General features: G+C 38.4%; 1 protein-coding gene across 4 annotated transcripts; it reads right to left on the bottom strand.

Moving 5' to 3' along the window:
* Positions 1-43,093: 43,093 nt before the first annotated feature.
* On the bottom strand, positions 43,094-127,465 carry Lrif1 (ligand dependent nuclear receptor interacting factor 1). Of its 4 annotated transcripts, XM_059266055.1 has the most exons (5): positions 55,924-56,406; positions 46,555-48,037; positions 45,037-45,309; positions 44,516-44,594; positions 44,135-44,252 (listed from the first exon to the last, which is right to left on the bottom strand). In XM_059266055.1, exons 1-5 carry the CDS (start codon positions 55,989-55,991, stop codon positions 44,242-44,244), a joined length of 1,914 nt encoding a protein of 637 aa, XP_059122038.1. In that variant the 5' UTR covers positions 55,992-56,406; the 3' UTR covers positions 44,135-44,241. The 4 variants fall into 4 exon arrangements, with proteins under 4 accessions (XP_059122037.1, XP_059122040.1, XP_059122041.1 ...); XM_059266054.1 differs by lacking the exon at positions 44,516-44,594 and having other exon boundaries at positions 43,094-44,252; positions 55,924-56,396; XM_059266057.1 differs by lacking the exons at positions 44,516-44,594; positions 46,555-48,037; positions 55,924-56,406 and adding an exon at positions 127,314-127,465 and having other exon boundaries at positions 43,094-44,252.
* Between the last annotated feature and the right edge of the window lie 16,714 nt (positions 127,466-144,179).

Genomic DNA, 144,179 nt, shown 5'->3' with positions numbered 1-144,179 from the left:
GAAAATGAAGTGATTATGCACCTCTGTATCATCTGAAATTTCACAGGAAATGCTCACAGTTTTTCCCTACTCTTAGTACAATGCTGGCCAAAAGTTTTACATATTTATTATGCCTTTAATATGTAGATGTATGTTCTCTTTTTTCTGAGTTTCTTCAGATAATATCATAAAGAAATGTTGAACTTTCCATACTGATTGAAATGATTATGTGATTTGTGTCTTTATCTCTATTCATATACTGAATCACACTTGCATTCCTTCAATGAAACCAAAATGGCTGTTGTTTATGGTCTTTTGTGTGTGTGTGACTATGATTGCATGCATGCTATGGCATGTCTGGAGGTCAGAGGACTTTTTTTTTTTTGCCGTTGGCTCTTTCCTTCTACCTTTACATGGGTTCCTTGGATTGAACTCAGGTAGGTAGACTTGTGAAACATGTTCCTTGATCTTCTTAATATGTTCTTAAACTTGATATGCAAGGTGCCACCAAATACCTTGCTGTGTAAAGGAGCTTGATACATAAGCCTGGTAACCTGGGTTCAATTGTTGAAACTCACATAAATGTGGAAGGAAACAACTGACTCCACAAAGCTGTCCTCTGACCTACATAATATTCCACATCACTCACATGCTCATTATGTACACACATATCGTGTGCACACGCATACACACACAAATAATAATGAAGATGTTAAATTGGTTTGTAAGAATTTTACTGAGAAATTTTGTGCTCATGTTTATCAGGGAAATTGGTCTATAGTATTCTATCCCATGTCTTTACATGATTTTAGTATCAATGTAATATTGGCTTTGTAGGATGAATATGGTAGTGTCCCATCTATTTTATTGAACAGTATGATGAGCACTGGAGTTATCTCCTTTTTAAAGGCTTTTCTAGAATTTAATCACTAAATAATCTGATATTTGGCTTTTCTTTGCTAGGATATTTTTTATTTCTGTTTCAAGGATTTTATATGTTTGTTTATATCTTCTTGATTTAACATGTGTCTGAGAATGTACGCCCTTCAAGACTTTCCAGTTTTTTTGCAATCTAAATTTCAAAATATTTCCTAATTCCTGTATTTCATTGTAATCTACAGTGACCACTTCATTTTTATCTTTAGTTTTATCTTTTTTAAAAATTATTTTATTTTATATGAATTTGGCTTTTTGCCTGCACAAATGTTTGTTTATAACTAAGCAAGCTCCACAGGAGATGTTGGAAGGAATACTTCAACCTGAAAATAGTGGACACCCAAGAAGACACAAAGAAATAAACAATTCCAGGAAAGTTAATCAAAGAAGTCTCAAAAAGAAACACTACAGAAAAATGAAACAACAGGAATTAATACACATAACCAATAATAACTCTTAGTATTAACAGTCTCAATTACCCAATAAAGAGCCACAGACTATAATATTAGATTAGGAAACAGGCTCCATTTATTTTGCTGCCTCTAAGAAAGACACTTCACCATCAAAGGCAGACACTGCATTAAAGTACAGAATTCCAACACAGTAAGAATGTGTGAATCCAATAGCTGATCACACCAATAAACACATCAGTTGGACAAAAATAAAACAGAGAAACATTGGAGTTAAATGATACCATAAGTCAAATGGACATTAAGAAAGTTCTGCAGAACATTTCACCCAACACAGTCTTCATACAACTGCCAACTTACAGTACTGTACCCAGCAAAACTATCTGTCACAACTGATGCAGAAAAAGCAAAAGCAAACTAAAGCCACAATTACTGAATGGAATAGGAAATAAAATACATCTTTCTGTTCTATATTAAGAATCTCATTTTAGCTTTAACAATAGGCACCATCTTAAAGTGAAAGGATGGAAAAAAGTATTCTAAGCAAATGGGACACTGGCAGGAATTGCTACCCTAAAAGCTGATGAAATAGGCTTCCATTCAGCTAGGCAGTGTCTCCTTTTATTGTAAAACTGTTGCCATTAGTATTTAAAGATCTCATTGAACAGTATGTGTTGACTGCAGTCATTTTGGTAAGTTGTTTTGCTCTTTTGGTTCTTCATGTAATAGTAATTATGATTTTAGTTTTCTTTTTACAGTCTTTGCTATGCATATTTCTCTCTATCCCAACCTACTTCTTTCCATATTCTGTTTATGATTGGTCATCTGGATATGGATTCTTTTTGCCTATTTGCATCATGGAAAGTCTTTCTTTCTGAATCAATTGTGGCAGACAGTTTATCTGGGTAGAGTAGTGCCCACACATCAAAGAATATGTATTCTACTCAACAGCCCATGGAAACTTTCCTAAATAAACCACATTCTGGGACACAAAAGATTTTTACCAAATTCAAAAAGTTAAATAAATTTCACATGTCATATCTGACCAAAAAACAATCTAATGTGGCATGTCTCCTGTGTATCCCACAGACCACCCCACCCCCAGACTTCCCTTGCCTTCCCATCTCACCACTGTGTCCCAGCCCCTAACCTGGATGGGCACCCCCTGCTCAACCACAGGCAATACCTGCCAAAAGACCAAGTAGGCTGCCTATAGACCATCCCTACTCTCTCTTACCCCAGACCCAATTCTCAGGGTCACCTCTAGTTCTGCAAAAGAACACCAGCTGCAGCTTTCCTTCTCTACTGTGTACTTCTCCTGTAGATTCCTCAGGTCATATGCCCATGACCTCCCTCCCATTCCTCCCTCTTATTCCCCCAGCAAGCATGCTCTAGTAAACATATCAGCAAGCAGGTCAAGAAAGCAAGCAACACTCAGCCAATGTACTCTCTGAAAATCCAAAGAGGAAGTATAAACCAAAGAACAAAACACCCATCCAACAAACACAAACCCAGAAAGCAGCACCTAGACCTATAACCACCCAAAACCCAGATGCCTAGATGCCAGCATAAAAAACACAATGAATAACAGCCATGGCAATATGTCACCACCAGAGCCCAGCTATCCTACCACAGCAGGTTCTAAATATCCCAACAAAGCTTAAGCACAAGAAAAAACCCTTATAAATAACTATATGAAATTGATAGAGGTCCTTAACAAGGAGATGAATAAATTCCTCGAAGAGATCCAGGAAAACACAAACAAATAATTGGAGGAAATGAATAAATTTCTTTTTTTTTTTTTTTTTAATTTTTATTTTGCAATACAATTCAGTTCTACATATCAGCCACAGATTCCCTTGTTCTCCCCCCTCCCGCCCCCCTCACCTTCCCCCCAGCCCGCCCCCCATTCCAATCTCCTCCAGGGCAAAGCCTTCCCCACAGACTGAGATCAACCTGGTGGACTCAGTCCAGGTAGGTCCAGTCCCCTCCTCCCATGCTGAGCCAAGGGACCCTGCATAGGCCCCAGGTTTCAAACAGCCAACTCATGCAATGAGCACAGGACCCGGTCCCACTGCCTGGATGCCTCCCAAACAGATCAGGCCAATCAACTGTCTCACCCACTCAGAGGGCCTGATCCAGTTGGTGACCCCTCAGCCATTGGTTCATATTTCATGTGTTTCCGTTTGTTTGGCTATTTGTCTCTGTGCTTTATCCGACCTTGGTCTCAACAATTCTCTCTCATATAAACCCTCCTCATTCTCGCTAATTGGACTCCCAGAGATCCACCTGGGGCCTAGTCATGGATCTCTGCCTCCAGGTCCATCAGTAGTTGGATGAGGTTTCTAGCACGACAATTAGGGTGTTTGGCCATCCCATCACCAGAGTAGGTCAGTTCGGATTGTCGCTCGACCATTGCCAGCAGTCTGTTGTGGGGGTATCTTTGTGGATTTCTGTGGGCCTCTCTAGCACTTTGTTTCTTCCTATTCTCATGTGGTCTTCATTTACCATGGTCTCCTATTCCTTGTTCTCCCTCTCTGTTTTTGATCCAGCTGGGATCTCCCACTCACCCAAGCTCTCTTTCCCTCGACCCTCGCCCTTCACTACCCCCACTCCTGTCCAGGCTGTTCATGTAGATCTCATTCCATTTCTCTGTCGTTGGGCGATCCCTGTGTCTTTCTTGGGGTCCTGTTTTCCAGGTAGCCTGCCTGGTGATGTGAGTAGCAGTCCAGTCATCCTTGTTCCACATCTAGTATCCTGTTATGAGTGAGTACATACCATGTTTGTCTTTCTGAGTCTGGGATACCTCACTCAGGATGATTTTTTCTAGATCCAACCATTTGTCTGCAAACCTCATGATGTCATTGTTTTTCTCTGCTGAGTAGTATTCCATTGTGTATATGTACCACAATTTGTTTATCCATTCTTCAGTTGAAGGGCATCTAGGTTGTTTCCATGTTCTGGCTATTACAAACAACGCTGATATGAACATAGCTGAACAAGTGCTCTTGTGGTGTGGTTGAGCATTCCTTGGGTATATGCCCAAGAGTGGTATAGCTGGATCTTGGGGGAGATGGATTCCCAATTTTCTAAGAAATCGCCATATTGATTTCCAAAGTGGTTGTACAAGCTTGCATTCCCACCAGCAGTGGAGGAGAGTTCCCCTAGCTCCACATCCTCTCCAGCATAAGGTGTCTTCAGTGTTTTTGATCTTAGCCATTCTGACAGGCGTAAGGTGGTATCTCAGAGTTGTTTTGATTTGCATTTCCCTGATGATTAAGGATGTTGAGCAATTCCTTAAATGTCTTTCAGCCATTTGAGTTTCCTCTGTTGAGAATTCTCTGTTTAGTTCTATAGCCCATTTCTTAATTGGACTGTTGGGCATTTTGATGTCTAATTTCTTGAGTTCCTTATATATTCTGGATATCAGTCCTCTGTCAGATGTGGGATTGGTGAAGATCTTTTCCCATTCTGTAGGCTGTCGCTTTGCTTTGTTGACCGTATCCTTTGCCCTACAAAAGCTTCTCAGTTTCAAGAGGTCCCATTGATTGATTGTTTCTCTCAGTGTCTGTGCTACTGGTGTTCTATTTAGAAAGTGGTCTCCTATGCCAATGTGTTCAAGACTACTTCCTACTTTCTCTTCTAGCAGGTTCAGAGTAGCTGGATTTATGTTGAGGTCCTTGATCCACTTGGACTTAAGTTTTGTGCACGGTGATAGATATGGATCTATTTGCAGCCTTCTACATGTTGATATCCAGTTTTGCCAGCACCATTTGTTGAAGATGCTTTCTTTTTTCCATTGTGCACTTTTGGCTTCTTTGTCAAAAATTATTTGTTCATAGGTGTGCGGATTAATATCAGGGTCTTCAATTCGATTCCATTGGTCCACATGTCGGTTTTTATGCCAGTACCAAGCTGTTTTTATTACTGTAGCTCTATAGTACAGCTTGAAGTCAGGGATCGTGATGCCTCCAGAGGTTGTTTTATTGTACAGGATTCTTTTGGCTATCCTGGGTTTTTTGTTTTTCCATATGAAGTTGAGTATTATTCTTTCCAGGTCTGTGAAGAATTGTGTTGGTATTTTGATGGGGATTGCATTGAATCTGTAGATTGCTTTTGGTAAGATTGCCATTTTTACTATGTTAGTTCTGCCTATCCATGAGCATGGGAGATCTTTCCATTTTCTGACATCTTCTTCAATTTCTTTTTTCAGGGACTTAAAGTTCTTGTCATATAGGTCCTTCACTTGCTTGGTTAGTATTACCCCAAGATATTTTATGTCATTTGTGGCTATAGTAAAGGGTGATGTATCTCTGATTTCCTTCTCCGCTTTTTTGTCCATTGTATATAGGAGGGCTACTGATTTTTTGGAGTTGATCTTGTATCCTGCTATGCTGCTGAAGGTGTTTATAAGCTGTATCAGTTCCTTGGTGGAATCTTTGGGGTTGCTCAAGTATACTATCATGTCATCTGCAAATAGGGAAAGCTTGACTTCTTCCTTTCCAATTTGTATCCCCTTAATCTCCTTATGTTGTCTTATTGCTCTGGCTAGAACTTCAAGTACTATATTGAATAAGTATGGGGAGAGCGGACAGCCTTGCCTCGTTCCTGATTTTAGTGGAATTGCTTTGAGTTTCTCTCCATTTAATTTGATGTTGGCTGTTGGCTTGCTGTAAATTGCCTTTATTATGTTTAGGTATGTTCCCTGTATTCCTGATCGCTCTAAGGCCTTTATCATGAAGGGGTGTTGGATTTTGTCAAATGCCTTTTCAGCATCTAGTGAGATGATCATGTGGTTTTTTTCTTTGAGTTTGTTTATATGGTGTATCACATTGACAGACTTTCGTATGTTGAACCATCCTTGCATCCCTGGAATGAATCCTACTTGATCATGGTGGATAATTGTTTTGATGTGGTCTTGGAGTCTGTTTGCCAGTATTTTATTGAGTATTTTTGCATCAATGTTCATGAGGGAGATCGGTCTGTAGTTCTCTTTCTTTGTTGTATCCTTGTTTGGTTTGGGAATCAGGGTAATTGTAGCCTCATAGAAGGAGTTTGGTAATGTTCCTTCTGTTTCTATTGTATGGAAAAATTTAGAGAGTATTGGTATTAACTCTTCTTTGAAGATCTGGTAGAATTCTGCACTGAAACCATCTGGTCCTGGGCTTTTTTTGGTTGGGAGACTTTTAATGACTGTTTCTATTTCGTTAGGGGTTATTGGACTATTTAAATAGTTTATCTGGTCTTGATTTAATTTAGGTATGTGGTACCTATCCAGAAAATTATCCATTTCTTTTAGGTTTTCCAGTTTTGTGGAATAGAGGTTTTTGAAGTATGACCTGATGATTCTCTGGATTTCCTCAATGTCTGTTGTTATGTCCCCCTTTTCATTTCTGATTTTGTTGATTTGGATGCTCTCTCTCTGTCTTTTGGTTAGTTTGGATAAGGGCTTGTCTATCTTGTTGATTTTCTCAAAGAACCAACTCTTTGTTTCATTAATTTTTTGTATTGTTCTCTTTGTTTCTATTTTATTGATTTCAGCTCTCACTTTGATAATTTCCTGGCATCTATTTTTCCTGGGAGACTTTGCTTCTTCCTGTTCTAGAACTTTCAGGTGTGCTGTTAAGTCACTAGTGTGAGATTTCTCCAGCTTATTTATGTGGGCGTTTAGTGCTATGAATTTCCCTCTTAGTACTGCTTTCATAGTGTCCCATAGGTTTGGATATGTGGTGTCTTCATTTTCGTTGATCTCTAGGAAGTCTTTAATTTCTTTCTTTATTTCTTCCTTAACCCATTGGTGATTCAGGTGGGTATTGTTCAGTTTCCATGAGATTGTAGGTTTTCTGTAGTTTTTGTTGTTGTTGAAATCCAACTTTAGACCATGGTGGTCTGATAGAACACAGGAGGTTATTCTAATTGTTTTGTATCTGTTTAGATTTGCTTTGTGACCAAGTATGTGGTCAATTTTAGAGAAGGTTCCATGGGGTGCTGAGAAGAAGGTATATTCTTTTTTGTTAGGATGGAATGTTCTGTAGATGTCGATTAAGTCCATTTGAGTCATGACATCAATTAAGTCCTTTATTTCTCTGTTAAGTTTCGATTTGGGGGATCTGTCCAGTGGTGAAAGTGGGGTGTTGAGGTCTCCCACTATTAATGTGTGGGGTTTTGTATGTGATTTAAGCTTTAATAATGTTTCTTTTACATATGTGGGTGCCCTTGTGTTTGGGGCATAAATGTTCAGAATTGAGACTTCATCTTGGTGGATCTTTCCTGTGATGAGTATGTAATGCCCTTCTTGATCTCTTTTGATTGATTTTAGTTTGAAGTCTATTTTGCTGGATATCAGGATGGCTACACCCGCTTGTTTCTTAAGACCGTTTGATTGGAAAGTCTTTTCCCAGCCTTTTATTTTTAGGTAGTGTCTATCTTTGAATTTGAGATGTGTTTCTTGTATGCAGCAGAAAGATGGGTCCTGCTTTCGTATCCATTCTGTAAGCCTATGTCTTTTTATAGGTGAATTAAGTCCATTGATATTGAGGGATATTAATGTCCAGTGATTGTTCATTCCTGTTATTTTTTGGTGGTGATGTGTGTGTACGTTTCTTCGTTGGGGTCTACTGCTGTGGCTTTATCTATTGCCTGTGTTTTCGAGGTTGTATCTGACTTCCTTAGGTTGGAATTTTCCTTCTAGTGCTTTCTGTAGGGCTGGGTTTGTGGATAAATATTGTTTAAATCTGGCTTTGTCATGGAATGTCTTGTTCACTCCATCTATGACGATTGAAAGTTTTGCTGGGTATATTAGTCTAGGCTGACATCCATGGTCTCTTAATGTCTGCATTACATCTGTCCAGGACCTTCTGGCTTTCAAAGTCTCCATTGAGAAATCGGGTGTTATTCTGATAGGTTTGCCTTTATATGTCACTTGGCCTTTTTCCTTTGCTGCTCTTAATATTCTTTCTTTATTCTGTACGTTTAATTGTTTAATTATTATGTGGCGAGGGGACTTTTTTTGGGGGTCTAGTCTGTTTGGTGTTCTATAGGCTTCCTGTATCTTCATAGGCATTTCCTTCTTTAAGTTGGGAAAGTTTTCTTCTATGATCTTGTTGAATATATTTTCTGTGCCCTTGAGTTGGTATTCTTCTCCTTCTTCTACCCCTATTATTCGTAGGTTTGGTCTTTTCATGGTGTCCCAAATTTCTTGGACATTTTGGTTCATGACTTTGTTGACTTTAGTGTTTTCTTTGACTGATGAATCTATTTCTTCTATTGTATCTTCAACGCTAGAGATCCTCTCTTCCATCTCTTGCATTCTGTTGATTATACTTGCATCTGAAGTTCCCAATCGTTTTCTCAGGTTTTCTATTTCCAGCATTCCCTCTGTTTGTGTCTTCTTCATTTTTTCTATTTCCTTTTTCAGGTCTTGGACTGTTTCCTTCATTTGTTTCATTGATTTTTCTTGATTTTCTTTCAGTATTTTATTGTTCTCTTCCAGGACTTTATTGATTTCTTCTAATTTGTTTGCCCTTTCCTCTAGTTGTTTACAGCGTTCTTCACATTTTTTTGTCTTTTCTTCTACACGAGCCTCTAGCTTCTTCATGATGACATTCATAAGGCTATTTTCTTCTGCTTCTTCCAATTTCTGATGTTCAGGTCTAGGTGTTGGAGGAGGGCTAGGGCCTGGTGATGGTGTATTACTATTCATTTTGTTGTATGTGTTTCTGCCTTGACGTCTGCCCATCTCCTTGTGGTTCGTTCCTGGCCTTATCCGCACACTTGGTTCAGAGCTGACAGATTCAGGAAGTCTCTCTCTCTTGTCCAGATGGGAGCTCTCTTGTCCAAATTGGAAGTCCGGGGCAGGATGGAAGCTCTTGTTCAGAAGGGAAGTCCGGGGGAGGATGGGTGCTCTCCTCTCTCTCTCTCTCTCTCTCTCTCTCTCTCTCTCTCTCTCTCTCCTCCAGATGGGAAATCCACGGCAAGATGGGAGCTGGGGGCCAGCCTCTAAGTCTCAAGAAGAGGCTTGGGGCTCAGGCGGATGGGCGTGGGGGCAGGGCGTGGAGACTGCAGGGTCTGCCAGGGGTCTTGGAGAAGGAGATCCTTCCCGGTGGGGCTAGAAGGGCACCTGCCCGGGGACCAGAACCTGGGCCCAAGTTGGGCAGGTCTTCCCAGGAGTGGCTGGTGCCCAGGGATGGGGTAGGGGGCAAGCTAGGGCACTCACCTGTGCTTCAGAAGGGAAGTCCTGGGCAAGATGGGAGCTGGGGGGCCTGGCCTCTAAGTCTCAGGCAGAGGCTTGGGGCTCAGGCAGATGGGCGTGGGGGCAGGGCGTGGAGACTGCAGGGTCTGCCAGGGGTCTTGGAGAGGGGGATCCTTCCCAGTGGGGCTAGAAGGGCACCTGCCCGGGGAGCAGAACCTGGGCCCAAGTTGGGCAGGTCTTCCCCGGAGTGGCTGGTGCCCAGGGATGGGGTCGGGGGCAAGCTAGGGCACTCACCTGTGCTTCAGAAGGGAAGTCCTGGGCAAGATGGGAGCTGGGGGCTGGCCTCTAAGTCTCAGGAAGAGGCTTGGGGCTCAGGCAGATGGGCGTGGGGGCAGGGCGTGGAGACTGCAGGGTCTGCCAGGGGTCTTGGAGAAGGGGATCCTTCCCGGTTGGGGTAGAAGGGCACCTGCCCGGGGTCCAGAACCTGGGCCCAAGTTGGGCAGGTCTTCCCCGGAGTGGCTGGTGCCCAGGGATGGGGTCGGGGGCAAGCTAGGGCACTCACCTGTGCTTCAGAAGGGAAGTCCTGGGCAAGATGGGAGCTGGGGGCCGGCCTCTAAGTCTCAGGAAGAGGCTTGGGGCTCAGGCAGATGGGCGTGGGGGCAGGGCGTGGAGACTGCAGGGTCTGCCAGGGGTCTTGGAGAAGGGGATCCTTCCCGGTTGGGGTAGAAGGGCACCTGCCCGGGGTCCAGAACCTGGGCCCAAGTTGGGCAGGTCTTCCCCGGAGTGGCTGGTGCCCAGGGATGGGGTCGGGGGCAAGCTAGGGCACTCACCTGTGCTTCAGAAGGGAAGTCCTGGGCAAGATGGGAGCTGGGGGCCGGCCTCTAAGTCTCAGGAAGAGGCTTGGGGCTCAGGCAGATGGGCGTGGGGGCAGGGCGTGGAGACTGCAGGGTCTGCCAGGGGTCTTGGAGAAGGGGATCCTTCCCGGTTGGGGTAGAAGGGCACCTGCCCGGGGTCCAGAACCTGGGCCCAAGTTGGGCAGGTCTTCCCCGGAGTGGCTGGTGCCCAGGGATGGGGTCGGGGGCAAGCTAGGGCACTCACCTGTGCTTCAGAAGGGAAGTCCTGGGCAAGATGGGAGCTGGGGGCCGGCCTCTAAGTCTCAGGAAGAGGCTTGGGGCTCAGGCAGATGGGCGTGGGGGCAGGGCGTGGAGACTGCAGGGTCTGCCAGGGGTCTTGGAGAAGGGGATCCTTCCCGGTTGGGGTAGAAGGGCACCTGCCCGGGGTCCAGAACCTGGGCCCAAGTTGGGCAGGTCTTCCCCGGAGTGGCTGGTGCCCAGGGATGGGGTCGGGGGCAAGCTAGGGCACTCACCTGTGCTTCAGAAGGGAAGTCCTGGGCAAGATCTGAATAAATTTCTTAAAGAAAGCCAAGGAAAACAAGCAAACAATTGAAGGAAACAATAAAAATTGTTCAAGATCTGAAAATAGAAATAGAAGCAATAAAGAAAACACAATCTGAGGGAATTCAGGAAATGGAAAATCTGGGTAAGTGAACAGGAACTACAGATACAAGCATCACCAACAGGATTCAAGAGTTGGAAGAGAGAATCTCAGGTATTGAAGATACAATAGAAGAAATGGATTCATTGTCCAAAGAAAATGTTAGATTAAAAAAAAAATAACTCCTAACACAAAACACCAAGTAAATCTGGGACACTAAAAAAGACCAAACCTAAGATTAATAGAAATAGAAGGAGAAGGATCCCAGCTCAAGAACCCAGAACAAATCATAGAAGAAAATTTCCCTAACCTAAAAAAGGACATGCTTATAAAGTACAAGAAGCATATAGAACACCAAATAGATTGGATCAGAAAAGAAAGTATCCATGACATATAATAATAAAAACACTAAATACACAGAACAAAAAAAAGAATATTAAAAGCTGCAAGGGGAAAAGGTCAAGTAATATAGAAAGGCAGACCTATCAGAATTACACCCGACTTCTCAGTGGAGACTCTAAAAGCCAGAAGGGTCTGGATGTCTTGCAGACTCTAAGAGACCACAGGTGCCAGCACAGACTACTAGAACCAGCAAAACTTTCAATCATCATAGATATATAAAACATATTTCATGACAAAGTCAAATTTAAGCAATATCTACCTACAAATGCAGCCCTAAGGAAGTACTTAAAGGAAAACTCTAATCCAAGGAAGTTAACCACACTCATGTAAACACAGGCAATGGATACTCTCTCACCAAAAAAAATCCAAAGAAAGGAAACACACACACACACACACACACACACACACACACACACACTACTACCACCATAAAAATAGGAACAAATAATCATTGGTTATTAATATCTCTCAATATCAATGGACTCAATTCACCTATAAAAAGATACAGGCTAACATAATGGATAGGAAAACAGGATCTATCCTTCTGCTGCATACAAGAAACACACCTCAGCATCAAATATAGGTATTACCTCAGAGTAAATGGTTGGGAAAAGATTTTCCAATCAAATGGACCTAAGAAACAAGCTGGTATGGCTATCCTAATATCTAACAAAATAGACTTCAAACCAAAATTAATCATGGAGAAGGACATTTCATATTTATTAAAAGAAAAATCTACCAGGATGGTGTCTCAGTTCTAAATATTCATGCTCCAAATACAAGGGCACTTACATTTGTAAAAGAAACATTACTAAAGCTTAAATCATATCTTGAACCCTACACATTCATAGTGGGAGATTTCAACACTCCACTCTCACCAATGGACAGGTTGTCCAGAAAGAAACTGAATAGGGAAATAATGAAACTAAGAGACATTATAACTGAAATGGACCTAACAGATATCTACTGAACATTTTACCCAAAATACAAAAGAATATACCTCCTTCTAAGAACCTCATGGAAACTTCTTCAAAGTTGACCACATACTTGGTCACAAAGCAAGTCTCAAAAATACAAGAAAATTGAATTAACTCTCTATATCCTATCAGACAACCATGTATTAGAGTTGGAGTCAACAACAACAGAAATAATAGAAAGCCTACAATCTCATGGAAACTGAACAACATTCAACAGAATTATCACTGGGCAAAGAATGAAAAAGAATACCTGCTTATGTGACTTGTGAGTACAGTGCATTGGATCTAAGAAAACCCACTGTTCAAGCAAAGTTGAAAGAGAAATTGCCTCTGTTAGTACAAAACATAGTGCTTTTCTCTTGAGCAAACCCCCATTCCAGTCGCATTGGTAAATGCAGTTCAAAGAGAAGTCACCTCTTTATTGAAAACAGTGTGCTTCCTGTAAGAGAACTTACTGTTATATTCACATTCATAAATGCAGTTGAAAGACATTTTGCCTCTTTGTGGAGGGAGAGAGAGAGAGAGAGAGAGAGAGAGAGAAAGAGAGAGACAGAGACAGAGACAGAGAGAGACAGAGAGAGACAGAGAGAAACAGAGAGAGACAGAGAGACAGAGACAGAGAGACAGAGACAGAGAGACAGACAGAGACAGAAAGACAGAGACAGTGACAAAGAGACAGAGAAATTAAAGACTTCATAGAACTCAATGAAAATGACTGCACAACATATCCAAACTTATGGGACACAATGAAAGTGGAGCTAAGAGGAAAATTAATAGAACCAAGTTCCTGCAGAAAGAAATCAATGCTCATATCAGTCACCTAACAGCACAATGAAAGAGCTAGAACAAAAAGAAGCAGAGATATCCAAGAGTTGTGGCAGGCAGGAAATAATCAAACTCAGGGATGAAATCAATAAAATAGAAACAAAGAGAACAGTACAAAGAATCAAAGAAACAAAGAATTGGTTCTTTGAGAAAATCAACAAGATAGACAAATCTTTATCCAAACTAAAAGACTGAGAAAGAATATCCAAATTAACAAAATCAGAAATGAAAAGGGAGGTCTTCCCCGAAATGGCTGGTGCCCATGGATGGGACCTAGGGGCAGGCCTCTCTGGGTATGAGCCCAGGCACTCACCTCTTGTCCAGATGGGGGCTCCGGGGCAGGATGGGAGCTGGGGGCTGTCTCTGAGTCTCAGGAAGCCAAGGCTTTTCTTGCATGTTGTGGTTTCCCAGCTTGGCCATGTTCCCTGCTCAGCTCCCTGAAGCAATTCTCACAGCACTGACCAAGCTATACCACTCTTGGGCATATACCCAAGGAATGCTCAATCATACCACAAGGGCACTTGCTCAGCTGTGTTCATATCAGCATTGTTTGTAATAGCCAGAACCTGGAAACAACCTAGATGCCCTTCAACTGAAGAATGGATAAATAAAATGTGGTACATATACACAATGGAATCTACTCAGCAGAGAAAAACAATGACATCATGAGGTTTGCAGGCAAATGGATAGATCTAGAAAAAACGATCCTGAGTGAGGTAACCCAGACTCAGAAAGACAAACATGGTATGTACTCACTCATAGGAAGATACTAGATATAAAACAAAGATGACTAGACTGCTACTCACAAATCCAGGGAGGCTACCTAGAAAACAGGACCCTAAGAAAGACACAGGGATCACCCAATGACAGAAAAATGGATGAGATCTACATGAACAGCCTGGACATGAGTGGGGGTAATGAAGGGCAAGGTTTGAGGAAAAGAGAGCTTAGGGGAGTGGGAGATCCCAGCTGGATAAAGAACAGAGAGGGAGAACAAGAAATAAGAGACCATGATAAATCTAGACCCCATGGGAATAGGAAGAAGCAAAGTGCTAGAGAGGTCCCCAGAAATCCACAAAGATACCTTGTGGTGGTATTTTACTTGTACTGAAATGTGATTTTAATTGTATGTTAATAAATAAAGTTGCCTGGGGGTCAGAGTTATAGAGCCATAGCAAGTGCGTGGTGGTGGTGGCGCACGCCTTTAAGGACCTGGAGGGCGGTACATAAAGGCAATGACAAGGCAGTCACGTGTTTAGTTTACAACCAATGAGAAGGCAGAACATCTAGACTATTTAAAGACATACACACAGGAAGTAGGCCTCTTTTTCGGAGAGCTCTCTTGGCTGAAGCAGGATAGCTGAAGCAGGAAGGGTAAGGCTCTTAGTTCTGACCTCTTGGCTTTCTTCTCTGAATCGGCTCTGTGTTTCTTATTTAATAAGACTGTTGGATACATCTACATTTGGCGCCCAACGTGACAAGAATCCATTAAAACCACTTAACTTGGCTTGGCGGCAGGTCCGGGTTCCCGCCAGGGCGGCCGGCAGGTCTGGTTTCCTGCCAGGGCGGCCGGCTCCCTAGCCCGGGCCCAGGTCGGCTTGGCCTCAGGCCGGACTAACCTTGAGCTACTTGCTTAAAGCCAGTGCTACAAACAACTCAGGCCTGCCCTGCCGAACAGGGCCCCTGCCTGTAAAACCAACGCACGTGGTTGGAGCTTAAGGTAGCCAGAGCCAAGGCTTGACTAGGCTCAAGCGGGAACACGTGGCTGGATTCAAGCTCTTAGGCAGAATTTGTGACTACGCTTGCTTGCTCTCTCTCTCTCTCTCTCTCTCTCTCTCTCTCTCTGGACTCACACCTCGGACACTAGGTGGCTGTTTGAAATTCCCTCGGATTGGTACTGTTCTACAAGGACTTGGTAAGTCACTTAACATATCAGATATTTTAAAGGAAACTATTTAAAAGAAAAAAAATTTTTCCACATTAAAAAAAAATGGGTTTTCTGTGTACATTGGAAGAAAATTTGTTTGCAATTTTAGACAGTCTGACAATGGAACAGCTATATGAGAAGATTACTGTTGATCGAATTATGCATTTTATTACTATGTTCATCCTCATTTTACTATTTAAAAAGATAGTCAATTTAAGTGCCAGGATGACAGCTTTAGAAAAACCTATTAAACCTGTAAAAACTCAGACAGAAGAAACTAACAGTGAAGCTGCTTCAAGATTGGATCATAGGGTTACAGAAAGAAAGCCTGTTTTCACACAGTCACCCTTAGTTTGTCCAGTAACTGTACAGCAGTCGCCTGATCAAATGACTACACAAAATATTTGGGCTCCGATTGAAATGATAGATTTACGAAGGTTTAAGGAGGCAATAGTATCTTATGGTATGCATTCCCCATATGTAAAGCAAATGTTAAACTCTTGGTCAACATATAATAGGATTGTACCACAGGACTGGCGGGAGCTGGCACAAGCTGTTCTTGAACCCAGTCAAAGGCTTCAGTGGCTAACTTGGTTCAAAGACGAAGCTAAAAACATAGAAAAGCAGTGGAGGGATAAAGGAATACAAGTCTGCCAGGATCAGCTTATTGGAGAAGGTCAATATGCTTCAGCACAAACACAATGTTTATATGATGTCCAAACCCTAATTTTATGTCGAACAGCAGCCTTGAATGCATGGGACAGAGTTGAGGAACCAGGAAAAAAAACTGAGTCATTTACAAAGGTTGTACAAGGCCCAAAAGAATCTTTCACAGATTTTTTACAAAGACTGGCTTCAGCAGTAAAGAGAATGGTCCCGGATTCAGAAGCTAGTAAGATAATAATTGAATCTTTGGCCTTTGAGAATGCGAATGCAGCATGCAAAACAATAATCAGGCCGTTAAAGGCAAGATCTGCACCTTTGGAAGATTGGATTAGAGATACGGTTAATGTTGAAGCTCATGAGCATGATGATACATGGGTAGGAGAAGCAATTTCAAAAGGTTTGAGGAATGTTAGATGTTTTGGATGTGGAAAGCAAGGACATTTGAAAAGGGACTGTAAACAGGTCATTCCTAGAAACAATGTTTCTTCAAGGAACAATGGCAACAGAAAGCCCCTTCCTTCTGGAGTATGCAGAAGGTGTGGTAAGGGAAAACACTGGACCAACGAATGTAGATCAACAAGAGACAGACAGGGTAATCCTTTGCCTCAGTCTTCGGGAAACTCCCAGAGGGGCCTCATGCAGGCCCCAATAGCAAATCCAGTTCAAACCTTTCCTGCAGTCGTAGAGGAAACCCCTACCCAGAGCAATTAAATAACCAAATACCTATTGGAATAAGTCATGCTGGTCAGGATGATGAAACAGACAGAATAGAAAATTCAGGAGCAAATATAAAGAAAATTTTTTGGCAAACTTTTATTAATGAACAAAGACCAAAATTATCGATAAAAATAAATGGTGTTTTGTTGTCTGGTCTGGTAGACACAGGTGCGGACATTACCATAATTGCACCAGAATTTTGGCATCCAACTTGGCCTCTTCAGGAGGTAAATGTTCAACTGTTAGGAATTGGGACATTATCTCAGGTGAAACAGAGTGCAAGATGGCTCGAGTGTATAGGTCCAGAAGGACAGAGAGGAAAATTGAAACCATATGTAGCTAACATAGCTATGAACTTGTGGGGTCGAGACTTGTTACAACAATGGAATACTCAGATTAACATCCCTCCAATCTCAGAAACAAATCATAAATTAGCACATGTTTCTGAGAGAAATATTAGAAGGCATTATTCTGAGTGGTCACCAGCCATCCATATTATACAAGAACAGGGCACAACAACTGATGATCTTCCAAAGACACCAACAGCTCTACCTTTAAAATGGTTAACAGACAAGCCTGTATGGGTCCAGCAATGGCCTTTAACAACAGAGAAACTCCAGGCTTTAGAAGAGCTGGTAGAAGAACAGTTAAATGCTCAGCATATTGAGGAATCAACCAGCCCTTGGAATTCTCCGGTATTTGTTATTAAAAAGAAATCTGGTAAATGGAGAATGGTAACAGACCTTAGAGCAATTAACAAAGTAATTCAGCCAATGGGCTCTCTACAATCTGGAATTCCTCTGCCTACTCTGTTACCAAAAGGATGGCCTCTCATAGTTATTGATTTAAAAGACTGTTTCTTTTCAATACCGTTACAAGAAAAAGACAGAGAAAGATTTGCTTTTACAGTGCCTACTTATAATAATTCTCAACCGGTTAAAAGATTTCAATGGAGGGTCCTCCCACAGGGAATGTTGAATAGCCCAACTCTGTGCCAATATTTTGTACAACAGCCATTGGAAGTGATACGTAAAAAATTTCCTAAATCTATAATTTATCATTATATGGATGATATTTTACTAGCTGACTCAAATGCAGATACTTTAGAAAGAATGTTTGAAGACGTAAAGAAAATTTTGCCTTGCTGGGGATTACAAATTGCTCCTGAAAAGATACAAAGAGGAGATTCTATTAATTATTTAGGATATAAAATAGAGCTACAAAAAATTAGACCCCAAAAGGTGCAAATTAGGAGAGATAGACTACAGACTCTTAATGACTTTCAAAGATTATTTGGAAATATTTCTCATCTACGAACTATTGTTGGGGTAAAAAATGATGAACTGCATAATTTGTTCAAAACCTTAGAAGGTGACAAGGACCTAAATAGTCCAAGAGAGTTATCACCTGAAGCTGAGAAAGAATTGGCCTTGGTAGAAAAGAAAGTACATGAAGGGCACGTGGATCGTATTGATCCAAAGCTGGATTGCATTTTGGTTATTTTACCTTCTAGGCATTCTCCTACAGGAATATTAATGCAGAGGGAACATATTATATTAGAATGGATATTTTTACCAAATAAACCAAACAAAAAATTAAAAACTTATGTGGAAAAAATCTCTGACTTGATTTGGAAAGGAAAATTGAGACTTCGCCAATTAGCAGGAATAGACCCAGCAGAAATTGTCGTACCTTTAACTAAGGAGGACATTGAAAAATTATGGACAGAAAGTGAACCTTGGCAAAGAGCTTGCAGTAATTTTTTGGGAGAAATTAACAGCAAATATCCCAAAAGCGATAGAATTGATCTTATAAAGAGAGCTGATTGGATCTTGCCTCGAATTGTACGGGTAAAGCCCATATCTGGAGTTCGTACATTTTATACAGATGCCAACAAACAAGGAAAGGCAGGTTACAAATCAGAAAATTTAAGTAAAGTGGTTCAAAGTCCTTATAATTCAGTTCAAAAATCAGAATTATATGCTATTCTGTTGGTATTAATGGATTTTTCAGAACCTCTCAACATAGTAACTGACTCTCAGTATGCTGAAAGAGTAGTATTACATATTGAGACTGCAGAATTTATCCCTGATGCTTCAGAATTAACTTCATTATTTATTCAATTACAAGATACAATCAGGAGAAGGAGTCATCCTTTATATATAACTCACATTCGATCCCATACTGGTCTGCCAGGCCCTCTAGCACAAGGCAATGATGAGATTGATAAGTTATTAATAGGAAATGTGCTGGAGGCCTCAGAATGTCATAAAAAACATCATGTCAATAGTAAAGGTTTAAAAAAGGATTTTTCCATAACCTGGCAACAAGCCAAAGAAATAGTAAAGAAATGTCCTACTTGTTCCTTCTACAATCAAACGCCATTACCAGCAGGATGTAACCCAAAGGGTACTCAAAGGAATGAAATCTGGCAGATGGACGTGTTTCACTTTGCAGAATTTGGAAAACTGAAATATGTACACCACACTATCGATACTTATTCAGGATTTCAGTGGGCAACTGCTTTGAGTTCTGAAAAAGCTGATTCTGTAATCACTCATTTGCTAGAAGTTATGGCCATCATGGGTATACCTGCAGAAATCAAAACTGATAATGCTCCGTCATATGTCTCTGTTAAAATGAAACAGTTTTTTGCTTATTACAATATAAAGCATATTACAGGCATACCACATAATCCTACAGGTCAAGCAGTTATAGAAAGATCAAACAGAACTCTAAAGGATATGCTAAATAAACAGAAAGGGGCAACAAAAACCCCCAGAAATAGACTGCATAATGCTCTATTAACTTTGAATTTTCTTAATGCCAATGAGAAAGGAACAACAGCTGCAGAGAGACATTGGATAATAGAAAAAACTACAGAATTAAATCAACCTATATATTTTAAGGATGTGCTGACCTCAGAATGGAAACCAGGGTATGTGTTACATTGGGGACGAGGTTTTGCTTTTGTTTCTACAGGAGAAGATAAGTTGTGGGTACCATCAAAATTGATAAAGGTTCGATTTGAACAAGAGAAACCTCTTAATTAGAGGAGGTGATAGCTCATCAACCAACATGAACATCCAATTTAAACTAACTTATACCAGTAACACATGTCTTTTCATTTAATCAGATAATAACTTGCCAAAAAGGAACATCCCCAAAATTAGTCTTGGGGAAAGGTTTTTGTTTTTGTCTTTTAGGAGAATGAAGGTTAAGGAATCTGAAGAACACTGGACAAATAAGACAACTGAAGAAAAGGGACAAATCATCTATCCCAGGAAGCAGAGTGAAATGGCGTATGGGTATATATTATCTAAAAAATTTTATGTCTTCCTAAATGTTTGTTTCTGCTTTTCTCTAAAGATTTAACACTATTGGTCTTCTAATAGTCCCAGTCCAATTAAAATTTAAAGCTGACTTTGGAGTTGGAGAATGGCTCTCTCCTTCTTTAAACTCAAGCATGTTGTTAAAAGGAAAATGCAAACTCCCTGTATCATGCCAGAATAAAAGAGCCATCTTCTGCTATGAGACAGGAGAAAAGCCAAATTAATTAAGGGACTATTCTATTACTAATCTCAACTCTTTGATTCTATTCTGATTCTTTAAACTTTTCTTAAAGTATAAATTTTATATCAAAACTTACAAGATTAATATATATAGATATATAGATATATAGATATATATACATTTTAAACTTTGCTAAGATGTGAATGGTCATATAGAGTACTGATTAATTCTAAAAAAAAAGGCTTCAATTAGCTGCATATATATGTCTTTGTGTTCGAGTCTCTTATCAGTTTTCTGCAGGAATTCACGGCCAGGCCTAACATCAACTGAAGTCTCCAGGAAGAAGTTGGGGCCCCACAACAACAACAATTCCACGTGGACAATAATAACATCACTAAGCTGACAAACATCATCTACAGATCAGCTTTGAACTACAAGGTGCTCAGAGCAATTTTGAGATGACTAGCTGAGATGATCCAGTCTCAAAGACTACTTGAATAAGGACTTGAGATAAACCCTGAACTTTGGCATTATACACAGAATGGATAATGAAGGATATAGTTACCTTTCCTAGAATTTGACAATTGGATATAGTTACCTTTCCTAGAATTTGACAATTAACCTAAAATTTTTCTTTCAGGATAAAGATAACTTCGCCCATACCCAGCAGGAAGCAATTTTAAGAATACGACGCCCACATTCCCAAAGAGGTGGTGTGGGGTGGGTGGTTTTTTGGTCTTTTTAATGGGTTTTGGGTCTGGGATAATTTTCATTGTTTAGGGGGGTTGGTTACAAGTTGTTGTCAAGGGTTAGGAAAAAGACTAAGCAGATTAGATTTAAGGTTCTTATTTAAAAAAAAAGAGAAAGAAAGAAGAAGAAAAAGACAATTACTAGTTTTAAATACTTTACATTGGATTGGATTGTTTTATATTGTATACAAATTATATATATTGAAATTGATATTGTTAGAAAATGCTATATGTATATTTCTAATTGTACTTATATCGTTCATTTAACAATGCAATTTTCTGATCCTTGAATGTTATTATTACCATTAGGATATAAAGAAATGATAGTTAGTAGTTAGACATTACAATAGAACTTGTAGTCATATTAGATATGTTTTAAAAATTAAGCAGATATATTTTAGATAGGTCATCTTCAAACCCTTCAGAGATCTACAGAATATGGCATTTAAAATGTTTTAATAACTTAGAAAATTTTTCTTTTTTGTTATGACTATGAGACATGTCGGCTCCTGGCAGTACCAATCTACTTCAGAGAAAATATGGGCATTGAAGAAACTGCGTATGGAGTTAGCTTTCATTGTGGCAAAAGTTAGCCACTGGACAACAAAGTATCCTCGAATCAACTGATGACAAAATGGACAGACAGGACATGAAACAAAGGTCTACTGATTCTTGCCTAAACAAGCGTGGTTATGGCTTTATCAAAAGGCATCTTCTGAGGCCAGGACAATATGGCACCATCCCTGACGTGGCCTTCGCAACTCGGAAAAGGTACAGTGCCCTTTTCTTCGAAGGCAGCTGAACAGGCAGTGGGCCGATGGCTTCTGATGTGCTATGGAACAGCAGCTGAAACAGTTATTCTTGAAGAGAAACTAAACTCACACCTCTCAATAGTAGACTGGCATTTGATAGAGAGATGTGGAGAAGAACGGGATGCTGAGATGAAGCCATATGTACACAGCCAAGAAGAATGGAGAGCTGAACTAAAAAACCATCAACATTTTCCAGAATTTAAAATCCTGAATCATGACATGACATTAGTGGAATTCAGGTGTTTCTGGTGCATGGACTGCTCTCACCCAATGTGAGGTTGAACTGTTGACCTTGTGTATATCCTACTTCACAAATGAGTCTGTCAGATATGCTAAGCCTATATAGGCTGAAGATGATGCCCCAGCATTGCGGAGAAACCTCAGGTGACTGTCCAGGCAGTTGGCTATTTCTGTCAACTCACAAATTTTTTGGAAGTTGCTTGCATGCACTTTCTGTTTTTATTTTTGTTAGCTAATATTATTTCCTTCTTAGGTCTCTGAGGGAGTTGAAGATTAGTTAGTTATAGTTGAAGATTAGTTAGTTATAGTTGAAGGTTAGTTAGTTGAAGATTAATTAGGATAGAAAGTGAATTAGATACATTTTGGACTTAACAAAATAGGATAATGAGATTATCATCTCTGAATTTGTCAAATACAAATGGACTAGACATTGTTTAGACATTTATTATTTGTATATATTGTATATAGTTATTGTACTTTTGTATATAGTTTTTCTTTTGTTAGTTATAACCTTTTTCTTTTTTTTCCTTTTTATTAAAATAGAAAAGGGGAAATGTGGTGGTATTTTACTTGTACTGAAATGTGATTTTAATTGTATGTTAATAAATAAAGTTGCCTGGGGGTCAGAGTTATAGAGCCATAGCAAGTGCATGGCGGTGGTGGCGCACGCCTTTAAGGACCTGGAGGGCGGTACATACAGGCAATGACAAGGCAGTCACGTGTTTAGTTTACAACCAATGAGAAGGCAGAATATCTAGACTATTTAAAGACATACACACAGGAAGTAGGCCTCTTTTTCGGAGAGCTCTCTTGGCTGAAGCAGGATAGCTGAAGCAGGAAGGGTAAGGCTCTTAGTTCTGACCTCTTGGCTTTCTTCTCTGAATCGGCTCTGTGTTTCTTATTTAATAAGACTGTTGGATACATCTACAATACCTCTACAATAGACTACTGGCAATGGGTGAGAGAAACCCCGAACTGACCTACTATGGTGATAGGATGGCCAAACACCCTAATTGTCGTGCTAGAAATCTCATCCAATGACTGAGGGAACTGGATGCAGAGATCCACAGCCAGGCCCCATGTGGAGCTCCAGGAGTCCAAATAGCGAGAAAGAGGAGGGTTTGTATGAGCGAGAATTGTTGAGACCAAGATTGGAAAAAGCACAGGGACAAATAGCCAAACGAATGGAAACACATGAACTATGAACCAATGGCTGAGGGGTCCCCAACTGGATCAGGCCCTCTGGATAAGTGAGACAGTTGATTAGCTTGAACTGTTTGGGAGGCATCTAGGCAGTGGGACTGGGACCTGTCCTCAGTGCATGAGCTGGTTGTTTGGAACCTGGAGCTTATGCAGGGACACTTAGCTCAGCCTGGGAGGTGGGGACTGGACCTGCCTGGACTGAATCTACCAGGTTGAACTCAATCCCCAGGGGAGTCTTTGCCCTGGAGGAGATGGGAATGGGGGGTGGGCTGGGGGAAAGGCGGTGGGGGGAGGGGGAGGACAAGGGAATTCATGGCTGCTATGTAAAATTAAATTAAATTATAAAATAAAATAAAAAATACAACATAAAAAAAGAAATGAAAAGGGAGACATAACAACAGACACTGAAAAAAATCCAGAGAATCATTAGGTGATACTTCAAAAACCTGTACTTCCCCCCCCCAAAAAAAAGGAAAATCTAAAAGAAATGGATAATTTTCTTGATATGTACCACTTACCAAAGTAAGTCAAGATCAGATAAACAATTTAAATAGACCTATAAGCTACAAGGAAATCAAAGCAGTCATTAAAAGTCTCCCAACAAAAAAAGGCCCAGGGCCAGATAGTTTCAGCACAGAATTTTACCAGACCTTCAAAGAAGAGCTAATACTAATACTCCTCAAATTATTCCATACAATAGAAACAGAAAGAAAATTGCCAAATTCATTTTATGAGGCCACCATCACCTTGATACTGAAACCACACAAAGACTCAACAAAAAAGAGAATTACAGACCAATCTCACTCATGAACATAAATGCAAAAACACTCAATAAAATACTTGCAACCGAATCCAAGAACACATCAAAAATATCATCCACCATGATCGAGTGGGCTTTATTCCAGAGATGCAGAGATATTTCAACATATGAAAATCTGTCAATGTGATCCACCATATAAACAAAGTGAAAGAAAAAAAAACACATGACCATTTCATCAGATGCTGAAAAAGCCTTTGACAAAATCCAAACCCTTCATGATAAAAGTTCTGGAGAAATCAGGGGCACAAGGAAGATACCTAAACATAATAAAGGCAATATATTACAAACCATTAGCCAAAATCAAATTAAATGGAGAGAAACTTGAAGCAATGCCACTAAAATCAGGAACAAGACAAGGCTGTCCGCTCTCTCTATATGTATTCAATACAGTACTTGAAGTTCTAGCTAGAGCAATAAGACAACTAAAGGATACCAAGTGGATACAAATTGGAAAGGAAGAAGTAAAATATCATTATTTGCAGATGATATGATAGTATACAAAAGCAACCTTAAAAATTCTACCAAGGAACTCCTACAGCTGATAACACCTTAAGTGAAGTGGCTGGATACAAGATTAACTAAAAAAAAAAAAAATAAAAAAAAAATAAAAAGAAAAACAAAAAACAGTAACCCTCCTATATACAAATGATAAATGGGCTGAAAAAGAAACCAGGGATACAACCCTTCACAGTATCTATAAATAATATAAAATATCTTGGTGTAACTCTAACCAAGCAAGTGAAAGGTCTCTAAGATAAGAAATTCAAGTCTTTGAAGAAAGAAACTAGAGAAGATATTAGAAGATGGAAGATCTCCCATGATCATGAATAGGTAGAATTAACATAATAAAAATGGCCATCTTATAAAAACAATCAACAGATTCAGTGTAATCCTTATTAAAATCCAAACACAATTCTTTATAGACATTGAAAGAACAATACTCAACTTCATGTGGAAAAACAAAAAGCCCAGGATAGGTAAAACAATCCTATACAATAAAATAACTTCCAGAGGTATCACCATCTCAGATTTCAAGCTCTACTACAGAGCTATAGTAATAAAAACTGCATGGTATTGGCATAAAAACAGACAGGTGGATTAGTGAAATCAAATAGAAGACCCAGACATAAATCCACACACCTATGGACACCCGGCTTTTAAAAAGGAGCCAAAATTATACAATGGAAAAAAGAAAGCATCTTTAACAATTGGTGCTACTATAACTGAATGTCAGCATGTAGAAGAATCAAATAGATCCATATCTATAATCCTGCACAAAACGCAAGTCCAAGAAGATCCAAGACCTCAACATAAAACCAGATACGCTGAACCTGATGGAAAAGAATGTGGTAGATTGCCTTGAACACATTGTCACAGGAAAGAGTATAGATGGAAGTTTTCCCATGTCCTGCCTGATCCTGCAGCCACTCAGTCCCAAGTAAAGACACAGAAGCTTATATTAATTGCAAACTCTATGACCTATGGCTCAGGCTTCTTGATAGCTAGCTCTAATAACTTAACTCAACCCGTGCCTATTAATCTCTATGTTGCTACATGGCCATGGCATGACTGGTCTGCTGGCAATTTGTTGCTCCTTGGGAGTCAGGCTGGCATCTCTTCCAACTCTGTTTCTTCTCTCACTATCTCTTTTGGATTTTCCCACCTTGCTCCATCCTGCCCTGCCATAGGCTAATGCACTTTTATTTATTAGTCAATAGGAGCAACTCATATTCACAGGACACAAAAAGACATCCCACAGCACATCCCCTTTTCTGTCTAATCAAAAAGGAAGGTTTTAACTTTAACATAGTAAAATTACATATAACAAAAGTTATCAAGCAAGACTTACAGTTACAATATCTAATCTATTCGTATTTGGCAAAATTAAAGAAAGTATTTTATCATTATCCTATTTTTGTGAGTCTAACATTTTATATATAATTTATCTTTTATCATAACCAAGGAAAATTGTAACTATCTAGTCTTCAACTCCATCAAAGATCCAAGAAGGATATAATATTGCCTGAGTAAACAGGAAGTGCATGGCAAGAAACTTCCATAATTCTAGAAATGACAGAGACATCTATCTACCTAGACAGTCATCTAAAGTTCCTTTGTAATGTTGGGGAATTCATCTTCAGCCTACAGGTCTAGAGTCTCTGGCAGACTTTTTAGTGAAGTAAGAAATTTGAAGGATTGTCTTGCCTATTGGCAAAGTTCATCAGTAACCTTTCCCTGTGTACTGCAGAACGTCTGGTGGTATCCTCTGCAAAGTAGGAACCTGAAGGACCATCTCACCTTGCAAAGTTCAGTGATCACCTTTCTATGGGTCCTGCATTTCCAATTTATATAGCATCCTGTCAAACAGTTGAGGCAAGGGCACTTTCTTGCCCAAATGGCCAGTTTTGCCAAGATGATAAACTCCATATGGAGTGTCTTTGATGCTCATCTTCCTCTTTGAAGTAAATTGGTACTGCCAGGAGCAAATTTTTCTCAATGTCCAGAAAAGTCTAAGTTTTAAAACATTTTAAATGCCATATTCTGTAGGTCTTTGAAGTATTTGAAGATTATCTACCTAATTGAAATATATCTATGTATACCTAGAAAAATTAATTAATGTGACTATAAGTTTGATTATGATATATAACTAATTATTAATCTGTATTTAATTATACATTACAATTTTAAATGAGTTGTATAAACATAATACAAGAGTAGAAATATATATATGTACAAAACAAAATTAACTTTAAATTTGTATCAATAAACAGAAATTCATATCAATTTAAAATATTTTGAGATACACTTGTTTTTTTGGATTAAAGTAGATTCAATAATCTACTCTTTTATCCTATCACTTTTGTATCATACATTTCTATATCATATCCACCTTTTTTCTTTTAGAAAGAGATTAACTATGACCAATAACAATTTGGAACCAACCTCCTAAACAAAGATAAACATCCCTAATCCATATTTTTAGGAATATGAGTGTAGTGTTCTAGGCTACTTCCTGCTGATTGGGGGAGTTTTAATCTGTCCTGACTGGAATAGTCTGTGAGGCTGGATCCTCTCATCCAGTTACCTTGAAGCTGTTTTGGATGTTGGATCATCTGGAGACCTCTCAGGGGGTATTCCTTGATGGAACCATATTAACCTGGAAGGAATCCACTTCTCAACTTTTGTAGAAACAAAAGTAGAACCTCTTTTCCAAAGCAATATATCCTTATCCCAAATTTTGAAGTCAAGATACCTTTAAAATATGCATGTAGGTTTAACTTAGTAGCCCCTACAATCAAATGTCTCTCTACAGTTAAAAATCCCAAAAACAATATTATAATATGCAGTATCCAGATTCTTTGTGCAATTTCCATCCTTACGTGGCTTAACTTTCATATTATTCTTATTGTTTCTCTAAAGACTTTATTTTTAAAGCTATCTATTTCTTTATATAACTGCCTATATTCCTTTTACTCTCTCTTGCAAGCCTATGTATATATGTATATGTTTATACACATTGTAAACTGTTTAGAAGATTATCCACCTGAATCTGTCCTATTGTGTATCTATAATTATTTTTTTATTTTTTTTATTCATTTTACATACCAACCACCTCACATCCCTCCTCTCACTCCCCACTACCTTTCTCCCTTACTCCTTCTCCCCCTCCTCTAATAGGGTAAGTTCTCCCATGGAGCGACGTCTAAGCCTGGTATATTCAGTTGAGGCAGGACCAAACTCCTCCCCACTTTATCAGGTGTGAATAAGGTGTCCAAATGTAGGTAATGGGGTCCAGAAAGTCGGCTCATGCACCAGTGATAGATCCTGATCACACTGCCAGGGGCCCCTCAAACAGACCTAGCTACACAACTGTCTCCTGTATGCAGAGGGTCTAGTCCAGTCCCATGCCGGTTCCACAGCTGTCAGTATGAAGTTCATGAGCTCCTTTGAGCTTGGTTCAGTTGTCTCTGTAGATTTCCCCATCAAGATCTTGACCCCCCTTGCTCATATAATCCCTCTTCGACTGGACTGCAGGAGCTCAGACTGATACTTGGTTGTGGATCTCTGCATCTGCTTCCATCAGTTACTGGATGAAGGCTCTTAGGGTATTCACCAATTTGATTACCAGGGTAGGCCAGTTCAGGCACGTACACCACTATTGCTAGTAGTCTAATCTGGGGTCCTCCTTGTGGGTTCCTGGGAATTTCCCTAGCACCAAGTCCCTCCCTTATGACATAATGTCTCCCTCTATCAAGATATCTCATTTATTGCTTTCCCACTCCAACCCTGCCCCCAGCTCGACCATCCTGTTCCCTCGTGATCTCATCCTCCATCACTACCCTATATTGACCCTGACCCATCCTCAGTTTACTCATTTGGATCTCCTCTGTTTCCACTTCCCAAGGTGATCCTTACTTCTCTCTTAGGGTCCTCCTTGTTTCCTAACTTCTCTGGAGCTATGGGTTGTAATCTGATTATCCTTTGCTTTACATCTAGTATCCACTTATGAGTGAGTACATACCATGTTTGTCTTTCTGAGTCTGGGTTACCTCACTCAGGATATTTTCTAGTTCCACACATTTGCCTGCAAACTTCATGATATCATTGTTTTTTTTTTTATAGCTGAGTAATACTCCATTGTGTATATGTACCACAATTTCTTTATCCATTTTTTGATTGAGTGGCATCAAGGTTGCTTCCAGGTTCTGGCTATTATGAATAATGCTGCTACAAACATAGTTGTGCAAGTGTTATGCTTGAGCATCCCTTGGGTATATGCCCAAGAGTGGTATAGCTGGGTCTTGAGGAAGATTGATTCCCAATTTTCTGAGAAACCACCATACTGACTTCCAAAGTGGCTGTACAAGTTTGCATTCCCACCAACAGTGGAGGAGTGTTCTCCTTATTCCATGTCCTCTCCAACATAAGCTGTCATTAGTGTTTTTGATCTTAGCCATTCTGACAGGTGTAAGATGACATCTCAGAGTCATTTTGATTTGCATTTACCTGATGACTAAGGATGTTGAGCAATTCCTTAAATGACTTTTAGCCATTTGGGATTCTTCTGTTGTGAATTCTCTATTTAGATCTATAGATCTATTTAAATTGGATTGTTTGTTATTTTGCTGTCTCGATTCTCGAGTCCTTTAGATACTTTAGAGATCAGCCCTTTGTCAAATGTGGGGTTGGTAAAGATCTTTTCCCATTCTGTAGGCTGTCATTTTGTCTTATTGACAGTGTCCTTTGCCTTACAGAGGTTTCTCATTTTCAAGAGGTTCTATTTATTAATTGTTGCTGTCAGTGTCTGCACTACTGATTTTTTTTTTCGAGACAGGGTTTCTCTGTGTAGCTTTGCGCCTTTCCTGGAACTCACTTGGTAGCCCAGGCTGGCCTTGAACTCACAGAGATCCGCCTGGCTCTGCCTCCCGAGTGCTGGGATTAAAGGCGTGCGCCACCACCACCCGGCTGCACTACTGATTTTATATTTAGGAAGTGGTCTCCTGTGCCAATGCTTTCTAGGCTACTGACTACTTGTTTTCTATCAGGTTCAGTGGAGTTGGATTTATGTTGAGATCTTTGATCTACTTTGATTTGAGTTTTGTGCATGGTGATAGATATGGATCTATTTGCAATATTCTACATGTTGACATCCAGTTATGCCAGCACCATTTTGTTGAAGATGCTTTCTTTTTTCCATGGTATAGTTTTGGCATCTTTGTCAAAAATCAGGTGTTCACATGTGTGTGGATTAATGTCAGGATCTTCAATTTGATTCTATTGGTCCACATGTCAGTTTTTAAGCCAATTCCATGCTGTTTTTATTACTATAGCTTTATAGTAGAGCTTGAAGTCAGGGATGGTGATGCCTCCAGAAGTTGCTTTATTGTAAAGGATTGTTTTAGCTATCCTAGGTTTTTTTGTGTTTCCATATGAAATTGATTATTATTCTTTCCAGGTCTGTAAAGATTTGTTTTGGGATTTTGATGGGGATTGCATTGAATCTGTAGATTACTTTTGGTAAGATTACCATTTTTACTATATTTGTTCTACCTATCCATGAGCATGGGAGATCTTTTCATTTTCTGATATCTTCTTTAATTTCTTTCTTCAAGGACTTAAAGTTCTTGTCATACTGGTCTCTTACTTGCTTAGTTAGAGTTACCCCAGGGTATTTTATATTATTTGTGGCTAATATAAAAGGTGATGTTTCTCTGCTTTCGTTCTTGGCCCATTTATCATTTGTGTATATGATTTTTTTGAGTTAATATTGTGTCCTGACACATTACTGAAGGTGTTTATCAGTTGTAAGAGTTCCCTAGTAGAATTTTTTGGTTCACTTATGTATACTATCATATCTGCAAATAGCAAAAGTTTGACTTCTTCCTTCCAATTTGTATCCCCTTGATCTCCTTTTGTTGTCTTATTGTTTTAGCTAGAACGTTGAGTGTTATATTGAATAGATATAGGAAGAGTTTACAGCCTTGTCTTGTTCCTGATTTTAGTGGAATCATTTTGAGTTTCTCTCCATTTAATTTGATGCTGGCTGTCACCTTGCTGTAAATTGCCTTTATTATGCTTAGGTACGTTCCTTGTATTCCTGATCTCTCCAAGACTTTTGTCATGAGGTGGTGTTGGATTTTGTCAAAGGCTTTTTCAGCATGTAATGAGACGATCATGTTTTTTCTTTCAGTTTGTTTACATGGTAGATTACATTGAAAGATTTTTGTATGTTGAACTATCCTTGCATCTTTTGAATGAAGCCTACTTGATCATGATATATGATTTTTTTGATTTGTTTTTGGATTGGGTTTGCCAGTATTTTATTGAGCATTTTTGCATCAGTGTTCATGAGGGAGATTGGTCTGTAATTCTTTCTTTGTTGCATCTTTGTGTGGTTTAGGTATCAGGGTAACTGTAGCCTTATAAGAACAGTTTGGCAATGTTCCTTCTGTTTCTATTGTGTGGACAATTTGAGGAGTATTGGTATTAGCTCTTCTTTGAAATTCTGGTAGAACTCTGCACTGAAACCATCTGGGCCTGTGCATTTTTTGGTTGGGAGACTTTGAATGACTGCTTCTATTTCCTTAGGAATTATAGGTCTATTTAAATTGTTTATCTGATCTTGATTTAATTTGGGTATATGGTACCTATCCAGAAAATTGTCTATTTCTTTTAGATTTCCAATTTTGTGGAGTACAGGTTTTTGAAGTATGACCTGATCATTCTCTGGATTTCCTCATTGTCAGTTGTTATATCTCCCTTTTTGTTTCTGCTTTTGTTAATTTGGATATTCTCTCTCTGCCTTTTAGTTAGTTTGGATAAGGGTTTGTCTATCTTGTTGATTTTATCAACGAACCAAATCTTTGTCTCATCGATTCTTCATACTGTTCTCTTTGTTCCTGTTTTTATTGATTTCAGCCCCAATTTGATTATTTGCTGGCATCTACTACTCCTGGGTGAGTTTGTTTCTTTTTCTTCTTGAACTTTCAGGTATACTGTTAAGTCACTAGTGTGAGATTCTCCATCTTCTTTATATAAGCATTTAGCACTATGAACTTTCCTCTTAGTACTGCTTTCATAGTGTCCCATAAGTTTGGGTGTGTTGTATGTTCATTTTCGTTGAATTCTAGGAAGTCTTTAATTTCTTTATTTCTTTCTTGACCAAGTGGTCATTCAGGTGAGAATTGTTCAGTTTCCATGAGTTTGTAGGCTTTCTGTAATTTGAGTTGTTGTTTTATTCTAACTTTAAGGCATGGTGGTCCAATGAAATACAGAAGGTTATTCCAATTTTTTTGTATCTGTTGAGATTTGCTTTGTGAACAAGTATGTGGTTGATTTTAGAGAAGGTTCCATGGGGTGCTGAGAAGAAGGTATATTCTCTTGTGTTTGGGTGGAATATTCTGTAGATGTCTATTATGTCCATTTGAGTTATAACATATTTTATTTCCTTATTTCTCTTTTAAGCTTCTGTCTTGCAGACCTGTCCTTTGGTGAGAGTGAGAATTTGAAGTCTCCCACTATTAGTGTGTGGGGTTTCATGTGTGATTTAAGCTTTAGTAATGTTTCTTTTCCATTTTTAGGTGCCCTTGTATTTGGGGTATAAATGTTCAGAATTGAGACTTCATCTTGGGGAATTTTTACTGTGATGAATATGTAATGTCCTTCTCGATCTCTTTTGGTTAATTTGAGTTTGAAGTCTTGTTTTGTTAGTTATTAGGATAGCTACACCAGCTTGCTTCTTAAGTCCATTAGATTGGAAAGACTTTTGCCAGCCAACACACTGATGTAGTGTCTGTCTTTGAAGTTGAGGTGTGTTTCTTTCTTTTTTTTTTTTTTTTCTTTTTTTGGTTTTTTGAGACAGGGTTTCTCTATGTAGCTGTGCGCCTTTCCTGGAACTCACTTTGTAGACCAGGCTGGGCTCGAACTCACAGAGATCCGCCTGCCTCTGCCTCCCGAGTGCTGGGATTAAAGGTGTGCACCACCACCGCCCAGCGAGGTGTGTTTCTTGTATGCAGCAGAAAGACAGATTCTGTTTTTGTATCCATTCTGTTAGTCTGTGTCTTTTTATAGGCAAATTGAGTCCATTGATATTAAGGGATATTAATGACCAGTGATTGTTAATTTCTGTTATTTTTTGGTGATAATGTTGTGCATTTCCCATCTTTGGAGTTTATTGGTGTGTGACTATCTACTGCCTATGTTTTCATGAGTGCATATAAGTTCCTTAGGTTGGATTTTTCCTTCTAGTGCTTTCTGTAGGGCTGGATTTGTGGATAGGTATTGTTTAAATCTGGTTTTATCATAGAATATTTCCTTTACTCCATTTATGATGATTGAGAGTTTTACTGGGTATAATAGTGTCTGCATAATGTCTGTCCAGGACTTTCTGGCTTTCAGAGTCTCCATTGAGAAGTCAGGTGTTATTCTGATGGGTCTGCCTTTATATATTACTTGGCCATTTTCCTTTGCAGCTCTTAATATTTTTCTTTATTCTGTATGTTTATTGGTTTGATTATTATATAGTGAGGGGACTTCTTTCTTGGGTCCAGTCTATTTGGTGTTCTGTAACCTTCTTGTATCTACACTGGGATTTCCTTCTTTTTGTTGGGAAAGTTTTCTTCTGTGTTTTTTTTTGGAATATATTTTCTGTGCCTTTGAGTTGGTCTTCTTCTTCTTCTTCTTCTTCTTCTTCTTCTTCTTCTTCTTCTTCTGCTTCTATCCCTATTATTCTTAGGTTTTTTTTTTCATGGTGTCCTAGATTTCCTGGACATTTTGTGTTACGACTTTTTTTTGGCTTTAGTATTATCTTTGACTGACAAATCTACTTCTTCTATTGTATCCTCCATGCCAGAGATTCTCCCTTCCATCTCTTATATTCTGTTGGTTATGCTTGCATCTGTAGTTCTTGTTCATTTTCTCAGATTTTCCATTTCCATCATTTCCTTGGTTTGTGTCTTCTTCATTTTTTTTTAATTTCATTTTCAGGTCTTGTACTATTTCCTTCACCTGTTTAATTGCTTTTTCTTGGTCTTCTTTAAGGGATTTATTGATTTCTTCCATTTTTTTGTCTTTTATTCAATTTTTAAGGGAATTTTTCATTTCCTCTTTGAGGCCCCTATCATCTTCTTAAAGTCCTTTTCAAGGTCATTTTCTTCTGCTTCTTCTACATTGTGATGTTCAGGTCTTGCTGATGTAGAACCACTAGATTCTTATGGTGCCATATTGCTCTTTATGTTGTTAAATGTATTCTTGCATTGGCATCTACCTATCTCTTCCTCTAATTGGTGCAAATGATGTCTGTGTCTCAAGGAGCCATTCTTGGTGTAATTGGAGCTGGCAGAATCTGTGTCTCAGAGAGCAGCTCCTGTCTTGGAGGATGGGTGAGTTTGGGGAGTGGACTGAGGCTTGTAGGTTACAGGGTCCAGTGGGGAATGGTGGTGGTTGGGCCTTCCTGTAGGAGTCCCACGTGCTGGCCTGCAACTAGTTGTGCTCCTGGGCCTAAGACCTACAGGCTGGGGTGATCTGCTAGGAGAACAAAGACTCACTTCTTGGTCCAATAGGAGCTGGTTGAGTCTGTGTCTCAGGGAGCAGTTGCTGTCTCAGAGGATGGATGGGTTTTGGGGGATGGAATGGGGGTTGTGGGTTACAGGGTCTGGTGGGTGATGGTGGTAGTCAAGCCTGCCTACAGGGGTCTTGCCTGCTGGCCTGCAAGTGGTTGTGCTCTGTAATCATTCTTTGACCATTGATTTAAACTGCAGTGTGGCTAGGACCAAAGAGGCAGCCCTGGCTGCTGTCTCCACCCCACTTGAGTTTTCAACACGGCAGAGGTACATTACCTCAAGCTCTGGGAGCCATGCTCACTGCCAAATCTGGGAAGTAGTGTGTCTATTCCTCCATCAAGCAGTGTGTAGCCTAGAAACCTTTTTTTTTTTTTTTGGTCTGTACTAGCAAAAGCTAAATCCAGCACACAGTGTGCTGTGTGGCTTGGAGATGACTCTGTGTACCAAGGCTAGAATCTACCATGCTGTTCTCAAGCTTGAATACAGCAGCATCTCAGCAGCATCTCTGTACTGTGGCCCCCATGAGACATACAAACTAGGAAGCTGCTCTTAGCTCCATTTTAGTAAGTTCTCTCAGGTTTTTGGTGGAAACTCTCGCCATCATGTTGGGCGCCATATATAGATGGAATTTTTCCTGTGTCCAGTCCAGTCATGCAGCCGCTTCAGTCCCAAGTAAACACACAGAGGCTTTTATTAATTACAGACTCTATAGTCTATGGCTCAGTCTTCTTGATAGCTAGCTAGCTCTTGCATCTTAACCCATCCCTATTAATCTATGTGTTGCCACGTGGCCATGGCATTACTGGTCTGCTGGCATCTTATTGCTCTTTAGGTGGCAGGCTGGTGTCTTTTCCCACTCCCTTTCATCTCTCACTGTCTCTCTTGGATTTTCCTGCCTTGCTCCATCCTGCCCTGCCATAGGCCAATGCAGCTTTATTTATTAGCCAATAGGAGCAACACATACAGCATACAGAAACACATCCCACAGCAAAAGAGCTTCCTGAATAGAACACCAATATTGCAGACACTAAGATCCACAATTAATAAATGGGATCTCATGAAACTGAAAAGCTTCTGTAAGGCAAAGGACACTGTCACTCTGACAAAGAGGCAATCCTATTGGGAAAAGACTTTAAAACTCCATATCTGCTAGGGTTCTAATATCCCAAATATATAAAGAATTAATAAAACTAGATATTAAAATATCAAATAATAAAATTAAAAATGGGTACAGATCTAAATATAGAATTATCAATAGAGGAACTTATATGGCTGAGAAACACTTAAATGTTCAATATCCTTAGTCATCAGGGTGATGCAAATTTAAACTACTTTGATATGCCAACTTACTCCTGTCAGAATGCCTAAGATCAACAACACAGCTCATGATATCAAGGAATTAGAGCAAGGGGAACACTCCTTCATTGTTGGTGGGAATGCAAACTTGTTCAGCCACTATGGAAATAAAATTGGCAGTTCCCGAGATCACTGGGAACCAGTCTACATCAAGACCCATCTATGCCACTCTTGGATATATACCCAAAGGTCACTATATCTAACCACAAGGACACTTGCTTAATTATGTTCATTTCTGCTTTATTCATAATAGCTAGAAACTGGATACCATGTAGATGTCCCTTAACTGAAGAATGGATAAAGAAACTGTACATTTACACAATAGCGTATCATTCAGAATTAAAAAAAAATGACATCATGAAATTCACAGGCAAATGGATGGAACTAGAAAAAAAAATCATCCTGAGTGAGGTAACCCAGACCCAGAAAGACAAACATGGTATGTACTAACTTATAAGTGGATATTACTATTGAGTAAATGATAATCAAGTTACAATCCACAGACCAAGAGTGGTTGAGGACATGAGTGAGAGGGATAGGGAGGGAGGAGGAGAGAATGTGGGGAGAGCCGGAATTGGGGGGCACCTGGGGAACAGTATGGAAACCTAGTGCAGTGGAAATGGCCTGAAATCTCTGAGGATGACCCTAGTGAGGACTCCTAGTAATGGAGGATATAGTCTGAACTGAACATCTTTTTTAGCCAGGCAAGGCTTCCAGTGGTGAGACTGGTTATATTTGGTTGAGTTTTTGGTCATGGAGGTCCTGTGGAGATCTCTACACAACTCACGCTGATGAAAAGACAGAAGGTTGTGGTGGTATTGTGTTCTCCAAAATATTGTGCACCCTAATAAACTTATCTGGGGTCAGAGAACAGAACAGCCACTAGATACAGAGGCTAGAAAATGGTGGCACTCACACCTTTAATCCTAGCATTCCAGAGGCAGAAATCCATCTGGATCGCTGTGAGTTCAAGGCCACATTGGAAACAGCCAGGCATGGTGACACATGCCTTTAATCCCAGAAAGTGAGCCTTTAATCCCAGGAAGTGAGGGCAGAAAGCAGAAAGGTATATAAGGTGTGAAAACCAGGAACTAGGCTGGTTAAGCATTCAGGCTTTCGAGAAGCAGTTCAGGTGAGATTCATTTGGATAAGGACTCAGGGGCTTCCAGTCTCAGGAAACAGGATCAGCTGAGGGACTGGCGAGATGAGGTAGCTGTGGCTTGTTCTGCTTCTCTGATCTTCCAGCATTCACCCCAAAACCTGGCTTCAGGTTTGATCTTATTAATAAGACTTTCTAAGATTCGTGCTACAGAAGGTTGCCTTCTGAAAATTGGCAGCTAGTCCCCATTACTAAGGATATCTTCTACTCAGTTCATTGACCATCAAGAGGTCTAGCTGGTGCAGGCTTGGGAGCCTTCACCCCTATATTCTAGGCTCTTTGGTGCAAGAAGGTACTTTGCAGGCTATGAAAAGAAAACAACCCAGTCACAAATCCTTCTACCTACAATGACTCTGTCCTGCCTGCAAGATGTGCAGAGGCAATGGTGGTGTCAAACATGTGCGAGTGGCCAATCAATGTTTGGTTTAACTTGAGGCCCAACCCACCAGAGGGAGTCTATGACCTACACTGCTTGGATGCCCAAGATGAGTGACTAGATAGCACAGAGACCTAAAGGTAGAACCAAACATGATTGGCAAAAGAGAACAAGTGAACAAATCAATGGAATGATTCCTAATGATAGTTTCCTATACTCATAGACTGGTATCTTGTCCAGGCATCATCAGAGAGGCTTCCTCTGGCAGCAGATGGGAGGGGATGCAGAGACCCAAAGCCAGACATTATGTGAAGAGAGTCTAAACTGGAGGTCTCCATTGGTTCCCTCCCCTTGGAGATTTGGGAACCCTGCAGAAGAGGTGTAGGAAAGAATGTAGGAATTAGAGGGGATGGAGGATACCAGGAGAGCATGGCCCACTGAATCACCTAAGCAGGGCTCACATAGACTGAAATAGCAAGGACAGGACCTGACTGGGTCTGCAACAAGTCCTCCTTATGTCTGTTAGCTTTGTGTTCTTGTGAGCCTCCTAACAGTGGGAGTGGGTATATCTTTGACTCTTTTGCCTGCTCTTGAGACTCTTCCTATTGGGTTACTTTGTCTAATCTTGATATGGGAGCTTTTGCCTTATCTTATTGTATCTTACTTTGTCCTGTCTGTCTGGCATCTCTTGCAGACCTGCTCTTTTCTGAAGAGGAAACAGAAGGGGAGTAGCTCTGGGGAAGAAGGGAAGTATGGGGGGAGGCTAAGATGAGTGGAGGGAGAGGAGACTGTGGTTGGGATGTATTGTATGAGAAAAGAATATTTTCAATAAAAAGTTCATAAAATAAAATTAAATTAAAAACTATCAAACTTAAAATCAATAGCAAACAGATCTCTACTAAGTACACAAACTCATGGAAATTAAGTATCCCATTTCTGAATGATGAATAGATCAAAGAAATGAAAAATACAAGGAACTAAATGAAAATAAACCCACAATACAACAATATCCTTAGAACACATTAAAAGTATTCCTATTAAGTAATTTTATAGCCCTAAGTGCCTACATTAAAAAATCAGAAGGAGTACAAACAAATAACCTTATGGTAAAATTCAAGATATTGGAAGAACAATTAACAAACCAAACCCAAATCCAATGGACAGAAAGAAATGAAAGTCTGAGCAGAAATCAATGAAATCAAAACAATACAAAGAATCAATACCTCTCAGAGCTAGTTCTTGGAAAAGATGAACAAGATCAACAGACTGTTGGCCTAACTAACAAAATGGAAAAAAAGAGATGGTCAAAATTAACAGAATCAGGAATGAACAGGGAAACAATACAAAATACAAAAAAAAAAAAAAAAAAACCAGAATCTTATCAGGAAATACTTGAAGGACCCATACTCCATTAAGTTGAAAAATCTAACATAAATGGATGAATTTCTTGATTCATTCAAATTATCAAAGTTAAAACAAGAAAACTTAAGACCCATAAAACATAAGGAAAATGAAGCAGTAATAAAAAAGCCAACAACTAAAAAGCCCAGGGCTACAGGGATTTATAGCAGAATTCTACCAGACTTTCAAAGAAAACACAATCAATACTACTTAAAATTTTACAGAAAAAAAGAAAAAGAAAAAAGGAAGAAACAAAGAAAGGAAGGAAAGAAAAAGAGTTCTTCCAATTTCCTTCTACTAAGCCAGTATTACTCTAATAACCAAACCAGGTAAAGACACAACAACAACAAAGACAAAATTACAGACGATTGCTCCTGATGAAAATAGATGCACAATTCTTGAATACTTGCAAACCAAATACAGGCACTCATTGAGAAGTTCACCGACCATGATCAAGTTGGCTTTATCTAAGAGACATGGGGATAAAAATGGTTCAATATGTGTAAGCTAATAAATGAAAACATATATAAATGAATTTAAAGAAAAAAATCATGATTATCTCATTAGAATCAGAAAAAGCCTTTGACAAAACCCAACATGTTGCATGACAAAAGTCCTAGAGAAGATAGTACTTGGAACATAACAGCATAATAAAGGCTACATATGACAAACCTATGTTCAGTATTATCCTAAATGGAGAAAAACAAAACAAAACTCAAAGCAATCCCATAAAACCAGGAACAAGGCAGGAATGTGTGAGAGCCTACAGTGACTCCAGCTGTGGCGTGATGCCATCTTGACTCAAGGTCACAGAATTCAAGCTTATCTTTGCCCCTTAAGGCTGGATAACAGGATGTTTGGCCAAAGGCGTGGTTACCAGATGTCTTGAGAATTTAGGAGGTGTTTATGTTTGTTCCTTGAACCATGGTGTCCTTGAGAGGGGGAGGTCTTTTGCTCCCCTTGTTTTGGGTATAAAAAGCCTGTGAGAAATAAACTCAGGGCTACTGTGGTGTTGACTCAGCCTTCTCAAAGCTATCCTGTCTTTGTTTTGTTTTTTTTTTTTTTTTTTTTTTTTTTTTTTTTTTTTTTTTTTTTACATTTATGTCTCTATTTTTCCTATTATTTCTTGATTGTCATTCTCCTATTCAAGGACTGTTTGACAGGTTGGGTGGGACCTGGCAGGAATGTCCACCATTCCTACCCCCCTTTGTAACATGAAACAAATTTGTCTGAAAGAGGGTAGAAGATCTGCTGAGCTGCTTGCTGAATAAATAGGATATTTAGAATGAAGAGTTGAAGGTAGTTATGGCTATCAAACCAGTTTCAAAATGAGGACTGTAATTAAAATTAAAAAAAAATTTTGTATGAGTATTTTGCCAGCATGTATGTCTGTGTACCATATGCACGGCTGGTGTGCAAGGTTAGATGAGAGTGTTAGATTACCAGGGACTGGAATTACAGATGGTTGTGAGCTGCCATGTAAGTGCTGGGAATTAAATCCAGGTCCTCTGGGAGAGTAGCCACTGCCTTTAATGCTCAGCAATCATCCCAGACACATATTTATTATAGCTCCATTGGCTAAATCAAGGAAGGAACCAAGTTGTCCAACAAATAATGGGTGGGTAATGAAAACCTGGTGCATATGTAAAATTGTAAATTATTCAGCTCTAAAGAACAATGAAATCACAAAATTTGAAGGAAAATGGATGGACTTAGAATATATAATATTAAGCAAGGTCACTTACCTCAGAAGGAAAAAAAGACACATGTTCTATTTCATATGAGGGTCCTAGCCTATTACAAACACACACACACACACACACACACACACACACACACACACACACACACTATAGTAGTATAACAGCAAAGAAAACAAGACAGGGTAATAAAAAAGACAAAATGCTTACTGATGAGTTCACATACACAGTACAGTTTAAGTTCTTGGAATAATCTTCCAAGGTACAATATGTTCTCAATGTAAAGTAAGTCATTAAATGGGTAGTTTCCCCATGTGATCCCTTGAGGGGACTGTTACTTTAATAGTAACAGCCTAAATTTCAATTTATGTTTTTCATTGAATATTCTTGTAGGTTATATATAGTTCCTCATAAGTACTTTTAAACTTAGTGTATTTTATTCTTTAGAGTTTTAGCTATTCAAATCAGAGAGCAATCATAAGATTGCTGAAAATGTTTAAAATATAATTTTGATAACTCCAAGCATATTTAGGAATACTGATTTATTTGTCCCCAAATTTAAAAAAGTAGAAGGCAGAAATCTGAGAACATTGAGAAATTTGGCTTTTCACTGGATCTTGTAATTATAAATTACATCACTGCTGATCAATAAACATACTTTTTAAATAAAAAAAATCAAAAATTTTGAATAATGTGTCAAATATCACTGACAGGTTAAGAAAAAGATGAAAGACTAACTGGCCATTACATTGAACAGTATGACCATTACTGAAGATGTACAAGAGTAACTTTAGACTGCTTTTGTGATAATGATGAAATCTTCATATGAATTCAACTGAGAGTTGGTGTTTGAGACCAGAAACATATACTGTGAATATTGTTCTTGTTGTTGGTGTAGGTGTGTATGCATGTGGTATGGAGGCCAGAAGATAACCTAGGTGTAGTCCTCAGAAAATGCTTTTCTTTGAGATTGGATGTCTCATTGGCTCAGAAATACTCCTGATTCTGCCTCCCTAGCACTAGGATTACAAGTATGTGTCACTATGCACAACACTTTTCACTTGGGTTCTGGGATCAAACTCAGTATCTTTTTAATAAAGGATTCAAGCCACCCTTTAAGTATTATAGAATATATAAGAAGAAATAGAAATACACACTTGAAAATTCAGTAAATAGCAAACTCTTCACAAGAAATAGGTAGAAAAACAAGTAGGAAAATAAATACATAGATTAAAATAGAGGTAAGAAAATGAAATTGATGATGAAAAGTTTGTCTATCATGATTTTTATTGCACTTATTTAACAAACACTGTAAGGATGCTAAAACTGTGTTAGACTGTTGTATGGTAGTTTTCTCAATATGAACCTATAACTCTGAGAGAAAAAAACACTTTAGGACAAGGATGTTTTAAAGGGAAGTGAAATGTTCCATACTGTAAGGAAGCTCATTAAGTTTGGGACATGAACTCAAAATAAATTCAAGAAGTCTCTGAAAATGACCAGACTCACTAGGCCCTCCTCCAGCATGAGTAAGTTGTAAGAACTGCTGAAAGACACTCTGAGACAAGTGAGTTTCCCAGAAGATTCCCAGACAAGATGAGCTACCTGACGAAGCAAAGACCAGCTAGGTAGCCTAGAAGCAGCAAAGACCAGCCCAGATGACTAGAATAGGCTCAGACTACCTGAGCTACCTGGAAAGGATATTCTCAAACCTGTTGGACTGTCTGCCTTCAAGTTGTATAGTGTACTCCAGGTTTCCAGTTTTCATGAGCTATTGTCAACAATGAGGTGGGGTTGAGTGATACTGCTTTGAGTCATTTCTGTTCCTCTAAATAACCTCCCCCATATATTTTTGTTAATAAGCACAATAAAATTCATTGGTTCACAACGTTTGACGTTAGTGGAATCGATACTTTGATCTGCCATCAATCAATTCCCTATCAAGTGTGAGCAGATATTTGAACTTGAATGAGGTCACCAAGAAAATGAGTAGGTAGAAGCAGAGAAACAAAGAGACTGAGGCCTGGGACACATAAAATATTAGATTAGGAAGAGAGAAGGAAATCAACAAGGAAACAGATTCAGTCATGGTTCACTGAGGCAGAAGTGTTGTCTTCTATAAGTGAAATATGTATCAAATATTAGTAAGACCTTTAGCAATTCGTGCTACACATATGTTCATAGGAAAGCTTACACACATTCATAGCAGCATTTTCAGTATCCCATATTGGAAACAATCCAAATGCATCTATCAGATGGATAAACAAAACCTAGTCCATTTTTAGATGAGTTCTATAATCAATCATGTTAAAAATGTTGGCTTGTCTAGATTAAGACTCTTTCTTACTCCCTAAATAATTTAATACAAACTACCTTGTTATGTAGCTTACTTTATCTAGAAATATTTAAGATATAGAAGTGGTTGTGGTGAGATATGTAAACATTATGCCATTTTATGTCCAAGACTTAGACAAACATGGATTTTGATATCCTTGGGGTATTTGGGAACAAATCTTCCAGATACTAATATTGCAAACAATGGAATATTGCTAGGCAATAAAGGCAAAGTATTAATATATGTTAGGATATGAATACACCTTGCATATATTTGGCCAAGGGATAATTACAAAAGAAAATAGGTTGTATGATTCCATGTACATGAAATGCTCACAAATGGCAATTTCTATTGAAGCAGGATGCTGCATAGGTGAAGATAAAGAATGGGATGACAGCTAATAGCTATAGAATTTATATGGGGGGAGTTAGTGTTCTGAAATTATTGATGCTTTCACCCTACTGAGTATAATTCAAAAGGGTAAGTTTTATGGTATGCAAATTATACTTCAATAAAACTATTACTAAAAAAAGCAGCAGAATTTAATTGATGTATTATTTTAATATTTCTGTTTATGTTTTCTTCTTGTTGTCCTTTCAGTTTGGGATCTTATTTCCAGAGATTTGTTGATTTTTTTAACTAGCTAATCTTAATTTTTTATTCTCCATCCATTCACTATATTTTCTAACTTTCACAAATCAAAGATTAACCAGAAAAAATGGATGCTTCTAGAGAAAAACTATTGTTTGAGACATTTAACATGTGACTAAGGTCCAGAACTGCTGTAGGATATTCTGTATGTTATATGTGTTGTTGATGGAATAAAAGTAACAACAACAGCTAATAGGTTGTATCATTTTTATAGTTAAGATCAAGACAGAACACATAGAAACTCAATTGTAAAGATAAGCATACAGCTGACTTCCTATCTTGGATTATAGGATTTCAGGATACAATAAGACCTGAGGAAGTTAGTTGAAGATATAACATTAATAGACACCTTGTACAAAATATTCAAATTTGGGGAATTTCATTTCACAGAAAAATACCAAAAATTCTCTTCCAAAACAAGTATGTCAAAATACTTCATGTAGATTATTGACAAGTCATAGGACTCAATCTTTTCTGTACCTCTCAAGTATATATATAAATAAAGACACTTTCAGAGTGTCTTTATAAGTGACAACAATCCTTTAAAACCCAGTTGCCTTTTCAGTTTTCAGTTGCCCATGATAAACTTCTGTCCAAAATATCGATGAAAAACTCCAAAAAGAAGTTCCTAACTTTTAAATGTATGCCATTTTGAGTAGCATGACAAAAACTTCAGTGTCCTGTTCAGAATATCAACGGTCCTCTTCATTAAGTGTATCCGCACTGTATATACTACTTGTTTGTCATTCATTTAAGGAGACGTTTAGTTATCAGAATAAACGTCATGCTTTTATAGCAGTTGTATATAGAATCTGGTATCATCTCCAGTTTCAGGCATCCACTGGGGGTCTTGACTCTATCCACAGAGGGTAAGAGGGAACTACTGGAGTAATACAAGTCTTTAAATCCTAGACATTTTACTGTTTTTGGTGCATCTTCTTACGCATTTCTTCAAGAGCTGCTTCTTTCTCTTTTAGGATTTGCTTAAGTCTTCTTATTTTCTCATCTCTGATGGTTTCTTCTAATTCTGGTGGTGTCACTAGAAAAATATCTTCAGTATAGTTTTTATTAAAATAATTACTTGGTTCAAAAGATGTACTTGAACTTAATGTGCCTTTTTCCTGTTTTTCATGGGAGTAGTGTTCTACCTCAGTTATCTTGTCTTCCTTGGTTGTGCTATGGCTTGTGACACTGTTTTGTTGTGGTATGTCTGCTGCTGGTAAAATACTAAGCAGTTGGGAATTGGTAACATCCGTTCCATTCATGACCGTGTTACCAGCTCTCTTAACTTTTCTCCTTTTTGTGTAATCCATCTTCTTAATAGTTTTTGCTTTTCTTTTCTTAGGAAAACTCTGTTGCAATGTTAAATAAGACAAAAAATAATGTTATTGCTATGCCACATGCTCTCAAATCAAATATTAAACAAATAGCAATTAAATTTGATTCTACAAATTTTACTGGGGATATAACTATAGTAAAAATTGGATGCTACTAATGTAATGTGTAATGAAATGTCACAATCATAGTCCTAGAAAACAAGCTAGTTTATTTACATGGTCTTGCTTAAATTGGGTATTAGAAGTCATCCTAACCTACCACTAAAATGAAACAGTACCTGAGATAAACAATTGATTTAATTTTTCATTCATTTGCAAAGTAGGCACATGTAGAAACTTCTCCTTAAAAAGGTTTATCTGAAAAGGTTGAAGTTCACAATACTATATTATAAGGTACATAAGCATGACTAATAGTATAGTGCATTACTGACTATATATGCTGCTTATGAATGTATTGTTAATACTTCAATGAAGATCACCATGCTCACATTTTCTTTTATATTTATTTCCTTTAGGTAATTCTTTAAAACAGGATAACTAGTTGAAATGCTTTTGACTATTTGTTACATTACAAAAGGAAAAAGCCAGGTGACTGAAAATACTTAGAACTCAAATTAGGAATATATTTTTATCTGTGTGTAAAATTCCTTTTGTCATGGCTTAGTATGAGATATTTGCAAATTTGGCAAAAAAAAAATCATCATTCAATCTACTGCTCATTAAAAACCAGATAAAAGATAAATATAACTCTGTATCTTTGTCATAACTACAAAAATATCATATAGTTAAAAAAAATTACCTGTTTTATTTCTTCTTCCTTCACCACAGAGTCTGCATCTTTGTAAGAACTACTCTTCATCAAACTGCTAAAGGAATCAAAACCTTTTCTAGAGCCCAGATGGTCAGGGATTCGAGTAAGACACACTCTCAAATCTTTAGTGAGACCAAATAGCTTTTTAAATTCAGCATCACTCTTCACATATGATGCCTTAGTGTTGCTTCCTTGAGAATACTTCTTGTTATTTCTTTCTTGAGAATCTTTCTTTAACATTGATGCCATCTCATACTGGGTCTGGAACAAGAGAAGAAAACACAAACAATATTGCTAATTACTCAGATCACTCTTGCAGACATGCAACTAAGCAATTAGCTATTCTCCCATAAAAGAACAATTCATATTTTAAAAGATTTGCACTTCATTTATTTTTACCATGCATTCAAAAACTGAATTTAAATGAATACAAACTTAAAATATCCATACAATTACTCACTCTATTGTACAGAAAAGTAACAAAGGTCTATTCTCAAGTAAATGAGGAGAGACTAGATATGACAACAACTTTAAAATAATCTGGGCCGGGCATGGTACCCTATAAATCCCAACACTCAGGAGGCAGAGGCAGGACGATGGTGAATTCAAGGCCAGCCTGAGTTACATATCGAGGCACTAAAAAACAAAATAAATCAAAACAAAAACTTTACATAACAACGTGTGAAGAATGTAGTCTTCTGTAAGTTTAATGTTTCCAACCAATCTCATTTTTTGTTAGAATTCACCTCCTTAGTCTTTAAAATTCAGTGATTTTTGTACTGAAGGGGACAGACACTAACATTACTAAGCAAGCAAGCAAGCAAGCAAGGAAAAAGTGGCTACACATGTCCTAACCAGATAATGGTAGCTGATAGATATGTTATAGAATTAGAGGAGTCAGAAAGGGCTAAAAAGAAATACACATCTTCAAAAGGCCAATCCCCGCCCCCCAAAAATTTAAAGCTCAAACACTCAAAGATGTTGATAAAAATTCTATTTGACGGAAAGGTTCTGACATCTTCTATTTCACCCATTTCATGGTACTTAAAAAAACTGTGGATTTTTTCCCATGACCATAACCAAAAACAAAGCAAGAAAAAAAATGTAAAGCTCTACCCCAAAGTTTCCATCTTTAAATCCTGTCTCTTCTATGAAGTTAATTTTTTATATACTAAACATAGGCTATTAAGATTATATGCAGTATACACATGTATGCATAGTCATCCAATCTTACTAATCCTTGAAGACATCTCACCCTCCAATTCTTCTGCACTTAGTTCTGCCATTCTGCCTTACAGATTTGCCAAGCTAAATAATGAAAGAGGAAGATGCTGCTTAGACTCTATCAACTGTACTCCTCTACTATTTATTCAGATGAGAGCTTTAAGTAAGCACGTGTGGGTGGGGTGTGTATGTATGTAGGAGACAGTATCAGACAATTTTGAGGATTAAGAAATATTTTCCACAGAGATATACAAAATGAACACCCTGACACGGGAAAATTACCTGTAATTCTTGGTCTCTGAAAACACACTGTTGTGAAGTAACAGTTGCTGCATCAACAGAGGAACGTATTTTCTCTATGCTCTGGATGAGTTTTCTTTTTCTGGGGGCATTCTGTCCTGTCCTAAATCCATCTGGAAAGACTGGGTTTGTAAATACAGTCTTACTCTGTTTAAGGTAGATATTGGATCGGTTCATAGTATGTAGGTTTGTCATAGAAAAAGATGGTCTCTCCACTTTTTCCTTCTTCACTGCTTTTAGATTGGTCATGGAAGCAAGCTGGGTATTTGAAAGTGATTTTGTCTCCAACTGGAAAGATTTACTTTTAATCAAAGCACTATATACCTCTTTGGATGTTTCTGTGCCTGGACTTGAACTTACTACCTGTGATGAATCTTTCCTTAGTGGAATATCAGAAGAAACAGAATTCTGTTGGTTATTTTGTGATGGCAGACCACGTGTCCCCTTTTTAGTCAACAGATAGACTTTCCCATTAAACATTACCAAACCATTATCTTTAATAGGCACATTTATGGGTTGTGTCCCATTAGAACTGATGGTATTCAACAGAGGTGTATTTACAGCATTATCTCTCATTTTTTTTCTACCTATAAAAGTTTTTAAAACCTTTGAAGCCACATTATTTGATGACTTAACAGGAACAAGGGATGGAATACCAGGCTGTAGACTCTCTTGAAAATTCCATTTCATTTGAGCAGCTTGAGAATGCTGACAACCTTTTAACTGTGTCTCTGTAGCAACATTCGGTAGAATTTTCATGGTATTTGATATCGTTGGTTTGGGGTAAATATTCTGATAGTTCTTGGTAACTCTATTTTTCACTGAATTTACAGGTGATACAAAAATAACTGTTGGTATTTGGGAGGGTTCAACTGTTCCTGAGGTACTTGTGGCTGCAGTTGCAAGTGTCTTTTGCTGAACTGAAGGAGAAAAGGTTGATGCAGGTGTAGAATTCACTTCAGCATGGGCTGGAATCTGTAAATGATGCCCAGAAGGCAAAACTGAAGAATTCACATTCACTGGAAAACTTGGGTTATTGACTACAAAGTAAGATGAATCATTTTGTGTTGAGGGAGGAATAGCAAATGTCTGCATGGTGAGTCCATCAATTTTCACACCATGACTCTCAACTTTAGAAACTGGTGGTGTAAAACTTTCAGTCCCCACAGAAGTAACTCTACCTTTTCCTGATGTATCTACTGTTCCTGTAAAAAAATATTTTGTAGTATTGGCTGGCTGAAAAATGGGCAATTGAACTGACGCACTTGTGGAAGAGCTGGAAATCTGAGTTTGAAAAGTAACTTGAACTGGTTTTCCTGTATCCCCTTTCAAAGCATCAGATACCACTGGAGACTGAACTACTGGGGTAAGATTTCCAGAAGATTTAGTAATTGGAAGTAATTGCAGAAGATTTTTTCCATCCGTGCCAATCGTCTGAACTACTTGGTACATGCAGCCTGAAACACTTAAAAAAATATTTTGAGTAAATAAACACAACATACTACAAGTTATATACATTTTATTTAAAACAAGTATTTGCAATTACTTTAGATACTAAAATTTAGTAACAGTATGTAATTTTAAGTCTGCAATGTAAAAGATAATGGAACAGACTTTGAAGAAGAGATAAAGATATAAGCAACTTTGATTCAGATGTCACAAGTAGGTTATGAAATCTTAACATTTATTCCAAAATGAAAAGGTTTCTAAAGTTGTACTCAAACATAGTGCTATTAAGACAAGACTCTTCACATTATTATCATTCTCTTCTCCTTTAATTTCTATTCTCTTCCTTTATTTTACCAAGCAGAACTGTTATTTCAACTCTATTTTGCTACTTTTATCACTCTCCCACCTCCAATTTGTTCTATCTTCTTCCCTTGACAAATTCTGCCAACTTTTTTCTCTTGTTTGAGATCTCTCATGTGGCAATATTTCAGTTTGTTGATTTAATGAAAATACTCATGTAGAAACCACTTCCTTCTTGGATTATTGTTTCCATGTATGTGATAGATGCTCCACAGCCCTTGAATACAGCAATTATTTCTAATGCTTTTACTATAAAACAAGCTGAACATAATATCATGGAAATTTTGGTTGAGAGGTTTTCCATACAGGTATAGCATACTTGAAAGGAATATATTTTTTAGATTAGTCCACTGCAATCTCCATTCTTATGAGCTATTTTTTAAATACAAATTGTCAGGTTTATAAAAAGCCAAGATACATTAATCTCTGCATAATCCATTTGGAGATGACTTATCAAATTATAACTAAAACCACCTTTCAGATCCTAGAAAGTATAGTGCTCTCATGTAATGCGAGACAATGACATTCCTCTACCCAGGTACTTCTCTCCTATACAACTCTACTTGGAGCTTAAGTCTCAGCATAAATGATACTTCCTAAGAGACACATTCTCTAGCCAACTTAACTATCCTTTTCCTTCCTTCATAATAAACTTATTGCAGTTAATTTCCTTCATGCCACATATTCTTATCATATACCTATGTTTATATCTACAGATGATTTTCATGCTAAAGTCTAAAAATGTAACCATGAAGTCCACAAATTGATATGTTCTTAGATGATTAAGAATAAATGAAGAAAACCTTAAAGACACACATTAATTCTCAAAAGTGTAAAGGTCTGTTTTACAACCTACAGGTGTGATTTTAAAATCAAGTATAAATGAAAAAAACACACCCAAAATTCTATGTATCCTCACTACAACTGAAACATGTTATCCTCGAAAGTTTTGAAACAGAATTCTGTGTATGAAAACTTATACTAGCTTTTAGTAGGTGTAGAGAAGTATAATAAACACAAGGAGAAGTCTCAGTTCTTGCTTTCAGGGTTTGAAGACCCACCTGCACTATCTCTGCAAAAAGTACATTGTAAGCACAACATGAATTTATTCAACATTAAATGAAAATGTACTCAGTGAGAGATAAGCATGGTGTCTCATGCATGGAATCTTAACACTTAGCGGGTGGAGGAGACTGAAGGTGAACCTGAGCAAGAGAACAACACCAAGTCTCAAAACCAACTAACGAAGTACCGAGTTTTATGGTTCAAACACCAGGCTTTGTTAGGGAAAATGGGTCAGGCTAAACCTGACCCATTCTGGTTTTATGTTAACTCACAGGCATGTAGTTTTCAGACTTTAAAAAGATGAAAAACACTTCAAAAAGGAATTCTATACCAAGTTCTGTTAGGAGACTAAACTGCAGTATCCAAAAATACAAAGTTTTATTATCACACATTGGCTGCTGAGCTGCAATAGAGCTAAATAGTTCCAAGAGAGACAAAATGGTTCTCAAAGTCTAAATATTTACTATCAAAACTCATAAACGATGTAGTTGCTGAATCCCCCACTAAAACCAGGTATATAAACACAGACAGGTAATTATCATGAAATAAAGTGATATATTTGAAGAAATAAAAAAGTGCTTGCACCTGAACCTTTTCCTAAAAATATTCTTATTCGAAGACTTTCAACCATCTTTGACAACTCATCCTAGCTAAAGAATATTAGTCTTTTTACTCTGTACTCTTTTCCACATAGTTTCCTAAGTACTAAATGATTCTGTATCATCAATAAAAATTTTGTATCTGTAGCTTCTTTGGGATACAAGATATATATCCAAACTCTCCCTGGACATTTTACTCAGAATCTTGTGGGCTCCTGAAACTCAAAATGGCCAGAATGTCTTCCTTTCCATACTCTCATAATTCCTTGGCATCTCATCTTAGGGGCCTGTGTCAGAGTACACAAATCCTGTTTTCTTACCCTGCTGTAGTGAATCCACTATAAAAAAAAAATCCTGTTGACATTAATAAAATTTTCCTTATCTGTAAAATTCATTCCTATAATTCTACTAAAACTTCATTCTCAAATATTACCAAGTATGTCTTCACATGTAAGTCTGTCTTTCACCCCAGGCTCTACATGTTCTGTTGCAAATGACACTTTTTTGCGGGGGTTTGGTTTTGAAGAGAGGGTTTCTCGTGTAGCCCTGAATGTCCTGGAGCTCACTCTGTAGACCAAGCTGGCCTGGGAACTCACAGAGATCTGCCTGCCTCTGCCTCCAAGTGCTGGGATTAAATGTGTGGTATCACAACTGCCTGATGCAAATAATACTCTTACTACACCTTCCTCATGAAGCTTTTCTCTTTCATGGTTCCTATTGTGTATAATATGTTCTCTTGACTTTCTTAATGTCTCCTTATTAACGTTCCTGTATGTTAAGTATTCATCCTCGATTATTCCCCCAAATACAGTTATTTCCCAATTCATTTTAACATTGTTTTTTTCCTTCAAGATATTTTCCCCTTAAAGATTGAACTCATTTTCATGGCTTCAACTACTTCCCTCAATTATCTCCTTTGCAATAACGGCAATTATAGTTATATATTTTTACTCCTAGCCCCACTATTACTCCTCACTCCCTTATTTGTAGTCTTTTATCAAACATTTTAATTTAAATATCATCATTTAAAATCCAACAAGGTAAAATTAATCTCTATTAAAACTAGTACTATATTCTACTTTCCAATCATGGAACAGTGCTGATTGCAAGCTCACATAGATTAATTACCTAATTAGCTTTGACTTATTATCCTTCTTATAAATTTTTAATTCATAGCACCATGAATACATGGTTATAAAAGATAAACAGCTAAGAAACATATCCTAAAATGAATGAAACATCCAGACTATAAAGTTTTCATTCTTTTACTAGGTCTTCCCCATTTTGTTTCCACTTCTTTCTTACTAGAATATCTAATATCTAAATTAGCTCCCATCATCTCGTGTCTCGAATTCTTCATCTCATCCCTGTATTCTGCTCTGGTGTTTAGCCTTTCTGATTCTAACTGCTGTTGGCTAGCATGTAGCTATGAAAGATTAATGCTGGTTTTACAATGTTGCTTCATACTCAGTTTTAAATTAATAATCATCATTGCCAATCCAGTTCGCCAAAAATAAAACTATAATCAATAGCTACACCACCATTACCTGTAACTTCTTTACATGAAATCTCTGCTCTTATCAAAGAAACTCCTTTATGCCATGTGCATTATTTAACTAAGTATTCTTTGGTCCATCACAACAACATAAAATGAAGTTCTAATTCTAGCTCTTCCATAAAATATCTGACAGTCATACCAACTCAACTTTTGTCAGCTTTGGACTATAAAGCATTATTGATATTATTCCAGTTAATATTGGAATATAATGCTACCTACTTTAAAAAAGGAATTAAATATTGTTTGTCATAGTAACACTGAAATTCCTTAAGATGAGAAACTCAATAATTCTACAATTATTTTTCAAATACCAGGAATAGTAAACCCTCAAAAATATTACATATATAAAAAAACAACAGCGTAGTTCTTTCCAATTGCCAATCCAAGAAAACTAGTTCAATAACTTGTGATTAGTCCCCTTTGATATAAATATATTTCATTTATTAGAAAAATATGTCTAACAAACCAGAAGCTTCAACAGAAATAACCTATATTTTATAATTATTTGTATTAATACAGAGCAAGTATATTTCAAATGGCATGTAACTGAACAAATTACACTTTTAATGTCTCACATGTTATAGGCTACACGGTTTCCCTATTCTTGCTTTACAAAGAAATACACTTTATATAGTACATTTTATATATCTGTCTACCTATATTTACAACTGCCACTTCCCTGTCAAAGCGACAGAAAACAAAATGCAGCTTCTTCCAAGTCTACATATCATTAGAAATTCACATCATCTACCACAGACTGTAAATTCTTTAAGGACAGATTATCCTATTCATAGCTCCGCTGTGCCCAATAGAGCAAATTAACATGCTAAATTGATTCCTACAAGCTATTAAAAATGATTTGATTTACTGACAAATGAGTTCTTAAAACTAAACTGAAATGTAGACTTCTAAAGAGAAAAGTAATAAATTGAATAAAATTCATACATACTCTTTCAACTGATATACACATTTTCCAGCTTTAGTAGGAATCTCCAATTTAATAGTTTAACCAAAATCACACTCAGACTCCACTTTCTTAAAAATATTCTATTTTCTTAGAGATCACATTCTGTGGCCTAATGTCACTAAAACTAGAATCAACAAGATACTTCATCCCATAATCCAGTTTGGACACTTAGAATTATTAGTGCACCAGCTACATTAAACCACCTGGTATTTGAACTGAGAAACTACACTGAAAAAAAAAAAAACCCCACTAAATGTTAAGACTTAAAAGAGAAAAGAGAAATACATTAGAAAGATTACTTCTAATTCTGGCTCTTCTACCTACTGGCTAACTGATTTTAGAAAACCTACTTAACTATAGCAGCACACGTCTGTAGTTCCAGCTAACTTCGGGGGCTGAAGTAGGTGTGGGAAATCACATGAGTCTTGGTATTCAAGACAGTCAGGTCAACACAGTGATAGCCAATCTCAAAATTAAAGAGTCTTGCTAAATGTGCTAACAAAACTATGTAATCTCTGAGGTTTTTTTTTAACTATTCTAATATGGATATGCATCATTCATGTATTAGAAATGGAATGATGAACACCATGGAGGCTAATAAGCATTTTATAATTTTGAAAATAATGTATTTTTCAGCTGTTAGGAGACCATTTCCCTTCTCATTCTACTCTAAAGTTGTAAAGACAAAACTTCACAACTAAAGGCTTCAAGCAGCAATGAGACATTTTCTTTCCAAGGGAACCAAGCCACATTCCGACAGTAGTAATTTTAACAGGGCATTTGTGTGTTTGTCTTATCTAATTCCAAATATTGACCAGAAAACTGGCATAACATCTCGAAAGAAATGGTAATTTGCTGATCAGGTCTGCCTATTTTTTATTCCACTTCTTTAAATCTAGTCCGTATTCTCTACCACCGAATCCAGGCCCTCAGTATTTCTCAAAAATCACCTGAAATCTAATCCTTATTCTAAACCAGCAGTGTCATTAGTTATCCAAACTTCACACCTAACTGCATCATCCTATTCTTAAAATTTCCTGACCAATCAGTCTCCAAAGATGAAGTCATTGCCAGACTGAAGCAACCCTTAGGAGCTATTTTCCCACCTGAGGTACACAAGTGAGTAAATAAGTTCTCAGTGCAAACCTGAATGAGATGGATACTACTGCACAAATATCCAGATTTTGCTCTGCACTCATAAAATTGAGTTCCCTATTTTTATGCCCAATTAAATGAGATAAATTAAATAATAAACATCCTTATCACAATACTGAATTTTCATTAAAAGTAACTCAAGAAAAGTTCAAACATCTACAGAAAAGAAAATCCTATCAATTTTACAAAGAAAACAAATAACAGTGCCATATATATATATATATATATATATATATATATATATATATATATATATATCTTCCAATAAAACAAAGAAGCAACATTAATCAAATTATTTACATAATTACATTTCAACATCAGGCATGTTATTATTAAAACAAAGTATGTAACCAGTAAGGAAAGTGTCAAACACCTCAGGAAACCATCTGGTGGTAAATGCCCCAAATATGTTATGATAATATCAGACAATTTAAAGAAATAAAAGCATGTAAGTATAACAAAGCACCAACACAGAAACAAATGAATAAATTTGAAATGACTTTTATGAAAGTAACCAAAACATAATTGAATTTAAAATGTTCTTCAGAGTTCAAAATTTGCCAAATTAGTAACTGTTTAAAAGAGAATCTCAGTGTTCCAAAACTTTTATGTATCACTTAATCTTACTCCTAGAATTGAAAAAGAATGCTGTCTTAAACACCTGCTATAAACTATATAGTACATCAGATATCACAAATATACAGGCACTAAAATATAGGAAAAATTAGTTATTAAAAAGTAAAGTAGTTCTACCTTTGCCTATAGGATACAATCTGTTTCCAAATTTCCACAAAATATACATATTACCAAAGAGCTGTCTCTTAATGATATATAATGGTTCTTCAATATCAACAGCTCACTATTTACTATTCACGACTTTTTTTTGTACCTACACAGTAGTAACTTCCTATTACTGGGAAGTAGTACTTCCAGTTACTGGGAAGGCTGAGGCAGGATGAACACTTGGTTATCAACCCAGGGATTTAAGGGAAAATTCATTAAAAACAAACAAAAAAAGCATTATTTTTTCATCGCAATTAGGGTTTGTATCTACCTGTAACTAAAAGAAATCTACTTCAGGCTAAAAACGGGACACAAAGTTATATTCTTGTAATAGTAGTAAACATTAAAGTAATCCTTTCTTTCTTACATTATTTCTTGTTTCTTCCTTTTCTGTTATCAAAATATTCTTAGGCGCTATTTTGATCAGAGAGTGGCGCATTAGTCTCATAAATACTAATAAATAATGAACAAAGCTGCAATAAACACCAGGCAGTCTTTTTCTTCAACTGCAAATCCCCTTTCATGAGTTTTGCTTAGATTTCATGCTGTTCATTTACCTTCTTACAGACATTTACTAATCTTTGCTTCTCACCATGATTCTCAACAACCATGGAAGTCATAAATTAAAACATTTTTCCTAAAGAACATTTTGTTGTTCTCGCATTTATTTCACCTGGATTAACACAAACTTAAAAAGTTATTGGTGATCTGTTTTTTAACCAGAGAAGTCTGTCGCAGCCTGTAATCCTAACACTAGGCAAGCCCAGGTTGGACTGAGGACAGCTTCTGCTATATAGTTTCCTATCCAGCCAGAGCCACAAAGATAGTGTAGGAAATAGTAAGCCAAACTGTCCAATGAGATGCACTCCCTTTACACCAGTTTCAAATGCGCTGCCTGGAAAAGCTGGCTTAACGTTTAAACTTTTCACTCTTCTCCATATTAGTTGAAATTTTAAATACTAAAGTCCCTTCTTCTAGAACAACTTTTTCTAAGCACATTAAAATGTGACTATTTCACTTGAAGGTCCAGCGCCCCGGGGCTGCATTTGCTAATCCAAATTGTGTGTTTTGCTGCCTGTGCTTGAGATTCTTCCAGAAGGATTCTGAACACCTGGAACGTCGCCATGTTGCTTTTCTTCCGTGGGTATCTACTCCGTCCGCCTATGAAATGCAAGCCGCTGGCGTCCTGCGCGCCTGAGTCCAAGAGAGGCTAACTGCGTCACCATCTGAGGGCGTTTTATGTTTCCTGGAGGAATGTGCGCCCGGAGCTCTGGAGCGCCAGGGTGAAGGCACTGTGCTCGCACAGCCCCGCAGCTACCCCCGCTGTGTGGCTCAACGTCAGCCAACGCGGCCATCTGACATCCTAAGACACAGGGTGCGGGCGGGCGCGTGAAGGGCTGGGAACTGGTACTTACCAATGCGAGCCTGAGCCTGAATTTTCCTCTGCGGTTTTCAGAAAGGCGTTCTGGAGACTATTAGACATTTTAGAGGGGTGGGAGGGGACAGGGCAGGGAGTAGTGTGGGGACAGGGTCCCCAACCCGGGCGCGAACCAGAGGGTGTGTGGAACCGCAGCCACTGAGGGGCGTGATGCGGGCGGCAAGCTGCGTGACCGAAGGCACTGAAAAGAGGTGCCTTCCTGGCTTCGGAGGGAAGTGGCTGTGGAAGCCGGAAGACACAATACGGCGACCGCACCCTCCCAGATTCAGGCAGGTTCAGACGAGTCTCTGAGCCACGTGACGGGCCAGAGCCAGTCAGAGCGGACGCGGGGGGCGGGCCATCGATGGCGCCGCCCCCCGCACTGCCGCGTCTGAGAAGACCGCGAAGGCCGGGCGCTGGGGACCGCGCCCAACTGAGCGGGCAGCTCCAGCGAGCGAACCTCTGCCCCGAGGTACTGCTTTGTCACGTACGGTTACCAAGGCGAATGGATCGCTGTGGCCCCGCCCTTATGACGTGGCCCAATCGCCAGCGAAGGTTGATGTCTCTTCTTCCGGATCAAAGGAGGAATCAAAAGAGAAAGTTCTCTCGCTGCCTACGCGAAATAAAATATTTCCGGGGTCAGTTGTAGATCGTCTGCTCTTGTGCGTGCATTTTTGCATGCCAAAGGCGTCTCACGTCTTCCTTTGCTGCTTGCTTCAGTAGATATGGGCGGGCATTTGGTAGTTGCCACAAATTATTTAGAAGCTTTATATACCTTCCTGTGGCTAGAATTTATTCTTTTTTATTTTGAGTTTCTTTTTTCTTTCTGTTTCTTGAAGTTTTGCCTCTGGATTATTCGATTAACCATTTCCTCCATGCCCACACTCATGTCTGTTAAAACTGTATTTTACTGTCGTATATTTGATTCTCCAAGTCTCTGTACGTTTGTATCTTTGAAACGCTTGTTTCAATTTTCCGAGAATAGCGCTCAGAAATCTCTAGAATCATGCAATTAAGCGACTATTGCGCAATCACTTGGGATCACACTGATTAATGGGTAGAAGAAATTCTTGTTCGGTTCAATTAGGTGTAATGTTGTGAAAGTGGTTTCGAAGATACAATTTTATTTGGTATACACAAAATTGTATGCTCCACTGTTCAAATTAAGGACAGTTACAAGGAAGACAATTTGGAGGTTCACATAGTTATTTTAAAATGGAGTTACTTACCAGGCTTAGTGACACTCACATGTAATCCCAACACTTGGAAGGTAGAAGAAGGAGGATATGGAGTTTAAGGTCATCCTTGGCTACTCAGCAAATAGAAGACCAGCATGTACTACATGAAAATGTCTCACAAAAAGGAAAGAAATAGAAAGGAGGAAGGGGTTTACCCATTTCCCTAATTGCTAAATGTAGTGGATATTTAAAAACTTCATGCCTTGATATGTTAACAGAAAGTGGTATTTTCCAACTTCTGCATAACACATTTATTTTTCAATAAAATACCTCCCATACTAAAGACAGAAAAGAAAGTGGGCAGCCCTTAATGCTCTCTTGCTTCTGACCATCTTTTGTTTATGAAATCAAGCTTTTAAAAACTAGCCCTTTTCCAGGCATTGTGGTGCATGACTTTTTGTCCAGCACTGAGAAAGAAAAAGTAGGTAGGTCTCCGAATTTGAAGTCAGCCTGGTCTCCATTGTGAGTTCCAGGTTAGCCAGGGCTACACAATATGACACTATTTTAAAAGGCTGGGCTATTCAGACTTTGGAAGGCAGTAAGTTTCTGTGAAAGAAAAGGAGAAAATTTGGCAGAGAGAGGGGGTGGGGGGGGAGGGAGGGAGAGAAAGAGGAGGGGCATTAGGCTGAGATGTAGAATTGCAAAAAAGTCTTATCTCAGTCCAAATCTGAAATAGTCTTCAAAGTTTTCCCATGGAGGATGTAGACATGAGGCTTTATGCTCCATGATAATCAGTTACTGAATCTATGCTGTGACCAAAAGAAAACTAGGGTTTCATACCCATGTGTAAGAAGGAATTCTGTAATCAAGAGGCTGATTGCTGAGGCATGTCTATTGGCAACAGTACAAGCAGCTAGAATAAAAAAGACCGTGATCATATCTGAAGAAAATTCTAGGAGCTGGATCACAGCATCTCATGTGCTCATTAAACAACTCATGCAACCATTTATAGCAATTAATGCTGTATATCTCACATTTAACATCTTTAGTCAGCAACACCATTAATTATTCTTTCACTCTTGATGTCTTGGCAATATACTTTAGTGTGTTTCTTCCTACCTTTTGATCTACCCAGTGTGCCATGAAGGTCCATTCCTGTATTTATTAAATAAGTGAATTCTCTTTAACTGTTCCTCTCATTTTCACAAACTGTTTCTCTTCAGCTGCTTATATCTCAGCTCATGATTTTAATTACTACCTCTAACCCATTATTATGCTACAAAATGCATACATAATAACATGTTCCAGGCATTGTTCAGTGCTTCATAAATAGATACTCATTTGCTCCTAAAAGCCAGTAAAAATATTATACTGAAATGAAGAAACTAACCATATGTCAGGCAAATACTCTCTGGAAGTCACATAGTTGGTGACCGGTGGAGTTAAGTTCCAAATTCAGGTTGTCTGTTGGAAGATTCTATGTATCTTGTTCCTAACTTACAGATCTCTATCTTCAGTTTTTAGTTCTCATCAGATTTGGATGTAGCTGGATTTTCATGAGCACTGTTGAGATCCATTGCATATTATAAAATCATCTTGAAATGAAATATGTTAAAAATCAAAATTTTTACTACAATTTCATTTTTGTTTCATCACAAGATAGCAGAAGTCACTGAAAGACAGTGAATTCTAACAGGAAACAGATTATATTTGAAAATAGGACACACTCTTTTGCTATATCCAAGAAACACAGCTTAACATCAAGGATAGACATCACCTCAGGGTAAAAAGATATTCCAAACAAATGGACCTAAGAAGCAAATTGGAGTATGCATTTTAATACCTGACAAAATAGACTTTAAACCAAAGCTCATCCGAAGAGATAGGGAAGGATACTACATACTCATCAAAGGAAAAAATCCACCAAGATGACATTGCAATTCTAAACAATTATGCACCAAACACAAGGGCACTTAAGTCCATAACTGAAACACCACTATAGCAAAAATCATGTATTGGCCCTCACACAGTGATAGTAGGTGACTTAAGTACTCAACTCACACCAATAGAAAGGTCATCCAAATAAAACTGAAACAAAGAAACATCGAAGATAAATAAATTACATCATTAGTCAAATGGACCTAATAGATATTTACAAAATATTTCACCTAAACATAAAAGATAATACCTTCTCAGCAGCTCATGGAACTTTCTCCAAAAATGAACCACATACCAAGACACAACACAAGCCTCAACAGACACAAGAACATTGAAATAACAACCTGCATCCTATCTGACACCACAAATTAATGCTGGATATCAACAACAAGAGAAACAATAGAATGCTTACAAACACATGAAAACAGAAAAATTCACTACTGAATGAAAAAAAAAATGGGAACCCCAGTGGAATTATGCTGGTCAGGTTCAGGCTGCATCAGTCAGAAGAATAGATGAGTGACTTACCTGCCCATAGAACTGTATCACTCCCTAGTGTCTGTTTCCAAAGACTAATCCCACAACCTTGCCTTTCCAGCCCACTGCCTGATCTGTTGCTGGGCTCTGCTCCCAACCCCAGTAGCTTCTAGTCACAAGTACAGGTGCAGGCAGAAGAACAGCCATTCACCCCAACTCCAGCAAACTTCAGCTGCTCAGGTACAGATCACATCAGTTAGAAGAATAGGTGCAGGCCACACCAAGCTAATTGCCAGAAGGCCACATCTCAACTTGGACAGAGACTCCCTACTAGATCAGAGGTCATTCCAGCTGTCAGAAATCCAGACCACAAACTCTAGAAGACCAAAGAGTAAACAGAAACCATGGAACAAAACATCCATTCAACAAAGATAAACTCAGAAATCAGGAACTAGAGCTAATCATTCCAAACCCAGATGCCTAAACGCCAATGTAGGAATGCAACCAACAATAGCCAAGGAAATATCACACCACCAGAGCTCAGCTATCCTATGACAGCAAGATCTGAATATTCCAACACAGCTGAATTACAAGAAAATGACATTAAAAACAACTTTATGAAGATGATAGAGGTACTTAAAAAAGAAATGAAAAAACTCCCTTAAAGAAATCAAGGAAAAGACAGTCAAAACCGTGGAGGAAATCAACAAATTCCTTAAAGAATACCATAAAAGGAGAGAGAGAGAGAAAGAGAGAGAGAAAGAGAGAGAGAGAGAGAGAGAGAGAGAGAGTAAGTGAAGGAAACCTGAAAATTGAAATAGAAGAAATAAAGTACAAACTGAGGGAATTCAGGAAATGGAAAATCTGGGAAAGCAAACAGGAACTACAGATACAAGCATCACCAACAGAATACAAGAGATGGAAGAGAGAATCCCAGGCATTGAAGATATGATAGAAGAAATAGATTAATTGGTCAAAGAAAATGTTAAATCTAAAAGATCCCTAACACAAAACACCTGGAAAATCTGAGACACCATGAGAATAATAATAGGAATAGAAGAAGGAGAAGAATCTCAGCTCAAAAACCCAGAAAATATATTGAATAAAATCATAGAAGAAAATTTCCCTAACCTAAAGAAGGACTTGCCTATAAAGGTATTAGAAGCTTACAGAACACAAGATAGATTGGATCAGAAAGAAAGTCCCTAAGTCACATAATAATCAAAACACTAAACATACAGAACAAAGAAAGAATACTAAAAGCTGCAAGGGGAAAAGGCCAAGTAACATATAAAGGCAGATCTATTAGAATTATACTCAAATTTTCAATGGAGAACCAGAAAGCCAGAGGGGCCCAGACAGATGTCTTGGACTCTCCAAGAGACCATGGCTGCCAAACCAGACTACTATAGCCAGCAAAACTGTCAATCACCATAGATGAAGAAAATAAGATATTTCATGACAAAGTCAAATTTAAACAATATACATCTACAAATGTAGTTCTACAGAAGGTACTAGAAGAAAAACTCCAACCCATGGAAGTAAACTACACCCACAAAAACACAGGCAATCGGTAATCCCACACTCGCAGAACCCAAACAAGGGAAATACACTACACCACACACACACACACAAACACACACACACACACAAACACACACACACACACACACACACACACACTACCACCACCAACAATAAAATAACAGTAATTAACAATCACTGGTCACTAATCATTAATATATTTTAATATCAATGGACTAAATTCACCAATAAAAAGGCACAGGCTAATAAAATGGATATGCAAATAGGATCCCTCCTTCTGCTGCATACAAAAACACCTCAACATCAAAGACAGATATTACTTCAAAGTAAGGGGTTGGAAAAAGATTTTCCAAACAAATGGATATAACAAGCAAGCTGGTGTTGCTATCCCAATATCTAACAAAATAGATTTCCAACCAAAATTAATCAAAAGAGATAGAGAAGGACATTTCATATTCATTAAAAGAAAAATACACTAGTATGATATTTTAATTCTGAACATCTATGCCCTAAATGCAGGGGCACCCACATCTGTAAGAGAAGCATTACTAAAATTACATCACACATTGAACCTCACACATTAATAATGGAACACTTCAAAACCCATGCTCACCAATGGACAGGTTGTCCAGACAGGAACCAAACATGGAAATGACAGAACTAACAGACGTTAAGACTTAAATGGCCCTAACAGATTTCTACAGAATATTTCACCCAAACAAAACAAATATATTTTCTTCTCAGAACCTCATGGAACATTCTCTAAAGTTGACCATATACTTGGTCACAAAGCAAGTCTTAACAGACACAAGAAAACTGAAATAAACCCTGTATCTTGTCAGACCACCATGGATTAAAGCTGGATTTCAACAACAACAACAACAACAGAAAGCTTACAAACTCACAGAAACTGAACAACTCTTTACTGAATTGCCACTGAGTCAAGGAAGAAATAAAAAAGAAATTAAAGACTTGCTAGAATTCAATGAAAATGAATGCACAATATACCCAAACTTATGGGACACAATGAAAGCAGTGCTAAGAGGAAAGTTCATGGAACTAAATGCCTACATAAAGAAGTTGGAGAAATCTCACACTAATGACCTAACAGCACACCTGAAAACTCTAGAACAAAAAAAGAAGGAAACACACCCAAGAGGTATAGGCAGCAGGAAATAATCAAACTCAGGGCTGAAATCAATAAAACAGAAAGAGAACAATACAAAGAATCAATGAAACAAGGAGATGGTTCTTTGAGAAAATCAACAAGATAAAAAAACCCTCATCCAAACTAACTAAAAGGCAGAGAGAATATCCAAATTAACAAAATAAAAAACTATAAGGGGGACTCAACAACAGACACTGAGGAAATTCAATGAATCATTAGGTCATATTTCAAAAACCTGTACTCCACAAAAATGGAAAATCTAAAAGAAATGAACAATTTCCTCAATAGATACCATGTACCAAAGTTAAATCAACATCAGATAAACAATTTAAATAGACCTACAAATCCCAAGGAATTAGATGCAGTCTTTAAAAGTTTCCCAACCAAAAAAAGTCCAGGGCCAGATGGTTTTAGGGCAGAATTCTACCAGACTCTCAAAGAAGAGGTAATGCAATTCTCCTCAAACTATTACACAAAACAGAAACAGAAGGAACATTGCCAAATTCATTTTATGAGGCAACAGTTACCCTACGATGCAAAACACTCAAAGATTCAACAAAGGAAGAGAATTATAGGCCAATTTCTCTCATGAACATTGATGCAAAAATACTCAATAAAATACTAGCAAACCAAATCCAAGAACACATCATCCATCATGATCAAGTACGATTCATTCCAGAGATACAGGGATGATTCAAACTATGAAAATCTGTCAGTGTAATCCACTATATAAACACACTGAAAGAAAACAACTACATGATCATCTCATTAGATGCTGAAAAGCCTTTGACAAAACCCAACACCCCTTCATGATAAAAGTCTTGGAGAGGACAGAAATACAAGGAACATACCTAAACATAATAAAGGCAATATACTGTAAGCCAACAGCCAACATCAAATTAAATGCAGAGAAACTCAAAGTGATTCCACTAAAAACAGGGGCAAGGCTAGACTGTCCCCACTCTCTCCATATCTATTCAATATAGTACGTAAAGTTTTAGCTAGAGCAATCAAACAACTAAAGGAATTCAAGGTGATACAAATTGGAAAGGAGAAGTCAAAGTATTGCCATTTGCAGATGATACGATACTATACACAAACAACTCCAAAAATTTTACCAGGGAACACCTACAACTGATAAACACCTTCAGTCAAGTGATTGTATACAAAATTAACTAAATAAAAAAATATGTAGCCCTCCTATATACAAATGATAAACAGGTTGACAAAGAAATCAGGGAAACAACACCCTTTACAATAGCCACAAATGAGAGCCCACCAGCACCGACTGGACTAAGAGGTGAGTCATTGTCCTCACATCTGAACACAACATCCTCTAGGCTTTGGGCCCAGGGGCTCAAACCTGCACTCCCACACCACCACCCATTGCAGTCCTGTTTCAGGCTAGTAGGTAAGTCTCCTGCAGACATATCAGACTACCACCATCCCCAATCAGACCCTGTAACCCACAAGCTCCACTGTTCCCAAACCCACCCACCCTTCAAGACTGCAGCTGATCCATGAGACAGAGCCCGCAGCCCACAGTGCTGACTGGATTAAGAGCTGCTCCCTGAGACACAGAGTACATCAGCATCAATTGGACCAAGAGCCCCAAATAGACCAAAAGCTCCTATTGGACCAAGAGTATCTATCAGACCAAGAGAGGCTCCCTCAGACACAGATATCACTTGCACCCAGTGGAGAAAGAGATGGGTAGATGCCAGTGCAAAAATACAGTCAACAACACAAAGACCAATAAGACTCCGTCAGAACCTAGTGGTTCTAAAATAGCAAGAACTGAACATTCCCAATGCAGAAGAAACAGAAGAAATCGACCTTAAAAATAACTTTAAGAAGATGATAAGATGATAAGATTTAAAGAGGAAATGAAAAATTCCATTAAAGAAATCCAGGAAAAGACAAACAAAAAATTGGAAGAAATAAATAAATTCCTTAAAGAAAGACAAGAGCCATGAAAGAGCAGTCAAACAGGTAAAGAAAACAGTTCAAGACTTGAAAACTGAAGTCAAGACAACAAAGAAGACACAAATTGAGGGAATGATGGAAATGGAAAATCTGAGTAAAGGAGCAGGAACTACAGATGCAAGCATAACCAACAGAATACAAGAGATGGAAAACAGAATCTCTGGCATTGAAGATATGATACAGGAAATAAATTCATCAGTCAAAGAAAACATTAAAACCAACAAAGTTTAACACAAAACATCCAGGAAATTTGGGACACCGTGAAAAGACCAAACCTAAGAATAATAGGGATAGAAGGATACCAACTCAAAGGCACAGAAAATATATTCAACAAAATCATAGAAGAAAACTTTCCCAACCTAAAGAAGGAAATGCCTATAAAGATACAAGAAGCTTACAGAACACCAAATAGACTGGATCCAAAAAAAAGTCCCCCTGACACATAATAATCAAACCAATAAACATACAGAATAAAGAAAAAAATACTAAGAGCTGCAAAGGAAAAGGGCCAAGTAACATATAAAGCCAGTCCAATCAGAATAACACCTGACTTTTCAAAGAGACTCTGAAAGCTAGAGGGTCCTGAACGGATGTTATGCAGACACGAAGAGACAATGGATGCCAACACAGACAATTATACCCAGCAAAACTCTCAATCGCCATAGACAGAGTAAACAAAATATTCCATGATAAAACCAGATTTAAATAATACCTATCCACAAATCCAGCCCTACAGAAACCACAACAAGGAAAATCCAACCTAAGGAAGTTAGATGCACCCATGAAAACACAGGCAATAGATAATCCCATACCAACAAATACCAAAGAAGGGAAACACATAACACAACCACCAAAACATAACAGAAATTACCAATCACTGGTCATTAATATCCATTAATATCAATGGACTCAATTCGCCTATAAAAAGACACAGACTAACAGAATGGATACAAAAATAAGATCTATCCTTCTGTTGCATACAAGAAACACACCTCTGCTGTGGGATGTCCTGTATGTTGTGAATAAATAAAATGCTGATTGGCCAGTAGCTAGGCAGGAAGTATGGGATAGACAGGACAAACAGAGAGGAGAGGCTGGGAGGTGGAAGTCTGGAAAAGATGCCAGCCTACCATCCAGGGAACAGCATGTAAAGGCAACAGGTAAAGCCATGGAACATGTGGTGACATATAGATTAACAGAAATAGTCTGAGTATAAGTGTAAGAGTTAGACAATGGTAGGCCTGAGCTGATGGCTGAGCAGTTTAAATAATATAAGCGTCTGTATGTTTATTTTATAAGTGGGCTACGGGACTGCTGGAGCATGGTGGGACCCAGAGAGATAAACTCTAGCTACACATCTCAAAGAGAGATACTACCTCAGAGTAAAAGGCTGGGAAAAGAGTTTCTAATCAAATGAATGTAAGAAGCAAGCTGGTGTAGCTATCCTAATATTTAATAATATAGACTTCAAACTAAAATCAATCAAAAGAGATTGGGGAAAACATTACTTATTTATCATAAGGAAAATCCACCAAGATGAAGTATCAATTTCTGAACAATTATGTCCCAAATACAAGGGCACCCACATTTGTAAATAAACATTACTAAAGCTTAATTCGCACATCAAACCCCATACACTAATAGTGTGATACTTCAACACCCCACTCTCACCAATGGACAGGTCTGCCAGACAAAAACTTAACAGAGAAATAAGAGAACTAATAGATATTATGACTCAAATGGACTTAATAGATATCTACAGAATATTCTGCCCTAACACAAAAGAATATAACTTCTTCTCAGCACCCCATGGAACTTTCTCTAAAATCAACCACATGCTTGGTCACAAAGCAAATTTAAAAAGATATGAAAAAATTGGAATACCTCCTGTATTTTATTGGACCACCATGGCTTAAAGTTAGATTTCAACAACAAAAATTACAGAAAGCCTACAATCTTATGGAAACTGAATAATGCCCAAAAGAATCACCAACAGGTAAAGAAAGAAATTAAAACTTCCTAGAATTCAATGAAAACAAATGTACAACATACCCAAACTTATGGGACACTATGAAAGTAGTGCTAAGAGGAAAATTCATAGCACTAAATGCTCACATAAAGAAGATGGAGAAATCTCATACTAGTGACTTAACAGCACACCTGAAAGCTCTAGAACAAAAAGAAGCAAAGTCACTCAGGAGGAATAGATGACAGAAAATAATCAAATAGAGGGCTGAAATCAATAAAATAGAAACAAAGAGAACAATAAAAAGAATCAATGAAACAAAGAGTTGGTTCTTTTAGAAAATCAACAAGGTAGACAAGCCATTATCCAAATTAACCAACAGGCAGAGAAAAAACATCCAAATTAACCAAAAGGCAGAGAAAAAACATCCAAATTAAAAATATCAGAAATAAAAAGGAGACATAACAACTGACAATGAGGAAATACAGAGAATCATCAGGTCATACTTCAAAACCTGTACTCCACAAAATTGGAAAATCTGAAAGGAATGGACAATTTTCTGGATAGGTACCACATACCAAAGTTAAATCAAGACAAGATAAACTATTTAAATAGACCAATAACCACTAAAGAAATAGAAACAGTCATTAAACGTCTCCCAAGCAAAAAAAGCCCAGGACTAGATGGTTTCAGTGCAGAATTCTACCAGATTTTGAAAGAAGAGCTAATACCAACACTCTTCAAATTGTTCCACAAAATAGAAACAGAAGGAACATTGCCAAACTCTTTTTATGAGGCTACAGTTACCTAGATACATAAGCCACAAAAAATACAACAAAGAAAGAGAATTACAGACCAATTTCTCTCATGAACACTGATGCAAAAATACTCAATAAAATATTGTCAAACCGAATCCAAGAACACATCAAAAAAATTATCCACCATGACCAAGTAGGCTTCATCCCAGGGATGCAAAGATGGTTCAACATATGAAAATCTCTCAAGGTAATACACCAGATAAACAAACTGAAAGAAAAAGACCACATGATCATCTCATTAGATGCTGAAAAAACCTTAGACAAAATCCAACACTCCTTGATGATAAAGGTTCTAGAGAGATAAGGAATACAAGGAACATACCTAAACTTAATAAAGGCAATTTACAGCAAGCCAACAGCCAACGCCAAATTAAATTGAGAGAAACTCAAAGTGAATCCATTAAAATCAGAAACAAGACAAGGCTATCCACTCTCCCACTATTTAATCAATATAGTACTTGAAGTTCTAGGTAGAGCAATAAGACAACAAAAGGAGATCAGCGGGATAGAAATTGGAAAGGAAGAAGTCAAACTTTCACTATTTGCAGACAATATGATAGTATACATATGTCAACCCAAAAATTCTACCAGGGAACGTCTACAGCTGATAAACTTTTTCAGTAATGTGGCATGATAGAAGATTATCTAGAAAAAATCATTAGCCCTCCTATATAAAATGATAAATGGGCTGAGAAAGAAATCAGAAAAACATCACTCTTTACAATAGCCACAAATAATATAAAATACCCTGGAGTACTCTAACTAAGCAAGTGAAAGATCTGTCTGATAAGAATTTTAAGTCTCTGAAGAAAGAAATTGAAGAAGATATCAGAAAATGGAAAGATCTCCCATGCTCATGGATAGGTAGAATTAATACAGTAAAAATGGCAATCATTCCAAAAGCATTCTACAGATTTAATGCAATCCCCATCAAAATCCCAACACAATTCTTCACAGACTTGGAAAGAACAATACTTAACTTCATATGAAAAAACAAAAAAACCCAGAATAGCTAAAAGAATTCTGTATAATAAAGCAATCCCTGGAGACATCATGATCCCTGACCTCAAGCTCTACAATACAGCTATAGTAATAAAAAACAGCTTTGTACAGGCATAAAAACCAACATGTGGACTAATGAAAATGAAATAAAATTGAAGACCCTGACACTAATCTGCACACCTACAAACACCTGATTTTTGACAAAGAAGCCAAAAGTGTACCATGGAAAAAAGAAAGCATATTCAACAAATGGTGCTGGCATAACTGGATGTCAACATGTAGAAGATTACAAATAGATTCATATCTGTCACTATGCATAAAACTCAAGTTCAAATGGGTCAAAGACTTCAACATAAACCAGTTACACTGAACTTGAGAGAAGAGAAAGTAGGTAGTCTTGAATGCATTGGCACAGGAGACCACTTCCTAAATATAATACCAGTAGTACAGACACTGGGAGTAACAGTTAATAAATGGAACCTCCTGAAATTGAGAAGCTTTTGTAGGGCAAAGGAGACAGTCAATAAGACAAACGACAGCCTGCAGAATGAGAAAAGATCTTCACCAACCCCACATCTGATAGAGGGCTGATCTCCAAAATATATAAAGAATGAAAAAAATTAGACATCAAAATACTGAACCATCCAATTAAAAATGGGCTACAGATAAACAGAGAATTCTCAACAGAAGAATCTCAAATGGCTGAAAGACATTTAAGGAATTGCTCAACATCCTTAGTCATCAGAGAAATGCAAATCAAAAGGACTCTGAGATGTCATCTTACACCTGTCAGAATGGCTATGATCAAAAACAATGAAAACAGCTTATGTTGGAGTGGATGTGGAGCAAGCGGAACACTCCTCCACTGTTGGTGGGAATGCAAACTTGTAAGGCCACTTTGGAAATCAGTATGGCTGTTTCTCAAAAAATTGGGAATCAATCTACCTCAAGACCCAGCTATAGCTCTCTTGGGCATATACCCAAGGAATGCTCAGCCACACCGCAAGAACACATGTTCAACTATGCTCATAGCAGCATTACTCATAATAGCCAGAACATGGAAACAACCTAGATGCCCCTCAACTGAAGAATGGATAAAGGAAATGTGGCACATATACACAATGCAGTACTACTTAGCAGTAAAAACAAACAAACAAACAATGATATCATGAAATTTGCAGGCAAATGAATGGAACTAGAAAATATCATCCAAAGTGCGGTAACCCAGACTCAGAAAGACAAACATGTATGTACTCACTAATAAGTTGATACTAGATGTAAAGCAAAGAATATCCAGACTACAACTCACAGCTCCAGAGAAGCCAGCTAACAAGGAGGACCCTAAGAGGGACACATAGATAGCCCAGTGAAGGAGAAATAGATGAGATCTACATGACCAAACTGAGGGTAGGGGGGAATGGAGGGCAAGTAATGGGGGATGAGAACATAAGGACATGGGAGGTTCAAGCTGGAACAGGGACAGAGTGGGAGAGCAAGGAAAGAGATACCATGATAAATGAAGACATCATGGGAATAGGGAGAAACAGTGTGCTAGGGAATTTTCTAGGAATCCATAAGGAAGACCACCCCACCTGAGACTAGTAGCAATAGTCGAGAGGGTGCTTGAACTAGTCTACTCCAGTAACCAGATCAGTGAATACCCTAATTGTCATCATAGAGCCTCCATCTAGTGACTGATGGAAACAGATGCAGAGATCCACAGCCTAGCGCCAGGCAGAGCTCCAAGAGTCCTTCGATGAGAGAGAAAGGAGGGATTCTATAAGCAAGGGACACTGAGATCATGATGGGAATACTTACAGAGACAGCCAGCCAAACTAGTGGAAATCCATGAACTGTGGATCAAAAGCTGTGGAGCCCCATAGAACTGAACTAGTCTCTCTGGATACGCAAGACAGTTGTTTACCTTGAACTTTTTGGGGGGTCCCCAGGCAGGGGGATCAGGATCTATCCATGGTACATGAGTGGGCTTTTTGGAGCCTAGTGCCTAAGGTGTGACACCTTGTGCAGCCTTGGTGCAGAGAGGGGGTGCTTGGAACTGCCTCAACTGAATGTACTAGGCTCTGCAGTCTCCTCATTGGAGACCTTGACTTGGAGGAGATGGTAATGGGGGAAGGTTTGGGGGGAAGGTTGGGGAGCAGGGAGAGGGAGGAAGGGGGATATGTGGTTGGTGTGTAAAATGAACAGAAACTTTCATTATAATAATAATAATAAATTATAATACAATATAATACAATAGCCATGATTAATATAAAATAGTTTTGTATAATTTTAACCATGCAAGTGAAAGACCTGTGTGACAAGAACTTCAAGTCTTTGAAGAAAGAAATTGAAGAAGATATCAGAAAATAGAAAGCTCTCCCATGTTCATGGATTAACATAGTAAAAATGGCCATCTTATGAAAAGAATTCCATGGATTCAGTGCAATTACATTCAAAATTCCAACACAATTCTTATATAAAATGAAAGAACAATACTCAACTTCATATGGTGCTGGGGTCCAGCTTCAGCTCAGGTTCAGGTCCTGAGACAGGTAATGGGTGTTGGTGTAAAGAAAACTTCTGACTACCAAGTGGATTGCACTGAATAGCTCAAGTCATCTTTATTTATACTTAAACAGAGTTTTTCTTACCAGAGTTACATGAACAACTTTATTATTAGCTCCTATTTTTTACTTCTAAGGAATCCATCATATTTTAAGAAATACATCACAGTCATTATAAAAGTTCCCATTGTCCCCCTTTATGCTTCCCTAAATACCCTTTCCCACCCTCTACATAACCTTATTCTAGACACAGAGTTCATCAGTTTTGCAAAATATCGAGCCAGACACTTCCTGCTCTTGCTGCATTTATGTCAGCTGGCAGATACTTGCAGTTATAAAGTTAAAAAGTAATAGACATGGGTACAATGCTTTAAGGACAACAATATTCAAATCAAACAATTATTTCATTCTGCAAGACAGGCTTTTATGCAGTTCCCTTTTCTACAAGAGTGTCCCATATCTTGATGTGTCTATAAAAGGCAGACTTTCATAAAGCACTCTTTCCCCATCTCACTATACCACATTTCTTTCACCAATTTAAGTTTTTGTGTATGATAAAAAATAGATCTTTCCATTCCATATCTTATATTGCATTTTTTTCATTGGGTCATACTAGATGCTATCATTTATTCTATATGCTTGGTGTCCAAGGAACTTACTCCCAACAGTTGGTACTATTTGTATTCCTGAGTCTTTTCCCATATTCTGTATACGCATGCCTTACTTTCCTTTCCAGAACTGTGAGACATAGTTAATGTTCCAAGTGTTGTTTTCTCATATGTACCTGTCTCTATTCAGTCAGTAAAGTTTCCAGGATTAGGAGTTGTAGTTAGTAATTCCAGATAAGAGACCTGAGAAATATTAGCCCCCTGTTGAATCTTAGGGGGAAAATATTGAGAAATAACAGAATTTCCAAGAAAAATGACAGTTGTTGCATGTGTGACTGACAAAGTAAAACTAAAAACTACCCAAAGAATCACCAATATAATAAGAGAGAAAAGATCCTGCAAGCTGCATGAATTTTGCAAATTTCTACACTGTCCCATGGACTACTGGTCCTTAGCAAGTGGGAGTTCATTTCCACAGGTGCCTTGCTCTGTGGTAACCCATAGTCATATGGACAGGTAGTCATATGTTGATTTGAGACTAGGCTGCAAGATTCCCAACAATATGGAAAAACAAAAGATAGTTACTACAATCCTGTATAATAAAAGAAGTTCTGGAGGTACTACCATCCCTGATTTCAAGGTCTACTACAGAGCTACAGTAATGAAAATCTCATGATGTAGGCATAAAAGCAGACAGGTTGATTATGGAATCAAATAGAAGACCTAGACATAAATCCATACACCTAAAGATACCTGATTTTTGACAAATAAGCCAAAATTATTCATTGGGAAAAAGAAAGCATCTTCAACAAATGGTGTTGATCTAACTGGATATTGGCATGTAGAAGAATGTAAATAGATCCACATCTATCACCCTGTACAAAACTCAAGTCCAGTTGGATCCAAGATCTCAATATAAAACCAGGTACACTGAACCTGAGAGAAGAGAAAGTGGAGAATAACCTTGAATGCACTGGCAAAAGAGACAACTTCCTGAACAGAACACCAATCACAAAGTCACCAAGATCAACAATTAGTAAATGAGACCTTATGAAACTGAAAAGCTTCTGTAATGCAAAGGACACCATCAAAAGGACAAAACAGTCAGACTAAAGAATGTGAAAAGATCTTCATCAACCCCAAATCTAACAGAGGGATAATTTCCAAAATATATAAAGAACTCAAGAAACTGGACATCAATAAACCAAATAATCCATTTTAAAAAATGGGGTACAGATCTAAAGAGAGAATTCTCAACTGAGGAATCTTTTTTTTTTTTTTTTTTTTTTTGCAATACAATTCAGTTCTACATATCAGCCACGGATTCCCTTGTTCTCCCCCCTCCCGCCCCCCCTCACCTTCCCCCCAGCCCGCCTCCCATTCCCATCTCCTCCAGGGCAAAGCCTCCCCCGCGGACTGAGATCAACCTGGTAGACTCAGTCCAAGCAGGTCCAGTCCCCTCCTCCCAGGCCAAGCCAAGCGACCCTGTATAGGCCCCAGGCTTCAAACAGCCAACTCATGCAATGAGCACAGGACCCAGTCTCACTGCCTGGATGCCTCCCAAACAGATCAAGCCAATCAACTGTCTCACCCATTCAGAGGGCCTGATCCAGTTGGTGACCCCTCAGCCATTGGTTCATAGTTCATGTGTTTCCATTCGTTTGGCTATTTGTCCCTGTGCTTTATCCAACCTTGGTCTCAACAATTCTTGCTCATATAAACCCTCCTCTTCCTCACTAATTGGACTCCCAGAGCTCCACCCGGGGCCTAGCCATGGATCTCTGCATCCAGATCCCTCAGTAGTTGGATGAGGTTTCTAGCTCGACAATTAGGGTGTTTGGCCATCCCATCACCAGAGTAGGTCAGTTCGGACTGTCTCTCGACTATTGCCAGCAGTCTGTCATGGGGGTATCTTTGTGGATTTCTGTGGGCCTCTCTAGCACTTGGCTTCTTCCTATTCTCATGTGGTCTTCATTTACCATGGTCTCCTATTCCTTGTTCTCCCTCTCTGTTGATCCAGCTGGGATCTCCCACTCCCCTAAGCTCTCTTTCCCTCGACCCTCGCCCTTCATTACCCCCACTCATGTCCAGGCTGTTCATGTAGATCTCTTCCTTTTCTCCGTCACTGGGTGATCCCCGTGTCTTTCTTGGGGTCCTGTTTTCCAGGTAGCCTCCCTGGTGATGTGAGTAGCAGTCCAGTCATCCTTGTTCCACATCTAGTATCCTCCTATGAGTGAGTACATACCATGTTTGTCTTTCTGAGTCTGAGTTACCTCACTCAGGATGATTTTATCTAGATCCATCCATTTGCCTGCTAACCTCATGATGTCATTGTTTTTCTCTGCTGAGTAGTATTCCATTGTGTATATGTACCACATTTTGTTTATCCATTCTTCAGTTGAAGGGCATCTAGGTTGTTTCCATGTTCTGGCTATTACAAACAATGCTGATAGGAACATAGCTGAACAAGTGCTCTTGTGGTATGATTGAGCATTCCTTGGGTATATGCCCAATAGTGGTATAACTGGATCTTGGGGGAGATGGATTCCCAATTTTCTAAGACAGCACCATATTGATTTCCAAAGTGGTTGTACAAGCTTGCATTCCCACCAGCAGTGGAGAAGAGTTCCCCTAGCTCCATATCCTCTCCAGCATAAGGTGTCTTCAGTGTTTTTGATCTTAGCCATTCTAACAGGCATAAGGTGGTATCTGAGAGTTGTTTTGATTTGCATTTCCCTGATGATTAGGGATGTTGAGCAATTCCTTAAATGTCTTTCAGTCATTTGAGTTTCCTCTGTTGAGAATTCTCTGTTTAGTTCTATAGCCCATTTCTTAATTGGACTGCTGGGCATTTTGATGTCTAATTTCTTGAGTTCCTTATATATTCTGGATATCAGTCCTCTGTCAGATGTGGGGTTGGTGAAGACCTTTTCCCATTCAGTAGGCTGTCGCTTTGCCTTGTTGACCGTATCCTTTGCTCTACAAAAGCTTCTCAGTTTCAAGAGGTCCCATTGATTGATTGTTTCTCTCAGTGTCTGTGCTACTGGTCCAACTGAGGAATCTTAAATGGCAGAGAAACACTTAAAGAGATGTTCATCATCCTTAACTATCAAAAAAGTGCAAATCAAAATGACTCTGAGATTCTATCTTACACCTATCAGAATGGCTAAGAACAAAAACACAAGTGACACCTCCTGCTAGCGAGGATGTGGAGCAAGGGGAATACTCCTTCACTGCTGGTTGTGTTGGTTTGAAAGAAAATAGTCCCCGAAGGTAGTGGCACTAATGGCAAGTGTGGCTTTGCTGAAGTAGGTGTAGTCTTGTAGGAGTAAGTGTGTCACTGTGGAGGCAGACTTTGAGGTCTGGCACAAGCCACGCTCAGTGAGACAGTTTCTTCTTGTTTCATTTGGATCAAGTTGTAGCCAGCACCATGTCTGCTTACATGCTGCCATGTCCTGCCATGATGGTAATGGATTAAATCTCTGAAAATGTAAGCCACACCAATTAAATGTTTTTCCTTTTGAAGAGTTGTCATGGTGTCCCTTCACAACAACAATTCCCTATCTAAGACACTGATGGGAGTACAAATTTGTACAACCACTTTGGAAATCAGTATGGCAGTTCCTCAGAAAATTGGGAATCAACCTACCTCAAGACCCAGCTATACTACTCCTGGGCATACACCCAAAGGGTGCTCCACCATACCATAAAGACACTTGCTCAACCATGTTCATTACAGCTTTATTAGTAATAGCCAGAAACTGGTACAAATTAGATACTCATCTACTGAAGAATGGATAAAGAAAATGTGGTACATTTATACAATGGAATATAATTCAGCTGTTAAAAACAATGACATCATGAAATCTTCTGGCAAATGGATGGAACTAGAAAATATCATTCTGAGTAAGGTAACCCAGACCCAGAAAGACAAATATGGTATGTACTCAGTTATAAGTGGATATTAACTGTAAACTAAAGGATAACCATGCTACAATTCACAGACTCAGAGAAGTGAAGTAATAAGGAGGGCTCAAGTGGGGGCATATGACTGACTGTGAAGGGGAAACAGAATAGACATCACAGGTGGAATGGTGGGGGAGGATTGGATGGGGGCACTGGCTAGGACCAGGAAGGATCAGGTGAGGGCAGGATGAAGGGACAGAGTACTGGGAAAGACAGCTAGAGTATGGGGTATCTCTGGGAAGAGCTAGAAACCTAGTGCAATGGAAACTCTGAGAATCTATGAGGGTAACCCTAGCTACCATTCTTAGCAATGGGGAATATGGAGCTTGAACTGGCCATCTCCTGTAACCAGGTAAGACTTCCAGTGGATGGACTGGACCCTAACCCAGACACATAACCTTCAACCTACAATTTGCCCTGCCTACAAGATATACTGGGATAAAGGAGGCACAGAAATTATGGGAATGGCCAACCTATGACTGGTGAAGCTTGAAACTCATACAATAAGAGGAAGACTATCCCTGACACTGCCTGGAGGGCCAGGACTCAGAGGCTGGATATCCAGAGACCTAGAATACAACAAAACATGGCTGGCAAAAAAATAGTCAATGAAATTATTCTTAATGATATTCTGCTGTAGTCATAGATTGGTGTCTAGCCCAATTGCCATCAGAGAGGCTTCCTCCAGCAACTGATGGAAACAGATGCAGAGAACCAAAGCCAAACATTAGGCAGAGCTTGAGGAATCTGGAAGAAAGGGAGGAAGGATTGTGAGAGCCAAAGGGGCTAAGGACACCACAAGAAAACCCACAAAATCAACTAGCCTGGGTTCATAGACTCACAGAAACTGAACCAACAACTAGAGAGCTTGCATGGGACTGACCTAAGCCAGTAACAAGGAGGGCTCAAGGGAGGACACATGAATCTCACTGTGAAGGGGAAATAGTCTAGACATCACCATTTGCTAAGGGAAGGGGTTTGGATGGGAGGGTGGGGATGTGAACAGGAGGGATCTGGTTGGGGGAGAATAGAGGAAGAGAATACTTGGAGAGACAACTGGAATCTGGTGGGGGGGGCATCTTTGTTATGAGCTAGAAACCTAGAGCAATGGAAATGCCCAGGAATCTATAAGGATGACACTCTTAGCAATGGGGGATATGAAGCCTAAACTGGCCATATCCTGTAACCAGGCAAGACTTCCAGTTGAGGGACTGGGATACCAACCCAGCCACAAAACAGTCAACCCACAGTTTGTCCTGCCTACAAGATGTGCTGGGGTAAAGGTGGTGTAGAAATTGTGGGAGTGACCAACCAATGACTGGCCCAAGTTGAAATCCATACCATGAAAGGGAGCTCACCCCTGAGGGCCAAAACTCAGAAGTACAATACCTCAGAGACCTAGGATAGAACCAAACATGACTGACAAAAAAAAGTCAATGAAATGATTCCTAATGATATTCTGCTACACTCATAGACTGGTACCTAGTCTAACTGTCATCAGAGAGGCTTCAGTCATCTGGTAATTGATAAAAACAGATGTAGACCCACAGCCAACATTAGGTGGAGCTGGGGGAATCCTGTAAAAGAGGGGGAGAAAGAATTGTAGGAGCCAGTGGGGTCAAGGAAAAGACATCACCACAAAACCAACAGAATTAACTAACTGGGCTCATAGATGTTCACAGAGACTCAAACAACAACCAGGAAGCCTGCATGGGACAGACCTAGGCCCTTTGCATATATGTTACAGTTGTGTAACTTGCTCTTCTTGTGGGACTCCTAACAGTGGGAGCAGGGGCTGTCTCTAACTCTGTTGCCTGTTTTGGGGATGCTTTCCTCCTACTGGATTGCCCTGTCCAACCTTAATAGGAGAGGAGGTGCCTAGTCTCACAGCAACTTGGTATACTATATTTGGCTGATATCCATGGGAGTCCTACCCTTTTCTGAAGTGAAACAGAAGAGGAGGAGTGGATGTGGAGGTGGGGCTTAGGGACTGGGAGGAGGGAAGGGAAACTGCGGTCAGGATGTAAAAACATAAAAATAAATAAATAAATAAATAAACAAACAAACAAACAAACAAACAACAACAAAATGGGTCAAGACAGACATTAAGAAAGGAAGTAAATACTTTCTGGAATTGAATAAAAATGAAAACACAACATACCCAAGCCTATGGGACACAATGAATGTGGTTCTAAAGGGGTAAGTTCATAATACTAAGTATCTACATAAAACAAAACAGAAAATCCAGAGAAATATCAAATAAGTAACTTAACATCCTACTCAATAGCTCTAGAACAAAAAGAAAAAAAAGTACCCCAAAGGAATAGATAGCAAGAAATAATCAAATTCAGGTTAAAAATCAGTATAATTTAGAAACAAACAAAAATACAAAAAAAAAACAATGGAATGAACAGTTGATATTTTGATAAAAATTAATGAGTTTGATGAACCCTTAGCCAAATTAACTAAAAGACACCGAGATGCTGTGGAATAATGCTCTTGTACGCTGGTTTAATAAAATGCTGATTGTCCAGTAGCCAGGAAGGAAGCATAGGCAGGGCCAGCAGAAGAGGAGAATGCTGGAAAGAGGAAGGCTGAGTCAGGAGTTGCCAGCCAGACACAGAGGAAGCAAGATGACAAGGCAGAACTGAGAAAAGTTACCAAGCTACATGGCTAAACATAAATAAGAATTATGGGTTAATTTAAGTGTAAGAGCTAGTCAATAATAAGCCTGAGCTAATGGCCGAGTAGTTATAAATAATATTAAGCCTCTGTATGTTTATTGGGGTCTGAGTGGCTGAGGACAGGGCGGGACCAGAGAATCTTCCAACTACACAGAGAAAAGATGCAAATTAATAAAATCAGAGACAAAAAGGGTGATATCACAACAGACACTAAGAAAATCTAGAGAATCATATGGACATATTTTAAAAATTTATACTCCACCAAATTTAAGTCAAGATCTGAAAAGCAATGTAAACAGATGTATAATCTATAGTGAAATAGATGCAGTAAGTAAAAGTCTCCCAACAAGGAAAAGCTCAGGGCCAGGTGGATTTAGAGCAGAATTCTACAAAAGTTTTAAAGAATAATTAACACAAACATTCCTCAAATTACTCTGCAAAATAGAAAGAGAGGGAACATTGCACAGTTCTTATGAGACCATAGTTACTCTGATACCTAAACCATATAAAGACTCAAGAAAAAAAAACAGAATTATAGACCAATCTACATTGTGAACATACATGCAGAATAATACAATACTTGCAAAATAAAAACAAAAACACATTAAGATCATCATCCCAGAGATGCAGCAACGATTCAACATACATAAATCCACAAATGTAATCCACCATATAAACAGACTAAAAGACAAAAAAACACATGATCATTAAATTAGATTCAGAAAAGGCCTTTGACAAACATCAACAACAAAACAAAACAAAAAACAGCCCATCAGTGTGGTGGTGTATTGTGTACCCTAATAAATTTGCCTGAAGATAAGAGAACAGAACAAGCCACCAGATTAAACACAGAAGCCAGGCAGTGGTGGCACACACCTTTAATCATTGCACTCCTCCTACATGGTTCTCTGTGAGTTCAAAGCCACCCTGGACTACAGGAGATTGACTCAGTCTAGGAGAGAAACAGAGCCAGGTAGTGGTGGTACACACACCTTTAATCCCAGTACTTGGGGGTCACATACCTTTAATCCAAGCACTAGGAAAGGTGAGACAGGAAATAATATGGGTGGGTGGAGAAATGTATATAAGGCGAGGGGAGACAGGAACTAAAGTCTTTCAGCTTAGGACAGCTTTTCACGCTGAGGAGTCTTAGAGGTAAGAGGCGGCTTGTTCCTTTGTCTCTCTGATCTTTCAGCATTTACCCCAATATTAGACTCTGGTTTTTTTTTTTATTTTTATAAAAGGACCATTTAGCAATTTGTTACACTTCAGGATAAAAGTCTTTGAGACACTAGGGATACAAGCCCTCAACATAATAAAGGTGATTTACAGGAAGCCCACATCAACCTACTTGGAGAGAAACACAAAGCATTTTTACTAAAATCAAGAACAAGATGAGGTCTTCCATTATTTCATATATTCAATATATAGTACTTGGTTTTAGCTAGAGAAATAAGATAACTGAAAGATATCAAGGGGATATAAATAAGAAAGAAAGAAGTCAAAGTATCTGTATTTGAAGTATTGTATTTGATTACATACAAAAATGACCCTAAAAATTATACCAGGAAATTTCTACAGCTGAGAAGTACTTTAAGCAAAGTAGCAAGATACAAAATTAATACTTAAAAATCAGTAGCCCTCCTACATACAAATGACAAATGGACTAAGAATGAAATCAGAAAACAGTATCTTTCACAATAGCGCCCCCCCCAAATCTTGGAGTAACTCTAACCAAGCACATGAAAAACTTATAAATAAAAAAAACTTTAGGACATTTTGGAAAGAAATTAAAGAAGATATAAGAAGATGGAACTCTCCTCCATGCTCATGGCCAAAAAAGTACACTGGAAAAAAGACAGTATCTTCAACAAATAGTACTGGTCATCCTTGATGGCTCCATGCAGAACATGCAAACAGAACCATACTTACCACCCTGCACACAAATTGATTAAGGACCTTAACATAAGGCCAGATACACTGAATCTGATAAAAGAGAAAGTGAGGAACAGTCTTTTTTGGCACTAATTGGTACAGAAAAGGACTTGGTGAACAGAATATTGATAGCAAAGGCACTAAGAACAAAAATTAACAAATATTACCACATGAAATTGAAAATTTTCTGTATAGCAAAGGACACTATCATTTTGACAAAGTAGCAGGCTACAGAATGGGAATTTTTTTTTTACCAATTACACATCTGATAGAGGGCTAATATACAAAATATATAAAGAGCTCACAAAACCAGACATCAAGAAAACAAACAGCCCAATTAAAAATGGGGTACAAATGTAAAGAATTCTCAAGAGAGGAAACTCAAATGGCTGAGAAGCACTTAAAGAAATGTTTAACATTGTGTGTAATCAGGGATACAAATCAAAACTACTTTGAGATTTCATCTTATACCAGTCAGAATGGACAGGATTTAAAAAAAATAAGGGTATCTCACCTCATGCTGGCAAAGATGTGGAGCAAGGAGAAGACTCATCCACTGATGGTAGGAGTACAAATTGCACAAGATTGAACATACATACTTCACCACACTGTAGGAAAGCATGCTCAATGATGTTTATTAATGTTCTATACTTATAAAAGCCAGAAATTGGAAACATCCTAGATGTCTGTAAACAGATGAATTGATAAAGAAAATGTATGTTTACACAATGGAATATTATTCAGCTGTTTAAACAATGAAATGGTGAAATTCTCAGGTAAATGGATGGAGCTAGAAAAAAATCATTCCTAGTTAGGCAATTCAGATTCAAAAGGACAAATATGGTATGTATTTGCTTATATGTGGATGTTGGCTCTTAAGTCTTTAGGAAGCAAACTGTAATCTGTAGAATGACAGAGGTTAAGTTTAGAATAAAGGACAAGGTAAGATGGATGGATTTCCCTAGGAATGGGAAATGGAATAAATATATAGTTTATGAATGGACAAAGGAGGGAGGAACTGGAACATGAGGACCAAACATGGAGTGGAGAAATGGGAGAAAGGAGGAAGTATAGGGAGGGACCACTAAAACTAAGGGCCACTTAAGGGCACAGATTAACATTAATCCATAATAGTGGGGGATTTCAATACTTCAGTTTCTCCAAAAGACAGGTCATCCAGACAAAAATTAACAGAAACATTGGAATTATTTGATATCATACATCAAATAGATTTAACAGATATCTACAGAATAAATCATTCAAACACCAAATAGATTACACATTCTAGTCATCAGCAAATGGAAGCTTTTCTAAAATAGACCATATTTTAGGACACAAAGCAAATCTTTAGGAATTAAAAAAGTTTGAAATAACTCCTGTATTCCATCTGACCACAATGTAATAAAACTTAAAACTGATGGTAAACAAATCATAGTAAATACACAAATTCATGAAGGTTAAACAATTCACTGCTGACTGGTGAATTGATAAAAGAAGAAATCAATAAATAAATAAAAAATTTCCTTGAAGTAAACGAAAATAAAAAGTCAATACAAAAATGCTTCTGGAACATGGAGGAAATGGTCCAGTAAGGGAAGTTTACAGCTCTGAGTGCCTACACTAGAAAGTCAGAATCAGGACAACAAATGACAATGACACAACTCAAAAAATTGAAAGAACAAGACCAAACTGAATCCTAACCCCTCAGACAGCAAGATATGAGAAAAGTCTGAGCAAAAAAGCAATAAAATAGAAACAATAAAAACAACATAAAGAAGTGACAAATTTAATCCCTGGTACTTTGAGAAGATAAATCCGATTGACAGACCCTTAGCCCTACAAATCAAAATAAAGGGAGGGCCTAAATTAACAGAATCAGAAATGAGCAGGAAAACATTAGAACAGATATCAAAGAAAATTCAGAATAGTATATTGAAGCACTTTAAAAACCTGTACTCCATTAAATTGGAAAATCTAAAAGATATGGATATATTTCTAGATTCATGCAAACCAAAAAGAAACAAACAACCTAAACAGAACCATAACAAATGAGAAGATTGAAATAGTAATAAAAAGCCTTCCAGCTCAAAAAACATCCAGGGCCAGATGGATTCACAGCAGAACTTTACTAGACCTTTAAAGAAGATCTACATCCAAATCTTCTTAAAGTATATTTTAACAAGTAGAAAAAGAATGAACACTCCTAAATTACTACTGCAAAACCAGTATCATTCTAATAGTAAAACCAGATAAAGATTCAACAACAAGAAAAACAAAACTATAGGCCAATATTCCAGATGAATACCCACTGAAAAATATTCAGTAAGATACTTGAAAACACAATACAGATATGTATTAAACAGATTATTTACAATGACCAAGTTCGCTTTACCCTTGAAATGCAAAAATGGTTCAATTTAAGAAAGTCAATAAAAGTAATATACCACATAAACTGACTTAAACACAAAAATCACATGATCATCTCAAAAGATATAGAAAAGCCTTTGACAAAATCCAAATGCCTTCATGATAAATATCCTACCGATATTTATGTAAGACTAGAAGGATCATATCTCAACATAATAACAGCAATATATGAGAAACCAATAGCTAACATCATCCTAAATGGAGGAAAACTTGAAGCAATTTGACTGAAGCCAGGAATGACACAGAGTTGTTCATTATCCCCACTTCTTTTCAATATTGTGCTTGAAATACTAGAGGCAAAAGAAAGGAACCAAAGGGATACAAATAAGGAAAGAAGTCAAACTACATTTATTTGCAGATGACATGATAATATTCATTAAAGATCCCAAAAATTCTATTAGAAAACTATTAGAAATGATAATCAAGTTCAGCAATGTGGGAAGATAGAGAATCAACATGTATCAAGCAATAGCTTCTCTATACCCAAACAGAGAAGATCATGAACACACTACAATTCACAGTAGCCTGAAAGAACATAAAACACCTACAATAAACCTAACCACAGAAGTGAAGGACTTTGACAATGCAAACTAAACCTCTGAAGAGAGAAAGACACTAGAAAATGGAAAAACATCTCTTGTTCACGAACTGATAGCATTAATATTGTGAAAATGACCATTTTATCAAGGCTTTTGCATATTCAATGCAATCGCAATCAAAATCTCCATCTTCATTCTTCACAGAAATAGAAAACAAAAGCTATCTGAAAATTCATAAAGACAAGAAAAGACTCCATATAGCTAAACAATTTGGAGCAAAAAGAACAATGCTGGATTACAATTCAAGACTAAGACATATTACAGAGCCATAGTAATAAAAACAATATGGTGTTGACATAAAAAAGTAGACCATCTAGACAAAATTGAAAACTCAAACATAAATACATGTAACTTCAGCCATTTAATATTTGACAAAGATGCCAAAAACATAAGCAGGAGAGGAGAAAGTATCTTCAACATATGGAACTGGGAAACAGGGTGTACAAATATAGATGAACGAAATTAGGCACTTATATATCACTTTGCACAAAAACTAACTCCAAGTGGATCAAAAAGCTACACATGAAACATGACACACTAAAACTACTAGAAGAAAAATAGGCAGTACTCTACATGATATAGGTGTAGGAAAGGACTTTCTGAATAGGATTTCATTTGTCAAAGAATTAAGGTCAACAATTGACAAGTAAAACAAAAACTTTTTTTGTACCAAAAAAGAAACAATCAACCAGGTGAAGAATAAGGCCATAGAATGGGAGATTCTCTTTATCAGCTATGCATCTGACAGAGAATTAATATCCAGAACATATAAATAACTCAAAAGACAAAGATTAATATAGTAAAATATTTTAAGGTGTATTGCATTTGTTTAACTCTGTGAAGTTGTGTTATTGTGCCTGTATAAAACATCTGATAGTCTAATAAAGAACTGGCCAATAGCAAGGCAAGAGAAAGGATAGGCAGGCCTGGCAGGCAGAGAGTATATATAGAAAAAGAAAACTGAGAGGAGGGATCTAAGATCTAGAAGGAGCCAAAGAAGGGGAGGACATCAGGGGCCAGCCACCTGGCGACACAACCAGCTAGCCACGGAATAAGAGAAAGATTTGTGGAAGTAAGAGAACGGGAAAAGCCCAGAGGCAAAAGGTAGTCAGGATAACTTAAGTTAAGAAAAGCTGGCAAGAAACTAAACCAAGGCCAAGCATTTATAATTAAGAATAAGCCTCCATGTGTGAATTTATTTGGGAGCTGGGTGGCGGGCCTCCCAAAAGACAAAAGACCAAAAACCCCTAACAACAGATTAAAATAAATGACACATTTAAAAAATGGACCTGGTACCTGAACAGAGAGTTTTCAACAGCAAAAAATCTCTAAGAAAAATCCCCTGCCCCCTAAAAATGTTCATCATCTTTAGCAATTAGGGAAATGCAAGTTAAAATAGCTTTAAGATTTCATTTTACCTCAGTCATAATGGCTGAGGTAGTTTGAATAAGAATGTCCCTCAGGCTCATATAGCAGAATGCTTAGTAATCACAGAGTGGCACTATTTGAGGATTAGAAAGATTAGGAGATGTAGCCTTGTGGGTGAAAGTGTGCCCTTGTTGAAAGAGGAAGTGTGCCACTGGGGGTGGGCTTTGAGGTTTCAAAAGTCCATGATAGACTCAGGCTCTCCCTCCCTCCTCTTCCTCTATCCCTACCTCCACTCCCCTTCTTTCTCTCTCACACCTCTCTGCCTACAGATCAGAATATAGCTCTCAGCTACTGCTAAGCACATGCTCCACATCATAATAGATTAAACCTCTGAAAATTTAAGCAAGACCACAATTGAATGCTTTCTAAGAGTTGCCATGGTTATGGTGTTTCTTCACAGCAACAGAACGAAGACAGAAGTTGGTATTAGGAATGGGGTACTTTTGTGACAGTTCTGACCATGCTGTTGTTTAGAGGAATATGGAAGACTTTGGGAATTTGGACTAGAAAATCAACTGACAATTTAAGTAGGGCTTAATGCACTATCCTAGAAGGGGAATAGAAGATAGTGCTGAGGGAGATTTGAACTGTGGGTCTCAGCTCAAGAAGTTTCAGAGGGGAAGAACATGAATAAGTGGGCTAGATAATACTCATGATATTTTGGCAAAGTATGTAGCTGGCTTTTGCCCTTGCCTAAAAATCTGCCTGAGGCTAAATTGAAGAGTTTTGGATTAACAGTCTTAGAGGAAGAGATTTCATGACAGCCTAGTATTGACTGTGTCATATGGTTATTAGTAGTCACTCTTACGCATTTCTGTAATGAAAAGTAGCAAGCTGTGTAGTTGGAGTTTTTCTGTGTCCTGGCCTGCTGGCAGTTGGGGCAAATCTCTCCCACTAGCATCCCCCAAGTAAACACACAGAGACTTATATTCCTTATAAACTGTATGGCTGTGGCAGGCTTCTTGTTGTCTGCTTTTATATCTTAAATTAACCCATTTCCATAAATCTATACCTTGCCATGTGGCTCTCTGGTGTCTTATATCGTGCTTCTCCTCATGGTGGCTGGCCACATCTCTCTCTCCACCTTCCTGTTCCCCCATTCTTCTCTCTGCTAGTCCTGCCTATACTTCCTGCCTGGCTACTGGCCAATTAGCGTTTTCTTTATCAATCAATCGTAACAATACATTCATAGCATAGATAACATCCCACAGCAAAGCTGGACAAAGACAAATACAAGATATACAGTTTGAGGAAAAATGGAGCTCCAGAAGTGTAATGGAGCTAAGTTCTGTGCTTAGGAGACAAAATGTTTAAAGAAAAGCCAGATGCTAAATGTAATAAAGGGATTGGTGATCTCAGGGCAAGACCCCACCAACCTAAGCTTCCAATTTGTAAAAAGGAATTTTTAAAAAAGCTTAAGCAGTGAAGGAAGCCAACAACATTAGAAAGCTGATGCAATGTAATGGAAGGAGGGAGCCAAGCTCCAGCCCTAGCAAGCAGCAGAAATTAGCAACTTTGGCTATATAGTTCTGGCTTTAGAGTCAAAGATACAAGAAAGAGGTTGTAGAATTTCCCGGAAAGCCACTGAGGTGAAGCATGTGTCAGGGGTGTCCCTGCATGGAGTCCCAGAGAAGCCATTAAGTGAAGCTGTGAAGGCGAAGCCTGGATTGTGTTGGAGACCCTGAGCTGTTAGAAATGCCAGAGTTGTGGGACACCTACCAAGAAGAGCTGCAGACTGGAAGCAGCCCCAGTCCACAAAGATGAAAGGAGTTGGAGATTTGAAGGGTGCTTTGACATCAGACAGAGAGATGCAGAATTGAGTTTGCCCTGCTGGCTTTCATTCTTGTTTGTTCTGGTATTTCCTCACTATATTCTCCTTTCTCCCTTCTGGAATGGTACTGTATATTCTGTATGTTGGAAGTATGTGATCTGTTTTCTGCTTTTGATTTTACAGGGGGTTCCAGTTAAACAACTGCTGTCAGTCTCAGAAAAGACTTTGAATTTTATACTTTTAAATAGTGTTTAGACTGTGATAGGCTGTGTGGATTTTTTTTTTTTTTGAGATAGGGTTCCTCTGTGTAGCTTTGGAGCCTGTCCTGGATCTCGCTCTGTAGACCAGGCTGGCCTTGAACTCACAGTGATCTGCCTGGCTCTGTCTCCCGAGTGCTGGGATTAAAGGCGTGTGCCACCACCGCCCAGTGACTGTGTGGATTTTTAAAGATGGACTGAATACATTTTTTTTTTTTGCTTAATGATAAGGCTACAAGCCTACGATGATAATGAATTAACCCTCTGAAATTTTAAGCAAACTACCGATTAAATGCTTTCTTTTATAAGACTTGCCTTGGTGGTGGTTTCTCTTCACAGCAATAGAACAGCGACAAAGACAATGGCAAATATTAACAAAAGAACTGACAATAAATGATGGACCGGTTTGGGGAAAAGAGAATCCTCATTCGCTGCCGGTGGGATGGCAACTGGTCTAATGATTATGGAAATCATTGTGGAGAATTCTCAAAAAGCTAAAAATAAATTTACTATGTGACCCAGCTATACCACCCCTTGACATATACCCTAAGGACTGGGCATACTACTCCATAGGTACTTGCTCAGCCATGTTCATTGCAGCTGTAGTTATAATAGGTAGGAAATGAAAACAAACTAAATGTCTTTCAGCTGATGAATTCATAATGAAAATGTAGTACATATACAGTATGAAAACTACTATAAAGCTGTAAAAAAATGAAATCATGAAGTTAGCAGGTAAATGGATAGCACTAAAAAGAACGTACTGAGTGAAGTAAACCAAACACAGAAAGACAAATGTCACACGTTCTCACTCATCTGAGACTCCCAGCTCCAAATCTTCAAATGTGAGTACATAACCTGCAGTAACTTCAGAAACAGGGAAAGTAAAAACAGATCATTCCTGGCATGGGAGCAATAGTGAGGTAACAGCAGCGTACAAGTGATCTGATTGAGGAAATGGGAAAAATGGGAGGGACTTTAATTAGGGAAGGGAGATGGAGATAAGTGCAGGAGAGGAGAGTAACATAACAGTAAAAAGTAAGGGTGTCTGGAAAAGTTACACGGAATCCTACTATTAACAACCTATGATATAAAGAAAAAACTTATAATATATGTATGGCTGTGGATAAATACATACATACAGCTTAAATAAAAGTTTCTCATCTGGGTTGATAATATTCCCTCCAAGAGTCAAGTATCATCTAACAAAAACCCCAACATCACGAATGAGAAGGCTTCTTTGAGTTGTTGGTTAAGGTTGTCCAGGAGGTTTCCAAAACATTACAATTAATTGCTATTGCCCTTGCAGGCCCGACAAGGTTTGAAGGTACGTGTCCATTGCTGAAGATACTATGCACTACAGACACACAGCCCAGAGGCCCCTTAACTGGAACTGTTCTGAAACTTCCTCCATGGTCTTAGCTTTCATGGTATCAGAAGCTATAATGCAAGCTTTCAAAAAATTGAAGCAACCAATAGGCTCCATCCAGTTATGACAACAATGTCCATAAGCCTAAGGGTTCAGTAGTGGCATGCATACTACTTTGGTGGTAATCAACTGCTCTCTAATTCAATTTAAAAAGCACTCAACAAGAGCTAAATCATGCCTGGTACTGGAAACCTGGACAACTTCCAGGCTAGTAAAATCATAGATCTTGGAAAAGAACCTACAACCACCACTTTGCCGGACTAGTATAAACCCTAACCATACTCTATAAACATTTGTTGTTATACCCACAGATAATTGTAGACTTCATCCCTCATCAAGAAAAATTCTCTTTGCAATAAATGGAAACAACTACAGAGAATCACAATCAATAATATGCAGAGGTGTGGAGCCAAGCCCCAGTGGATACCTCTACAAAACACTCTCACCTAAGCTTCAGGGAACATTGCAGAAGATGGGGTAGAGAGTTTGTAAAAACCAGAGGATCAGGAAATTTGCTGTGAGAGTGTTTGTTCCAGGAATGTCAGAAGTTACACCCATAGAGTACCTCCAATAACACTGCCTAAACATGAGTGGAAAAGGGACAACAACAACAATAGACATGCTAAAATTGATGGTGAAAATCCTAGGAGGCTTTGACCTACTCAAAAACTCTAGGCAACTAATGAGTGCTGAGAATGGGAAAAATAGTCTTCCTGAGAGAAGAGCACACCAGTGTTTTATCCAATACCAAATTGTCAGCACTGAAAAAATAAACACATACACACATAATTATACTGACTGTGAAGAGTATATTTATCTATTTAAGTACATATATGTACATAAAAATATGTATGTAACAATTAAAGAAAAAAAGAGGCTATGAATTTGAAAGAGAGGAATGAGTAAATGGGAGACTTTTAAGGGAAGAAATGGAAGGGGGAATATATATATATATACATACATATGTATATATGTATATATGATACTATAACCTCAGAAAATAAAATGAATAATTTAAAAAAGAGATACTAACAATGGCTACCAGAAAACATGGATACATCTTGATACACCAAATAACCTAATGATGAATACCAATGTCTTATAAAATAGAAACCAAATAAGTTCCAAATCTAAAGAAAACAAGTAAAAAAACAGGCAGAAACATAAGAAACAGATATAAGATAATGATACAAATGATGAAGTAAAATAGAGGTAATTCTTTGAATGTGCAAAATTTTAAATCTTCAATGCAAATTAAACAAAAAGATTAAAAATAACAAAAACAAAACTATAGGTGAAAATAAAAGATATGGCAAATACTATGCAAAAATTAAAATGATAATTAGAAAATAATTTGAAAAAGTATATATTATAAACTTGAAAGTCTAGACGAAACTGATAAATTCTTTAATAAATATGACTTACCAAAAAAAACAATAGCCTGTACAAAATACAAATAGAAAACTTAACATTAATCAATGTTGAAGAATGGATAGTATTTCAACAAAGAAACACCCAATCTAGATTTTTATTATACCTTTAAAGGACTAACATCAGTTGTAGCGTGAATCTTAAAGAGTCTTATTAATAAAATCAAACCTGAGCCAGGTATTGGGGTCAATGCTGGTAGATCAGAGAGACAGAACAAGCCACAGCTATCTCACCTTGCCAATTCCTCAGCTGGTCCTGTTTCCTCTGACTGGAAGCTTCTGTGTCCTCATCCCAATGGCTCTCAGCTGAACTGCTGCTAGAAGCCTGAACGCTTAACCAGCCAAAATGCTCAACCAGCCAAATGCTTCTAGTTTCTCATCCTCACACCTTATAAATCTTTCTGCTTTCTACCACCACTCCCTGGGATTAAAGGCTCACTTTCTGGGATTAAAGGCGTGTGTCACCATGCCTGGCCTTTGCAATGTGGCCTTGAACTCACAGAGATCCAGAAGGATTTCTGTCTCTGGAATGCTAGGATTAAAGGTGTGAGTGTCACCATTTTCTAGCCTTTTGTATCTAGTGGCTGTCTGTTCTCTGACCCCAGATAAGTTTATTAAGGTACACAATATTTTGGGGAACACAATACCACCACAATCAGTACTCACCAAACCATTCTATAAACCAGAAATAAAAACAGTATTTCTAAACTCATTAAAAAGAGCCAGTAGTACCTTGATACCAAAACCAGATAACCACATTAAAAAAAAAAACGAGAAACCCAAGTTCAATATATTTGATTAATGTAAGTCTAAGATCCTTAATAGATTACTTACAAGTCACATTATAAAGAGCATATACCATGATCAAGTTGCTTGCATTCAAGGAATGCAAAGGTAGTTTGACCAATAAACAAATGCAATACAAGTATGATGAAGCATAAATCACATGATCATGTCAATAGTTATAGAAAATGTCTTTGACAAAATTAAATATCCATTCACATTAAGAAATCCAAATAAACTAAGAATGGAAAGATCATACCTAACATAATACATGATATATATGACAAATAATATCATATTGAATGAGAAAAAATATTTAAAGCATTTTCTTTAAATTCACCATTCTCAATCTCAAAAGTCGTACTATAAATCTATAGTAATAAGAACAGCATAGTATTGGTATTAAAAAAAGACATATTTATGAATGTAACTACATTGAAGACCCAGACATAAATTCATACACATATGGACACCCATTATTTTACAAAGAAGCCAGAAATACACACTAGAAAAAAGAAAGCAACAAATGGTGTTGGTCAAACTTGATGGCTTCACATAGAAAAATGCAAGTAGATCCATAGTTACCACCCTGTACAAAACCCCACTCTAAATGGAACAAGGATCTCAACATAAGGTCAGAACCCCTGAATATGATAATAGAAAATGTGGGAAATAGTCTTGAACTCACTGGCACAGGAAAAGACTTTATGAACAGGGTGCCGATAGCACAGGCACTAAGACCAACAATTATCAAATGGGACCTCATGAAACTACAAAGCTACTGTATGGGAAAGGACATTCAGAACAAAGCAGCAAGCTACATCTTTCACCACAAAGTGAAACCACTAATACCAGGAATTGAGTAGTTGGCCAAAGGAGCCACATGAAAATCCCCAAACAACTCTGGCTATTGCCAGGGTTGCTCTCTATAAACTGATGGTAAAGTCCCTATTGCTAAAGACAACACATATATCTCATTGAACACAGAGAAGTTGAGCTAGGGTCTACTAGAGCCTTCACCTCTACTAATTAGTGTTCATAGTACTGCAAGGTACTCTGCGTGCTACCAGAAGAAAAAGATTAACTACTAACCCAACTACAAATCCTGTGATCTATGATGGTGACCTGCTTGTAAGGTATATTGCTGCAATAGTGGCAAAAATGGTGTGAGAGTAACCAACTACTTACTACCTGATTCATTTTTATGCCTACTCTGTGAGATGGAACTCATGCCTCACACTGCCTGTGTGGCTAAAAATATGAGACTAGATAGGCCATGGGCCTAGAGGAAAACAAAATATTTCTGTCCTGATAACGGAACATATCAACAAAATGACTCCTAAAGACATTCTGCCATAGATCAGTGTCTTTCTCAGCTACCATCAGAGAAATATCCTCTTACTCTAGGGACCCACAACAGGACAATGTGCCAAGAGAAAGAGGCCTCAGAACACTCAGTCCTAAATTGGATATCATCATCAAACTCCTCCACTGAGGGCTCAGGGAGTTATGCAAGGAGGAGACAGAAAGATATTAAAAGCCAGAAATGGTGGATGACCCTAGGATTCTTCCAGATACAACAGTACTGATACACATATGAATCCACAGAGACTGTGGCAGCATGTACAGAGCCCGTATTGGTTCCAACACCAATAGGGGAAGATGACAGAAGCTCCCATCTCTAACCAAGAGGCTATAACCAATTGACAACATCTTGGAAAAGAAAAAAATAGTTTTCTTCAATGGAGTCTCACGGGGTATACAAACCACACTTAAGGATAAGCCCTATATCCAGCAATAGATGCCAACACAAAATGAACTCAATGAGAGGTAAGAGTCCTGCAGGCAGGCAGTTCCAAAACTACCACCACCCATTGAACCCTGTAACCTGCAAGACCTACTCTGCTGACCAAGTTCATCCAGCACCCATCATCTTCTCCTTGGCCAATCATCATCCACGAAGTCAACAGCCCCTAGAGGCAAAAGCACCACCTGCACCATTTGGAAGAAGAGCAGCCCTCTCCAGCAACATCAGTAGATCCTACAGGCACAAGTGTCACCCACACCCACACCAGTTGGAAGAACAGGCACAGGCAAAATCTACACCAGTTGGAAGAGCAGACTCCATAGGCACAGGTGCAAACCACACCAGTTGTTAGAACAGAGCCCATAGGCACAAATAAAGCCCACACCAGCCAGGAGAACTGGTTGATATGCTGGATCTAGGCATCCAAACCCCACAAACCTCAGCTGAGACAATCCTACTTGACCTGACAACCAGCTAATTGCAAGAACCTTTGGCCATTCAGGATGAAAGACAATAAAGGAAATAGACAATCAAAGAACAAAAGACTCATCCAACAAAGACATCACAAGAATCAACACCTGTATCTATAACTATCCCAAACCCAGATGGGTAAAGGGCAGTGTATGAATACATTCAACAATATAAAGAGCAATAGGGGACCACCAGAATCTAGTGATTCTACAGTACCAAGATCTGAACATCTCAACACAGATGAAGCATAAGAAAATGACCTTAAAAATAACTTAATGAAGATGATAGAGGCCCTTAAAGAGGAAATGAAAATTTTCCTAAAAGAAATGGAGGAAAAGACAAACAAAAAATTGGAAGAAATCAATAAATCCCTTAAATAAAGACAAGAAAACCAAGAAAAAAAACCCAATCAAACAGGAATCCACAATGATAAACCCAGCTAAGACTCCTAGAAACACTGGAGAAGGTGCCTGCACTGGCCTTCTCTTGTAATCAGATTGGTGACTACCCTATTTGTCATCATAGAACCTTCATTCAGTAACCGATGGAAGCAGTTGCAGAGATCCATAGCCAAGTATTGGGCTGAGTCCAGGAGTCCTGTTGAAGGGAGGGAGGAGGAATTGTAAGAGCCAGGAGAGTCCAGACATGATGGGAAACCCACAGAGACGGATGACCCAAGCTCATGGGAGCTCATGGACTCTTGACCAACAGCTAGGAAGCCTGCATGGGACCGACCTAGGCCCTCTGTATGTATGTGACAGTTGTTTAGCTTGGTCTGTTTGTGGGGCCTCCAGCAGTGGGATCAGGATCTGTCCCTGGCACATGAGCTGGCCTATTTGGAACCTATTCCCTATGGTAGAATGCCTCACTCAGCCTTGATGCAGTGGGGGGAGCTTAGTTCTTCCTCAACTTGATATGCCATACTTTGTTTACTCCCATGGGAGGTCTTACCCTTTCTGAAGAGTGGATGGTCGGGGGGGAGGTGGGAGAAAGGAATGGGAGGAGAGGAGGGAGGAGAAAGTGTGGTTGATATGTAAAATAAATTAAAAAAAATTAATAATTAAAAAAAGGAACTCAATGCTATTTTGTCTCCTATTGATTTGGACATTTTTAAATCTTATTGGTCCTTGTATATAAAATCTTATTTGCTTGTATATATGGTTTCTGATTTTGTGGGTTTTGTGGTTATGTGTATGCTGTAGATATTGCTCTGTATGCTGTGAATGTGTTGCTCTGATTGGTTAATAAATAAAATGCTGATTGGTCAGTAGCCAGGCAGGAAGTATAGGCAGGACAAGCAGAGAAGAGAATTCTGGGAAAAGGAAGTTGGAGTCAGAAGTCACCAGCCAGACACAGAGGAAGCAAGATGTAAAAGTACCAGTAAGCCACAAGCCACATGGCAACTTATAGATTAATAGAAATGGGTTAATTTAAGATATAAGAACTAGATGGCAAGAAGCCTGCCATGGCCATATACTTTATAAGTAATATAAGTCTCTATATGTTTAATTGGGTCTGATCGACTGCAGGAGCCCGGTGGACACAGGAAAACCCCAGCTACACGCATGTACAGTGATATTTTATTTGTGCTGAAATGTGATTTTATTTGTATGTTAATGAAGTTGCCTGGAGATAAGAGGTAAAAGCAAGCCATTAAGCAGAAGTCCAGCAGTGGTAGCCCACACCCTTAATCTGATCACATGGCAGGTAGAATCTCTGTGTGGTCAAGGACACAACCAAGCATGGTGACATGAACCTTTAATCTCAGTACCAACCACAGACACCAGGAGGTCTGTATAGACAGGCAGTGACAAGGAAGTCATGTGGCTGGGCTTAGAGCCAATGAGGAAGCAGAAAAGGAAAGCAATAAAAACACAAGTCAGACATTAGAAGGTCTCTCTGGGGGGAAGCTACTGCTGGTGGTAAGCTAAAGCTAGGTGGCCCTTGCTCTGATCTCTTTGGCTTTAACTCTGTATTTGGCTCTGTGTTTCTTATTTAATAAGACTGTTTAGAATTTTATCTACATGTGTGTATGTTTCTTATGCTTTTTCTTTGTTTTCTTTTCAGTTTTATTTGCTTCTCTGGTTTGTTTGTTTGCTTTTGCTTTGTTTTTAAAGAGAAATAGAAAGAAGGCAAGGCATGGAGTTAGATGAGTGGGAAAGTTGGGAGAATTTGGAAGGAGATGAGGGAGGTGAAACTGATTAGTATATATAATATAAAAAATATTTGTACTCATTCAACATGGTGTTTAAAAGTTTTATCAATAAGAAAAAGAAATAAAGATATGATATGGATTCAAATATGAATGGGATAAATAAAAGTATCCCCTTCAACAGATATTCTGTACTTAGAATACTTTCTACTAAAAGAATTTTGTCACTGATAAAAATAATTCTGCAAACTAGCTGTATTAAAAAAATATACAAAAAGTAGATTTTCTATGTACCAATGAAAAAGAAATCAAGGAAACCATCCTAATGATAATAGTATGTCAATTAAATGAGAAACAGTATTAAACCTAACCAAAGAGGTGAAATACATCTACAATGAAAATTATTAAAGATTGTAAAATATATTGAAGATACTAAATTATGGAGCCCTGGAATAGCCAATAACCATTGATCTGCGGACTATTATTGTGGAAATGGGCATAATACTGAAAGTGATTTACAAATTCATTGCAACCTTATCAAAACAGTAATGACATTCTTCATCACCATTAAAAAACAATATTAAAATTCATATGTAAGCACAAAAGATCTTGAAAAACCAAGGAATCCTGAAGAAAATGAATGATGCTGGCATTATCACAACACTTAATTCAAAATATACCGTGTTGTTGTAATAACAAGAACATCATGAACTGGCTTAAATACAGACATGCAAACAGTAAAATAGAATATAAGACACCAACAGCTACAATTAACTAATTATGGCAAATTTGCAGAATCTAAACCTTGGAGAAAGGACAGACTCTTCAATGAATGGTGCTACAAACACTGGATGTTTACATGTAAAAGATTAAAACCAATCTGTATCTCTCACCCTATATGACTATCAATTCAAAATGGGCCCAAGACCTTAACATAATACATGAACCTCTGAGATTATATGAAAAGATGGAGAAAGCACTTCAAGATGTTAGCAAAGGAAACTATTTCCAGAATATAATTCCAAAGGACAGAAAACAAAACTAAGAATGGACACACTGATAACAAAATTCAACAAGTTCTTCAGGAAGAGAAACAATGTTGAATCATCAAGTGTGGCTGGAAAGATAGTTCAGATGCTATCTTACTCTTCCGCAGGACCTGAGTTTAGTTCCCAACACCCATGTCAGGTGGCTTCTGACTTCCTCTTCTGGCATAAACAGACACTTACATGCACATGCTTACAGACACAGACACAGACAAACACACACACACACACACACACACACACACACACTCACAAACACTAATAAAAAGAAAATCTTAAAAACCGTCCTATAAAATTTGAGAAGTCTTTGATAGACAATTTTTTTGCAGAGTAATGATATACAGAATACATGAAGAACTAAAATGAGAACAACAACAGCAGCCCCAAACACCCCAATCAAAAAGTGGCAAAGGAGAACTTTGAAGATAGTTCAGCAGGTTATGATGTTTGTGTGCAAAAAGGATGATCTCAGTTCAATTCCTGGACCCATAGCGAAAGGAGAGAACTGATTTCTGAAAGTTGGTCTCTGACATCCACATATGTGCTGTGACACACTTGTGTCTAAAACTCTCTCTCTCTCTCTCTCTCTCTCTCTCTCTCTCTCTCTCTCTCTAACACACACACACACACACACACACACACACACACACACACACACACACACACTGATAAATACATTATTTAAGAGACAAATGCTCTGAATATCTAGCTCCCCAAAGAAGAAATAGAAGGGACCAACACATACATGGAAAAAAATGCTCAATAACTTTAGCTATCTGATAAATGCAAATAAAAATTACAGAGAAATATCATTTTATCAAGTGAAAGCTTTACATATATATTTAATTGAATTTTGGCACAAGCACCTACTCAAGTCAGCATGAAAGAGCAAAGTAACAGAGCCTGCGAGCACTGAATGGAATAAGAGGTGAGTCTTTGTCCTCATAGCCAAACACCCCAGCCTCTAGGCTTTGGGCCCAGGGACACAAAGCTGTGCTTCCACACCAAACCCCATTACAGTCCCAGTTTCAGGTTAGCAGGCAGGTCTTCTGTAGACAGGTCAGACTACTACCATCCTCCACCAAACCCTGCAACCCACAAGCCCCACCTCTCCAAACCCCACCCACGCTCCCAGACTGCAGCTGCTCCCTGAGACAGAGCCCGCCAGCACAAATTTGACTAAGAGCTGCTCTCTGAGACACACAGTCCATCAGCACCAATTGGACCAAGAACCATGATTAGACCAAGAGCTCCCACTGGATCAAGATTATCTATTGGACTCCCAAGACACAGACACTTCTTGCACCAAGAGAAGAAAGAGATGGGTAGATTCCAGTGCAAAAAATACAGTCAACAACATAAAGACCAATATGGCATCTTAAGAACCAAATGGTTCTACGTCAGCAAGACCTGAACATCCCAAGGCAGAAAAAAAAGAAATTGACCTTAAAATGACTGTAAGACAATGATAGAGGTCTTTAAAGAGGAAATGAAACATTCCCTTAAAGAAATTGAGGAAAAGACAAACAAACAAAAAAAATGGACGAAATAAACAAATCCCTTAAGAAAAGTCAAGAAAACGCAATTAAACAGGTGAAGGAAACAGTTCAAGACTTGAAAACTGAAATCAAGACAACAAAGACACAAACTTAGGGAATGATGGAAATGGAAGTCTGAATAAACAAAAAGGAACTACAGATGCAGGAATAACCAACAGAATACAAGAGATGGAAGAGAGAATCTCTGGCATTGAAGATACGATAGAGGAAATAGATTTATCAGTCAAAGAAAACACTAAAGCCAATAAAATCATAAAACAACACGTTCAGGAAATTTGGGACACGATGAAAAGATCAAACCTAAGAATAATAGGGACAGAATAAGGAGAAGAACACCACCTCAAAGGCACAGAAAACATATTCAACAATATCATAGAAGAAAACTTTCCCAACTTAAAGAAGAAAATGCCTATGAAGATACAAGAGGCTTACAGAACACCAAATAGACTGGATCCAAAAAATGTTCCCCTGACACATAATAATCAAACCACTAAACATACAGAATAAAGAAAAAACATTAAGAGCTGCAAAGGAAAAAGGCCAAGTAACATATAAAGGCAGACCCATCAGAATAACACCTGACTTCTAAATGGAGACTCTGAAAGCCAGAAGGTCCAGAACAGACGTTATGTGGACACTAAGAGACCATGCATACCAACTCAAACTATTATACCCAGCCAATTTCTCAAACACCATATATGGAGTAAACAAAATATTCCATGATAAAACCAGATTCAAACAATATCTTTCCATAAATCCAGGCCTACAGAAAGTACAACAAGGAAAATCCAACCTAAGGAAGTTAGATGCACCCATGAAAACACAGGCAATAGATAGTCCCATACCAACAAATACCAAAGAACAGAAACATACAACATTACCACCCCAAAATAATATGAATTAACAATCACTGGTCATTAATATTCATTGATATCAAAGTTCTCAACTCACCTATAAAAAGACACAGGCTAACAGAATGGATATGAAAGCAGGATCCATCCTTTTCCTGCATACAGGAAACACACCTCAACTTCAAAGACAGACACTACCTCAGAGTAAAAGACTGGGAAAAGACTTTCTAATCAGATGGACTTAAGAAGCAAGCTGGTGTAACTATCCTAATATCTAATAAGATAGATTTCAAACTAAATCAATCAAAAGAGATTGGGAAAAATATTACTTATTTATCACATGGAAAATCCACCAAGATGAAGTCTCAATTCTGAACATTTATGCCCCAAATACAAGGGCACCCACATTTGTAAAAGAAACATACTAAAGCTTAATTCTCACATTAAACCCCATACACTAGTAGTGGGAGACTTCAACAACCCACTCTCACCAATGGACAGGTCTGGCAGACAGAAACTTGACAAAGAAATAAGGGAACTAATAGACATTATGACTCAAATGGATTTAATAGATATCTACATAATATTCCACCCTAACAAAAGAATATACCTTCCTCTCAGCACCCCATGGAACCTTCTCTAAAACCGACCACATACTTGGTCACAAAGCAAATCTCAATAGATACAAAAAAAAAATTGGAATAACCTGTGTCTTATCAGACCACCATGGCTTAAAGTTAGATTTTAACAACAACAAAAATTACAGAAAGCTTACAATCTTATGGAAACTGAATAATTCCCAAAAGAATTGCCAATGGGTCAAAGAAGAAAGAAACTAAAGATTTCCTAAAATTCAATGAACATAAATGTACAACATACGCAAATTTATGGGACACTATGAAAGCAGTGCTAAGAGGAAAATTCATAGCACTAAATGCCCACATAAAGACGATGGTGAAAGCTCACACTAGCATGTAGCAGGATTCTTAAAAAGTTCTTATTAATAAGACCAAACCTGAGGCCAGTTATTGGGGTGAAATGCTAGAAGGTTGGAGAGACAGAACAAGCCACAGCTAATCTCACCTGACCAACTTTTCAGCTGATCTTGTTTCTTTAGACTGGAAGCCTCTGTGTCCTCATATCCGAATGGCTCTCAGCTGAACTGTGCTGCTCAAAACCTAAAAGCTTAACCAGCCAAATGCTACTAGTTTCTGGTCCTCATGCCTTATATACCTTTCTGCTTTCTATGTCGCCATGTCTGGCCGTTTCCAATGTGGCCTTGAACTCACAGAGATCCAGAGGGATTTCTACCTCTGGAGTGCTAGGATTAAAGGTGTGAGTGCCACCATTTTCTAACCTTTGTATCTAGTGGCTGTTCTGTCTCTGACCCCAGATAAGTTTATTAAGGTGCACAATATTTTGGGGAACACAATACCACCACACTAGCGACTTAACACCACACCTGAAAGCTCTAGAACAAAAAGAAGCAAAGACACCTAGGAGGAATAGATGCCAGAAAATAATCAAATAGAGGGCTGAAATCAATAAAATAAAAACAAAGAGAGCAATAAAAAGAATCAATGAAGTGAAGAGTTGGTTCTTTGAGAAAATCAACAAGATAGACAAGCCCTTATCCAAATTAACCAAAAGGCAGAAAGAGAGAGAGAGAGAGCATTCAAATAAACAAAATCAGAAATGAAAAGGAAGACATAACAACAGACAATGAGGAAATACAGAGAATCATCAGGTCATATTTGAAAAACCTGTACTCCACAAAATTGGAAATTCTAAAAGGAATAAACACTTTTCTGGATAGGTACCATATACCAAAGTTAAATCAAGACCAGATAAACTATTTAAATAGACCAATAACCCCTAAGGAAATAGAAACAGTCATTAAAATCTTCCAACCAAAAAAAGCCCAGGACCAAATGGTTTCAGCACAGAATTCTAACAGATTTTCAAAGAAGAGCTAATACCAATACTCTTCAAATTGTTCCACATAATAGAAACAGAAGGAACATTACCAAACTCTTTATATGAAGTTACAGTTACACTGATACCCAAACCACACAAAGATGAAACAAAGAAAGAGAATTACAGACCAACTTCCCTCATGAACACTGATGCAAAAATACTCAATAAAATATTGTCAAACTGAATCCAAGATCAAAAGAATTATCCACCATGACCAAGTAGGCTTCATCCCATGGATGTAAGAATGGCTCAACATACGAAAATCTGTCAATGTAATATACCATATAAACAAACTGAAAGAAAAAGGCCACATGATCATCTCATTAGATGCTGAAAAAGCTTTTAACAAAATCCAGCACCCCTTCATGATAAAGGTTCTACACAGATTAGGAAAACAAGGAACATACCTAAATATAATAAAGGCAATTTACAGCAAGCAAACAGCCAACACCAAATTAAATGGCAAGAAACTCGAAGCGATTCCACTAAAATCAGGAACAAGACAAGGTTGTCCACTCTCCCCATACTTATTAAACATAGTACTTGAAGTTCTAGGTAAAGCAATAAGACAACAAAAGGAGATGGGGGATAGAATTTGGAAAGGAAGAAGTCAAAATTCCACTATTTGCAGATGATATGATAGTATACATAAGTCACCCCAAAATTCTTCCAGGGAATTCCTACAGCTGATAAACTCCTTCAGTAATATGGCAGGATACAATTTTAGTGCACAAAGGTCAGTAGCCCTCCTATATATAAATGATAAATGAGCTGAGAAAGAAATAAGAGAAACATCACTCTTTACAATATCCACAAATAATATAAAATACCCTGGAGTAACTCTAACTAAGCAAGTCAAAGATCTCTATGATAAGAACTTTATGTCTCTGAAGGAAGAAATTGAAGAAGATAACTGAAAATGGAAAGATCTTCCATGCTCATGGATAGGTAGGATTAACATAGTAAAAATGGCAATCTTACCAAAAGCAATGTACAGATTCAATGCAATCCACATCAAAATCCCAACACAATTATTCACAGACATGGAAAGAACAATACTTAACTTCATATGAAAAAAAAAAAAACAACTCAGGATAGCTAAAAGAATCCTGTATAATAAAGCAACCTCTGGTGGCATCACCATCCCTGATCTCAAGCTCTACTATAGAGCTATAGTAATAATAATAGCTTGGTACTGGCATTAAAGCCAATATGTGGACCAATGGAATAGAACTGAAGACCCTGACATTAATCCACACACCTATGAACAACTGATTTTTGACAAAGAAGCCAAAACTGTACCATGGGGAAAAAAAGCATTTTCAACAAATGGTGCTGGCATACGGATATCAACATGTAGAAAATTACAAATAGATTCATATGTGTTGCCATGCACAAAACTCAAGTAGGTTATTATATAAAATGAATAGAGAATTTCTTAATAATAAAAATTAAAGAAAAAGCTTTGTAAACCAGATGTTCATGTACAGAACAATAAAGCCAGACCCTTACTGTGTTATTAGTATTTCATCACTGTGACAAACTACTTGAAAAATACAACTTAAAGAAAGGAAGATTTGTTTTGGTTTACAATATCAGAGGTTTCAGTCCAAAGTCACTTGGATAATTACTCTAGATGCTTTTAGTTCTAAGTCAAGGCACAGCATCAGGACAGAAGAGTGTCATAGAGGACAAATGATCACCTTAATAGGTTTCCTGGGCCCACGCTGCTTCTTAGGGTGACTTCCTGATACTTGGAAGAGAAGAGGCCCAAGGATTAAATGATAGAAAATACAGGGGTTTCCCTTCACCCGAGCCATATGCATACAGTAGGAGTCCTCATAACATGGGTCTCCATCAGCAGTGGCACCAGAAATCTACACTGGAAAATGCATTCATGGCATTAGTGTCTCTTCCTTTAAATGCACTCTGATTTTTAAGCATCAAACATTTCAGAGAAAGCATGGCATTTTAACTTTCTAGCTTAAATTGTGCTTAACAAAATGCTATGTCTAAATGAGAGAGAATAGTATCATCATTGTAACCAACTATTTCTCTAATCGCCTGGAGTAAGTTTCTTGGCTGATGAGATAATAAACAGAAAAGCAGCCATGAAGGGCACATGCTGAACACAGCAAGAAAGGATATAGCCTAGACTCACCAGCTCTTCTCCAAATCCAGATTCTGGCACTGAAATCCAGCATCTGGAGACATAAGTTCTCAGAAGGTCAGGCAATTCAGAAAAAGTACCATATGGAGGGAAGGTTATAGAAAAATTCTCAAGAAAGATCTTTGCAAATAGTTCTGTGAATGTTATGGGACATTATGGGTATTCCAGGAACAAGACATTTGGAAATTTTTTTTTTTTTTTGGTTTTTCGAGACAGCGTTTCTCTGTGCAGCTTTGCGCCTTTCCTGGAACTCACTTGGTAGTCCAGGCTGGCCTCGAACTCATAGAGATCCGCCTGGCTCTGCCTCCCGAGTGCTGGGATTAAAGGCGTGCGCCACCACCGCCCGGCCTGACATTTGGAAATTTTACACTAAGACTAGGTTTTTGTTTCTAAACTGCAGGGCTTTGGGATTGATTTTGCAGACCATTTCTGCACTATCCTGTAGCAGGAATCTTAAAAGTTCTTACTAATAAAATCAAACCCGAGGCAGGTATTGGGGTGAAGCTGGAAGATCAGAGAGACAGAACAAGCCACAGCTATCTCACCTTGCCAATTCCTCACCTGGTCCTGTTTCCTCAGACTGGAAGCTTCTGTGTCCTCATCCCAATGGCTCTCAGCTGAACTGCTGCTAGAAGCCTGAATGCTTAACCAGCCAAATGATTAACCAGCCAAATGCTGCTAGTTTCTGGTCCTCAACGCCTTGTAAACCTTTCTGCTTTCTACGACCACTCCCTGGGATTAAAGGCTGCTTTCTGGGATTAAAGGCTTGAGTCACCATGCCTGGCTGTTTCCAATGCGGCCTTGAACTCACAGAGATCCAGAGGGATTTCTGTCTCTAGAATGCTAGGATTAAAGGCGTGTGCTACCACTGCCTAACCTCTATGTTTAATATTGTGGCTTTTCTGTTCTCTGACCCCAGATAAGTTTATTAGGATACACAATATTTTGGGGAACACAATACCACCATACTATCCATCTGAAGTGTTCTCTTCATGTGTTATTTTCCATCATTAAATTGAGATAAGTCAACTTACATAGAGAATAGTCTCATCTGGCCTCATGGTTTTATGCCAGGGTAACTTAGTCCTATTGATCTGGGCATGGGAGTTTACAATATATCATAGTAGAATGCATGAGTAGACCTAGTCATGGCAGCTGGGAAACAGGATGCATGAGAAAGGAAGGGAACATGGCTCTCAAATCGCTTTAAAGGAATGCCATCATTGACCTAAGTTACTTGCATTAGGCACCAGTTCCTAAAGGTTCCACCACAACCTAACAGTCCTACTGCCATGTTACATGGACTTTAGCAATATTCTAGATCAAACTCTGCCTTTTGCCATCTTGTCTTTCCTGAGCCTACATCTGTCTCTTAGCACACACAATGACTGTCTAATTTCCCCTGTACATGGCAATAAAAAAGTCTCTAAAGTTTGTTTTCTGAAAATGTAGAAGAGGAACAATGAATGAGGAAAAGAGACACTAGCCCATTAAATTCTCTGTAAGTCATTTCAGCCATAGGGAAAGTAACATAACTCTAGGGATACAGAAAATAGAAAAGCTCTTCCCATTTTTTGTGCATTTCTGTGATCAGAAGCAGCAGTTAGAACCAAAATCCTTGTTATTTGAAGGACAGGTTCCTTTTCTTCTGCTGGCTTCAACAAGCCATGTGCTATTTGCTCCTGGACCTTGCGAGCAGTTGTCTGCCATGGGTCTAAGAGTAAGGGTTAGGTAGCTGCTAATATACTGATGTATTAAAAGATTAAATGGGCAAGGTGGTGGTGCACACCTTTAATCCCAGCACTTGGGAGGTAGAGGGAGGTGGATCTGTGAGTTCCAGACCAACGTGGTCTACAGAGTGAGTTCTATTACATCCAGAACCAACCACAGAAACCCTGTATCAAACCCCTAAACAAACCAAAACCAAAACCAAATTCCACAAACCCCCAAAGCAAAACAACCAAACACTACATGACAGTTTTCAGTTAGACTAGAATCTCAAAATAAATGCATGAGCAAGATACTATTGGTAAAAAATCCCACCCACCCTCTAAGATTGCAACTGTTCCCTGAGACAGAGACAGCTTGGACTAAGCGGCGAATCTCTATCCTCATATGTGAACACCCCAACCCCTAGGCTTTGGCCCAGGGGCACAACCCTGCATCCCTACACCACCACCCATTGCAGTCCCAGTTTGAGGCCAGTTGGCAGGCAGACCTACTGCAGACAGGTCAGACTACCATCATCCTGCATCAGACCCTGTAACCCACAAGCCCCACACTCCCAACCCACCCACACCAAGATTGCACCTACTCCCTGAAACAGAGCCCACAAGCACCAATTGGACTAAGAGTTGCTCCATGAGACAAAGAGTCCATCAACAGCAATTAGACCAAGAGCTCCCACTGGACCAAGAGTATTGATCAGATCAAGAAAGGCTCCCTCAGACACAGACACTACTTGCAACAAGTGGAGAAAGAGATGGGTAGACGCCAGTGCAAAAATACAGTAAACAACATAAAAACCAATATGGCTCCATCAAAATCTACATCAGCAAGAGCTGAACACAGAAGACACAGAAGAAATCGACCTTTAAAATGACCCTAAGAAGATGATAGAGAACTTTAAAGAGCAAATGAAAAATTCCCTTAAAGAATTTGTGGAAAAGTCAAACAAAAAGTGGGAAGAAATCAATAAATCCCTTAAAGAAAACCAAGAGAAAGCAATTAAACAAGTGAGGGAAACAGTTCAAGATTTGAAAACTTAAATTGACACAATAAAGAAGACACAAATTGAGGTAATACTGGAATTGGAAAATCTGAGTAAACAAACAGGAACTACAGATGCAAGCATAGCCAACAGAATGCAAGAGATAGAAGAGTGGATCTCTGGTGTTGAAGCTACGAAAGAGGAAATAGATTCATCAGTCAATGAAAACACTAAAGCCAATAAAGTCATGACCAAAATGTCCAGGAAATTTGGGACACCATGAAAATACCAAACCTAAGAATAATAGGGACAGAATAAGGAGAAGAACACCACCTCAAAGGCACAGAAAATATATTCAACAATATCATAGAAGAAAACTTTCCCAACCTAAAGAAGGAAATGCCTATAAAGATACAAGAAGGTTACAGAACACCAAATAGACTGGATCCAAAAAAAAGTACCCTTGCCACATAATAATCAAACCACTAAACATACAGAATAAAGAAAAAATATTAAGAGCTGCAAAGGAAAAAGGCCAAGTAACATATAAAGGCAGACCCATAAGAATAACACCTGACTCCTCAATGGAGACTCTAAAAGCCAGAACATCCTGGACAGACCTTATGCAGACACTAAGTGACCATGGATGCCAACCCTGACTATTATACCCAGCAAAACTTTCAATCAAAAAAAACTTTCAAGTAAACAAAATATTCCATGATAAAACCAGATTCAAACAATATCTTTCCAAGAACCCAGCCCTACAGAAAGCACTAGAAGGAAAAATCCAACCTAAGGAAGTTAGATACACCCATGAAAACACAGGCAATGGATAGTCAGTCCCACACCAACAAATACCAAAGAACAGAAACATACAACACTACCACCCCAAAATAACAGGAATTAACAATCACTGGTCATTAATATTTATTAATATCAATGGATTCAATTCACCTGTAAAAAGACACAGGCTAACAGAATGGATACAAAAACAAGATCCATTCTTCTCCTGCATACAAGAAACACATCTCAACTTCAAAGACAGACACTATCACAGAATAAAAGGCTGGGAAAAGACTTTCCAATCAGATGGACTTAAGAAGCAAGCTGGTGTAGCTATCCTAATATCTAATAAAATAGCCTTCAAACTAAAATCAACTGAAAGAGATCGGGAAGGAGATTACATATTACATGGAAAATCTGACAAGATGAAGTCTCAATTCTGAATATTTATGCCCCAAATACAAGGGCACCTACATTTGTAAAAGAAACATTACTAAAGCTTAAATTGCACATCAAACCACATACACTAGTAGTGGAAGACTTCAACACCCCACTCTCACCAATGGACAGGTCTGCCAGACAGAAACTTTACAGAGAAATAAGGTAACTAACAGACATGATGACTCAAAATGACTTAATAGATATCTACAGAATATTCCACCCCAACAAAAGAAGATACATTCTTCTCAACACCAAAATCTTCTTCTTCTCCAAAATCAACCACATGCTTGGTCAGAAAGCAAATCTCAATAGATACAAAAAAATGAAATATCCTCCTGTATCTTATCAGACCACATGACTTAAAGTTAGATTTCAACAACAACAAAAATTACAGAAAGCCTGCAATCTCATGGAAACTGAATAATGCCCAATTGAATCACCAATGGATCAAGAAAGAAATAAAGAAAGAAATTAAAGATTTCTTAGAATTGAATGAAACCGAAAACGAATGTAAAACATACCCAAACTTATGGGACACTACGGAAGCAGTGCTAAGAGGAAAACTTGTAGCACTAAATGCCCACATAAAGAAGTTGGAGAAATCTCACACTAGCAACTTAACAGCACACCTGAAAGCTCTAGAACAAAAAGAAGCAAATTCACACAGGAGAAACAAACCCCAGTAAATAATCAAATTGAGGACTGAAATCAATGAAATAGAAACAAAAAGAACAAAAATAAAAAGAATCAATGAAACTAAGAGTTGGTTCTTTGAGAAAATCAACAAGATAGACAATCCCTTATCTAAATTAACCAAAAGGCCGAGAGAGAGCATTCAAATTAACAAAATCAGAAATGAAAAGGGAAACATAACAACAATGAGGAAATCCAGAGAATCATCAGGTCATATTTCAGAAACCACATATTCGGAAAATCTGAAAGAAATGGAAAATTTTCTGGATAGGTACCACATACCAAGTTAAATCAAGACCATATAAACTATTTACATAGACCAATAACCCCTAAAGAAATAGAAACAGTCATTAAAAATCTCCCAACAACAACAACAAAAAGAAGCCCAGGACCAGATTGTTTCAGCACAGAATTCTACCAGATTTTCAAAGAAGAGTTAATACCAATACTCTTCAAATTGTTCCACACAATAAAAACAGAAGAAACATTACCAAACTCTTTTTATGAGGCCACAGTTACCCGAATACCCAAACCACGCAAAAATGAAACAAAGAAAGAGAATTACAGACCAATCTCCCTCATGAACATTGATGCAAAAATACTCAATAAAATACTGGCTAACCAAATCCAAGAACACATCAAAAAAATTATCCACCATGACCAAATATGCTTCATCCCAGGGATGCAAGGATGGTTCAACATATGAAAATCTGTCAATGTAATATATTATATAAACAAACTCAAAGAAAATGATCACATGATCATTCTCATTAGCTGCTGAAAAAAGCCTATGACAAAATCCAACACCCCTTCATGATAAAGGTTCTAGAGATCAGGAATACAAGGATCATACCTAAACATAATAATGGCAATTTACAGCAAGCCAAGAGCCAACATCAAATTAAATGGAGAGAAACTCAAAAAATCAATTCCACTAAAATCAGGAACAAGACAAGGCTGTGCACTCTCCCCATACTTATTCAACATAGTACTTGAAGTTCTAGGTAGAGCAATAAGACAACAAAAGGAGATCAAATTGGAAAGGAAGAAGTCAAAATTTCACTATTTGCAGATGATATGATAGTATACATAAGTGATCCCAAAAATTCAACCAGGGAACTTCTACAGCTGATGAACTCCTTCAGTAAGGTGGTGGGATACAGATTAACTAGAAAAAAATCAGTAGCCCTCCTATATACAAATGATAAATGGGCTGAGAAAGAAAGCAGAGAAACATCACTCTTTACAGTAGCCACAAATAATATAAAATACCCTGGAGTAACTCTAACTAAGCAAGTCAAAGACCTGTATGGTAAGAACTTTAAGCCTCTGAAGAAAGAAATTGAAGAAGATATCAGAAAATGGAAAGATCTCCCATTGTCATGGATAGGTAGAATTAACACAGTAAAAAAATGGCAATCTTACCAAAAGCAATCTACAGATTCAATGTAATCCCCATCAAAATCCCAACACAATTCTTCACAGACTTTGAAAGAACAATACACAACTTTATATGGAAAAATAAAAAACCTAGGATAGCTGAAAGAATCCTGTATAATAAAGCAACCTCTGGAGGCATCATGATCCCTGACCTCAAGCTCTTCTATAGATCTGTAGTAATAAAAAACAGCTTGGTACTGGCATAAAAACCAACACGTGGACCAATGGAACTGCATCGAAGACCCTGACATTAATCCACACACCTATGAACATATGATTTTGACAAAAAGCCAAAACTGTACCATGGAAAAAAGAAAGCATCTTCAACAAATGGTGCTGGCATAACTGCATGCCAACATGTAGAAGAAGATTGCAAATAGATCCATATCTGTCACCAAGCACAAAACTCAAGTCCAAGTGGATCAAAGACCTCAACATAAACCAGTTACACTGAACTTGATAGAATAGAAAGTAGGAAGTAGTCTTGAAGAATTGGCACAGGAGACCCCTTCCTAAATATAACACCAGTAGCACCAACACTGAGAGCAATTAATAAATGAGACCTTCTGAAACTGAGAAGCTTTTGTAGAGGAAAGGACATGGTCAATAAGACCAAATGTCAGTCTACAGAGTGGGAAAAGATCTTCACCAACCCCACGTCTGTCAGAGGGCTGATCTCCAAAATATATAAAGAACTCAAAAAGCTAGATTTCAAAATACTGAACAATCCAATTAATAAAATGGGCTACAGAGCTTAACAGAGAATTCTCAACAGAAGAATCTCAAATGGCTGAAAGACATTTAAGGAATTGCTCAACATCCTTAGTCATCAGGGAAATGCAAATCAAAATGACACTGAGATACTATCTTACACCTGTCAGAATGGCTAAGATCAAAAATACCCAAGACAGCTTATGTTGGAGAGGATGTGGAAAAAGGGGAACACTCCTCCATTGTTGGTGGGAATGCAAACTTACAGCCACTCTGGAAATGAGTATAGCAGTTTCTCAGAAAATTGAGAATAAGTCTTCCTCAAGACCCAGCTATACCACTCTTGGGCATATACCCAAGGAATGCTCAATCTTACCACAAGGACACATGCTCAACTCTGTTCATATCAGCATTGTTTTTTATTTTTTTATTTTATAATTTAATTTAATTTTACATATCAGCCAAGGATTCCCCGTCCTCCCTCCTCCTGCCTCCCGCCCTCTCCCCATCCTACCCCCCATTCCCATCTCCTCCAGGTCAAGGACTCCCCTGGGGATTCAGCTCAGCCTGGTAGATTCAGTCAAGGCAGGTCCAGTCCCCTCCTCCCTTCACCCAGGCTGAGCAAAGTGTCCCTGCATAGGCCCCAGGCTCCAAATAGCCAGCTCATGCACTAAGGACAGGTCCCGGTTCCACTGCCTGGGGGACTCCCAAACAGTTCAAGCTAATCAACTGTCTCACTTATCCAGAGGGCCTGATCTAGTTGGGTGCTCCTCAGCTATTGGTTCATAGTTCATGAGTTTCTACTAGTTTGGCTATTTGTCCCTGCGCTTTTTCCAATCACGGTCTCAACAATTCTTGCTCATACAATTCCTCCTCTTTCTTGCCAATTAGACTCCTGGAGCTCAAACAATGACATTACGAGGTTTGCAGGCAAATGAATAGAACTAGAAAACATCATCCTCAGTGAGGTAACCCAGACTCAGAAGGACAAACATAGTATGTACTCACTCATAAGTGGATACTATATGTGAGAGAAGGGATGGCCAGACTGCAACCCACAGCTTCAGAGAGGCTAGCTAGCAGGGAAAGACCCTAGGAGGGACACATGGATGGCCCAGTGAAGGAGAAGTGGATTAGATCTCCATGAGTGGACTGGGAATGGGAGGGGTGGCAGAGGGCAAGGAGTAGGGCATGAGAACCTAGAGAAATGGGAGGGTCGAGCTGGAACAGGCACAGAGTGGCAGGGCATGGATGGAGATACCATGATAGATAAGGAAATCATGGGAATAGGAAGAGTCAGGGTGCCGGGGAGGCTCTCAGGAATCCACAAGGATGACCCCACCTTGGACTGCTGGCAGTGGTCTAGAGGGTGCCTGAACTAGTCTACTTTGGTGAAAGGTCTAGTGAATACCCTAAGGTCATCACAGAGCCTTTGTCCAGTGACTGATGGAGGCAGATGCAGAGATCCACAGCCAGGCACCAGGCTGAGCTCAGGGAATACAATTGATGAGAGAGAGGAGGGATTCTGCAGGTGGGGGATGTCAAGATCATGATGGGAAGTCATGCAGAAATGACTGGCCACACTGGTGGAAACCCATGAACTGTAGACTAGTGGCTGTGGAGTCTGAATGGGACTGGACTGGGCCCTCTGGATATGACAGAGGTTTGGCTTGAACTGTCAGGTGGCACCTAGACATTGGGATCTGGATCCATCCCTGGTGCATGGGCAGGCTTTCAGGAGCCCAGTGCAGGTGGTGTGACACATTGTGCAGCCTTGGTGCAGTGGGGAGGACCTTGGACTTGCCTAGGTTCAGTGTGCTCGGCTCTGCTGACTCTCCGTGGGAGACTGATTTGGGGAATGTGGGGATGTGGGGTGGCTTGGGAGGGAGGGATGGAGATGGGAGGAGGGAGGAGATGGGATTTGTGGGTGGTATGTAGAGTGAGTAGAAAAATTCTTAATAAAGAAAAATGGGGGAAAAAGATTCTATTGGTGCAATTGTTATCTAGCTAGAGAGGTAGATACCTATTGTTTAATATTTTTTCATTTGCTTTCTAATCATGCATCTTCCCAGAAACCACCTCTACAATTTAATTTTATATATGAATCTTGCATATTGTAACTTCATTAAACTCACTTATCAGTTCGACTACTTTTCTAGTCTTCACCATAGTCTTGACTGCTTGTGCTTGATTTGCTGAACTGAAACAGACCTTATTGTCTTGCTTCAGATTTTAGATGGAAACTTGCAGTCTCTCACCACTAACTATAAGGTTAGCCAATTTGTTAATTTTGTATTTGCTTTAAAAAAAATAAGTGCCAGTTTTCTTCTAGTTGATGTAGGTATCTTCTTTCATGAAAGTTTTGAATTTTTCCAAATGCTTTTTCTATGTATGTTGAGGTAGATGATAATGTGAACTTGTTTTCCTAATGGTGTGCTAGATTTATTTACTTTCAGATATTAAATCATCCATATATTATTGCAATAAGCACCTCTCAGTCATGATATCCAGTTCATTTAGTTGATCGCTTTTTTACATGCTTTTTCTTTTTTCATTTTTTCAAGACAAGGTTTCTCTGTAGCTTTGGAGTCTGTTCTGGAACTTGCTTTGTAGACCAGGCTGGTCTCAAATTCACAGAAATCTACCTGTCTCTGCCTCTAAGTACTGGTATTACTGGTGGTGCACACCACCACTGCCTGGCTTGACATGCTTTATATAGATTTTTGTACTATAATCATAAGAGATTTGGTGTGGATGTCTCTTTTGATGTCTGGTCTGATTTGATTATCATAGTAAAATTTTGATTTCACACCTAGTGGCAAAGAAGTAAGTAGTGTTCTCCATATTTTCCTTTTAGGAAGATTTTGTGAAAAATCTATGTTAACTTCTTTTAGAAAGTTTTCTAGACTGCATAAGAAAACTTTCTACAACTGGAAAATGTCCTTCTTTACTTCTAGCAACATGGTTTCTTACAGACTTAATTGGTTGCCAGTTGCATGGAGTCATTTTCAATGTCTTAACTTCCAACATTTTTGTTCTTTTGAATACAAACTGCATCTCTTATACACAGCATGTAGTTGGATCATTTTTTCTAGCATGGCATTTTTTTCTTCAATTTGCTTACTACCCATTCACATTTGATATTATTAGCTTTGTAATTGGTTTATTTACCTGCCATTTGCCTTTTGTTTTCTATGTGCACCAAACTTTTTGATACTCTATCTCTCTACCACTGCTTTCTTTTGCAATGAGTGATTTTTCTCAGTTAGTTTCCATATGTAAACATGTGTGAATGCCCATTTAATTTTAGTTTCAACTCTTCTTAAAGAAGCCCATTCCAGCTTTTCTTTGGCACATCAAAAATGCCTGCATCACCATTCTTGCATTTTAGGGCCATGATTGAGTAAAAGTTTACTTGAACACAATCACTACAAAATTATTCTGATAACCAAGAAGCATGGGCATCTTTGAACTTATAGCCCTCTTATCTTGGCCTCCTGAGTGCTAATTTTACATGTGTGGTGCCATAGCCACCTGAAGAAGATTATATTCTTCTGCTACATTTGCCCCTCTAAGTTTTGAAATTTCATTTCACATATCTTGGTGCAACTAAGGATTTCTCACATTCCTCTGAGGTCCTCTTCATTCCTTGTTCTTCATTCTCTTTTAAACTATTATTTGGCTTTTCTGTTTAATGATTCATATTCAGTTCCTCATATTCTTTCTTCTTCTAGTTAATCGTCCCCTGCCTTCAAATTTCAGTTATTGCACTTTTTAGTTCCATCAAAATATTTGAGAATTTTTATTTCTATTCTGGATCTGATGCAAACCCATCTAGTCTTGAATGTGAGAAAGAGTAATCAGTGTACTGATCTTCCAATGCACCTTACTTAAGGCAGAGATTATGTTGTAGGGCTGAGAAGCAGAAGAGAGGATCCATGATTTAACTTCACTCATGCAGAATTTACCTGCACTAGCAGGTAGCTAGAGGCAAGACGCAAAGAGCTTACTTCATCTGTGAGCTACTATAGCATGTATTTTGTAGTATCTTTTTCATTTAAAAAGACTCTCCTCTCTCTCTCTCTCTCTCTCTCTCTCTCTCTCTCTCTCTCTGTGTGTGTGTGTGTGTATGTGTGTGTGAGTGTGTGTGTGTGTATACAAGTTTTTGACTGAATTGTGTTTTATAGAAGGTAAATTTATGACATAATCTTGGTTATTAAAGGCTATATCTAAGCAAAGCTTTGAATGTTTCACTTAGTTTCTTCTGTTTACATTGAAATGTGAAGAGACAGAAAATTGGAGGACCCATTATGTGAAAAGGAATCAGGACTTAAAGATTAAAAAAAAATTCAGTGTTTTATACATGTTGAGAAAGTATGTTCAGGAAAGAATGGGATAGTTCTGGCCAAAGATTACATCTGGATAGAGATTATCCATGGATTGAATCAACCATCTCAGCTGGAGCCAAGTATGCACTTGGGATTACAACAGCAGAAATGATGCTTTGTAGACTAAAAGGCTCAGGCCATACAACGAGGTTTCCAGACTTCTTGTTTGGAAATACAAGAGTTTACTATAGAACTAGTCAAATGAATATATTCATATTAGGGAAAAATAAACATAAAGACAATTTAAAGATCTTTGGGTCCTACCACAGACCCATAACCTGTGGCCTTAGGACCTAGAATTGTTAACTACTGACTAGGAAACTAGAGCTATCTCCTCTATGTCAGCAGACCAGACTAGTTCCTACAAAGAACCAGAGGGGAGGAGCCACTATAAAGATCCATGGAGGTGGCAGAGTGTAAGGAGCTCTGGTGATATTTTATTTGTGCTTTAATAAATAAAGTTTGCCTGGAGATTGGGGTGGGAGGGAGAGGAAAGGCTAGCCATTTTAAGTAAACAAAGATGTCCGGCAACACACGCCCTTAATCTTGTCACTTAGCAGGCAGGATCTCTGTGTGTTCAAGGCCACACTAGGAAACAGAGCCAAGCTTGGTGACACACACCTTTAATCCCAGTACCAACCATAGAGAACTGGATGTCTGTACAGACAGACAGACAATGACAGAGCTGTGTAGCAAGAGGAAGTGAGGTAGCTGGGCTAAGAGCCAATGAGAGAGCAGAAAAGCAAGGCATATAAGCCTGGGTAGACAGGAAGTCATGCTCCTTGGAAGCTGCTGTGTTGGTGAGGTGAGGTTAGCTTGTGGCTTTCCGTATTTCCCTGATCTCTCTAAGGCTTTAACTCAAATTTCTGGCCCCATGTTTTTTATTTATACGACCATTTAGAAATTTGGCTACAAGGAGCCATGTAGGTTTGGGGTGCTGACTAGTTTTATGTCAACTAGACACAAGCTAGAGTCACTTGAGAGGAGGGTGCCTCACTAGAGAAATGTCTCAGTAAGATCAGGCTATAGGAAGACCTTTAGAGCATTTTCTTAATTATTAATCTATGTGGGAAGGACCAAACCATTGTGGGTGGTAGCACTCCTGGGCAGGTGGTCCTGGGTTCTATAAGAATGAAGGCTGAGCAAGCTCTGGCGGCGGGGGCGGGAGGAGGGGGGAGTAATGCCAGTAAGTAGCATCATTCCATAGCCTCTGTATCAGCTCCTGGTACAGAGCTTCCTGCCCTGTTTGAATTTTTATCCTGACTTCCTTCGATGATGAACTGTGATGTGGAAGCCTAAGCCAAATAAATCCTTTCCTCTCCAAATTGTTTTAGTCTCGGTGTTTCATCATAGCAATAGTAACCCAAACTAAGACTTGTTGCGAAGACACAGTTTCATGGGTATGGCACTGCCATTTCACTAGGATAAGATGGCAGAATATCAATACAAAGAGGATGATTTCTTAGTCTTAAGTTCTAATGGAATTTGTCTTGCCAGGTTTGGGTTTGTTGGGGATATATCATGCTTTTTTATTTCCAATTTCTCCACTTTGGAATTTATGTCCTATCATTGTATTGTGAATATATACAGCTTACCTGTTTCACAGAATTACAGCATGAGATTGTTCCAATGATAAATGACACTTTATTTTAGGATGTTAAGACCTGTATTATCAGCTAAAATATTACCTCTTTTGGAAAAAAAAATGTGTGGTGGTAAAAAACAATGTGTACTCCATAGTGTGATGGTTAGTTTTTGTCAATTTCAAACAAACTTGAATCACTTGGGAAGAGGGAACCTCAAGTGAAGAACTAGACCCATCATATTTGCCTATGGGCATGTTTGTGGGAGCATTTTATTCATTGCTGATTGATGTAGATGGGCCCAACCCACTTTGGGTAGTGCCATCCCCAGCAGGGGGGACTGAGTTAAGAAAATTAGCTAAAAAGGTAATAGAGTGAACTATAAGGAGGTCTCTGCTTCAGTTTCTGCCACAGGCTCCTGCCTTGATTTTCCCCAACAGTGGATTGTTATCTGGAAGCTTAAGACAAATAAACCTTTTCCTATTACAAGTTAATTTTGGTCAGTATTTAATCACAGAAACAAAATGCAAACTAAAACACACAGCTACAGTATTATATAGATTGTGTGGTTTCCATGATTATGTTGTTAAATTCTCAAGTATCTGATGATTTTTGACTTGATATTCTACTAATGAAAATGGGATATTGAAATTCCCTACTATCATGTATATAGACCAATTTATCCCTTTATGTCCAGTAGTTTGTTTTTTTTTTAAATTGGGTACATCAATATTCAATGAATATATAATTGTTACATCTTATTGGGAGACTGTTTCTTGTATTAATATATAGTAGCTTTGCCTCATCTAATTTGTTTTAAGTATACTTTATAACATATAAGTCATGTCAGTTTTCTCATTGCTGAGACAAATTACTTCGTAAGAATCAACTTAAAAGTGGAAGAATATATTTGAGGCTACAGTCTATCGTGGTAGGAAAGACATTGTATTAGGGACAAGTATTGTTTGTAGCAGCAAAGCATGAGGCTACTTCCTTGTATCTGAGAGGAAACAGAATGCAGGTGCTTATCTGGCTTTCCTCTTTCCCTTTGTTTATTTATTTTGGTGTTTTTCGAGACAGGGTTTCTCTGTGTAGCTCTGGCGCCTTCCCTTAGAGCTCACTTTGTAGACCAGGCTGGCCTCAAACTCATAGACATCTGCCTGGCTCTGCTTCTGAGTGCTGGGATTAAAGATATGTGCCATCACGGCCTGGCTTCTTCTTTCCCTTTGATTCAGTCTGGGCTACCAGCTCATGGGACAGTGCCACTCACATTCAGGGTGGGTCTTCCCTTCTCAGTTAATCTATTCTATTACTGTTCTCACAGACAAGCCCACAAACAAAATTCCCCTTGGTAATTCTAAATCTAGGCAAGTTGACAAAAAAAAAAAAAGAGTAGCCATTATAGAAGTATTTTTGTCAGATACTTTTTTGAAAAAAAAAATCTGTCAAAATGTTTGCTTAGAATTTGTATGCCAAGGTTCTACTTTTAGTCTCTGTGCCTTTGCCAGCAACATGTAGTTTCTTGTAGACAGCGAACAGTTGGATTTTGTATTTTAATTTACCCAGCCAGTCTGTGTCTTTTAAGTGAAGAGCAAAGACAATTTATATTTAGCAGTATTATTGAGAGCTATGTGTTAATTCATGTTTTTTTTTTAATTTTGCCTTTTTGTCCTTTTTGCTGGTTGATTCAATTACTCTCTGTTCTTTTCTTTCTCCCCTATTCACCTAAGAGCTTGGCTGGTTTACTGAACTGAATATGTTTGATTCTTTCCTATTTTTTATTAGTTCTACTAATTCCATGAAATTAGTTTTTCCTGGACTCTTTTGCTTATGCCTATCTTCCTGCCCCCACTGGTTTGTATAATTCATTTAAGTATCTTCAGCAGTTGTTGGTTTAGTGGTCATGTCTTCAGTTCATGCTTATACCTTGGGTTATACCTCTTTTGGTTTTAAAAGCTGATTTTGCTGGATACAGCAATCTTGGCTGACAGTTATTTACTTTAATGTGCTGAAATAACTCATTCCTTATTTCTTGACTTTTGTGGTTTCTGCTGAGAAACCCTGTTTGTAACTAGACATTTTTGTCTTATAGCTTTCAATATTCTTTCTTAGCTCTGTACTTGTGATGTTTTAACTTTAGTCTGATATGAACAAGTTATTTTCTAGTCATGTTCATTTGGTGTTATAATTGACTTAGGTACTAAAGTGTTCATATATCTTCCTAGACTCACTGAACAGAATTCTCTATGTCATCAGTTTTTATTTTAGCTTTTCGTCTATACCAAGGATTTGGGGGTGTATGGTCTCTTTATGTGTTTCAGAGTTGTTGAAAATTCCGTAGTCATGATTTTTCTTTATTGTTGTCTGAATAAAATAATTCATTGTCATTTTCTCTTATTGACACTTTTGATGATGAGCAATTTCTTCACCTTTTCATTTATTTCCAAGATGGCTAAATAGTCGTTTTTCTTCTTTCTTCTTCTCTACCATCACTATCTCTGAGGAATTTCTCATGCAAATCCTGTATTGACATCTTTTGCTTTATTCAGTGTTTGTTTGAATCCGTTTGAGGACACTGAACATTTTCAAATTGAACTTTTGATTATTTGTCCAATAATTCAAAAATATTAATACCTTTGCATTCAGTTATGGAGGAGTTATAAAATTTTGAGAGTCAAAATGCTTGCTTCTCATTGTTTTGTTGTTTCTATATTATTTATGTATGTGCTGAGGCAGATACTTCCTCTTCATTATATATGTGGTTTTCTCAGTGGCAAACTTTTCTCTTGTAGTCTCATTCCCCACTACCACTTAGTGGAGAAAAAGCATAAGATGGCAATATTAACAATATTTTTAACTATATATTTCAATATAATAAACAAAATACACAAAATTGAATCAATGGGTTTTAATCCAATAAAAAACATAAAGAAGCTAGAGGACTTACAAGAGAAACTAATTTTTTTATTAGGGAATATAAAATGTTAGTAATAAGAAGTGGGGATGAGAAAAGAAAAAGAGAAGAAGAAATGAAGGTATGAGAAATAAAAATGCAGAGGAATAAAACAGCATAATAATTACAAAGCAAAGTAGAACAATTGAAAAGACTACTGATATTTCTTTCTTGCTGAAAAAAAAAAGATGGAGATGCCTTTTTTTTCCAGGCTTATGTGGGTCAAATGGGTGTTAAGTCACTTACTTACTCTCTTCTGTGAAGTCCAAACACATTAAACAGGTTAGTTCAGAAACAGCTATTTGCAGGCTGCTCTCTATCCTGCCTTCCCTTTGGAAGTATACACATTATTATGACTGCTGGTAGGCTGAATTCTTGCTAATGTTCTTCAGATATAGGTCCATCAATATAGCAAATTTGGAAGCTGCCATCATGCTGTTCCAAACAACTGAACCCAAGCCCTACCAGTTAACTGTCCTCTGATGCCAGAGGCACTCTGCCAGTGTATGCCTAGGTGTAAGGAATGTCCAAGTAATAACTGTTTCCACCAAATGTCTCCATGTCTCTTGGAGTGTGGAAAGCAGGCAAACAAGAAGACAATCTGGGATGAGATATGGGTCATGAATTATCCTATGCACCCTGGCCATTCCAGTCTCTGTCCTAGTCATCCACTGTATTCATGCACAGCTAGTCTGACATGGGTGGAACTTTGGCTGAGCTGCAAATTCCAAATGCCTGTGCCACCTGCTTCCCTATGTAGTGAAGCCACTACCTACTACCACATGGATCTGTGTCCCTAGGCCTGTGTCCAAGTCACAGACAGTTTCCTGGGCCTACACTGGTACCCAGCGTGGTCACACAGGCAGTAGAGAGGAAAGATCTTTGGTGCTTGGAAACACAAAATGCAGAAGCTTGTGCTACCCTCAGCTGAAAGGCTTAATAATAATACTTCTCTTAATGTAGCTAAGAGCAGTGGTGAATATACTTTGAAGTATGAAGGGACAGGGTGTGCTTTCTCTGGTGTCTGCTTGTTGCACAGATGACAAATGTTCCACATTAAATTACATTTTCAGAGGGTCCGATTGTGTGTCTGTGCAATGTTGCAAGGCTTTACTTCCCTCTGAAAGGTTTACATTATTTATCATTTTACTTTCCTCTGAATATTAATGCTCATTATTTCCACTATAAACATTTGCATTAATATTTATGGCCTATAAATAGCTACTATTTAACTTTTATACTCCTGTACCTTTCTAAGTCACCCATCTTTTCCTTTAATTGTGTACCTGATGCTTATTTTCACACTCAGGGAGATTCATAAAAGTTCTGGGTGTTTCTAATCTACAAATTTCTGAAAGGTATTAATAATCCTCAAAGACCTATTAATTTCCCACTTAGTTCTCCACTACTGGAGGATTAATCACCTCTCACCACATTGGACTGATCAACTTTCTCACACATAAACTTTTGAAGAACAAACTATATCAAAAGCATATCAGAAGATTTAACATTTTATATGTGAAATTAATAACATATTTGGATTATATAAATACACATTCACAACTAAAAAGATAATGAGGCAAACCAATGATCATGTTAGCAATATTGGCATAATCCTTTTGGTAAATTAATGATTAATGTTAGGTACCAGCTTGACTGGGTAAAGGGATTTCCAGATAGATGGCAAAACATTTCTGGGAGTGTCTGTAAGATTATTTCATAAAGAGATGAACATTTCAATTTGTGGACTGAATAAAAATACCATTCTTACTTAGGAGAAGAGCATCACCCAATCCATTTAGGGTCCAAATGGGACAAAAAGATACAAAAAAGGCAATTTATCCCCAGTTCAGTTATAATTCTCTTGTCTTCAAACAGGGATGTCCTGGTTGTTGGTCTTTTGGACTCAGTGAATCATACTACTGACTGTCCTGATTCTTCAGTTGGTAAACAGTGTATAGTAGAAGTCCTAAATATCCACAATTGCTTGAGTCAATCTTAGAGATAGAGATAAAGAGAGAGTTTTATAGATGTGAAAAATGATAGAACTATTCATTTGCTCTCTAGCTTTTTGTCTGATTATAGTAGCTATTCCTCCTAAATATTCTTCTACTGTAATACTGCTATCTACCACAAAATCCACACCAGAGTTAAGGCAATGCTGGTACATTGCCCTCAAGTCTTCAAGACTATGAGATAAATAAACAAACGTTTTTTTCCAAAGTTAGTATACCTCAAAAATTTTATGACAGTGATACAAAACAGATTAAACACATCTATTACCTTGAACTTCAAAGCATTTACAAAAGCCCTTTTCTGTAAATGGAAAGGCATTTCTAAAAAATGCTTTTTTCTTCATTCCTGTCCATAATGCTCACCAGAAGAAATTTGCTTTCAAATAACAAGAACAGCAATATACTTTCATGATTCTTCAGCACTATATTACAATTTAATTTGGTAAGATTTTAAAAGTGTATTTATTAGATCCATCTAACCGTCTGTCTGTCTATCTATCTATCTATCTATCTATCTATCTATCTATCTATCTATTTATCTATCTATCTATCTACCTATCTATCTATGTGTGTGAGAGGGGTGTAGCTGGAAGTTTTTCTGTGTCCCACCCAGTCCACAGCTGCTCAGACCCAAGTAAACACACAGAGGCTAATATTATTTTTAAACTATGGCCATGGCAGGCCTCTTACTAGCTAGCTCTTACATCTTAAATTAATCCATTTCTATAAATCTATACTTTGCCAAGTGGCTTGTGGCTTACTGGAACTTTACATCTTGCTTCTCATGGCAGCAGCTGGCAGCATCTCCTCTGCTCTTTTTTCTCTTCCTGTCTGGTTGGATTTCCTGCTTGCCTCTAAGCTGCCTTGCCATAGGCCAAACGGCTTTATTTATCAACCATTCAGAGCAACATATATTCACAGCATACAGAAAGACATTCCCATCATTTCCCCTTTTCTCCCTATTCAAACGGAAGGTTTTAACTTTCACATAGGCCGGGCGGTGGTGGCGCACGCCTTTAATCCCAGCACTCGGGAGGCAGAGCCAGGCGGATCTCTGTGAGTTCGAGGCCAGCCTGGGCTACCAAGTGAGTCCCAGGAAAGGCGCAAAGCTACACAGAGAAACCCTGTCTCGAAAAATCGGAAAAAAAAAAACTTTCACATAGTAAAATTACATATAACAAAAGAGTTATCAAGCAAGAATTATAGCTACAATACCTACTCTATTTGTATTCAGCAAAAATTAAAGATATCCTATCTATCCTATATTTGTGAGTCTAAAGTTTCATATCTAATTTATCTTTTATCATAACCAAAGAAAATTATAACTATCTAGTCTTCAACTACATCAAAGACCTCAGAAGGACATAATATTACCTAAGTAAAGAGGATGTGCATTGTAAGCAACTTCCAAAAATCTGGAATGACAGAGACAGCTGGCTGCCTGGACAGTCACCTAAAGTTCTTCTGCATTGTTGGGGCATCCATTTTCAGCTCATAGGCCTAAAGTCTCTCAATCGTTTTTCTCTGTGTCCAGTGGAATATCTGGCAGTTTCTTCTGTGAAGCAGGAACCTGAAGGACCATCTTGCCTTGAAAAGTTTAGTGGTCACCTTCCTATGGATCCTGAATGTCCAGTTTGTATAACATACTGTCAATCAGTCGACACAAGGGCATTTTTTTGCCCAGTGGCTAACTTTTGCCACAAAGAAAGCTAATTCCATAATGCGTTTCTTCAATGCCCATTATCTTTTGTGAAGTAGATTGGTGCTGCCAGGAGCAGATGTGTCTCATTGTCCAGAAAGTTTAAGCTTTTAAAACATTTTAAATGCCATATTCTGTAGATCTTTGAAGTGTTTGAAGATTACCTACCTAATTGAATTATATCTATGTATACCTAGAAAACTTAGCATGACTATAAGTTTGTCTATCATAGAAGACTAATTATTAATCTGTATTTCTTAATTATCCCTTAAAATTTAAAGGAGCTGCACAAACATAATACCTTAAACAAGAGGAGAAATATGCATACGGTCTAACAAAATTAACTTTCAATTTGTATCAATAAACTAAAATCTATATTAATGTAAAACATTTTAAACAAGTTGCTCTTTAAAAGTTGGTTCAACAGTCCATCCTTTTATCCTATCCTATCTATATCCTGTATTTCCATTTCAGAGGGGGAACACGCACATGCCTCAGCAATGCATGTATGGAGGTCAGAGGGCAACTTTTGTAAGTCAGTTCTCTCCTTTTACCATGTTGGGCCCAGAGGTTGAAGTAGAGTTCTAAGGCTTGGCAACAGTCACCTTTATCTGCTGAGCAATTTGAACCATCTCACAAGGCAAAGTTGCACAGATTATAATACCCTTTTCCTTCTACAAGATATCACAATGGTCCACTATATTGGACCTAGTGGGCACAAAGTAATGACTACTCTAGATATATTGGTGAGACATTTTAATGTCATATATTGGGAAATATATCAAAGTAAACTCCCGAAGCTTTTTAACTCCATGAAATTTCTAGATTTCTGGAACTCTGATGAATAAATCATTTAATATGGTTCTCCATATAACCAAGGAAGAGCCACTACAACTCTTATTATGCCTATTTAGATTTTAAAGGCAACATATTTCTCATTGGGTGCATTACCCTGGCCTGTCATTTACCGAGGGACTAAAATAGCTACTAGCTTTGAGCAGTGCTTAGAGTTGGTCTTTGATTGAGTACTCTCAGGTTGATAGAACAACAGAAATTCATTTCTTACAGTTCTAGAAACTGAAAAATCTAAGAACAAGTCTTACTCGCTGTCTAGTTAGGCCTACTTCCTGGTAAACAGATTCTGTTGTTCTTGTTTTGTTTTTTTTTGTTTGTTTGTTTGTTTTGTTTTTATTATAATTTCAACCAGCAAAGAGAAGGACTAGCTAGATCTCTGGAATCTCTTTTATAAGAGCACAGACCCCAATTATGAATGTTCTGCACTAATTGCCTAATCACCTTCCCCAACTTCCACTTCAAACACTGTACCAATGGATTTAAACATATTATTTTGAGGGATGGGTCACAAACATTTTTAGCAATCTTCTGCAGCAGATGCAAGTTGATGTGCAAACTTTTACCAGTAGAGCTATGGTATCAAAAAAAAAAAAAAAAAAAAAAAAAAAAAAAACCTAGTAGTGTTTAAAGTTTCACTGGCAAACAGAAATGCTGCCAGAAACCTCAGGAAGGCTTTGTAAGATAAATTGCAATTCAGGCTTTTAGGATTTCTGCAATCTTTGCCTGATACCCACTGTAATTTTAAGAAATAGCTCTTGGATTTTTTTTTTTTTTTTTTTTTAAGATTTATTTATTTATTATGTATACAGCATGTATGACCAGAAGAGGGAGCCAGATCTCATTAGGTGGCTGTGAGCCACCATGTGGTTGCTGGAAATTGAACTCAGGACCTCTGGAAGAGCAGTCAGTGCTCTTAACCTCTGAGCCATCTCTCCAGCCCAGCTCTTGGATTTTTATTGTGTCAACAAGCTACCATGTGATCTGACAACTTACAGTAATTGGGTATATCTGATATACAAAGCCATAAAATTCTAAGCCATAAAATTCTAATTACTAAATACAAATGTAAATTGAGACATGATCAATCCCAATCAGTTAATAGTTGATAGTTAAACATGAGAGTAGCATAAATACTCATGGTTCCCACTTCCATAATCTGACTTTCTTCTCCCAGGTGCACCTGTGATCTCACAGGGGGTTCCCTATGATCAACTCTCAGAGGAAAAGAAAGCTCAAGCCTCCTTTATATAGTGTAGTTCTATAGAGAGAGGGAAACGAGAGAGGGAGGAAGGGATGGATGGAGGGAGGGAGAGAGAGAGAGAGAGAGAGAGAGAGAGAGAGAGAGAGAATCTGCAGGTACCAGTTAAGATTTGAGAGCTACAAATTTATAATCCCTTTACAGGATATTCCTGAAAGACAGGAGTGAATGGGCTGAACTTTGAACAATCTACCTTGTGCACTTTGCTTAAATGTAGAAATGGATAGATAAGGAATTATATAATGATTCATAGATTAAATCCAGTTATATGGATTAAATCCAATTATTTGGATTCGTTGTCAGGTACTTGGAAGAAATGGAATTGGAAAATTGATGGCAAAACACCAGAGGAAAAGGTATGGGGATAGAGATACCCAAATGACCATAAATATAAATTTAGTGTAAAAATTGAAAAGCTCTGAGCAGAAGTCTCAGTATACATGCTTTAGTTTATTTCTAAATCAGTTACAATTTAGACTGGATAATTTATGAAGACTAAAATTCCCTGTAATTCCAGAAGCTAAGAAGTTGAAGATCAATGTGGCAAAACTTTGTTATCTGATGAAGGCTGTTGTCTAATTCCAAAGTGGAATTTTGCTCTTACGCCCTCACATGGAGGTGTGTGGAAGAACAAGTCTTTTGGGAAGGCAGAGAGCTCACAACACTCGAAAGCCCCTACTTAATAGTATCACATTGGGTCTTAGTTTTTCAGGTATGAATTGTGAGGGAACACAGATCTTTCAAATCATTGCATCTGGATCATAAGCAAATGAAAAGATTCCTATCACCATGGAATTAATAAGTTAAAACAAAATTACATATTACTTTACACCTATTACAATGGTCCAAAATCAAATGGCTAACACAAATGATACTGAAAATATGGAGAAATACTAGTAGTATGCATACAAAATTTACATTCACTTTAGAATAAAGTTTAACATGGATTCAAGGTTTGGGTTTTTTTTTTTTGCCAACCTAAACATACCACTCAAAAATCACTCTTCTGAAAAAAAAAATTAAAAAATCATTTTTCTGGGTATTTACATAAGCAGATTGAAAACTTGCATCTACAAGCCATGTAGCAGTTTCCTCTGAGATTAAAAGTCTCTATCATGCAGGGAAATTCCTGAAGACATAGGATGTGGAAAGGAAGGTAAAATAATAGGATACTTTAAGACAGGATATTTACAAGGTAAATCCACAGGGTGTTCCAAGAGGAATGGAAATGTTTATTCTCCAGAGAAGCTCTTAAACTCAGAAAGTAAATAACTTAAAGTTAGTTTCAGGAAGTCCATGAAGCTGATCAGATTCACTAATCACCTCTTTCCCTAAGCGTATACAAGTAGTTAAGATTCCTGAAAGCCACTTTCAGACAAATGGAGCTGCCTAGAAAAGGTTCAGATGGGCAAAGCTGCCTGGAAGTGTCAGAGACCAGCCTGGCTTCCTGGAGGCAGCAGAGAGCAACCCAGCAGCCTGGAAAAGGTTCGGATCATCTGAGCTACCTGGAACTTGAGCTGCCTATTGGCTGTGCAGTGTGCTCCAGCTTTCCAGCCTTCATAAGCTGTCACCTGTGTTGAGGTAGGCTTTTGTTGATGCTTCTGTCCTTGAGTCATTTTCCTCTTGTGAGCAATCCCACACCCATACTCCTGTAAGTAACCCTAATGAAATTCACTGCTTCACCAAGCTGGACTTTTGTTCTTTGATCTGTTATTAGTTCCCTATCTGCTATACATTTAGGTCTCTGAATGAGTAGACATTTGTTCATGACTTCCCAGGAATAATGTCAAACAATACCACACAAAAACTTGAGTACATACTTTTATAGTAACTTTACTTGTAATTGACAAAACTCCGAAGCAGCCAGGATGTGTTCCAATAGGCAAATGACCAAAAATTTATGATACTGTCATATGATGGAATTGTTAAAATAATTCAATTATAATATTCAATTATAAAGAGTCATGGAGGAATCAAATAGATATTGTTAGCTGGAGGCTACCTGAAAGCCTGTGTACTGCGTAATTCCAACTATGTGAAATGCTGATAAAGGCAAAATTACAAAGGCCTTAAAACAACTGTGAATGCCATGCTCAACAGAAAGGAAGAATGAATAAGTAGGGCATAGAAAATTTTAGGGCAATGAAACAATTATACTGTATGATTTTGTAAAGTAAATATACATGTTACTTACCCTTATAAACGTAAATATGTTCACAGATTGGTCAAAATCCACAGCACATATAACACCAAGAGTAACCTTTTTGAATGCAACATCATTGGCTTATCAATTGCAACAAATAGAAACAGGAATATAAGATGCTCACAATAAGGGAGAAGATATTGGAGGTGAGGGGGTACATGAAATGTTTCCACTTTCCTGTGTCTCTAAAACTACTTAAAAATGAACTATTCATTTTAAAAAGTGATAGAATACCTCTCAAGAAGTACATGAAGAGTCAATTAAATCAATTAAAGTTTTGTGTTGATTATACATTTTTATTTATCCACAATGTTGTGAAACAATGCTCTCTATCTAATTCCAAAATATTTTCACCAATAGGCAACCACCTTTTACCCTTCTTCCAAGCTCTCAGCAATCACTGATCTCCATTCTACTTCAGTGGAATAAGCTATACTAGATAGTGCATATATACTAAAACTGATGTCATATGTTTTGTGTCTGCCTAATCTTCTTAGCATTGTGCTTCTGATTTCAGGTAGTTGTAGCATGTACCAATACACCATTCTTCTTATATATTACACTTTCCTAATGCACTTCACCTGATGATGGACATTCAGATTGTTTCACTTTGGAAATGCTGCTGCTATGAACAGACTTGTGAAAAACTTTGTTTGGGAACCTGTTTTCAGCCAGACATGGTGGTGTACACCTGCAACCTTAGCACAAGAACATGGAGGCAAGAGGATCTGAAGTTTGCGGTTATGTTTGAGTATATAGAAAGTTCAAGACCAACTTGAGCAACACAAAACTTAGTCTACACAAAAACATACATAGAAGTAACATTATATAAACTGAATGGTTATATTTGCACATAATATATATCATACAAAAACAATTAGTTGAAAAAGAGGCCATGAATTTGGAGAGTGGAGAGGGGTATATGGGTGGGCTTAGAAGGAAGAAAGAGGAGGGAAATGTTGTAACTGTATTCTCAAAAATAAAAATAAAAGCAAGCAGGCAAGAACTCTGTTTTTATGTCTCTGGAACTGCTGGGTCATACGGTAAATTTGTCATTTATTTTTTGTGAAACTGCTAACCTGTTTCCAATAGTAGATATATAATTTATGATCTTAGCCAAAATGTATAACTGTTCAAATTCTTTCCCATGCTTGCCAATAGCTGCTGTTGTGCAATATTTTAAAATTATAGTCATCCTAGTGAGTAAAAACTGTCTATGTGTGGTATTAATTACATTTTCCTATGACTAAGTATTTTGTTTTCATCTGTTTATTATTTATGTAATTTCTGAGGAGAAATGTCCACTAACATCCTTTGTCCATTTATGACTTGGCATTTAAATGTTATGTAGTTATTCATATTTCCATTGACACAGTAATTGTATGTGTATGGGGCACAATGTGATATTTCAATACATTATGCAATGTGCAATAATCAGAGCAACTGGCTTATCTTCTCTTCAGACATTCATCGTTTCTGTATAGTAGGACATTCAAAATAGTTTCTGTTAACTGATTTTTATTTATTTATTTATTTTGCCTTGGCAATAGATTAAGACACACGCTTTTCCACAGGAGGTTCTCTTGACCAATGAAGATCCGAGAGCCTCCGATGCTCACTCTAGCTGCACAGACAGCTGGTCCTTCAGTGCAAGCGGTACTCACCGGCCTCTTGTCTGCCCTGCTCCTTGCGCGGGTCCCGCCAGCCATGACAGCCAAGCAATACAAAGTGCTCTGGGGAGTGAGCTCCGGATCTAAAGACCTACGACCGCAGGCGTACCGAGTTCCCAGGGGGCAGTCCTCTGGCTAGCACCTGAGCCTGCTACTGTAGCCTCGGCTGTGACGTCAAGGCCGGAAACTGTGGTTCCCGCGAGACAGCAGCTGAAGTCGGTTGCCCGGGAAACACGCATAAGTAGATGACTGGTTTGGGATGGAGGCGGAGACATCCTTGAGGTCTCTGCAGCCAAACCTTTCAGCCCCGGAGCTGGAACAGAATCTGAGCCCCGATGCAGTCTCTAAGTCAGCCAGGTGGGGGCAGTTTTGAGACGTAATCATAGAACAATCATTTAACTTTGTGAAACTGATTTTTTTTTTTCACTTAGTAAGTTGGAAAAGGTGAGCAAATACAAAGTAGCTTTCTTTTTAGACTCATCTAATTATATTTTATATCTAAATTACTAACAATTTATCTACATGTACCTTATGATTAGGTTTTATTTCTCTACACATGTACCTTAAAAACTTTTCAAAAACAAAAGAACAAAACGTGGTTGAAGATGTAAATTGTTTTGAGACAGGGTCTCCTGTAACCCAGATTGGCCAGGAATTGGTTAGGGCTAAGAGTGACCTTGAACTCCTGATTCTCCTGCTTCTACTTCTAGAGGCTTGTGTGCTACTATTCTGGTTTAGTCACCACTGGAGAAGCCAGGGCTGCTTCCACATCTGGACGGCATAATACCAACTGAAGAACTTTTATAACATGTCCAATTTCTTCAAATATGAAGGATGCTTCTTCCTATTATGTGCTTGATCAGGAACAATATATTTAACTCACAGTCATTGTTTAAAATAAGTTGTATACTATTGAATGTAGCAGCTTTTAAGTAACCTGAGGTATAATTGCACATTAGAACTTTTTTTCATGTTTGGGCTTTTAATGTTTCTTTTTTATTATAGACATTATTGCCACAGTGAGGTTCTACTCTGTGCCCTGTGCTTTAAATACAAACTTTTTAGTGGTGATTTTTTTTAACCATTCAAACTATCAGTTATCATTACAGATTGTCATACCTATTAAGCTTGGCATCTTAGTCACTGTTCTATTGTTATGAAGAGCTGCAATGACCAAAGCAACTTTTATATTAGAAAGCATTTAATTGGGGGCTTGTTGAGGTTTCACAGGTTTAGTCCATTGTTATCATGGAGAGGAGCATGCAGTATGCAGCATGCAGCAAGGCACTGGAACAGTAGCTTAGAGCTGCATCATGATCTATGGGCAGAGAGAGAGAAAAAGAGGGACTCTGGGCTTGGCATGGGCTTTTGAAAACTCAGATACTAACCTCAGTGACACACTTCCTCCAACAAGGTATAGTTCTTAATCCTTTTAATCCTTTCAAATAGTGCCACCCCTTGGTGACTAAGCATTCATGTATATGAGTCTGTGGGGCAATTTTTATTCAAAACACCACTGTTGGCTTGATCCCCCCCTTTCAATTTCCTGAAGCCCATCCTCAACTGAACACTTCTACTGTCAGTATTACCCTTCTACGTTTATACCATGTGTGATCTACTACTCTCTCTATGACTGTCCTTTCAAGCCTCTTTCCCCCTATGTCCTGAACACCTGCCTAGTTTCCTGGCATCTACTGTGGTGGTTTGAAAGAAACTAGCCCCACCCCCAGGATACAAGATTAACTCAAAAAAATCAGTAGCCCTCCTATATACAAATGATAAATGGGCTGAGAAAGAAAGCAGAGAAACATCACCCTTTAAAATAGCCACAAATAATATAAAATACCTTGGGGTAACTCTAACTGAGCAAGTGAAAGCAACTGTTTGATAAGAACTTTAAGTCTCAGAAGAAAGAAATTGAAGAAAATATCAGAAAATGGAAAGATCTCCCATGATCATGAATAGGTAAGATCAACACAGTAAAAATGACAATCTTACCAAAAGCAATCTACAGATTCAATGCAATCCTCATCAAAATCCCAAAACAATTCTTCACAGACTTGGAAAGAGCAATACTTAACTTTATATGGAAAAATAAAAAACCTAGGATAGCTGAAAGAATCCTGTATAATAAAGCAACCTCTGGAGGCATCAAAATTCCTGACTTCAAGCACTACTATAGAGCTATAGTAGTAAAAACAGCTTGGGACTGGCATTAAAACCAATATGTGGACCAATAGAATCTAATTGAAGACCCTGACATTAATCCACATATCTATGAACATATGATTTTCAACAAAGAAGCCAAAACAGTACCATGGGAAAAAAGCATCTTCAACAAATGGTGCTGGCATAACTGGATGTCAACATGCAAAAGATTGAAAATAGATCCATATCTGTCACCCTGCACAAAACTCAAGTCCAAGTGGATAAAAGACCTCAACATAAATCTAGTTACACTGAACTTGATAGAAGAGAAAGTAGGAAGTAGCCTTAAACACATCAGCACAGGAGACCCCTTCCTACATATAACACCAGTAGCACAGACACTGAGAGCAACAATTAATAAATGGGACCTTCTGAAACTGAGAAGCTTTTGCAGAGGAAAGGACATGGTCAATAAGACAAAATGACAGCCTACAGAATGGGAAAAGGTCTTCACTAACCCCACATCTGACAGAGGGCTGATCTCCAAAATATATAAAGAACTCAAAAAGCTAGACTTCAAAATACTGAACAATCAATACAATTGAAAAATGAGCTACAGAGCTTAACAGAGAATTCTCAACAGAAGAATCTCAAATGGCTGAAAGACATTTAAGGAATTGCTCAACATCCTTAGTCATCAGGGAAATGCAAATCAAAACGACTCTGAGATACCATCTTACACCTGTCAGAATGGCTAAGATCAAAAACATTGAGGACAGCTTATGTTGGAGAGGATGTGGAGCAAAGGGAACACTCCTCCACTATTGGTGGGAATACAAACTTGTACAGCCACTCTGGAAACGAGTATAGCGGTTTCTCAGAAAATTGAGAATAAGCCTTCCTCAAGACCCAGCTATACCACCCTTGGGCATATACCCAAGGAATTCTCAATCTTACCACAAGGACACATGCTCAGCTATGTTCATATCAGCATTATTTGTAATAGCAAGAACCTGGAAACAACCTAGATGCCCCTCAACTGAAGAATGGATAAATAAAATGTGGCACATATACACAATAGAGTACTACTCAGCAGTAAAAAAACAATGACATCATGAAATTTGCAGGCAAATTGGATAGAACTAGAAAACATCATCCTGAGTGAGGTAACCCAGACTCAGAAACACAAATATAGTATGTATTCACTCATAAGTGGATACTAGATGTGAGAGAAGGGATGGCCAGACTGCAACCCACAGCTCCAGAGAGGCTAGCTAAAAGGGAAAGACCCTAGGAGGGACACATGGATGACCCAGCGAAGAAGTGGATGAGATCTACATGGGCAGACTGGGAGTGGGCAGGGTGGCAGAGGGCGAGGAGTGGGGGATGAGAACATAGGGAAATGGGAGGGTTGAGCTGGAACAGGGACAGAGTGGGAGGGCAGGGAGGGAGATACCATGATAGATGAGGACATCATGGGAGTAGGAAGAGGCAGGGTGCCAAGGAGGCTCTCAGGAATCCACAAGGATGACCCCACCTTGGTCTGCTGGCAGTGGTCCAGAGGGTGCTTGGACTGGTCTACTCTGGTGACCGGTCTAGTGAATTCCCTAACTGCCATCATAGAGCCTCTGTCCAGTGACTGATGGAGGCAGATGCAGAGATCCATGGCCAGGCGCCAGGCTGAGCTCCGGGGAATCCAATCCATGAGAGAGAGGAGGGATTCTGCAGGCAAGAATGTCAAGATCATGATGGGAAGATGTGCAGAGATGACCGCCACACTGGTGGAAGCCCATGAACTGTAGACTAGTGGCTGTGGAGCCTCCATGGGACTGGACTAGGCCCTTTGGATATGGAAGACAGTTGTTTGACTCAAACTGTTTGGGGAGCACCCAGGCAAGGGGATTAGGATTCCTCCCTGTTGCATGGGCAGGCTTTTGGGAGCCCGGTGCCTGCGATGTGATGCCTTGTGCAGCCTTGGTGAAATGGGGAGGGGCTGGGACCTGCCTAAGCTCAGTGTGTCGGGCTCTGCTGACTCCCCATGGGAGATCTTGATTTGGGGGATGTGGGGAAGTAGGGTGGCTTGGGAGGGAGGGCTGGAGGGTGGGAGGATGGAGGAGGAGGGATCTGTGGGTGGTATGTAGAGTGAGTAGAAAATTTCTTAATAAAGAAAAATTTTTAAAAAAAGAAAAAAGAAAATAGCTCCCCAAGACTCACAGGGAGTGGCACATTTAGGAGGTGTGGCCTTGCTGGCATAGGTGTGGCTTTTTGTAGAAGTATGTCACTGGAGGTGGGCTTTGAGATCTCAGAAGCTCAAGCCAGGCCTAGTGTGTCTCAGTTTCTTCCTGCTGCCCTCAGATCAAGATGTAGAACTCTCAGCTACCTCTCCAGCATCACGTCTGCCTGCCATGGTGATAATGGACTAAACTTCTGAACTGTAAACTACCCCCAATTAAGTGTTTTCCTTTATAAGAGTTGCCATTGTCATGTCTCTTCACAGCAATAGAAACCCTAAGACATCTACCCTCCCTTGCTTGCTGGCAGACATGCACAAATAGAAAATTAGAACTATGATCTACATTTCACATAGAACATGTAGTGTTTATCTTTCTAGTTTGGGCTACATCAATATAATATTTTTCAGTACTATCCATTTTTCTGACAAATTTGATAATGTCTTCTTATGACTGAATAAAATTCCTCTGTGTGTACACACCACATATTTATTGTCTCTTTCTCTGTTGGTGGATACCTAAACTTATTGTGTTTTGTTGATATTGTGAAAACAGCAGCAGTAAACTTGGATTGCAGGAAACAAGAGTCCTTTGACTACATGCCCAGAAGGGATAGAGCTGGGTCACATGTTACTGTGTTTTAGCTCCACACTGATTTCTATTGTCATCTCACCAATTTATACTCCTTCTTAAGTGAATAAGTATTCCTCTTCCCTCACATACTCTCCAGAATGTGTTCTCACTATTTTCTTGATGCTAGCCATTCAGGCCGGGAGTGAGTCTTGGAATAGTTTACACTACATTCCTGATAGCTAAGGATCTTGGACATTAAAAAAAGTATTTATTGGCTATTTGTATTTCTTCTTTCTGATCAGCTTCCTAGCCCAGTTTTTGATTGAGTTGTTTATTTTTCTGGTATTTGTCTTTTGAGTTCTTTGCACTTTCTAGGTAGCAATTCTCCTTCAGCTAAATAGCTAGCAAAGATTTCCTCTCATTCTTCTGACTTGGTTAACTGTTTCCTTCACTATACAGAAGACTTTTTAATGTCATGATATTAGTTGATATCTTATTGGTTGATAATTGGCCTAATTCCTGACTCAATTAGAGTCCTATTCAGAAAGACTTACCTACCTTGAAGTATTTCCCCCACATTTCTCTTCTAGTAGTTTCATATTTTTAGGTCTTATGGTAATTAATGTCTTAGATTCATTTGGAATTGTTTTGTGCAATGTGCAAGATAAGGATTTCATTCTTCATACATATTTAGTTTTCCCTGCATTTCCCTGCATCATAAAGTTGAAAGGCTGCCTTTCCTCCACTGAGTATTCTTGGCATCTATCAAAAATATCTGAGTCTTCCATTCCATTGATCTATATGACTTTTTCTGCCAATATCATGCTGTTTTTTTTATTTTCCTGATGAACATAAATGCAAAATTCTCAACAAAGCACTTGTTAGTTGAACTTAACAACACACCAAAAGGATCACTCATCACTACCAGGTAGTTCTTTATTTGAGGGATGAAGAGTTGGTTCAAAACATGCAAACCTGTATATCACATAAATGAACTTGGGGACAAAAATCACATCATCATTTTTATAGATGAAGAAAAGACATTTGACAAAACTCAATATCGCTTTTGATAAAATTTTTGAAGACACTCAAAGGAGAAGAAACATTCTTACAGGCTAGAGAGAGACTCAGTGGTTAAGATGTCATACTACTCTTCCAGAGGATCTAATTTCAGACCCAAATGCCCTTAATAGATGGCTCACAACTGTCTATATCTCCAGCTCTAAGAGATCCAACATCATTTTCTTACTTCCACAGGCATCTGTATACACACCTATACAGACACACACAAAACTTTTAAAAAATATTTTTGTCTTAGTTATAATTTTCTGTTGCTGTGATAAAACATATCAGCCTGGAGAAGAAAGAATTTATTTCATCTCATAGCTTATAGTCTATTATTCATGGAATTCAGGGCAAAAACTCAAGGCAAGGACCTGAAGACAGGATCTGACACAGATTCCATGGAAGAGTACTCCTTATTGGCTCTCTCCCTATGGTTTGCTCAGCCTATTCTATTACATACCCCAGATCACCAGCGTAGAGGTGGCACCACCCACAGCAAACTGGGCCTGCTACACCAATCATCAACAAAGAAAAATGTACCACAGACTTGCCTACAGAACAATCTGGTGAGGGCATTTTCACAATTGAGGTTGTCAAAGCTTCAGCTGTTCTTCCTGACCCCTTTCTGCCTTCAGAACTAGTACCACCAGGGTGATTTTCCCACTACCAAGTTTGGCTGCCAGCATGATATGCATCCTCAACCCGCTCTGAACCAGAGCTTCTATCTCTGAAGTAAAACTTCCTAAAAGACTTCTCAGTCTCTTCTTAATCACCACTAAATTCTCAGCTACAGCTAACCATTATCAGTTGTCCCAGCAAAGCAGTTTCATGTTAGTTGTTCTTAATTCAAAATATTAAATGGCCCTCATAGAGTGTTTAAGAAACTCTCAAACTTTACTCTGAAGCTCCATAAGCCAGTCTTCCATTGTATGCACTCCACTTCAGTTTATCCTCTTAGTTCCCACAGAATAATCCACTGAGCTCTGAGCACTCAATGGCTTTTCCAGCACAAAATTCCAAAGTCCTTCCACAATCCTTGCAAAATCATGATCCAGAGTGTTGCGAAAATACCCCATGACTGTTAGCAATTTGTCTTAGAGTTTCTATTGCTGTAATAAAACACAATGACTACAGTCATCTTCATGAGGAAAGGGTTAATTTTATCTTTTTTTATTTAAGAATTTTTTTTCATTTTTACATACCAACCACTGTTCCCCCTCCCTCCCCTTTTCCCACCCCATCCCACCTCCTCCCACCCACCCCCTCATCCACTCCTCATAGGGGGTAAGGACTCCCTTGTGTAGTTAACATAGGCTGGCATACCAAGTTGGGGCAGGACTAAGCCCCTACCTTCTGCATCAAGGCTGAATAAGGAATCCCATCATAGGGAATGGGCTCTAAAAAGCCAGTTCATGTACCTGGGATAAGTCCTGGTCCCACTCCCAGAGGACCCACAAATAGATCAAGCTACACAACTGTCACCCTCATTCAGAGGGCCTAGTGTGGTCCCATGCAGGCTCCGCAGCTGCCAGTCCAGAATCCATGAGCTCCTGCTACCTCAGGTCAGCTATCTCTGTGGGTTTCCCCATCATAATCTTGTTCCCCCCCCACACCTTGCTTCTCTGATCCCTCCTCACTCTCTTCAACTGAACTCCAGGATCTTGGCCTAGTGCTTCACTGTGGGTCTCTGCATCTGCTTCCATTAGTCACTGGATGTAGGTTCTATGAAGACAATTAGGGTAGTTACCAATCTGAGTACAGGGGAAGGCTAGTTTAGGCACACTCTCCAACTTTGCTAGGAGTCTTAGCTGGGGACATCCTAGAGATTTCCCTATCACTAGGTTTCTCCCCAACCCCATAACGGCTCACTCTATCAAAATATCTCTTTCCTTACTCTCCTTCTCTGTCCCTCCCCCAACTTGGCCACTTTGAACCCTCATGTTCCCATCCCCCATCCCCTGTCCTCTACTGCCCCCTCCTAGTGTACCAAGAGATCTTAATCATTTCCCTTTCCTGGGTAGATCCACCTGTGTCCCACTTAGTGTCCTCCTTTGTACCTGGCTTCTTTGGGGTTGCAGATTATATCCTGGTTATCCTTTGCTTTTTATCTAATAATCAACTTATGAGTGAGTACATACCCTGTTTGTCTTTCTGAGTCTGGGTTACCTCACTCAGGGTGTTTTTCTCTAGTTCCATCCATTTGCCTGCAAATTTCATGATGTCATTGTTTTTTACATCTGAGTAATATTCCATTGTGCATATGTGCCACATTTTCTTCACTCACTCCTCGGTTGAGGGGGCAACTAGGTTATTTCCAGGTTCTGATTACTGCAAATAATGCTGCTATAAACATAGTTGAGCAAATGTCCTTGTGGTGTGGTTGAGCAACTTTTGAGTATATGCCCAGGAGTGGTATTGCTGGATCTTGAAGTAGGTTGATTCCCAATTTTCTGAGAAACTGCCATACTGATTTCCAGAGTGGCTGTACAAGATTGCACTCCTACCAGCAGTGCCAGAGTGTTCCCCTTTCTCCACATCCTCTCCAAAATAATCTGTCACCAGTGTTTTTGATTTTAGCCATTCTGACAGGTGTAAGATGGTATCTCAGTTTCATTTTGATTTGCATTTCCCTGATAGCTAAGGATATTGAGCAATTCTTTCAATTTCTTTCAGCCATTTGAGATTTTTCTGCTGAGAATTCTCTGTTTAGATCTGCACTCCATTTTTTAAATTAGATTATTTGGTGTTTTGATGTCTACTTTCTTGAGTTCTTTATATATTTTGGATATCAGCTCTTTGTCAGATGAGGGGTTGGAAAATATCTTTTCCCATTATGTAGGCTGTCATTTTGTTTTATTGGCCATGTCTTTTGCCCTACAAAAGCTTCTCAGTTTCATGAGGTCCCATTTATTAATTGTTGCTCTCAGTGTCTATGCTACTAGAGATATATTTAGGAAGTGGTCTCCTTTGCCAATGTGTTCAAGGCTACTTCCCACTTTCTCTTCTATTTGGTTCAGTGTAACTGGTCTTATATTGAGGTCTTTAATGCAATTGGACTTGAGTTTTGTGCATGGTGAAAGATATGGGGTCTATTTGCAATCTTCTTCATGTTGAAATCCAGTTATGCCAGCATCATTTTTTGAAGATACTTTCTTTTTTCCATTGTACAATTTTGGCTTCTTTGTAAAAAATCAGGTGTTCATAGGTGTGTGGATTAATGTCAGGGTCTTCAGTTCAATTCCATTGATCCACATGTCTGTTTTTATGCCAGTACCAAGCTGTTTCTATTATTATAGCTCAATAGTAGAGCTTGAAGTCAGGGATTATTAATAAAATCAAACCTGAAGCCAGTTATTGGGGTGAATGCTGGAAGATCAGAGAAGCAGAACAAGCCACAGCTACCTCACCTTGTCAGTTCCTCAGCTGATCCTGTTTCCTTAGACTGGAAGCCTCTGAGTCCTCATCCAGAATGGGTCTCAGCTGAACTGTTGCTTAATGTAGAAGAACAGTCTTATTAAATAAGAAACACAGAGCCAATTGCAGAGTTAAAAGCCCAAGAGGTCAGAGCAGTAGCTGAGAGCTGAGCTTACCCTTCGCTGCTACTGTTGTCCTTCCTCTCAGCAAAAGGCCTACTTCCTGTGTGTCTGTCCTTTTTATTGACTTTCTGTTCTGCCTTCTTATTGGTTGTAAACCCAACCACATGTCTTCCTCATCACTGCCTGTCTATACAGAACTCCAGGTCTTCTATGGTTGGTATTGAGATTAAAGGCATGTGTCTCCATGCTGGCTGTATCCTTGAACACACAGAGATCCGCCTGGCTCTGCCTCCCAAGTTCTGGGATTAAAGGCGTGCGCCACCACCACCTATCCTCTGTGTTTAATATTGTGGCTGTTCTCTTCTCTGACCCCAGATAAGTTTATTAGCATGCACAATATTTTGGGGAACACAATACCACCACAATCATGTGTTTTTTTCTTTCAATTTGTTTATATGGTGAATTACACTGACAGATTTTCATATGTTGAACCATCCCTGCATTTCTGGGATGAACCCTGCACTCCTCCACTGCTGCAATCTTGTACAGACACTCTGGAAATCAGTATGGCAGTTTCTCAGAAAACTGTGAATCACCCAATCTAAAGATCCAGCAATGCCACTTCTGGGCATATACCTAAAAGTTGCTCAACCATACCACAAGGACATTTGCTCAACTATGTTCATAGCAGCATTATTAGTATTAGCCAGAACCTGAAAACAACCTAAATGCCTCTTAACCAAAGTATGGGTAAAGAAAATGTAGTACATTTACAAAATGGAGTATTATTCAGTGGTTAAAATAAAACAAAACAAAAAACAAAAACAAACAAACAAAAACAACATCATGAAATTTGCAGGCAAATGGATGGAACTAGAGAAAATCATCCTGAGTGAGGTAATCTATACCCAGAAAGACAAACATGGTGTGTACTCACTATTTGATCATTAGATGCAAAGCAAAGGATAAACAAGATACAATCCACAACCCCTGAGAAGCTAGGAAAAGAGGAGGGCCCTAAGAGGAACACATATGGATTGCCCCAGAAAGGGGAAAGGGTTAAGATGTCCTGGGTAAATTGGGAGGGGAGAGTGGAGATAAAGCAATGGGGAGTGGGAACATGAGGGTTTAAGATGGCCAAGTTGGGGGAAGTATGGAAAGGGAGAGCAATTAAAGAGATATTTTGACAGAGTGAGCCATTATGGGGTTAGGCAGAAATCTGGTACTAGGGAATCCCCAGGAACTCACAAGGATGTCCCGAGCTAAGATACCTAGAAATGGTGAAGAGGGTACTTGAACTAGCCTTCCCCTGTATTCAGATTGGTAACTACCCTAATTGTCTTCACAGAACCTACATCCAGTGACTGATGGGAGCAGATGCAGAGACCCACAGTGAAGCACTAGGCCAAGATCCCGGAGTTCAGTTGAAGAGAGGGAGGAAGAATTAGAGGAGGAAAGGGGGGGCGGGGAAGATCATGATGGGAAAAACCACAGAGACAGCTGACCCAAGCTAGTGGGAGCTCATAGATTCTGGACTGGCAGCTGGGGCCTGCATGGGACCACATTAGGCCCTCTGAATGAGGGTAACAGTTGTGTGGTTTGATCTGTTTGTGAGTCCTCTGGGAATAGGTCCAGGACTTATCCCGGGTACATGAACTGGCTGTTTAGAGCCCATTCCCTATAGTGTGATGCCTTACTCAGACTTGATGCAGGGGGCAGGGGCTTGGCTCTGCCTCAACTTGGTATGTCAGCCTATGTTGAATAACCAAGAGAAGCCTTACTCCCTCAGGAGTGGATGGGATGGAATGAGGGGTGGTAAGGGGGTGGGAGAATGAAAGGGAGGAAGAACAGTGGTTGGTTTTTAAAATGAAAAAAAAATATTTTAAATAAAAAAAATAAGAAGAAAGAAAGCACAATAAAAATACAAAAAGAAGCTTAAGTTCCCTTATTTGAGCATATGATTCTATACATGAGACCCTAAATATTCTTCCATAAAACCTTAGAATTGATAAATTTTTTGGTATATATATATATATATATATATATATATATATATATATATAACTTAATTTCATATATCAGCCACAGATTCCCACGTCCTCCCTCCTCCCACCCCTCAGCCCTCCCCCCAACCCACCCCCCATTCCCACCTCCTCCAAAGCAAGGTCTCCCCTGGGGAGTCAGCCCAGCCTGGTAGACTCGGCCAAGGCAGGTCCAGTCTCTCCTCCCTACACTAAGGCTGAGCAAAGTGTCCTAGCATAGGCCCCAGGCTCCAAAAAGCCAGCCCATGCACCAAGGACAGGTCTCAGCTCCACTGCCTGGGGGCCTCCCAAACAGTTCAAGCTAATCAACTATCTTACTTATCCAGAGGGCCTGGTCCAGTTCCATGATAAATACTTTTAATAAAGTTTCTGGATACATAATTAACACAAAATTCAACGACCTTCCTATATGCTAACAGCAGAAATGTTGAGGAAGAAAGCAGGGAACAATCTTATTTGTAATTGCCTCATAAAATACCCTTAAATAAGCCAAGAAAGTGAAAAGCACTTACAAGGAAAACTTTAAAATATTCAAGAGAGAAATTGAAGCAAGTAGGCAATAGAAAGAACTCAGATGCTCATGGATTGGGGCAATCAATATTATTAAAATGCTATCTTATAAAAATAAATATACATATTTAATGCAATTATCATCAAAATATCAACATCAGTTAATTTGCAAAAAGGTTTCCATTAGTGTGTTGAACTGTGTCTGGGGTGTAGAGAGGAAGTCCCTTAGTTGGTAGGATAGGAATCTGAGTGCAAAGTTTCATTAGTTAGTGACTAAAATGGGCCTTTTTCTCTACGGTCAAATGGGAAGATAATATTTGGCATGAACCAGAGGCAGATGGCATTCTCTTTGTTCAAAGCCCACCAGGAGCCAATTTTGTCTATTTGTACTGCAAATAGAAAGTATGTATTTAGGGATAGCCAGTGCCTTGATCTAAAATCAGCTTCCTGTTGTAAACAACTCTGTAATTGGACATTTCCTTTCCTGACTGCCTGGTCTCAAATAACTGACTCAGAGGCTGAATATGAATTATAAATGCTTGGCTGATAGCTCAGGCTTGTTACTAGCTAACTCATACATTTAAATTAACCAATATTTCTAGTTATGCTTTGCCATATTGTGATACCTTTATTAGCATGACGTGTTCACCTCCTTCTTCCTCTGCATCTGACGGGTGACTCCTCACTCTACCCTTCTCCTTTTCATAATCCTTAGTTTGGTCACCCCACCTATACTTTCTGCCTGGCTACTGGCCAATCAGCATTTTATTAAACTAATTTGAATGACAAATCTTTACAGTATACAAGAGGATTATTCCACAGCATTTCCCCCTTTTTATATAACTAAAAAAGAAGGTTTTAACTTTAACATAGTAACATTATATATAACAAAAACCAGTTATTATATAAGGATTACAGTAACAATATCCAGTCCATTTGCACTTGGCAAAATTAGAGGAAAATACCTAATTATCTATCTTATTTTAGTGAATCTAATATTTTGTATCTAATTTACTTTTCATTATAACTAAGGAAAACTATAATTATCACTATTTAGTCTGCAGCTCCATCAAAGACCCCAGAAGGATGAAATGTTACCTAATGACAGGGATATCTCACTGCCTGGACAGTCACCCAAAGTTCCTCTGTAACATGGGGGCATCCAACTCTGGCTTACAAGCCTAATATATCTGACAGACTTTCCTGTGAAGCAGGGAATTTTGAAGGACTGTCCTATCTTGTCTTGGCAAAGTTTGGCTGTCACCTTTCTTGCATCCTGGTTGTCCAGTTTGTACAGTAACTGTCAGCAATTGAGGCAAGGGCAGTTTTTTGCCCATATGGCTAACTTTTGTCATAAAGAAAACAACTCCATATGGAGTTTCTTCAATACCCATCATCCTCTTTGAAGTAATTGGTGCTGCCAGGAGCAGACAGACCTGTCTCACTGTCAAGAAAATTCTAAGTTCTTAAAAATTTTTAAATGCCATATTCTGTAGGTCTTTGAAGTGTTTGAAGATTGCCTATCTATCTGAAATATATCTCTGTATGACATTGAAAACCTTATTAACATGACTATAAGTTTGTTATTATTGATGACTATTAATCTGTATTTCTTAGTTATATATTACATTTTTAAATGAGATGCATACACATAATACCATAAACAAGAGTAGAAATATACATACAGAATAACAAAATTAACTTTAAATTTGTATCAATAGATCAAATCCATACCAGCATAAAATATGTAAGATTAATAGTTGTTTTTTGCATTGTAGTAGATTCAATAATCTACCCCTTTATCCTCTCACTTCTATATCTCCTTTTCTTTTTACAATGAGATCCCTGAATCTATTCTTCTCTGTTTACCTTTTTCTGACCATTACCAATAACAACTTGTAACTGACTCCCTAAACAATAATAAATATTCATAATTTATTTTTGGGAATGTGGGCATAGTTCTCTAGACTACTTCCTGCTGATTGTGGGTGCTGGTAATCTTTGGGAGACCCTGAGAAAATTTAGGATTATGGTCAAGTCCTGACTGGAGTAGTCTGTGAGGCTGGATCATCTCATCCAGCATCCTTGAAGCTGTTCTGGATGTGGAACTCACAGGAAATTGTAACAGAGATGTTCTGAAGTATTGAATTATCTGGGCCATCTATTCTCATCAGAAATTTTCCTAGATAAAACCTGTTTTTTCCTAACCAAGAATGAATCCAGAGCCTCCCATTTCCTGTGGAAATAAAAGAAGAATCTCTTTCCCAAAGCAACATATCTTTTGACTTAAATTTTGAAGTCAAGGTATTTTTAAAATATATAAGTTGGTTTAATTTAGCAGCTTTCATAATCAAATGTCTCTCAGCAGTTATCATGTATTCATTAGCCATCAAATATTTAAAGACAACACAATAACATACAGTATCCAGACTCTCTGTATATTTTCCATTTTACATGGCTTATTATATTTTTTATTATTCTATTCCTCTTTAAGGATTTTTTCTACCCTTTTTCTTTTCTCTCACAAGCCTACATATATTTTTAAACATACTGTGACCTGTGTAGAGGCTCTTTTTGTCTGAATCTGTCCTTACTATGCATTTGTAACCTTTTCTCTCTGCATGAGCAAAAAAACCCACTATGTATCTTAAATCATGGCATGCTGGTGCTGGCTCCTCCCCCTTGGTAACCTGAAAGTCTAGTCTCATAGCAGAGGCATGCTTACTTCCAGCTCTGAGAGCCATGTTTACTGCCCAAAGTCTGAGAATTTTCTAATTCCATGCTGTCATGGAGGAGCATGCCACTGGCTGCCCATAAACACCATATTAAGTGTTGGTAGTGACCTCTTAAAGGAGCCACCCATTTTTTGCCAATATCCCTGAGCCAGGAAGCCATCTCTTAAAGGAACCATGCCTCTGCTCACTGCCAGCAAACAGAGCCCACCAGAGAACAGGTAGCTACCAAGAAGTTGTGCTTGACTCTGTTCTTTTGTGTGTTTGAAATAATTTTTTAAAGCTTTCTCAGGCTTTATGTGGAATTTGAGTGCCATATGTAATTGGACATTTCCTGTCCTGACTGCCTCTTCCCAAATAACCAACTCAGAAGCTAAATATGAATTATAAATGCTTGGTTGATAGCTCAGGCTTGTTACTAGCTAACTCTGATTAAATTATCCCATATTTCTATGTATGTTTTCCAATATGGTGTACATTTATTAGCATGGCACATTCACCTACTGCTCCCTCTGTGTCTGGGTGGTGACTCCTCACTCTGTCCTTTTCTTTCCCATCATCCTTAATTAGGTCACCCTGCCTATACTTCCTGCCTCTCTACTGGTCAACTAGCATTTTATTAAACTATTTAGAGTGACAGATCTTTATAGTGTATAAGAGTATTATTCCACAGCACTACTCTTATAGTATGTAGAGACAATGCCAATGCCCCTTGCTGGGATCCCCAGTGGAAGGTGGTAAAATTGTAACTTCATAAATAAGTTGAAGTAAAATTGAAAGAATATGTTGCTGCCAAAACCAGAAGACCAACAGATATTAAAAAAAGCAGTATGTGTAAAAGCTAACATTAACTGTAGTCAGAATTTTCAGCTTATTCTTAAGAATTTAACTAAGGTTGATGGATTTTAGACTTTGCGAATAGCCATTTGTTCCCTGCTTCTACTTTCAATGTAAAGATATATGTTCAAATTGGCTGTGCTTGTAGGAAAAATTCTGATACAATGATACCATCCATAGAATGTGAGGAATAAGGAAGTTTTTAAAAGATTCTGTACAGGTCCTGAAGACACAGAATACAGGAAATAGCTAAGCTGCTTAAATTACCCATGAGCTCAGTCATGGACCCAACAGAAATATGTCAATGTGGTGCACCTGGAAAAGGCATTCTGTGCCCCCAGCTCCATGTATGGATTCTGAGAAAGCACTTGGGTCCAGCCTTTCTCAGCAGTGGTCAGAAATAAGACTTGCTGGTTGCACAGGAACTCCTAGAGACCCACAACTGGGTTTCCAATCTCATCACCAAGTAGAGACTGAAATGGCTCTAAGTTTTGGCATCAGTCTTCCTAAGCAGTGGTCTAAAATTAGTTCCAATACTGGTCTAGAAACTCAGAAGTAAATATGACTCCCTGAGTCTTCTGGGCAGGTCTTTTCACTTTGGTGCTGAAAATGGCCCTTGTTACAGCCCTACAACTCAGTTACTTCCCCTCAAAAGTAGAGCTGGCAGAACTGTCAGCCTAAAAATCTACCCCATAACCTAGCAAGTCTTCCAGGAATCCAAAGGAAGACAACCAAAGGAAGACAGACTCTCTCTCTCTCTCTCTCTCTCTCTCTCTCTCTCTCTCTCACACACACACACACACACACACACACACACACACATACACACACACACACACACACACACACACACATACACACACACACATACACACACACAGCAATAGGCCCATTGTTTGTAGTTACTGAAGTGGATCCCCATCCCAGAACAAGTACCAGAGACCCTGGTAATAAACTGTGTTGGTCACACTTTTCATCACTGTGACTAAATACCAAAATATTATAAAGGAGGAAGTTTTGATTTTTACTTATGGTTTCAGAGGTTTGGGTCCATGGAAGAGCAGATAAACCTGACATCAGAGGAAGCAGGGAGGGAGAATGTTTGCACTAGTGCTCTTTTATTTTATCTGGTCTCACAATCAATGGATTATGCTACTCACATTTATTTACATGTCTGGAAAGTACA

Source organism: Peromyscus eremicus, chromosome 6 (assembly GCF_949786415.1).
Source record: "Peromyscus eremicus chromosome 6, PerEre_H2_v1, whole genome shotgun sequence".
Taxonomy (NCBI): Eukaryota; Metazoa; Chordata; class Mammalia; order Rodentia; family Cricetidae; genus Peromyscus; species Peromyscus eremicus.
Note: the sequence above shows the minus strand (reverse complement) of the source record. Positions and strands in the feature narration are given on the sequence as shown.

Excerpts from the sequence above, each read along its gene's own strand:
- Lrif1 (XM_059266054.1), bottom strand. The coding sequence starts at position 55,991 with ATGTCTAATAGTCTCCAGAACGCCTTTCTGAAAACCGCAGAGGAAAAT. Across the intron at positions 48,038-55,923 it reads TCAGGCTCAGGCTCGCATTG|TGTTTCAGGCTGCATGTACC; the intron begins GTAAGTACCAGT and ends TATTTTTTTAAG. Across the intron at positions 44,253-45,036 it reads AGGAAGAAGAAATAAAACAG|AGTTTTCCTAAGAAAAGAAA; the intron begins GTAATTTTTTTT and ends ACATTGCAACAG.